The sequence below is a fragment of the Pongo abelii genome, chromosome 18, assembly GCF_028885655.2.
Source record: "Pongo abelii isolate AG06213 chromosome 18, NHGRI_mPonAbe1-v2.0_pri, whole genome shotgun sequence".
NCBI classification, from domain to species: Eukaryota; Metazoa; Chordata; class Mammalia; order Primates; family Hominidae; genus Pongo; species Pongo abelii.
This window is the reverse complement of record NC_072003.2, coordinates 25,772,929-25,917,107: the sequence shown is the minus strand read 5'-3', so window position 1 is coordinate 25,917,107 and position 144,179 is coordinate 25,772,929. Positions and strand designations below refer to the sequence as shown.

The 144,179-nt window shown below is 42.8% G+C and overlaps 2 protein-coding genes, 2 non-coding genes and 1 pseudogene across 5 annotated transcripts; 3 read left to right on the top strand and 2 right to left on the bottom strand.

The window, feature by feature from the left end:
- Nucleotides 1–59,438: 59,438 nt before the first annotated feature.
- LOC112129476 (small Cajal body-specific RNA 6) lies at nt 59,439–59,721 on the bottom strand. The gene has a single exon (XR_002911876.2). It is a non-coding gene; the product is annotated as a small Cajal body-specific RNA 6 (non-coding RNA).
- Nucleotides 59,722–76,503: 16,782 nt separating this feature from the next.
- On the top strand, nt 76,504–133,282 carry METTL9 (methyltransferase 9, His-X-His N1(pi)-histidine). Of its 2 annotated transcripts, none has more exons than XM_024233525.3 (5): nt 76,504–76,950; nt 89,658–89,848; nt 94,913–95,122; nt 102,035–102,219; nt 132,354–133,282. In XM_024233525.3, the coding sequence occupies exons 1-5, from the start codon at nt 76,786–76,788 to the stop codon at nt 132,554–132,556; spliced, it is 954 nt and encodes a 317-aa protein (XP_024089293.1). In that variant the 5' UTR covers nt 76,504–76,785; the 3' UTR covers nt 132,557–133,282. The 2 variants fall into 2 exon arrangements, with proteins under 2 accessions (XP_024089293.1, XP_024089292.1); XM_024233524.3 differs by having other exon boundaries at nt 76,552–76,950; nt 132,351–133,282.
- Nucleotides 118,375–129,795, bottom strand: IGSF6 (immunoglobulin superfamily member 6). The gene is made up of 6 exons (XM_002826220.5): nt 129,661–129,795; nt 124,232–124,591; nt 121,375–121,481; nt 120,627–120,677; nt 120,152–120,232; nt 118,375–118,687 (listed from the first exon to the last, which is right to left on the bottom strand). Exons 1-6 carry the CDS (start codon nt 129,725–129,727, stop codon nt 118,628–118,630), a joined length of 726 nt encoding a protein of 241 aa, XP_002826266.1. The 5' UTR covers nt 129,728–129,795; the 3' UTR covers nt 118,375–118,627.
- LOC112129510 (U6 spliceosomal RNA) lies at nt 119,151–119,257 on the top strand. The gene has a single exon (XR_002911902.1). It is a non-coding gene; the product is annotated as a U6 spliceosomal RNA (small nuclear RNA).
- LOC112129533 (U6 spliceosomal RNA) lies at nt 119,387–119,475 on the top strand (annotated as a pseudogene).
- Nucleotides 133,283–144,179: the final 10,897 nt, after the last annotated feature.

The window sequence follows — 144,179 nt, the reverse complement described above, 5'->3', positions numbered from 1 at the left end:
ATGTTTCACATTTTGCAATACTGACAGACCATTTTCCACAATGGGTGCACTATTTTACATTCCTACCAATAATGTACAATGGTTCCAGTTTTTCCAAATCCTCATCACTTGTTATTATCTGTGTTTTTGATTATAGCCATCCTAGTGTGTGTGAATGACATCTCATTGTGGTTTTGATTTGCATTTGCCTAATAATTAATGATGTTGTGCATCTTTTTATATGCCGTTGGTCATTTGTATATGTTCTTTAGAGAAATGTCTATTCAGGCCAGGCACGGTGGCTCACGCCTGTAATCCCAGCACTTTGGGAGACTGAGGCAGGCGGATCACCGGAGTCAGGAGTTCAAGACCAGCCTGGCCAACATGGCGAAACCCCATCTCTACTAAAAGATTCAAAAATTAGCCGGGTGTGGTGGTGGGCTCCTGTAATCCCAGCTACTCGGGAGGCTAAGGCAGGGAGAATTGCTTGAACTCTGGAGGTGGAAGTTGCAGTAAGCCAAGATCGTGCCACTGCACTCCAGCCTGGGCGACAGGGCAAGACTCTGTCTCAAAAAAAATAAGTAAATAAAATAAAAGAGGGAAATGTCTATTCAGCCCATTTGCCCAGTTTTTAATAATTAGGTTGTCTTTTTATTTAGTTTACTAATACTCTTGAGTTGTAATAGTTCTTCATATTAATATATGTTTGATGCAATCTGTTATCAGATATTGTTTGCAAAATTTTTCTCCTGTGGGTTGTCTTTTCACTTTCTTGATGAGATTGAGAAGTATGAGTCTTCCTACACTTTGTTCTTTTTCTTTTTTATTTAATTTAATTTTTTTTTTGAAACAAGAGTTTCAGTCTGTTGCCCAGGGTGGAGTTCAGTGTAGCCTTGACCTACCCTGCTCACTGTAGCCTCGACATCCTCAGCTGAACCAATCCTCCCACCTCAGCCTCCTTAGTAGCTGGGACTACAGGCATGCGCCACCACTCCCAGCTAATTTTTTTTTTTTTTTTTTTTGAGACAGAGTCTCGCTCTGTCGCCCAGGCTGGAGTGCAATGGCACGATCTCGGCTCACTGCAAGCTCCACCTCCCGGGTTCATGCCATTCTCCTGACTCAGCCTCCTGAGTAGCTGGGACAACAGACGCCCACCACCATGCTCGGCTAATTTTTTGTATTTTTAGTAGAGATGGGGTTTCACCATGTTAGCCAGGATGGTCTCAATCTCCTGACCTTGTGATCCACTCGCCTTGGCCTCCCAAAGTTCTGGAATTACAGGTGTGAGCCACCACGCCTGGCCACAGCTAATTTTTAAAAATTATTTTTTGTAGAGACAGGGCATCACTATGTTGCCCAGACCTCAAACTCCTGGTCTCAAGTGATCCTCCTGTTTTTGCCTCCCAAAGTGGTAGGATTATAGTCGTGAACTACTGCACCCAGCCTTGTTCTTCTTTTTCAAGATTGATTTGGCTATTCTCAGTCCCTTGCAAATCTATATACATTTTAGAATCAGTTTGTCAATTTCTACAAAGAAGTCAGCTGGAATACTGATAGGAATTGCACTGAATTTGTAGATCAGCTTGAGTAGTATTGCCATATTAATGATGTTAAATCTTCTGATCCATGAACCTGGGATGTTTTTCTATCTATTTAGAGTTTTAGAAATTTCTTTCAATATTTTATAATTTTTCCCCTTCTTTTGTTAAATTTATTCCAAAGTATTTATTTGTTTATTTATTATTGATTTATTGAGATGGAGTCTCACTGTGTCTCCCAGGCTGGAGTGCAGTGGCATGATCTCGGCTCACTGCAACCTCCGCCTCCCAGGTTCAAGCAACTCTCCGACCTCAGCCTCCCGAGTAGCTGGGACTATAGGCATGCACCACCAAGCCCAGCTCATTTTTGTATTTTTAGTAGAGATGGGGTTTCACTATGTCGGCCAGGCTAGTCTTGAACTCTTGACCTCAAGTGACCCACCCACCTTGGCCTCCCTAAGTGCTGAGATTACAGGTGTGAGCCACCATGCCTGGCCTTTTTTTTTTTTTTTAATCTTTTAGAGACAAGGTCTCACTTTGTTCCCCCAGGCTAGAGTGCAGTGGTGTGATCATAGCTCAATGCAGCCTCAAACTCCTGGGCTCAAGGAATCCTCCCACCTCAGGTTACTGAGTAGCTAGGATTACAGGCATACACCACCATGCCTGGCTGACTTAATTTCTTGGTAGAGATGGAGTCTCGCTATCTTGCTCAGGCTGGTTTTGAACTCCTGGTCTCAAGCAATATTCCTGCCTCAGCCTCCCAAAATGCTGGGATTACAGGTATGAGCCACTGTGCCTGGTCATTAACAGGTTTTAATATAAGCTCCTGTTTTTGTTTTTCATGCTTTATTTAATATTTGGAAAAATTTAAGAGTTGAAAGAAAGGCAGGATTTTTCTTGTAGCTTTATTATGATATGATTGACCTACAAAAAAAAAACTGCACATATTTAAACTGTATAGTTTGATACATTCCAGCCTATGTACACACCATGAAACCATTACCACAATTAAGATGGTTAACGTATCTATCATTCCCCAAAGTGTCTTTCTGCTTGTTTGTTAATTCCTTCCTTCTGCCCTTCCCTAACCTCCCTAATTCTCAGGCAACTGTCGAGCTACTTTCTATCACTATAGATTTGTTTGCATTTTATAGGTTTTTATGTAAATGGAATCATAGAGTAATGTACTATTTTTTGGTCTGGATTCTTTCAGTCATGTTGTGGGTATCCATATTTAATTCCTTTTTATTGCCAAGTAGTATTTCTATTATGTGGGTATACCACAATTTGCTTATTTTTTTCTGTTTTTTTTTAAAATAATTCCTTCCCCCTCCCCCGCCATTTTTTATCATTTCAACTTTTATTTTAGATTCAGGGAGTATATATGTGCAGGTTTGTTACGTGGGTGCATTGTGTGATGTTGAGGTTTGGCATATGATTGATCCTGTCACTCAGGTAGTGAACATAGTATGCAATAGTTAGTTTTTTAACCCTTGCCCCCTGCTTTTCTAGTAGTCCCCAGTGTCTATTGTTGCCATCTTTTTGTCCATGAGTACCCAATGCTTATCTTCCACTTATAAGAGAGAACATGTGGTATTAGCTTGTCTGTTCCTGCATTAATTTGCTTTGGATAATGGCCTCCAGCTGCATCCATATTGCTGCAAAGGACATGATTTTGTTCTTTTTATGGCTATGTGATAGTCCATGGTGTATATGTGCCACATTTTGTTTATCCAGTCGACCGTTGGTGGGCACCTAGGCTGATTCCATGTCTTCACTATTGTAAATAGTGCTACAATGAACAGGAGAGTGTATGTGTCTTTTTGGTAGAGCAATTTATTTCCTTTTGGATATAAACCCAGTAATGGGATTGCTGGGTCAAGTGGTAGTTCTGTGTTAGGTAGTTTGAGAAATCTCCAAACTGCTTTCCACAGTGGTTGAACTAATTTACATTGCCATCAACAGTGTATAAGTGTTCCCTTTTCTCTGCAGTCTATCTGTCTGTTGGTTTTTTTTTTTTTTTTACTTTTAGCAGTAGCCATTCTGATTGGCGTGAGATGGTATCTCATTGTGGTTTTGATTTGCAGTTTTCTGATGATTAGTGATGTGGAGCATTTTTTCATGTTTGGCTGCTTATATGTCTTTTTTTTGAGATGTATCTGTTCATGTCTTTTGCCCACTTTTTAATGCAGTTGTTTGTTTTTTGCTTGTTCAATTGCTTAGGTTCCTTATAAATTCTGGATATTAGACCTTTGTCAGGTGCATAGTTTGCAAATATTTTCTGCCATTCTATAGGTTGTCTGCCTACTCTGTTGATAATTTCTTTTGCTGTGCATAAGCTCTTTGGTTTAATTAGGTCCCACTTGTCAATTTTTGTTTTTGTTGCAATTGCTTCTAAGGATTTAGCAATAAATTATTTCCCAAGGTTGATGTCCAGAATGGTGTTTCCTAGGTTTTCTTTTAGGATTTTTATAGTTTGAAGTCTTACATTCAAATATTTAATCCATTTTGAGTTAATTTTTATATGTGGTGAAAGGTACAGTTTCAGTCTTCTGCATGTGGCTAGCCAGCTATCCCAGCACCATTTATTGAATAAGGAATCCTTTCCCCATTGCTTATTTTTGTTGATTTTATTGAAGATCAGATGGCTGCAAGAGTACAGCTTTATTTTTCAGTTCTCTGTTCTGTTCCATTGGTCTATATGGCTGTTTTTGTACCAGTACCATGCTGTTTTGGTTACTGTAGCCTTATAGTATGATTTGAAGTCAGGTAATGTCACTGGCTTTGTTCTCTTTGCTTAGGATTGCTTTGCTATTTGGGCTCTTTTTGGTTCCATATGAAATTGCAAATAGTTTATTCTAACTCTGTGAAAAATGATGTTGGTAGTTTGGTAGGAATAGCATTGAATCTGTAGATTGCTGCGGGCAGTATGGACATTGTAACAATATTGATTCTTCCAATCCATGAGCATGGAATGTTTTTCCATTTGTGTCATATATGATTTTTTTCAGCAGTGTTTTATAGTTCTGCTTGTAGCGATCTTTCACCTCCTTGGTGAGATGAATTCCTAGGTACATTAATTTTTTCTGTGGCTACTGTAAATAGGATCACATTTTTGATTTGGTTCGCAGCTTGAACGTTATTCATGTATAGAAATGCCACAGATTTTTGTACATTGATTTTGTATCCTGAAGCTTTACTGAAGTCATTTATCAGTTCCAGGAGTCCTTTGGTGGAGTCTTTAGGGTTTTCTATGTATAGAATCATATTGTCACCAAAAAGAGAGATAGTTTGACTTCTTCTCTTCCTATTTGGATGCAATTTATTTCTTTCTTTTGCTTGATTGCTCTGGCCAGGACTTCCTTCTTTCATCTCTTGATGGACATTTGGGTTGGATCTGGTTTTTGGCTGTTACAAATAAAGCTATGAACATTTTGTGTCTTTGTATGGATATATGCTTTCCTTGCTCTTGAGTAAATACCTAGGAGTAGAATGGCTGGGTTTTATGGAAGGTATGTGTTTACCTTTCTTTTTACTTTTTTTTTCCTTTTTTTGTTTGAGACGGAGTCTCATTCTGTCGCCCAGGCTGGAGTGCAATGGCGCAATCTCGGCTCACTGCAAGCTCCGCCTCCCGGGTTCATGCCATTCTCCTGCCTCAGCCTCTCGAGTAGCTGGGACTACAGGCGCCCGCCACCACGCCCGGCTAATTTTTTTTTTGGTATTTTTAGTAGAGACGGGGTTTCACCATGTTAGCCAGGATGGTCTCGATCTCCTGATTTCGTGATCCGCCCGCCTCAGCCTCCAAAAGTGCTGGGATTACAGGCGTGAGCGGCAGCACCCGGCCATGTTTACCTTTCAAAAACATTACCTAACTGTTTTCCAAAGTGATTACATTATTTTCCATTCCTACCAGTAGTGTATAAATGTTCTAGTTGCTGCATATTCTCACCAACACGTAGTGTGAACAATGTTTTTCTTTTTCTTTTTTTTTTTTTGAGACGGAGTCTTGCTCTGTCGCCCAGGCTGGAGTACAGTGGCGCAATCTAGGCTCACTGCAAGCTCCGCCTCCCGGGTTCAAGCCATTCTCCTGCCTCAGCCTCCCGAGTAGCTGAGACTACAGGCTCCCGCCACCACTCCCGGCTAATTTTTTGTATTTTTAGTAGAGATTGGGTTTCACCATGTTAGCCAGGATGGTCTTGATCTCCTCACCTCGTGATCCACCCGCCTCGGCCTCCCAAAGTGCTGGGATTACAGGCAAGAGCCACCGCGCCTGGCCGGTATGTAGTATCTTATTGTGGTTTTGATTTACATTTTCCTAATGACTAGTAATGATGTTGAGCATCTTTTCATATGCTTACTTGCCATCCATATATCTTTTTGGTTATTTATTCAAATAATTTGTGTCTTTTTAAATTGAGTAAGTAGTCTTCATATTATTGAGTTGTAGGAGTTCTTTGTATATTCTAGGCACGTCTTTTGTCAGATATATGATCAGTAAATACTTTCTGTTAGTCTTTCTTGGTTACTAGTTGTTAAGAGAAGTATGGCCAAAAGATTTTAACAGCCATTTTTCTTAAGCTCTCACAAAAACATAGGTCTTTCTATTGATCTCAATAAAAAATTATCATAAAATGGAAATCCAGGTCGGGCCCAATGGCTAACACCTGTAATTCCAGCACTTTGGGAGGCTGAGGCAGGAGGATTGCTTGAGGCCAGGAGTTTTGGACCAGCCTGGGCAACACAGCGAAACCCTGTCTCTACAAAAAATAAAAGAAAATCCAAAGGTGCTTTAAATTTATTCTTAATTTCTAGAGAATTAACACGTGTAAATTATTGTGGTAAAAAATGACAGCTTGTCCAGGCGTGGTGGCTCACGCCTGTAATCGCAGCACTTTGGGAAGCTGAGGTGGGTGGATCATGAGGTCAAGAGTTCAAGACCAGCCTGGCCAAGATGGTGAAACACTGTCTCTACTAAAAATACAAAAAATTAGCCAGGCGTGGTGGTGGGTGCCAGTAATCCCAGCTACTTGGGAGGCTGAGGCAGAGAATTACTTGAACCTGGGAGGCAGAGGTTGCAGTTAGCCGAGATGGTGCCACTGCACTCCAGCCTGGGTGACAGACTCTGCCTCAGAAAAAAAAAAAAAAAAAATGACAGCTCATTGGAATCTGTTGTTCTTGTTATTCATTTGGCTAAGTCTCTTTAACACTTTATTGGATAAAATAATGAAGGGTGAGCACTATGTTTTCATTTTCTCTTTCTCTCTCCGTCCTTCTTCCCTCCCTTTCTCCCTCCTTCCTCCTCCTCTTTCTTTTTCTTTCTTTCTTTCTTCCTTCCTTCCTTCCTTTCTTTCCTTTCTTTCTTTTCTTTCTTTCTCTCTCTTTCTTTCTCTCTCTCTTTCTTTCTTTTTCTTTCTTTCTTTCTTTCTTTCTTTCTTTCTCTGTCTCTCTTTCTTTCTCTCTCTCTCTCTTTCTTTCTTTCTTTCTCTCTCTCTCTCTTTTCCTTTAGACAGTCTCTCTCTATCTCTCTCTCTCTTTTTCTTGAGACAGTCTCGCTCTGTCACCCAGGCTGGAGTGCAGTGGCATGGTCTCAGCTCACTGCAATCTCCACCTTCCAGATTCAAGCAATTCTCCCACGTCAACCTCCCAAGTAGCTGGGATTACAGGCATGTGCCACCACGCCCGGCTAATTTTTGTATTTTTAGTAGAAATGGGGTTTCACCATGTTGGCCAGGCTCATCTCCCAACTACTGACCTCAAGTGATCTGCCTGCCTCGGCCTTCCAAAGTGCTGGGATTACAGGTGTGAGCCACCACACCCAGCCCTCAGGCTGGTTTTATTTTTGAGGAGCTGAATAAATAAAGGAGAAAAGAATGAATAAATATTCTGTCTCCCTAATAACTGTTGGTATAGGTCTGTCACTCTTCCACATTACACTCCCTAGAGAGGCAGAGGAGTAACTGGGTTAAGAGCATGGATCTGCAGTCTGCCCAGGAGGAGCCTGGCTCTCCACTTACTAGCTGTGCAATCCTGGGTAAGTTACTCAACCTCTCTGTGCCTCAGTTTCCTCATCTGTAAAACGAGGATCAAAATAGTACCCACTGGGCTGGGCACAATGGCTCCCAGTACTTTGGGAGGCCAAGGTGGGAGGGTCGCTTGAGCCCAGGAGTTTAAGACCACCCTGGGCAACATAGTGAGACTCTGTCTCTATAAAAAATTAAAAAAATTAGCCAGACATAGTGGCACACACCTGGAGTCCCAGCTACTTGGGAGGCTGAGGTGGGAGAATTGCTTGAGCCCAGGAGGTCAAAGCTGCAGGGAGCCGTGATTGTGCCACTGCATTCCAGCCTGGGTGACAGAGCATGACCCTGTCTCAAAAAACAAACAACAAAAAAATAGTGCATACCTAAGGAAATTATTATGAGGGTTCAATGAATTAAAACATCCAAAGTACTTAAAATGGTTCCTGGCACAAAGTAAACCCTCTAGAAATGTTAGCTCTTATTATGTACAGCCAACTCAACGCAGCAGATACCTATTAGACTTTCACTGTGAGCACGGCCCTGCCTTTATCCCTCTGTTTTGATGTAGGCTCCTTTGCCACAGGTTTGCCAACACTTATGTTGGAACACACTGTTGAATGGGGAGCCAAAATCTTTCGTCTGTAGAAGGCTTTATTTTAGTTTTAAAAAAAAAAAAGGCAGTCTTTCTCTTTTCTTTCATGATTTCTGTGATACTACTCATCATTGGCTTATATCTTTTTGTATATTGGACACAAGAAAAATAGCTACCAATTAGTAAGTGCCTTATATGTTGAGTATGGCACTAGGTAAGAGAAGAGAAATGGAAGAGAGCAAGAGTGAGAGAGAGAGAGAGAAAGTTTGTCTTGGTGGGGGAAATGCCTCTTAGGTAAAGTAACTTGTCTATGAAGAAATAGCTGGTGAAAGTGGCAAAGCTGGAATTTAAACCTAGGGACATCTGATTTCAAAATCTTTCACTTTTTAGCCAGGCATGGTGGTGCATGCCTGTGGTCAGCTACTTGGGATGATCACTTGAGCCCAGGAATTTGAGACCAGGCTGGGCAGCATAGTAAGACCTTGTCTCTAAAAAAATCTTGCACATTCCACTCTACCATATATTTCTTACATTATTAACTTCTTGTATTTAGTATGTTTATGTACTAGAGATAGAGAAACAGCAGCTGCATTTCAATATGTGGAAATGTGTTACTTTATAATATTATAATAATATTTAAGAATATAATTGGATTTATTGGGGTGTTTTACATACTTCCTCTTACAGAACTCTAAGAAATGCCTTGGACCACATCAATCACTGATCCATTGTTTTTTAGTATCCAGAAAATGAACTCTTGTTCCTTTAAAGTAGAAAAGTAAGTCAAAAAATCAGTCAGGGGAAAAAAACCATTATGTTTATTAAAGAACATCTGTATTCTACTTACATCATTCAAAATTCTCTTCTAATTATAATGCACATACTTTTGGTTAGTGAAAACTTTTCAGGGATAAACAATGTGTGCTTTTTTATTGAAAACAAAGAGTATCTTCTGATCTTTGTTAATGTACATATGTATATTTAGCATAAACTTTTCAGTCTAGAACAATGAACTTTTTCATTGATAGCAAGAAATGCAAAAAATCTAAGTCTGAGCTCTTAAAATGAATCTGTTATAATGATAAAAATATATAAAGTTAGGCAGGACACAGTAACCAGGAATGCTAACTCTTGTTTACCTCTGATGCTTGATTTTAGGGTAAAAAGTACATTTCAGGCAAGATGTGGTGGCTCACGCCTGTAATCCTAACATTTTGGGAGGCTGAGGCAGACAGATCACTTGAGCCCAGGAGTTTGAGACCAGCCTGGCCAACATGGTGAAACGCTGTCTCTACTAAAAATACAAAAGTTAGCCAGGCACAGTGGTGCTTGCCTGTAATCCCAGCTATTCAGGATGCTGAGGCATGAGAATTGCTTGAACCTGGGAGGCAAAGGTTGCAGTAAGCCAAGATCATGCCACTGCACTTCAACCTGGATGACAGATTTGAGACTCTGTCTCAAAAAAAAAAAAAAAAAAAGTTACTATTCATAATCAATTTTTGATATATATGGATAATAATGGCATTTCTAAGCAAGATAGTTTTAGTTGTGTGTTTCAATTGATACTATAATTCAGAAGCAAATTTATTTATTTATTACATGTTTTTTGAGACAGGGTCTTACTCTGTCAGTCAGGGTGGGGTGCAGTGGGTGTGATCATAGATCATTATAGCCTCAACCTCCTGGGCTGAAGCAATCCTCCCACCTGAGCCTCCCTAGTAGCTGGGACTACAGCTGTACATCAACACACCTAGCTAACTTTTGTATTATTTGTAGAGATAGAATTTCACCGTGTTGCCCAGGCTGGTCACGAACTCCTGGGCTCAAGCGATCCTCCTACCTTGGCCTTCCAAAGTGTTGGGATTATAGGCACGGGCCACCACACCTGGCCAGCAATTTATTTTGCAGTAAGAATGTTTATTTTGTCATCAGCAAGAGTAAGTAAGCTTAATAATGCGTGGAGTTCCATCTTAACACAATGCCATTCTGTTTCCATTTCAGTGCCTTGTACTTATCAGTCAGTCCTGGCTGAAAAAGTTTGATTACTATAAGATCATCTTAATTTCTTTCTATGTAGAAGGAACAGCCTCCATTGTAATGTTACTCCTGGGAAAGCAATACTATTACTGTTTGGCTCTTTATCTCACTATTATCATGTAAGTAAATGCTGGTTCCAGTCTCAAAATTACACTAAATTTTACCATTTGCCCTTTCAAGCAGTGAAACATTTTTGATCTGGACTGAGTTTAATATTCATTTCTAGGCAAGGTCATTGTACCTTTCTGACAAATTGTCTGAATGTTAACGGCTTGTTTTTTGAAGGAATTTCATATATTAAATTTTGTAGTAAACGTACTTTTTTTAACCTATTAAAAAATTTACTTGGAAGGCTAAGGTTGGAGGATTGCTTAAGGCCAAGAGTTTGAGACTAGCCTGGGCAACAGAGTAAGACCCCATCTCTATAAAAAATTTAAAATTTTTTTGGTGGCACATGCCTGTAGTCCCAGCTACTCTAGTGGCTGAGGCAGGAGGATCATACTTGAGCCCACAAATTCAAGTCATAGTGAGCTATGACTGTACCACTGCACTCCATCCAGCCTAGGTGACAGAGTGAGACCCTGTCTCAAAAATACAACATTTAGTAAATACTGCTGCCATGTATAAAAGAGACTGGGCTTCTATTTCTCCTTCAACTCTTCCTCCTATTTCTGCAACCTCTCCTCCTCCCCCAAGCACCCACTTTGCCTCCATCACAGGCATGTCAAATTCCGCAGGTCCAAATCAAGGATCTTGCTGCCAAATCTGCTCTTTTGCCATTATTTGCCATCTCAGGAAATGGCTCTGCCATCTATCGGGTTGCCCAAGTCAGAGACTGAGAAGTTGTCTTTGCCTTTTCTCTCTTCTTTGACACCTAGGTCCAACACACTGTTAATTGTTAGCAGTTTTATCTCCCTAATGTGCCCTGAATCCATCTCTTCTCAGTTCCACTGACATTCCTATAGCTCATTTCTTACATGGAATAGGATACAGTCTTCCCATATGATCCCCTAGTTTATAGTCTCCAGTCTCTCCAACCCCCTCTCTCATATTGCTTCTAGAATAACATGCTCTTCCTTTGCTTAATAATCTTTTATTTTTATTTTTTTTGAGATGGAATCTCGCTCTGTCTCCCAGGCTGGAGTGCAGTGGCACGATCTCGGCTCACTGCAAGCTCTGTCTCCTGGGTTCACACCATTCTCCTGCCTCAGCCTCCCAAGTACCTTTAATAATCTTAAGTGGCTTCTTATTGCTTTCAGGGTATTTTGAAATGATGACATATGATGTCTTGTTATATAGTCCCTCTTTATCTTTTCGTCTTCATTTCTTTTTTTTTTTTTTTTCTGAGGCAGGGTCTTGCTCTGTTGCCTAGGCTAGAGTACAGTGGCACAAATATGGCCCACTCTAACCTCCACCTCCCAGGCTCAGGTGATCCTCCCATCTCAGCCTCCTAAGTAGCTGGGACTACTGATGTGCACTACCATGCCCAGCTTAATTTTTATTTTTTGTAGAGATGGGTTTTTGCCATGTTGCCCAGGCTGGTGTTGAACTCCTGGGCTCAAGCGATTTGCTCACCTTGGCATCCCAAGTGCTGGGATTATAGGTGTGAGCCACTGTACCCAGCCTTCATCTTCATTTCTTGTTACTCCTCAACTTACACTGTACTCTCTGCCATACAGAAATACTTTGCAGTTCCTGGTTCAGACACCTCTGTGTCTAGAAGATGCAGTTTCCTGTGCCTGGAAAGCTCTTCCCCATTTCTTGCTTGGCCCTGTCCTCATGTGTCTTAGGCCACAGCTCGGGCATGTGCTTCTCTGGGAAGCCTTCCCTGATTTCCTCATCTGGATTAGGTGGCCCTCCTATATGACTCCAGTGCCCTATGCTTACTTCTGCTGTGGTGCTTTTCCCTCTACCTGCGACTATCTGTGGTCCCCACTGGATTGAGTTTATTGTGAGTGGGGTCTAGTCTCTTATCACTGCGGCCCATTACCTACTGCAGTTCCTGCAAATAGTTGGTCCTTAGAAAATGTGTTTTGGGCCAGGCACAGTGGCTCATGCCTATACTTCCAGCACTTTGGGAGGCTGAGGTGGGAGGATCACTTGAGCCCAGGAGTTCAAGACCAGCCTGGGCAATATGGCAAAACCCTGTCTCTACACAAAATAAAAATTTAGCCAGGTGTGGTGGTGCACTCCTGTAGTCTCAGATATTCAGGAGGCTGAAGTGGAGGATCACCTGAGCCCAAGAGGTGGAGGCTGCAGTGAGCTGAAATCACGCTACTGCACTCCAGCCTGGGCAACAGAGTGAGTCCCTATCTCAAAAAAGAAAAGATAATGTTTTTGTTTTTGTTTTTTGTTTTATTTGAGATGGAGTCTCACTCTGTTGCCCAGGAGTGCAGTGGCGTGATCTCGGCTCACTGCAACCTCCACCTCCCAGGTTCAAGCAGTTCTCCTGCCTCAGCCTCCCAAGTAGCTGGGACTACAGGTGCCAGCCACCATGCCCGGCTAATTTTTGTATTTTTAGTAGAGACAGGGTTTCACCATGTTGGCCTGGCTGGTCTTGAACTCCTGACTTCAAGTGATCCACCCACCTTGGCCTCCCAAAGTGTAGGATTACAGGTGTGAGCCACTCATTTTAAGTGAATGAATTAATACATTCTATTCCAGGTCCCTGCTGGAACAACTTGAGAAAATTTTCATCAAGACATATTTGCATTTTGAACAAACTGGTAGTGGAGACTGTAATAATTGACTCAAATGATTGAATCCCTATGAAACTTCAAGACATTAGAACCCCATGCAGATAACTATTCTATAAGTCTGTAAGGGTGGCCCTGGCTGTATAATATGTAAAATGATATTTTATAGTAATTTTTAGAATGAAAATTTTTGTTTGCTTTTTTCACTTAAACCATCCCCCTCATTTTTATTCTTCTATCATAATTAAAATGCTATATGCCCTTTCTCAGTTCTTAATGTATCCTATTTCTGATATCAAGAGAAAGATGTCTGTGTGATTAATTTCCCTGGCACGTCCTGTCCTTTAGAATCTATTAATAATTTAAGCAGATTAAATGAGTTTAGTCATTTGGAATGAGGAAGAAGCATAAAAATCATTTTTAAAATTCCCAAGTGAAAGTAGTTATTTCACTTTTAAAAGAGAATTATATATTCATAGATATATAATATTTGGGAGGATAGAAGGGTATGCCTAATATAGCTTTACTTTTATAGTATATCATTTCCTTTTATCTTCTTGCAAATCAAATGTCAACTTTCATTTTATTATTTTTTAAGAAAAGCTGTGCCTCCTAGTTGTAAAATTTTCTTATGTGTTTTAACATTTTTTTCTGGGGTTATCGTGCGAGCTTCGGTTTCCTTGTTTACTCTGCCACTAGCTGACATGGTCAATGCAGATTTACTGAAGTTTAATCAGCAGTAAGTATACTTATTCAAATGTTAGCTACAAAAATATCACATGTAGGCAGGACCTATCAGAGTCTCCATATCTCAGTTATATTGCCACTACAAATCACATATCTGAAAGACAATCATAAGAGGCATTGCTAGGAACCAGGGGACAGAATATAATCAGATATATTCATGCTTGTTTGCCCTTGGCAACTTTTCCCCGTTTCTGAAACGACATCACAGTTTTTCATTTCTCAGGTTCACATAGCCAATATTACAACAGGGTTAAATATCAGAAAGCAAAGTGAAATCTCAGTTAGCTGTATGTTCTACATATGGCAATATGCCTTATTACATGGGACAATTAGGTAAAATGACCTTTACTCTGTGACATTGCAAGAATTAAAATTAAAAATCAAGGTCCATCTTATCCTTTCTTAGTTGAAAAAGGCTAAGCTGATGATGAGAGGTTCTGTTCTTTGGTATGATTGTAAGCACTTTAGATCAGCTATAAAATGTATTTGATTGGCAAATATTTTCTCATACATGTCCTATTTTGCAGATTAGAGAGAAATGTATTATTTTAAGACAGAGGCACATTCTTTTTTTTTTTTTTTAGATGGAGTCTTGCTCTGTCGCCCAGGCTGGAGTACAGTGGTGCAATCTTGGCTCACTGCCACCTCTGCCTCCCAGGTTCAAGCGATTGAGTAGCTGGGATTACAGGCATGCGCCACCACGCCTGGCTAATTTTTTTGTATTTTTAGTAGAGACGGGGTTTCACCATGTTGGTCAGGCTGGTCTCAAACTCCTGACCTGATGATCCGCCCACCTTGGCCTCCCAAAGTGCTGGAATTACAGGCATGAGCTACTGCGCCCGGCCAGATAGAGGCACATTCTTTATTAGTTCTGTCAAAACATTTATACTGCAAAGCCTCTTTTGTTTGTTTGTTTGTTTTCAAGACAGGGTCTTGCTCTGTTACTCAGGCTGAAGTGTTGTGGTGTGATCATAGCTCATTTCAGCCTCAAACTCCTGGGCTCAGGGGATCCTGCTGCCTCAGTCTCCTGAGTAGCTAGGACTATATAGGTGCACACTACCAGGGCCAGCTAATTTTTAAATATATATATATGTTGTAGAGATGAGGATCTCACTATGTTGCCCAGGCTGGTCCTGAGCTCCTGGTCTCAATCGATCCTCCTGCTTGGCCTCCCAAAAGTGCCGGGATTATGGATGTGAACCACTGCGCCCAGCCCCCTCTTTTATTTTTAAAGCAAATTAAATTGAGGAAAGATTTGCCAGCTACCCAGATTTCTCTTTGTGTAATTCCTTTCCTATTGCAGAGTTTTGTTGCTAAGTTCATATTTGGGGTGATAGGCAAGGTGATGAGCTCCTTATAGTCCAGGGCTCTGTCTTCACTTTTGTCTCCTTTGTACCTGGAAAACTGACTGGCTCAAAACTCCTTCTGTTGAATGAATACGTAAACAAGCAACAACTTCAGTAAACATTTTTCACCTTTCAAATTCCTTTTGAATTAGATAGGTTACAAATAAATAAAATGTCTTGAACAGTGAGAAAGGGAAAGGCATTAACATTTACCAAATGCCAATGTCCAAATGAGCTTGTATGACTGTTTGCTCTTTCAGGTCTTGCAGCAGCCTTGAGTGGTAGATATTATGGACTTGACAAATATTTATCAGTTTATTCCTTTGTGTCAGGCAATGTGGTAAATGCTGAGGATTCAATACAGTGGGTCTTGTAATGAACTCTCCAAGTTATCTGATGCTCTTCCTTCTGTCTAAAACAGGGGTCTCCAACCCCTAGGCTACAGGCCAGTACTGGTCTGTAATAATATTAGAAATAAAGTGCATAATAAATGTAATGCACTTGAATCATCTCAAAACCAACCCCCCTGGTCCGTGGAAAAATTGTCTTCCATGAAACTGGTCCCTGGTGCCAAAATGGTTGGAGACCATTGCTCTAAAACGTACTTATTCACATGTGTGCAGTAGGTTTGTGACCAAATGGCTACTCTTGAGGACACCTGTACTTTTCTACTCCCATGATTCAGTGTATCATTACCAAGGGTCAGTGTTTTTTAATTCAAATCTATTAATGTCAGATGTACTTGTTACTGTAATTGCAAAATTTAATTGTACTTTTATTTTATAAACAGGAAATACATACGTGAAATGAAAGTTACTTTTATGAAAATTAAGTTGAATGCTTTAGAAAGACTCAATATTGAGTTGTAGGGTCAAGCATGGTGGCTCACGCCTGTAATCCCAGCACTTTGAGAGGCTGAGACAGGAGGATTGCTCAAGGCCAGAAGTTTGAGACCAGACTAGGCAACATACAAAAGAAGAAGAAGGAGAAGGAGAAGAGAAAAAAATTGAGTTGTAAACAATTACTATCACGTTTGATGCAGTGGAAACTAAATGTTTTGGGGGGAAAGTCAAAGAAGTCTAAAGATATTTTGTACTCAGTTTGCTTCATAAGTGACTTGAGGTTCTCTTTATAACTGACAGTAGAAACTGTCTATCATGTAATATGGATCTTGTTTATACAAGAAAGATGGCCCAGCACTTTCTTTTTTTTTTTTTTTGAGATGGAGTCTTGCTCTGTCGCCCAGGCTGGAGTGCAGTGGCACGATCTCGGCTCACTGCAAGCTCCGCCTCCTTGGTTCACGCCATTCTCCTGCCTCAGCCTCCCGAGTAGCTGGGACTACAGGCACCCGCCACCACGCCTGGCTAATTTTTTGTATTTTTAGTAGAGACGGGGTTTCACCATGTTAGCCAGGATGGTCTCGATCTCCTGACCTTGTGATCCACCCGCCTCAGCCTCCCAAAGTGCTGGGATTACAGGCGTGAGCCACCGCACCCGGCCGGCCCAGCACTTTCATCAGTGGACCTATACTCAGCGAAAAACCCAAAGAAAAGGTTTATGAATGAGTATAGTTAAGTTAAAATGGAATAGTTACTGTCTCTTCTTCTAAAAATGATTTTTTTTGCTTGAGCCAACTGTCTCACTAATCATGTAAGAGAAGACAAAAACCAGTGAGCAAAACCGGACATAGCCTCTGTCCCTGTGGTACTGATAGTCTAGTTGGGGAGATAGACAGCAATTGTATTGTCAGACAATCAAAGTTATCCCCATTTTCATGAAACTAAGACCTTGCAGAAATTAATGTTCCCAATGTTCTGGTTAATGTAACCAGCAGACTGAAGAACAGACAATCAAACCCAAGCTCTTACCATCAAGTTTTAAATTTCCTCTAATTCTCACACCTTGCCTCTCTTTTATTTTTTCCCTCCCTTTCTTCTTTTTTCTCCTCCTGAGTTGCAAGGTTTCCATCATTAGTTGAAATGTGACAAGATTTCAGTTTATTCAGTCAATGCACTTGATTTATTTTATGTGACCTGATTATTTTAAAAAGTTATATGGAGGAATCTTATCAGGAATACATTAAAGTAGTCCTTAATAAAACTTGGCCAAAAAAACTTAGGCATGAATCCCAGTTTTACATTTACTAGCTGTGTGACTGTGGATGAGTTAATCTGCTTTCCCATCTCTAAAACAGAGCTGGTAATATCTCACTCATGGGATTGTCGTGGGATTTAGATGAAATAATAAGGGCCCATAACAGAGTACAGGGCACAAATATCATTCACTTCATAGGCCTGTAAGAGGCGAGCTGTGTCTTCCCTTTGGATCTTAGTTTCTTCATCTAAGAGTTAGGTTCTGCTAGGTATGGTGTCTCACACCTATAATCCCAACACTTTTGGAGGCCATGGTGGGAGGATCGTTTGAGTCCAGGAGATCGAGACCAGCCTGGGAAACATGGAGAGACCCCATCCCCCCAAAAAATACAAAAATTAGCCAGGCATGTTGGCGCATGCCAGCAGTCCCAGCTGAGGCTGAGGTGGGAAGATCGCTTGGGCCTGGAAGTTCAAGGCTGCAGCAAGCTGAGATTGTGCTACTGCACTCCAGCCTGGGAGACAGAGTGAGACCCTGTCTTAAAAAAAAAAAAAAGTTAGGTTCTGGCTGGGTGCCGTGGCTCATGACTATAATCCCAGTACTTCTGGGAGGCCAAGTTGGGAGGATGGCTTGAGGCCAAGAGTTCAAGACCAACCTGGGCAACATGGCAAGACCCTGTCTCTTAAAAAAAAAAAAAAAGGAGTGAAGTTTTTCCCACCATGGCACATGTATAACATGTATACCTACGTAACAAACCTGCATGTTCAGCACATGTATCCCAGAACTTAAAGTAAAATAAAAAAAAAATTTAAAAACAGTTAGGTTTTTCTAGTTTTATAATCCTTTATAACTAAAAGGTTAATATTTTATAATACTATACTATTTTTATTATTGTCTACTTAGGATCAAGGAAGACTTCATATGCAAAGAGATTCCTGATTCAAATTGTATATATGGATACACACACACACACACACACACACACACACACACACACACACACACACACGTAATTCATATGTGATATAGACCCATGCTATTTTTGTCTGTTCCAGGTCACCCCTTCCCTCAGTGGTTTTGGCATTAATGCTTTGTTTACCAAACCTGCCCAGTCTTTAGCACCCATGGTGATACTCTCTAGGCTAAACCAGTATGAATATGGAAACACAAATAGCAGGTAAAGTAAAAAAAAAAAAAAAAAGCTCTTGAAATAATGTAAAAGAAACATGAAAGCAAACATAGCCTTTTACGTTAATTACTAAGCAATTATCTTGACCTTTGTATATTAGTCACTAACTTGTATCTTGAGTAAGGTATAATAAAAAGTATTAGTATCAAATGGACTTTCATAGGAGTATCTTTAAGTATCTTCTTTAAATTATGTACATACTAAATGTCTTCACACTAAGCTACATATTAATTACTTTATCTGAGTTATTCATTCATTTACTATTTCATTTCACAAATGCTTTTGAGTGCCTGCGATTATAGTCCAGGTACAGAGGTCCTTTGAATACAGGATGAATACAAATCTTCTAAGGGGCCATACAGATTACACAAAACTGTGATAAGGGACCACCAGAAGTATAATGGGACTGCAGTAATTCAGAGAAGAGATTCCTACCTGGTCTGCCTATGGTCAGAGTGTACTTCACAGAAGAGGGTTTCTTCAGCTGAGTTTTGGAGGCTGAGTGGGATTTTTCTCCTGAACATGGAGGAATGTCATTCCAAGTAAAGAAAACAGCACAGCAGATATTTGGAAGCATGCGTGAACTTGCCATAAGCTATTCATTTATTCATCCAATAAATATTGAGATCCTACCAAGTGCTGAGCTCTGTGATATGGCAGTGAGGCGTAGCAGTAAGCAAAACAGCAAAAATCTCTGCCCTCACAGAGCTTACATTCTAATGGGAGGGAGGCAGACCAAGAAATGAAATAAGTAAAATATATAGTATGTTAGATGGTTATGAACTCTCTGGTAAGAAATAAAGCAAGAAAGAAAATAGGAAGGGTTGGGGGAAGCTGCATTTTTTTTTTTTTTTTTTTTTTAATTTAGAGACAGGGTCTCACTCTGTCGCCCAGGCTGGTGTGTAGTGGTGTGATCATAGCTCACTGCAACCTTGAACTCCCAGGCTGGAGTGCAGTGGTGTGATCATAGCTCACTGCAGCCTTGAACTTCCAGGCTGAAGTGATCTGCCTCAGCCTCCTAAGTAGCTGGGACTACAGGCACGTGCCTCCATGCCCTGCTAATTTTTAAAAGTTTTTAGGAGAGGCGTGGTCTTCCTGTGTTGCCCAGGCTTGTCTTGAACTCCTGGACTCAAGCGATCCTCCTGCCTTGGCCTCCGAAAGCACTAGGATTACAGGTGTGAGCCACTGTGCAAAGGTAAAGCTGCATTTTTAATTAGAGTGATAGGGAAAGCCTCATGAAGAAGGTGACATTTGAATAAAGACCTGAAGGAAGATGGCAGGGAACCAGGGAAGCTCTCTCAGGGAAGAATGTTCCTGGGAGAGAGCACAGCAGGTGCAAAGGCCCAGAGGTGCAGTGTGCCTGGCATTCTAGCTGGCAAGGAGGCCAGCATGGCTGGAGCAGAGTAAGCAGGAGGGAGGGAGGCAGGAAAGGGGAGGGAGGCCAGATTGCATAGGGCTTTGCAGCCCTGTTTGTTACTTTGATTTCACTGTAAGGTGAAGGAGATGGTGAAATAGTGAAGGATTAATTGACTGACTTAATAGACTTTGTTTTCAAAGCAGTTTTAGATTCACAATGAAATTGAGCAGAAAGTATATAGTTTCCATATACCCCTGTCCCGGCACATGCACAGCCTCCCCCATCATCAACATCCCCCACCAGAGTGTTACCTTTGTTACAATCGAAGAACCTACACTGACACATTATTAGAACCCAAATTCCATAGTTCACGTTATGGTTCATTCTTTGTGTTGTGCATTCTGTGGGTTTGGGCAAATGTATAATGACATGCATCTATGATTGTAGTATCATAAGGAATAGTTTCACTGCCCAAAATGTCCCCTGTGCTCTACCTATTCATCCTTCCCTCCCCACTGACCCCTGGCAACCAGTGATCTTTTTACTGTCTCCATAGTTTTGCCTTTTCTAAAATGTTATCTAGTTGAAATCATATGTTATCTTTTCAGATAGGCTTCTTGCACTTAATAATATGCAATTTAAGTTTCTGGTATGTCTTTTTATGCCTTGATAGCTCATTTCTTTTTAGTGTTGAATAATATTCTATTGTCTGGATGATCCACAGTTTATCCATTCACCTACTGAAGAGCATCTTGGCTGCTTCCAAATTTTGGCAGTTATGAATAAATCTGCTGTAAACATCTATGTACAGGTTTTTGTGTAGACATAAGGTTTCATTTCATTTAGGTAAATGCCAAGGAGCATGATGGCTGGATCACATGGTAAAAGTATGTTTACTTTGGTAGGAAACTGCCAAACTGTCTTCCAAAGTGGCTATACCATTTTGCATTCCCACCATCAATGAATGAGAGTTCCTGTTGCTCCATATTTTTGCCAGTATTTGATGTTGTCAATCTTTTGGGTTTGGGCCCATCTAATAGGTGTGTAGTGGTATGTCATTGTTTTAAATTTGTAATTCCCTGATGACATATGAGCATCTTTTCATATACTTATTTGCTATCTGTATATCTTCTTTGGTAAGGTGTCTGTTCAGGTCTTTTGCCCATTTTTAAACCAAGTTGTTTGTTTTCTTATTGTTAAACTTTAAGAATTTTTAGTATATTTTGGATAATAGTCCTTTATCAGATCCTGCTTTTGTGAATAGTTTTTCCCGTCTGTGGCTTGTCTTCTCGTTCTCTTGACAGTATCTTTCACAGAGCAGCAGTTTTTTTAAGTTTAGCTTATCAGTTCTTTCTTTCATTGACCATGCCTTTTGTGCTGTATCTAAAAAGCCATCACCATACCCAAGGTCACCTAGATTTTCTCATGTGTTATTTTCTAGGCGTTTTCTAGTTTTGCATTTTATATTTAGGTCTATAATCCATTTTGACTTAATTTTTGTGAAGGGTATATGGTTTGGGTCTAGATTAATTTTTTTGGCATGTGGATATTCATTATTCCTGCACTCTTTGTTGGAGACTATCTTTTCTTCATTGTATTGCCTTTGCTCCTTTGTCAAAGATCAGTTGACTATATTTTTATGGGTCTATTTTGAACAATAGAATTAAATAGTCCTATTGTTCTATTCTTTCATCAACACCACACTTCTTGATTACTGTGGCTTTATAATAAGTGTTGAAGTTGGGTGTTGTCAGTCTTCTGACTTTGTTCTTGTCTTTCCATATTGTCTTGGCTATTCTGGGTCTTTTGCCTCTCCATATAAACTGTAGAACAAGTTTGTCAGTATCCAAAAAATAACTTACGGGGATTTTGACAGGGATTGCATTGAATATATAGATCAAAGAAGAGTTGATACATTACAATATTGAGTCTTCTTATCCATGAACGTGGATTATTTTTCCATTTATTTTGATCTTCTTTGATTTCTTTTTTTTTTTTAGACAGAATTTTGCTCTTGTCGCCCAGGCTGGAGTGCAATGGCATGATCTCGGCTCACCGCAACCCCTGCCTCCAGGGTTCAAGCAATTCTCCTGCCTCAGCCTCCCAAGTAGCTGGGACTACAGGCATGCGCTACTACACCCGGCTAATTTTTGTATTTTTAGTAGAGATGGGGTTTCACCATCTTGGCCAGGCTGGTCTCGAACTCCTGACCTCATGATCCACCAGCCTTGGCCTCCCAAAGTGCTGGGATTACAGGCGTGAGCCACTGCGCCCGGCCTGATTTCTTTGATTGATTGATTGATTGATTGATTGATTTTTAGAGATACGGCCTCATTCTATTGCCCACACTGGAGTGCACTGGTATGATCATAGCTTACTGCAACCTCAAGCTCCTGGGCTCAAGTGATCCTCCCACCTCAGCCTCCCAAGTAGCTGGGACCACAAGTGTGCACCACCATGCCCAGCTTAACTTTTTTTAGAGATGGGGTCTTGCTATGTTGCCCAGGCTGGTCTCAGACTCCTGGCCTCAAGTGTTCCTCCCACCTGAGCCTCCCAAAGCACTGGGATTACAAGCATGAGCCATGCCCAGGCTGATTTCTTTAATTAGAATTTGTAGCTTTCCTTATATAGGTCTTGTACTTATTTTGTTAGACTTATACTGAACTGTTTCATTTTTGGAGGGTGCTAATGTAAATGGTATTGTGTTTTTACTTTAAAATCCACTTGTTTATGGCTTGCATATAAGAAATAGATTGACTTTTGTATGTTAATCTTGTATTTTGCAACCTTGTTATAATTGCTTATTAGTTCCAGGAGAAAGTTTTTTTTGTTTATTATTTTGGGTTTTCTACATAGAAAAGGATATTGTTTGTTTGTTTTTGAGACAGAGTCTTGCACTGTCACCCAGGTTGGAGTGCAATGGTGTGATCTCAGCTCTGTACAACCTCTGCCTCCCGGGTTCAAGAGATTCTCTTGCCTCAGCCTCCCAAATAGCTGGAATTACAGGTGCCTGCCACCACACCCAGCTAATTTTTGTATTTTTAGTAGAGATGGGGTTTCACCATGTTGGCCAGGCTGATCTCAAACTCTTGACCTCAGGTGAGGTAATCTGCCCACCTCAGCCTCCCAAAGTGCTGGGATTACAGGTGTGAACCACTGCACCAAGTCAGATTTTTTTTTTTTAAAGTTTTTCTTACAACTTTTCCTCCATTCTTTTATTTATGAACATTTTCTTTTCTTTTTTTTTGAGACCGAGTTTCGCTTTTGTTGCCCAGGCTGGAGTGCAATGGCGCGATCTCGGCTCACCACAACCTCTGCCTCCCAGGTTCAAGCAATTCTCCTGCCTCAGCCTCCCGAGTAGGTGGGATTACAGGCATGCGCTACCACATCTGGCTAATTTTGTATTTTTAATAGAGATGGGGTTTCTCCATGTTGGTCCGGCTGGTCTCAAACTCATGACCTCAGGTGATCCACCCACCTTGGCCTCCCAAAGTGCTGGGACTACAGGCGTGAGCCACCATGCTGGGCCAAACATTTTCAAATATACAAAAAAGTTTTAAAAGTTGCACAGTAATCTACATTCAACTATTTATAATCTACTGTATTAATTTTATCATGTATTAATTAATGTATCCATCCTTCTGTCAATTAGACCATCTTATTTTCCTCACAACTTTTTATTATAAAATTTTCCAAATATAAAAAAAGTTTAAAGAAAATTACAGAGAAAATACATGCATATACCCACTTCTTAGATTCATCAATTGCTGACATTTTACCATATTTGGTTTATCTGTATCTCTGTGTGTATGCATATTCTGTTCTCTGGACTATTTATTTTTATTTTCTATTTTTATTTTTAGAGATGAGATTCTGCTTTGTCACCCAGGCTGAGAGTGAAGTGGTACAATCATAGCTCATTGCAGCCTCAAACTTATTTATTTTTTTTTAGAGATGGGGTCTTGCTGTGTTGTTCAGGCTGATCTCCAACTCCTGGCCTCAAGTGATCCTCCCACCTCAGTCTCCCTAGTTGCTGGGATTACAGGTGTGAGCCACTGTGCCCGGCCACTTTATATGTTGAAGTTTGTGTCATGTCATGACATAAGGTGCTTTCTCATTCTTCCTTTTTTTTTTTTTTTTTTTTTGAGACAGTCTTGCTCTGTTGCCCAGGCTGGAGTGTAGTGGCATGATCTCATCACACTGCAAACTCTGCCTCCTGGGTTCAAGCCATTCTCGTGTCTCAGCCTCCTCAGTAGCTAATTTTTATATTTTTAGTAAAGACAGAGTTTCACCACATTGGCCAGGCTGGTCTCAAACTCCTGACCTCAAATGATCCGCTTGCCTTGGCCTCCCAAAGTGCTGGGATTACAGGTGTGAGCCATCACACCTAGCCTATATATCTTTTTTTTTTTTTTTTTTTTTTGGAGACAGGGTCTTGCTCTGTCTCCCAGGCTGAGTACGGTGACTCAATAATAGCTCATGGCAGCTTTGAACTCTTGTGCTCAAGGGATCCTTCTGACTCAGCCTCCCTAGTAGCTGGGACTGCAAGTGCACGACACGGTGCCTGGCTAATTTTTAAAAATTTTTGTAGAGACAGGGTCTCACTAGATTGCCCAGGCTAGTTTGAAACTCCTGGGCTCAAGTGATCCTTCCTTCTTAGCCTCCCAAAGTGCTGGGATTACAGGCGTGAACCACCACACCCAGCCTTCTCTGAACCATTTTAAGTTAAATTGCAGATCCACTGGCATGTCACCCCTGATAGTTAACCATGCATCTCCTAGAAATTAAAAACAAAAAACAAAAAACAAAAAACGGTGATTGGACAGTTTTCAGTTTTGAGTGGGGTATGACCTGATTTGACTTACTTTTTTTTTTTTTTTTTTTTTTGAGACAGAGTCTCATTCTGTCACCCAGGCTGGAGTACAGTGGTGCAGTCTTGGCTCACTGCAACCTCTGCCTCCTGGGTTAAAGTGATTCTCCTGCCTCAGCTTCCCAAGTAGCTAGGATTACAGGTGTGCGCCACCACACCCAGCTAATTTTTGTATTTTTAGTAGAGACGAGGTTTCACCATGTTGGCGAGGCTGGTCTCGATCTCCTGACCTCAGGTGATCTGCCTGCCTTGGCCTCCCAAAGTGCTGAGATTAAGGTGTGAGCCACCGCACCCAGCCTTGACTTACTTTTTAACAGCATCCCTTGGGGTGCTGAGTAACGAATAGACTGAAAGGAGTTAGGAGAAGTCACATGGAAGAACCTGTCGATTAGTGGCATGAGTTACAGCACAATTGATGGCAGCTAGAGGGGATGAGGTTGACAAGGCAGTTAGGGCTGATGATGTGAAGGATCTGTACACTGGATTTAGAAGATGTATGGGCTTTTAATCCTATACATTAGGGTTTCACAAATATGATGGATTTTTGACATTTGTTATATGAGTACTCTATGTACTAATATTTACTCAATATTTTTCTTTAAATTTATTTTAAATCACTAACTTAAAACAAATCTTAACTGCCATAAGAAAAAGCATCCATTAAATCATTCATTTGGTAGATTTCAATTTTTCTAATGCCAGTAAAATAAAAAGAAATGGCTGGTGGCTCACTCCTGTAATTCTAGCACTTTGGGAGGCCAAGGCGTGATCACCAGAGGTCAGGAGTTCGAGACCAGCCTGACCAACATGGTGAACCCCCATCTCTACTAAAAATACAAAAGTTAGCCAGGTGTGGTGGTGGGCGCCTGTAGTCCCAGCTACTCGGGAGGCTTAGGTATGAGAATTGCTTGAACCCGGGAGGTGGAGGTTACAGTGAGCCAAGATTGTGCCACTGCACTCCAGCCTGGGCATCAAGAGTGAAATTCCATCTCAAAGAATAAAAAATAAAAATAAAAAGAACTATTATGTATCATGTAAAAATTATCATGTGTGCCAGCAGGGGTCCAGATGCTGTACTTTGGGAAAGACCACTCTAGGTAAAGGGAAATAACTGAAGATTTGAATGCATGAGACAAACATCATCTGGGCTAGGCATAGTGGCTCACACCTGTAAACCAGCACTTTGAGAGGCCAAGGCAGGTGGACTGCTTGAGGCCAGGAGTTCAAGACCGGCCTAGCCAACATGGCAAAACTCCATCTCTACTAAAAATACAAAAATTAGCTGGGCGTGGTGGCACGCGCCTGTAGTCCCAGGTACTCGGGAGGCTGAGGCACAAGAATCGATTGAACCAGAGAGGCAGAGGTTGCAGTGAGCTGAGATGGTGCCACTATACTCCAGCCTGGGCAACAAAGCAAGACCCTGTCTCAAAAAAAAAAAGAAAAAAAGAAAGAAAGAAAAACATGATCTGAATTTTGTTTTAGAACAATCTGTTTATGGTGTAAAAGAAGCACTGAAGGCTTAATTACTAAATGGAAAAATGAAGGCTTAATTACTAGTTGCCTACTATATCATAAGTGCTCAGAATATGAAGATAAATAAAATAGGTTGCTGCCACTAGCTGTCTACAATCTAGTAAAGGAGACAGACATGAGGAGAGATTTTTTGCCACACGAAATGGTAGATACTACGATTAGAAGTATATATACGATATAATGGTGGCTAAAAGGTGGGCATGATCATCACTGTCTCGGGAACAAAGTCCAGGAAGGCTTCACAGAAAAAAAAAAATGCTTCAGCCAGGTTTCAGTGGAGGCAAAAATACTGTGCATGGACCAGGTGCCATTGCTGATGCCTGTAATCCCAGTGCTTTGGGAGGCTGAGGCAGGAGGATCCCTTGAGGCCAGGAGTTTGAGACCAGCGTGGGGAACATAGCAAGATCCCATCTCTACAAAAAATTGAAAAATTTGCCGAGTGTGGTGGTGCACAGCTGTAATCCTAGCTACTTGCTAGGCTGAGGTGGGAGGATTGCTTGGGCCTGGGAGTTGGAGGCTGTAGTGAGCTATGATCGTGCCGCTGCACTCCAGCCTGTGTGACAGAGCAGGATCCTGTCTCAATAATAATAATTATAATAATAATACTGTGCATGGAGATTGGATGTACCCAGTGAAGAGAAACAGCATAGACATATGTGCAACGCATAGATGTGTAAAATGATATAGCATTCATTCAACAAATATTAACACCTACTACGTACCAGGTCCTGTGCTAAACCCAAAGGAAAAACAGGCAAAAGATGCAGCCCCCACTCTGAATAAGCTCACAGTCAATTATAGTGAGAATCTTAATGTTGGGTGCTAGGTGCTATTACAGATGTAAGTGTGGGCTGTTGAGGGAGTGCCCACTGGCTTAGCGTACAATTCAGACTGAGGAGAAAAGAAATGATCTCTCTAATGAATTTTGAAAATTCAAAGTAGCAGGGAGTCTGTGCAAGCACAGAGAGGCATGAGGTTGTAGGGCATGATTGGAGGAATGGCTGATGGTTAGTAGTAGAGCTTGAGAAGCATAGACCTGATCCTAAAAGGAAAGGAGCATTATAATTATTAAACCAAGAAGTAATAATATCAGATTTGCCTTTTAAAAGATAACCCCGGGCTGGGCGTGATGGCTCACACCTATAATCTCAGCACGTTGGGAGGCCGAGGTGGGTAGATCTCTTGATCTCAGGAGTTCGAGACTAGCCTGGGAAACATAGCAAAAACCCATCTCCACAAAAAATGCAAACACTAGCTGGGCACGGTGGCACGCACCTGAAGTCCCAGCCACTTGGGAGGCTGAGGCAGGATAATTGCTTGAACCCGGGAGGTGGAGGTTGTAGTGAGCCGAGATCGCGCCCCTGCACTCCAGCCTGGACGACAGAGCCAGACCTTTCTCAAAAAATAAATAAGTAAAAATAAAAGATTACCCTGAAGTGTGTTTTGAAGGGATGTTAGCTGGATTGCAAAGAACAGTTAGAGGACTAACAAAGTGATTTTTTATATGAGGAATGCTGGTTCCACTGGTTAATATTGTGCATGGGGCCAGTGTGGTGGCTCACTCATGTAATCCAAGCCCTAAAGCAGTGGAAGACAGAAGGCAAGAGGAGACTGACATGAGAGATTAAGGAGTTAGAACCGCAGAACTCAGTGGTATTTCATTATAGAGGCATGGCTCAAAATTGGGTAATTGTGGCTAAGAAATGAGTATCTGAATGAAGGAAGTGAATGTGGACTGTCCTGGACCGCATTTCTTCTGTAGAATGTGAAAGAATTCTTCCTCAGACTCATCTTCTCCATTTTCGAGGTGACTGTTTTCCACCTGAACTGGGGACATTGCTTGAAATCCAAGTAGCAGTAAAAGCCTCAAGCAATATTGTAGTAGAAAACCCTGGTGATGGTCAAGTGTGGTGGCTCTCATCTGTAGCTCTCATCTTCCAGCACTTTGGAAGGCCAGAGCAGGAGGATCACTTGAGGCCAGGAGTTTGAGACCAGTCTGGGCAACATAGCAAGACCCCATCCCTACAAAAAAATTTTTTTTAATTACCCGGGAGTGGCCAGGTGCGGTGGCTCACGCCTGCAATCCCAGCACTTTGGGAGGCCGAGGCAGGCAGATCACGAGGTCAGGAGATCAAGACCATCCTGGCTAACACAGTGAAACACCATCTTTACTAAAAATACAAAAAAAATTAGCCGGGCATGGTGGCAGGCGCCTATAGTCCCAGCTACTCGGGAGGCTGAGTCAGGAGAATGGCGTGAACCCTGGAGGCTGAGCTTGCAGTGAGCCAAGATCACGCCACTGCACTCCAGCCTGGGTGACAGAGCAAGACTCTGTCTCAAAAAAAAAAAAAAAAAATTAGCCGGGAGTGGTGGCACATGCCCGTAGTCCCAGCTACTTTGGAGGCTGAGGTAGGAGTATCACTTGAGCCCAGGAATTCGAGGCTGTAGTGAGCTATGATCTCACTACTGTACTTCAGCCTGGGCAACAGAGTGAGACCCTGTCTCACAATCAATCAGTCAATCAGTCATTAGGCTGGGCTCCGTGGCTCATGTCTGTAATCCCAGAACTTTGGGAGGCTGAGGCAGGCAGATCACCTGAGGTCAGGAGTTTGAGACCACCCTGGCCAACATGGTGGAAACCCATCTCTACTAAAAATACAAAAATTAGCCGGGCGAGGTGGTGCGTGCCTATAATCCCAGCTACTCAGCAGGCTGAGGCAAGAGAATCGTTGGAACCCGGGAGGCAGAAGTCACAGTGAGCCAAGATCACGCCACTGCACTCCAGCCTGGGCAATAGAGCGAGACTCTGTCTCAAATAAATAAATAAATAAAATTAAAACCCTGGTGGCTAAAAGAGGACAGGAACAGAATCTGGAATAGAAAAGACCCAAAGCCCTGTATTTCCTGTTATAGCTTATTTGCTGATAGATGTCAGAGCAATGGAGGAATGGCGAGTGTGTTTTTAACCTATCTCTCTGAATTTTCTTTGTATTCTCAAAGAACACGAAGGCCGTAAAGCAATAGTTCTCAACCTTGTTGCACATTAGAATCACTTGGAGCTTGAAAAAGTCCTGATGCCCAGACCATACCCTAGACCAGTTAAATTAGAATGTCTGGGGGGTGAGATCCAGGCATAAGTATTTTTTTAAAATATAAAACAATACTTCATTTCCTTTATTACCTAGTTGTATGGTTAAAATAAGAACAAATACAGTGGAATGGAATACTTCATATGACTTCATGTGAAAAATACTTCATTATACAATAAACAACCCTCATGCATTTCAACATTGCCACCAGTAACACTAAAGACTCCCAGTTCTATTCATGTCTGATCATCACTGCCCTACACCCCAACCCCAGCTCCTCCAAGCTTCAACAGGCATCAGTATTTTTCATAGCCCCTGGCTTATTCCATCACGCAGCCAATGTGGGAATCTAGAGATTGACTTCCTTGGAAACAGAGGCTCTAGAGACTAATTCTTGTTGGCTCAGCTATAGACACGTTGGCAGCCAGACACGTTGGCACAATAGTCTCATGGTACTATAAGCATTTTTAGAGGTATAAACTCAAACAGCACACTCAAGTATCATTTATCTTTGAGTGATAATTTAACAGTTGGCATTTGGTGGCCCCACATAGCTAATGCTAATCTGAAAGTGTCCGACTGAAGTCCACAGGTTAATTGCACACTTAGCAGGATATGGTGTGATAATGAGAGAATTCTTTGAGATTCACCAGTGTAAAGAATTTAGCAAAAATATGGCTGGGCATGGTGGCTCTCATCTGTCATTGGATCCCTTGAGTCCAGGAGTTCAAGGCCAGACTGGGCAACATGGTAAGACCCTGTCTCTACAAAAAATACACAAATTAGCCACATGTGGTGGTGCACACCTGTAGTTCCGGCTACTCAGGAGGCTAAGGCAAGAGAATTTCTTCAGCCTGGGAGGTCAATGCTGCAGTGAGCTGTGATCGCAGCACTGTAGTCCAGCCTGGGTGACACAGTGAGATCTTGTCTCAAAAAAAAAAAGTATTCAGCAAAATATATATTTGAAATAAATTTCATACCTATGAGTAAGTTTTCTAATATCCAATTATTATTTTACTGTTAACATACTCAGAACTGTATAGCTCAGGGGTATGATTCTTCCCACTGAGATTTTCAAAAGATGGTTTATTCCTTGATACAGTTACAGAAATGTTGGTTCTGCAGGGAAGATTATTTTACTACATTTTATAGATTTATTTATTTAATAGTGACCCAAAGATATACTATCCAGCAGCCAGTGAATGTAATGGTTAAGTTTGTTGTTAATGGAGATCTATAACTGGGGTAATTAATTGGGCAGGAAAACCAACATATAATCTCTTCTAGTTGTCTGGGATAAGGTACTTCATGTAGTAAAGTCAGAAATGGGTTGTCTTAATTGTTTTATACATCCAACTCATATTAAAATTTGTGGCTGGGTGCGGTGGCTCATGCCTGTAATTCCAGCACTTTGGGAGGCCTAGGCGGGCAGATGACTTGAGCCCAGGAGTTCGAGACCAACCTGGGCAACATGGTGAGACCCCATCTCTACAAAAATACAAAAATTAGCCAGGTGCAGTGGCGCACGCCTGTAGTCCCAGCTACTCAGGAGGCTGAGGCTGGAAAATCACGAGCCCAGGAAGCAGAGGTTGCGATGAGTCAAGATCATGTCACTGTGCCCCAGGCTGGGTGACAGTGAGACCTTATCTCAAAACAAAACAAAAAAAAACTTGCAACACAAGTCCACATTTTGCACAAAGAAGAAACAATGACAATGAAGTTCTCGTATATGAAAGGAAAAGGGCTATTCCTTCCACTCGGCCCACTAAGCATGCTTGCATTCTTTCTTCAGCAAACATTTTTGAGTGCCTACTGGTATTAGCACTGAGCTGGGAACTGGGATACAAAGAGTCCTAATATATATATATATTTTTAAGAGACTTGCTGTATTGCCCAGGCTGGAATGCACTGGCATGACATGATCATACCTCACTGCAGTCTCTTGGGCTCAAGCGATCCTCCCACTTCAGTCTCCCAGGTAGCTAGGACACAGGTGCATACCACCATGCCTGGCTAATTTTTTTTTTTTTTTTTTTGAGATGGAGTCTCACTCTGTCACTCAGGCTGGAGTGCAGTGGCGTGACCCTTGGCTCACTGCAACCTCCACCTCCTGGGTTCAAGCAATTCTCCTGCCTCAGCCTCCTGAGTAGCTGGTATTACAGGTACGTGCCACCACGCCCCGCTAATTTTTGTATTTTTTGTAGAGACAGGATCTCACCATGTTGCCCAGGCTAGTCTTGAACTCCTGGGCTCAAGTCATCCACCAGCCTCAGCCTCCCAAAGTGCTGGGATTACAGGCATGAGGCACCCCACCCGGCTCTTAAAACTAATTTTAAAACTGCTTTTTGAAAACAAGTGCTTTCCATATTTACTAAAGCAACAACCTGGAAATTCTCAGGCAAGAACTGGCTCCTGCTTGTTTAATGACCTCTTTTCATATTAGGACTAAATTGGTGGTTTTATGCCATGTTAAAGATTAGGCTACTTAGGGAGAAATGAGCTAATCTTATGTATTATACTTGGGGCTGGTGGACTTTGTTCTTTCAAAGTATCAATTCTGTATCATACTCTTGATTCTGCTGTAGCTCTGAAATGCTCCATTGTAAGTTTCTTATTCTTTTTGTTTGTTTGTTTTTTCTTTTTAAAGGCATGGCCTCACTGTGTTGCCCAGGCTAGAGTGCAGTGTCAGGATCATAGCTCACTGCAGCCATGACTTCCGGGGTTCAAGCAATCCTCTCCTCTCAGCCTACCGAGTAGCTGGGACTATGGGAACATGCCACCATTTCCAGCTAATTATTATTATTATTTTTTTTTTGGTAGAGACAGGTCTCACTATGTTGCCCAGGCTGGTCTGAAACTCGTGGGTTCAAGCAATCCTCCCTCCTTGGCCTCCCAAAGTGTTGGGATTGTAGGCGTGAACCACTATGCCCAGCTGTAAATTTTTGTATTAATGTTTTTACATATTATTGACCTATAAAGCCATTGAAGCACAGTGCCTTGAAAGGAAAGCAAAAAAATAAAAATAATAATAATTTTAAAAACCCTCTTCTGAATTGCTCATGCAGCCTACTATTGGGTCAACTAGAAGGGCGAGGAATAGCCAGCAGTTAGAACATTCCACATATTCTGAGTGTCAAATTTTATTACTTTGGTGAGACATGACTTCCCCCTTTCAGCACCATGGGTTTTTTGTTTGTTTGTTTTCAACATGAACTCTTGCTCTGTCACCCAGGCTGGAGTGCAGTGGTGCGATGTTGGCTCACTGCAACCTCTGCCTCCCAGGTTCAAGTGATTCTCCTGCCTCAGACTCCCGAGTAACAGAGATTACAGGCGCATACCACCACACCCAGCTAATTTTTGTATTTTAGTCAAGACTGGGTTTCACCATGTTGGTTGGCCAGGCTGGTCTCAAACTCCTAACCTCAAGTGATCTGCCTGCTTCGGCCTCCCAAAGTGCTGGGATTATAGGCGTTAGCCACCGTGCCCGGCCAGCACTATGTATTTTAGAAGACAATATTAAAAAACATGCACAAATTACAACTCCAAAAAATTGTGTACATATAATCATATTCATTTGTTGGGATTGCTGAAATGAACATTGGGATAATCACTGTGTCTTTGACAAGGTTCTTTAAATTAAGTCCAGTTGCTAACTGTAATGAATATGAGTACTTGTGGCATTCTAAATTATTAAGAATATTTGGCCCAAAACATTATGGCTCATGCCTGTAATCCCAGCACTTTGGGAAGCTGAGGCAGGAGTGTTGCTTGAGCCCAGGGGTTTGAGATCAGCCTGGGAAACATTTTTTGTAGAAACAAGGTCTCACAGTTGCCCAGGCAGGTCTTGAACTATTAGATACTTGATAGGATTTGTCAAAGGCGATCCCTTCCAGTTGAGAGTGTCTTAACTCATTTCTACTAAAAGCATATGACCATCTTCTTAGAAACTGAGGTTTTTCCTTCTGATAAATTTGTATTAGAGACACCATTTTATTTATTTTTATTTTATTTTATTTTTGAGACAGAGTCTCGCTCTTTCACCCAGGCTGGAGTGCAGTGGTGTGATCTCAGCTCGCTGCAGCCTCCGCCTCCTGGGTTCGAGTGATTCTCCTGCCTCAGCCTCCCAAGTAGCTGGGACTACATGCATGAGCCTCAACGCCCAGCTATTTTTTTTTTTTTTGTACTTTTAGTAGAGACAGAGTTTCACCACGTTGGCCAGGCTGGTCTCGAACTCCTGACCTCAAGTAATATGCCTGCCTTGGCCTCCCAAAGTGCTGGGATTACAGGCATGAGTCACCGTGCACCGCCACCATTTTATCTTGAAGAGATTTTTAGTTCATATCTAAGTAAAAAAACCTCAGCTCCAAACTCACTAGCCGTATAACTTTGGGCAATTTAATTAACCTATCTAAGCCTCAGTGTCTTCTTCAGGGGTGTTGTGAAATTAGTAGCAATGAGGGAAATGTTCCAACAGGGTGGTATGGATTAAATTTTGTCTCCCCAAAATTCATATGTTGAAGCCCTACACCCTAAAGAGATGCTGTTTTGAGACAAGGCCTTTGGAGGTGATTAGGTTTAGTTGAGGTGATGAGGGTGGGCCTGCATGTTGGGATTAGTGTCCTCATAAGAAGAGACATGAGGCTGAGCGCAGTGGCTCATGCCTGTAATCCCAGTGCTTTGGAAGGCTGAGGTGGGTGAGTCACAAGGTCAGGAGATGGAGACCATCCTGGCCAACATGGTGAAACCCCGTATCTACTAAAAGTACAAAAATTAGCTGGGCATGGTGGGGTGTGCCTGTAGTCCCAGCTACTCAGCAGGCTGAGGCAGGAGAATATCTTGAACCTGGGAGGTGGAGGTTGCAGTGAGCTGAGATCGCACCACTGCACTCCAGCCTGAGGGACAGAGCGAGACTCCATCTCAAAAAAAAAAAAAAAAAAAAAGAAGAGACATGGGAGAGCTCTCTTTCTCTCTCTCTCTCCTCCCATTCTCCCTCCTTCTCCCTCCCTCTCCCCCATCCTCTTCCCTCCTTTTCTCTCTCCCATACAAGAAGATAGTTTCCTGTCTACAAGCCAGGTAGACAGTCCTCACTAGAATCCAACCATGCTGGCACCCTGATCTCAGACTTCCCGGCCTTCACAACTGGGAGAAATAAATGTCTGTTGTTTAAGCCACCTAGGCCAGGTCTTGGGGCTCACAATATAATCCTGGCAGTTTGGAAGGCCAAGGTGGGAGGAGGCTGAAGCCCAGAGTTCAAGACCAGCCTGGGCAATGGTGAGACCTTGTTTCTACAAAAAATATTTAAAAAAATTAGCTGGGCTTGGTGGTGTGTGCTTGTAGTCCTAGCTGTTTGGGAGGCTGAGATGGAAGGTTCACTTGAGTCTGGGAGATTGAGGCTGCAGTGAGCTATGATGGATCTACTGCACTCTAGCCTGGGTGACAGAGCAAGGCCCTCTTAATAAATAAATAAATAAATAAATAGCTACCCAACCTGTGCTATATTTTGTTATGGCAGCCCAAGCTAAGACATAGGGCCAGGCAAATAGTAAGCCTTTGATGCATCTCACACCATTATTTTTAAAAGGGACATGTCAGGCTGACCCCAGAAAGGAGAAATTCCCTCTCTATTCTTGAAGTAGCAACAGTTTATAGGGACTCAAGTTTTCTTGACATGAATTCAAAAGAAACTATACGGACACATTCACCTTACTGAGGTTTCTCTGGCCTTGTCCATTCTGAGCCCCTCTTTTTTCTGCAGAGGTGCTCACTGATACTGACTTGGTGATCTTGAAAGGATTCTCTCTATTTCTCTTTGTTTTTTTTTTAAATAGAGATAGGGTCGGTCTTGCCGTGTTTACCAGGCTGGTCTGAAACTCTTGGCCTCAAGTGATCCACCTGCCTCAGCCTCCCAAAGTGCTGGGATTACAGGTATGGGCCACTGTGCTGGGCCAGGGTTGTCTGTTTTTATATGAATGACCATAAAGTTATTTCACTGATGCCATCAGGAAGCAACCTTATTAATTTTGTTTATTTTTGAGCTGATGTTGATAGCAGAAGAGTAGAAAGGAGCCAGACGTTGCTTTAGTCTCGTGATGTAGAAGATCCTAAAGATAGGATTCAAGGTGAGAGTATGATCATTTATATGGCCCTCTTCACCTCACAGAGCTGAATTTACCAATAATTTGGCAGGTATAAGCTAGGAAAATGAAGTAAAGGGCTCCAGACAGTAATATTTTAGAATTCTGTTACCTGCGGGTGGATATTTTTTTTCTTTTGAGAATAGAAGATTAGGCTGGGTGCAGTGGCTCATAGAAGGCTGAGGCAGGCAGATCACTTGAGTCTAGGAGTTTGAGACCAGCCTGGGCATCATAGCAAGACCCCGTCTCTACTAAAAATACAAAAAAAAAAAAAAAAAGTAGCTGGTTGTGGTGGTGTGTGCCTGTAATACCAACTACTCAGGAGGCTGAGGTAAGAGAATTACTTGAACCCAGGAGGTGGAGGTTGCAGTGAGCCAAGATTGTGCCACTGCACTCCAGCCTGAGTGACAGAGCAAGACGTCAGAGAAAAGAAAGAAAAGAGAGAGAGAGAAAGGAAGAGAGGAAGGAAAGGGAAGGAAGGAAAGGAAGGAAGGAAGGGAGAGAGAGAGAGGAAGGAAGGAAGAGAGAGAGAGGAAGGAAAGGAAGGAAGGAAGGAAGGAAGAGAATAGAAGATTAGTTGGGCATAGTGGCTCAGCGCCTGTAATCCCAGCACTTTGGGAGGCCGAGGTAGGCAGATCACTTGAGCCTAGGAGTTCAAGACCAGCCTGGGCAACATGGCAAAATTCCATCTCTACAAAAAATACAAAATTTAGCTGGGCATTGTGGCATGCGCCTGTAGTCCCAGCTACTTGTGGGGCTGATGCAGGAGGGTCACTTGAGCCCAGGAGGCAGAGGTTGCAGTGAAGTATGATTATGCCACTGCACTCCAGCCTAGGTGACAGAGTGAGACTCTGTCTCAAAAAAAAAAAAAAGAAGATTGTGAGCAAAAAATGAATGCAATTGTTTTCATAAGCCAGAGGTGTAATGGTTATTATTACAAAAGATGATATTAAATATATTTATTTATTATCTCTTTGCCTCCACTAGAATGTAAGCTTTGTTGAAGGCAAGGATCATTGTTGATTTATTTACTCTGTATCCCAGACATCTAAAACAGTAAGGGTGCAATAAATATTTGTTGAATGAATCAAAGCATAAGCAAGGCTTCAGATTCATTTTTCTATCCGAGATTCATTTAAAAATGTTAAGGAAATGAGAGGTGAAGACATCCTAAAGGCATAATACTCAAAGTAGTCAGTAGGTTCATTGATACCCCAGAGGAAAATATATAATATTATAGAGGAAAAGAAATTCTCTGAAATCATGGCATCTCTCCTAGCTTGGAATAACATTTTAGCAGAAAGACCAAAGAACTCTTCCAAGAAACATCAGGTGATTCAATGAAGTAGTAGAAAAATCACCAGTACTTTAAAGCAGATGAAGCCATTAAAATAGTTGCAGCTTCAGTAATCACCATGTAAGCCTGTAAGTGGTGGGTCTTAGACCACAACATGGTAGTTATCAAATTGCTTTATTCATCAAAGTGTTCATTCTCCTGGCTGCCCTTGAACTTCCAGCCTAAGGCTTTTTCTCTGCAGGGTTGTCAGCATGCTCATGCAAGGCTTTGCCTCTGCAGATTATCAGAGGTGTACTCCATGCCCCTCTCACCATGAAAAAAGGGAGAAAAAGACAATTCCGTCTCAGAGATAGAAAATCTCCCAGAGAGAACCCCTGGAAGCTGGAATCCATTTTTTTTTTTTTTTCCCTGAAGCTGGAATCTGTTATAACTACAGAACACTGAAGGATAATGGGGTCCTGCTGCTAAGCAAATGCTGGGACAAAAAGCACAGAGGTGCTGCAGCCAGGCAGAGACGGGGCTTTTCATGAAACCCTGTGTCTCTGAGCACATATTGTAATAATTCTGTGACTACCCGCTCATGGCCATGGCTTCGTGGCTTTTTACCCCGTTTAAAGGTCTTGATCAGGCCACTTCCGTTTTTAATGTTTGAGAAATGTCTGATTTATGCTGCTTCAAAGTGGAACTTGGGTTTCTATTACCTTTTTGGCACCTTGCACCCATTGTTGGCCTAGTTCTGCTGTCTCGTCTATCTTGTGGTTCCAATCAGTAAACAAAGTCCAGGAGAGGCGTCATGCTTGTGAACACCTCCAACATCAAGTTCAAAAGTACAATCGTGACCTTGTCCTGTCGTTTTCGGAATCTGGGCTCAGCTGTTTCAAACCTCCTGTGTCTTCACTGGTAGTGGTCAATTAGAAATCACTAAATCCTTTCCCTAGAGTGGTCAGAGGCAGCCAGTTTATGGTAATTTGGGCACAAGTGCCAATTGGAAAGGTGCATTATTCAAACCACTTTGGCTACAAGTGACAGAAATTCAATGCAGGTTAGCTTAAATAAAAAAGGAATTCAGGCTGGGGACAGTGGCTCATGCCTATAATCCCAGCATTTTGGGAGGCCGAGGCGGGTGGATCACCTAAGGTCAGGAGTTCTAAACCAGCCTGGCCAACACGGTGAAACCCTGCCTCTAGTATAAATACAAAAAATTAGCCAGGCATGGTAGTGCACGCCTGTAGTCCCAGCTACTCGGGAGGCTGAGGCAGAAGAAACACTTGAACCCGGGAGGTGGAAGTTGCGGTGAACCAAGATCGCACCACTGTACTCCAGGCTGGGTGACAGTGAGACTCTGTCTCAAAAAAAAAAAAAAGAAAAAAAAGAAAGAAAAAAGAAAAAAAAAGGGAATTTATCGGCTCCCGTAGCTGAAAAGTCAGGCAGATTTGGATCTCAAATTATGTAATTAACTGGTTTCTCTGACTTACCCTCTGTGTTGTGTATAAGCTTTTCATCGCGTGGCAGCAAGATACCTCCATGCTGACATGGGGCTAACAGCCCAAGATGGTGAGGAAACATGCACTTTTGTTCCAGTAGCACAGAAAAAGTCCCCAGGTGGATGCTAATGGGCATTGTATGAGTCAAGTGCTCATTGCTGAGGCAGTAGTTGTACCTTGACACATGGAGTCCTCTGACCAGATCTGGGCATGTACCTGACCTTGGGGATGGAAGTGAGGCAGTCCAGCTCCACCAACTCATAAGGACTGAGACAGTTTACTAGGGAAGAGGGGAAAGGGTGTTTCTTACAGGAAGAAATGCGGGCAGACAAAACACCATATGCCCCTTAAATTAGGTTTTCCATAGATAATTGAGGTGGAGCAGAAGGGTAACCACATTTTGACAGCATCATCAGTATGTGGTGAGTGGCCCAGCCTTTGACCCTGGCCTCTGTGGTCATCTCAGAGCCCAGAAAGTAGCAGCAGAAGAGCAGAGCATGGGTAGGTAACCATCAGTTCTTGGATAAGTGAAGGGTGATCTTGAGGAGCAGTGGGCGGGAGGGTTGACCATGCCTAACAAATGTCATCCAGTTCAGAGCACCAAGGACATTCCCAGTTATGGCTTTTATCTTTTATCTTCTTCTTCTTCTGGTTTTGCTCTGTCACCCAGGCTGGAGTGTAGTGGCATGATCTCGGCTCACTGCAACCTCTGCCTCCCAGGTTCAAGCAATCCTCCCACCTCGGCCCCCCAAGTAGCTGGGACTGCAGCTGAGCACCACTACACCCAGCTAATTTTTGTATGTTTTGTAGAGATGGGGTTTCACCATGTTGATCATGCTGGTCTTAAAGTCCTAGGCTCAAGCAATCTGCCTGCCTTGGCCTCCCACAATGTTGGTATTACAGCCATAAGCCACCATGCCTGGCTCCAGCTATGGCTTTTAGAGGAGGAGGTAGTGGTGGCTGGAGGTTTTGCACATGATTCTAGGCAGAACCCTCCTAGTTAATGCCTACTTGCCCTTTAGGACTCAGCTCAAATATTTCCTCTGGGGAGCATTCTCTGGCCTCCACTTGCCCAGCATGAGCCAGACCCTCTAACAATGAGCTCTCACTTAATACCTTTTTTTTCTATCATAGCACTTTCTACAGTCATCTTATGTAATCATGTGTAAATCAAACTTATGACTTTTTAAATAAGATCTATCTCCCACACTAGGAGGTAGGTAGGCTCCATGAAGATAGAGACTTTAGCAGTTTCACCTACCATTGAATACCCAGTATTTAGTCCAGTGCCTAGCACATTAATAATCGCATGGGACCTATTTATTTTTTAGATGAATAAGTTATATACAGAGGTTCTGGTAATAGCCACTGGTTCTAGTATGAAAATGTAACAAACTGCCTCCTCTTCTTCTATCATGTAGTTTGACTTTTTCACATCTTTCCTCAATTGGTAGAATTAATAAGGTGCTATTTTAGATAACCGTGTCACCAAAAAGAAGCTGCAGACTGGACAATCGGCCTCTAAGTAATCAAGGGCCCCCTTTTACTGTGCATGATTTAAATGAAAAATACAATCTATCTGGAACGTTAACTGAGAACCATAGGAATCTTTGGGCTTCGTGAAAGTTCTCAGCAGAAAATCAGGCCATGTCACTTCTGAGTAATATTATTAACCCTGATTTCCTCCTGTAACCTCTAAGTGTGTTGAATGGAAGTAAGTTTAATACTAGAAAGGAATGCACAGATCCTACCACTTTGTTTAAAACCTGTTGGATGGGCCAGATGCAGTGACTCACCCGTCATCCCAGCACTTTGACAGGCGAAGGCGGGGGAATTGCTTGAGGCCACGAGTTTGAGACCAGCCTGGGCAACATAGCAAGACCCTGTCTCTACAAAACATAAAAAAATTAGCTGGGTGTGGTGGCACGTGCCTGTAGTCCTAGCTATTTGGGAGGCTGAGGTGGGAGGATCACTGGAGCCCAGGAGTTCAAGGCTGCAATGAGCCATGATTGTGCCACTGCACTCCAGCCTGGGCAACAGAGAAAGACTCAGACTCTAAAAAAAAAATAAAAACCTGTTGGATGGTAATTTCAAGACTAAAGTACTACAAGTACACACATGTATGTGCCTATCCTTTGTGCCCTTGTCCCCATCCTTGGTCCTCTGTTATAGCTGTTGCATTTTTCACCAGGCATTGTGATCACAGGTTGACATGTCAGCTTCCTCTGGTATGAGAAACTGGAAGGTAGGGATGACTCAGCTATCCATAATTTGAAAGAATCAAAATTGTTTGATAAAATATCTTACTTTTTTTTTTTTTTTTGAGACCGAGTCTTACTTTGTCGCCCAGGCTAGAGTGCAGTGGCATGATCTTGGCTCACTGCAACCTCCACCTCCCGGGTTCAAGCAATTCTCCTGCCTCAGCCTCTGGAGTAGCTGAGATTACAGGTGGCTGCCACCACACTCGGCTAATTTTTGTGTTTTTAGCAGAGACGGGGTTTTACCATGTTGGCCAGGCTGGTCTTGAACTCCTGACCTCAAGTGATCCATCCGCCTTGGCCTCCTAAAGTGTTGGGATTACAGGCATAAGCCACTGTGCCTGGCCAAAATCTCTTACTTTTTAAATGGTTTCATAGATAAAACTTTTCCGAATCCTTTGTTAAACAAATTTGAATTAATAAGAAGCCATTGGAGAAACTATGTTCTCTATCTTTTTCCACCCCTAGTGCACTTTTAGATCTTCATGATGCTATGTTTAGTTTGATTTGCCTGGTCCCACTGGGCATTGCAATAATTCAGATTCTGGCGTGGAGCCCCTTTTCAGTCAGAAACAAGACAGACTACATGGGGACTCTTTAAGGCCAACACCGGCTGTTATGGGATTCAAACAAAACTTCAAGTGTTTGTTCTTATAGAGTTTACATCGTGCCAGAAGGCAAAACTGTTCATTTTAACCTCTAATTTGTTTAGAAAACAAAGCAAATAAAACAAAAAAGAAATCCTACAAGTTTTAGAGCTTTTTGACTCTCTAATTAGAAAGTTAAATATCAGGTGTAAGGCCTGTCTGTTGGCTGTTTCCAAGCGGTCTTGTAGCTTGGACACAGCTGTAACTCTTCATCAATGAATTTCCATATGTGGATTGGTTTGGGTTTCCCAGAGCCCACTGGGAAAACCAACCACATGGGCTGTGCATGCCACTTCCTTTTATTTTATTTATTTTTTATTATTTATTTATTTTGAGACAGAGTTTCACTCTTGTGGCCCAGGCTGGAGTACAATGGTGCGATCTTGGCTCACTTCAACCTCCGCCTCCCAGGTTCAAGCAATTCTCCTGTCTCAGCCTCCCGAGTAGTTGGGATTACAGGTGCCGGCCACCACGCCTGGCTAATTTTTGTATTCTTAGTAGACGGGGTTTCACCATGTTGGCCAGGCTGATTTTGAACTCCTGACCTCAGGTGATCCACCCACCTTGGCCTCTCAAAGTGCTGGGATTACAGGCATGAGCCACTGCACCCACCCTATTTTTTATTTTTTTGAGAAAGAGTCTTGCTCTGTCACCCAGGCTAGAGTGCAGTGGCACAATCTTGGCTCACTGCAACCTCTGCCTCCCAGGTTGAAGCAATTCTCATGCCTCAGCCTCCCGAGTAGCTGGGACCACAGGGGTGTGCCACCACAACTGGCTAATTTTTTAAAATTATTTTTCTATTTTTAACATTTTTATTTTATTTATATATTTTTCGGAGACAAGGTCTCGTGCTGTTGCCCAGGCTGGAGTGCAGTGGTGCGATCACAGCTCACTGCAGCCTCAATTTCCCAGGTTCAAGAGATCCGCCCACCTCAGCATCACAAAGTGCTGGCATTATAGGCATAAGCCACCATGCCCGGCCCCTTTTATTTTTTTAAACCTCATGTTGCTTCTCTGACCAATTTTATTAGTGAGACAACAGTTTTTTGTTTTTCATTAATACTGCATCATCATCATCTGTAGATTCACCTGTGATTTTATAGCGGAGAAGGTCACCACACAACGTGATTTCAAAATAAATTATAAACGATTGTAATGAAGACAGCATGGTGCTGACATAAAAACAGACCAGTGGGCTGGGTACTGTGGTTCACACATATAATCCCAACACTTTGGGAGGCCGAGGTGGGTGGATCACCTGAGGTCAGGAGTTTGAGACCAGCCTGGCCAACATGGTGAAACCCCATCTCTACTAAAAATACAAAAAAAATTAGCCAGGCGTGGTTGTGCATGCCTGTAATTCCAGCTACTGGGGAGGCCGAGGCAGGAGAATCGCTTGAACCTGGGAGATGGAGGTTGCAGTGAGCAGAGATCACGCCATTGCACTCCAGCCTGGGCAACGAGAGCAAAAATGCCATCTCAAAAAAACAAACACAAAAAAGCCCAGAAAAAAACACAGGCATTTACAGTCAATTGATTTTCAACAAAGGTGCCATGAACACACAACAGGGAAAGGACAGTCTCTTCAATAAATGGTAATGGGAAAACTGGATATCCACATCCAGAATGAAATTGGACACTTTGGCCAGGCACGGTGGCTTATGCCTGTAATCCTAACACTTTGGGAGGCCAAGGCGGGCAGATCATGAGGTCAAGAGATCGAGAGCATCCTGGCCAACATGGTGAAACCTCGTCTCTACTAACAATACAAAAATTAGCTGGGCGTGGTGGCGCGTGTCTGTAGTCCCAGCTACTCGGGAGGCTGAGGCAGGAGAATCACTTGAACCTGGGAGGCAGAGGTTGCAGTGAGCCAAGATCACGCTACTGCACTCCAGCCTGGTGACAGAGGGAAACTCCGTCTCAAAAACAAACAAACAAACAAAAAAACCCCCCAGAAATTAGACCCTTACCTCTCACCGTATATAAAAATCAGCTCAAAATGAAGTAACAACTTAAACATAAGGCCTGAAACTGTAAAACTACCAGAAAAAAAACAAAAAAGAAAGCTGCAGAACATTGGTCTGGTCAATTATTTCTTGGGTAGGACTCCAAAAGCATAAGCAGCTAAAGCAAAAATAGACAAAAGGGATTAGGTCAAACTAAAGAGCTTCTGCACAGCAAAGGAAATAATTAACAAAGTGAAGAGACAATCCACAGAGTAGGGTAAAATATTTGCAAACTATATATCTGACAAGGGGCTAATATTCACAATATATAAAGAACTCAAAACAACTCAATAGTGATAAAACATGACTAAAAAATGAGCAAAGGATGTGAACAGATTTTCTATTTCTCAACAGAAGACATATGAATGGCCAACAGATATATGAAAAAAATGTTCCACATCTCTAATTATCAAGGAAATGCAAATTAAAACCACAATGAAGGACAGGTGTGGTGGCTCATGCCTATAATCCCAGCACTTTGGGAGGCTGAGGGCAGGTGGATCAACTGAGGTCAGGAGTTCTAGACCAGCCTGGCCAATGTGGTGAAACCCCCATGTCTACTAAAAATATAAAAATTAGCCAGGCTTGGTGGCGGGCACCTGTAATCCCAGCTACTCAGGAGGCTGAGGCAGGAGAATTGCTTGAACCCGGGAGGTGGATGTTGCAGTGAGCCAAGATCATGCCATTGTACTCCAGCCTGGGTGACAGAGCAAGACTCCATCTCAAAAATAAATAAATAAATAAATAAGTCCACAATGAGGTATCACCTCACACCTATTAGAACGGCGATTTCGGCTGGGTGCAGTGGCTCACACCTGTAATCCCAACACTTTGGGAGGCCGAGGCAGGCGGATCATGAGATCAGGAGATTGAGGCCATCCTGGCCAACATAGTGAAACCCTGTCTCTACTAAAATACAAAAAATTAGCTAGGTGTGGTGGCGGATGCCTGTAATCCCAGTTACTCAGGAGGCTGAGGCAGAGGAATCGCTTGAACCAAGGAGGCAGAAATTGCAGTGAGCCGAGCTCATGCCACTGTACTCCAGCCTAGGCGACAGAGCAAGACTCCGTCTTAAAAAAAAAAAAGGCTATTATCAAAAAAATAAGAGGTCAGCATGGTGCCTACACCTGTAATTTCAGCACTGGAAGCCTGAGGTGGGCAAATCTGCTTGAGCCCAGGAGTTCGAGACCAGCCTGGGCAAAATTACGAAACCGTCTCTACAAAAAGAAATAATAATACAAAAAATTGGCCAGGCATGGTGGTCCATGCCTGTAGTCCCAGCTACTCAAGAGGGTGAGGTGGGAGGATCGCCCAAACCCAGGAGTTCGAGGCTGCAGTGAGCTGTGATCAAGCCACTGCGCTCTAGCCTGGGCCACAGAGTGAGACTTCTACGATGGTCAGTTTCAAGATATCAATGTGATATCACTGAACACAAATTTGGAAATTGATGAGTAGTCACATACCATTATAAAGTATTTCTACCACGCTGTCTCAAAAGAAAAAAAAAATGACAGGCCAGGCGCGGTGGCCCACGTCTATAATCCCAGCACTTTGGGAGGCCAAGGTGGGTAGATCACTTGAGGTCAGGAGTTCAAGACCAGCCTGGCTCACACCTGTAATCCCAGCATTTTGGGGAGCCAAGGTGGGAGGATCACTTGAACTCAGGAGTTCAAGATCTCAGCCTGGGCAACATGGTGAAACTCCATCTGTACAAAAAATACAAAAATTGGCCAGGCACGGTGGTTCATGCCTGCAATCCTAGCACTTTGGGAGGCCAAGGTAGGTGGATTGCCTGAGCTCGGGAGTTCGAAACCAGCCTGGGCAACAGCGCGAAACTTCATTTCTGCCAAAAACACAAAAAATTAGCCAGGCGTGGTGGCGGGCGCCTGTAATCCCAGTTACTCAGGAGGCTGAGGCAGGAGAATCGCTTGAACCTGGGAGGCAGAGGTTGCGGTGAGCCAAGATTGTGCCATTGCACTCTAGCCTGGGCAACAAGAGTGAAACTCCATCTCAAAAAAAAAAAAAAAAAAAAAAAATTAGCCAGGCATGGTAGTGCACACCTGTAGTCCCAGCTACTCTGGAGGCTGAGGCAGGAGGATTGCTTGAACCCAGGAGACCGAGGTTGCAGTGAGTGGAGATCATGCCACTGCACCCTAGCCTGGGCAAGTGAGACTCCGTCTCAAAAAAAAAAAAAAAAAAGAAAAAAAAAGAAAAAGATCAGATTTGGGAAATTCAAGACCAGAATTAGAGAATAACCCAGATTTATATGGCACACTCTTAGGGTCAAGAAAAGGGAATTCAATTTCAGTGATTTTAAAGAGGTTTTTTGGAAGTATATAGTAGGCAAACTCATAGGCATCCAGGAACAGGAAATCACGGTTAAGCTATACAAAGACTGGAGTGGGAAAGCAGGGACTGAGGTGACTTTTGCTGTTTCTGACACCTCTGCTTCATTTCTCTGTCTCTCTTTTTCTTCTTCTCCCATTTTTTTTTTCTTTTTTTTTTTTAGATAGAGTCTCACTCTATTGCCCAGGCTGGATGAAGTGGCATAATCTAGGCTCACTGCAACCTCTGCCTCCTGGGTTCAAGCCATTCTCCCACCTTAGCCTCCCAAGTAGCTGGGATACATGTGTGCAATTGACCACACCCAGCTAATTCTTTTGTATCTTTAGTAGAGATGGGTCTTCACCATGATGGCCAGGCTGGTCTCGAACTCCTGGCCTCGAATGATCCACCCATCTCACCCTCCCAAAGTGTTGGGATTACAGGCATGAGCCACTGCAGCTGGCCCCTTCCCCCACCCCCCCAACACACAAGTTCAGTCGCCCACCTTCATCTAACTGATTCAGATTCTCTGTGACTGTTCAGATTTTCTTAGCCAAGAGTGATCATCAGCTCAGATGGACATGTGTAGACATTGGTGTGCTGGAAATGCTTAAAACTGACTCTTCGAAAAAAAATATTATGCATTCTATATATATGTAACTTACTATAAATTTTACGAATCAACAGGGTCACAAAATCCAGACTGTGAATAAATGCTTGATTACTATTCAAGTCACTCCTGTCATTGACCAAGGAGTGTAGTTCCAACCTAAATGTTGTTTTATATTTTTGTTTATCTTAATGAGTAAGACAAAAGTGAAACAATGAAGACCCACTTTAGAACTTCACTTGGTCACTAGTGATGTGAGCAACTTCTTTGCTGAATTAAATGATAGGTTTTAATACTGGGAAGAATATTTCGTTAATTTGTTGTGCATTTGCAGTATAATGGCAAAAGAAATGACAGTTTTGGGTTCAATCTTTACAAGCATCTTTTTTACTACTTTCTTATGTCTAGACCGGGGGTAGGCAAACTATAGCCTGTGGGCCAAATCCAACCCATGGCCTGTTTTTTCGTACAGCCTGAGATCTAACCACCAAAGAAGCAGAGACTGTACGTGGCTCACAAAGCCTAAAATATTATCTGGCTCTTTATAGAAAAGGTTTGCTGACCCCCTTGTTCAGTCAATTAATAAACCAACACAATAATTTATACTGATTTCCATTGTATAAATACTTCTACCATGGCCAGTTTCAAGATATCAATGTGATATCACTGCACACAAATTTGGAAATTGATGAACAGTCACATACCATTATAAAATATTTCCACCAGGCTGGGCATGGTGGCTCATGCTTGTAACCAAGGAGTTCAAGACCAGCCTGGGCAGTGTAGTGAGAACTCTACAAATAAATACATAAATAAAAATTAGCGGGGTGTGGTGGCATGCACCTATAGTCCCAGCTACTTGGGAGGCTGAGGCAGGAGGATTGCTTGAGTCAGGGGTTCAAAGTTGGAGTGAGCTGTGATCACACCACTGTACTTCAACATATATATATCAGATATTAATAACCTTTAAGAGCATAAATAGGCTGGGCACAGTGGCTCATGCCTGTCTATAATCCCAGCACTTTGGGAGGCCGAGGCGGGTGGATCACTTGAGGTCAGGAGTTCGAGATCAGCCTGACCAATATGGTGAAACCTCATCTGTATCAAAAAAAAATACAAACATTAGCCAGGTGTTGTGGCAGGTGCCTGTAATCCCAGCTACTTGGGAGGCTGAGGCAGGAGAATCGCTTGAACCCGGGAGGCGGCGGTTGCAATGAGCTGAGATCGCACCACTGCACTCTAGCCAGGGTGACAGAGCAAGACTCCGTCTCAAAAAAAAAAAAAAAAAAAAAAAAAAGATATAGACATGTTGGCTGGGCGTGATGGCTCACGCCTGTAATCCCAGCACTTTGGGAGGCCAAGGTGGGAGAATCACTTGAGGTCAGGAGTTCCAGACCAGCCTGGCCAACACAGTGAAACCCGCATCTCTACTAAAAATACAAAAATTAGCCAGGCGTGGTGGCGGGCACCTGTAGTCCCAGCTACTTGGGAGGCTGAGGCAGGAGAGTTGCTTCAACCCAGGAGGTAGAGGTTGCAGTAAGCCAAGAGCGTGCCACTGCACTCCAGCCTGGGTGACACAGCAAGACTCCGTCTCAAAAAAAAAAAAAAAAAGAAAGAAAAATATAGACATGTTATCAGGCACAGTGGCTCATACCTGTAATCCCAGCACTTAGGGAGGCGGAGGTGAGAGGATTACTTGAGCCCAGGGGTTGGAGACCTGCCTGGGCAACACAGCAGGACCCTGTTTTCCCAAAAGGAAAAATAAATAAATAAATAAAGATATAGACATGTTAAAAGTAAAAAGACTTACGTTGGGTCCAGTGGCTCACGCCTGCAATCCCAGCACTTTGGGAAGCCGAGGTGGGCAGATCACTTGAGGTCAGAAGTTTGAGACCAGCCTGGCCAACATGGTAAAACCCCATCTCTAATAAAAATACAAAAACTAGCCGGGTATGATAGCAGGCCCCTATAATCCCAGCTACTCGGGAGGCTGAGGCAGGAGAATTGCTTGAACCTGGGAGGCAGAGGTGCAGTGAGCCGAGATTGCGCCACTGAACTCCAGCCTGGGCGATAGAGTGACACTCAGTCTCAAAAAAAAAAAAAAAAAAAAAAAGGTGAAAAGACTTTAAAAAAATAACAGGCAAGGCCGGGCGTGGTGGCTCACGCCTGTAATCCCAGCACTTTGGGAGGCCGAGGCGGGCCTATCACAAGGTCAGGAGTTCGAGACCAGCCTGGCCAGTTGGTGAAACCCCATCTCTAATAAAAATACAAAAATTAGCTGGGCATGGTGGCAGGCGCCTATAGTCCCAGCTACTCCGGAGGCTGAGGCGGGAGAATCGCTTGGACCTGGGAGGCAGAGGCTGCAGTGAGCCGAGATCACGCCACTGCACTCCAGCCTAGCGACAGAGCGAGACTCTGTCTAAAAAAAACAAAAACAGAAACAAACAAACAAAAAACAGGCAAACGCACTAAGCAAAGTTGCAGTAACTGTATTCATAGTAGACAAAGTGGACTTCAGAAGAAGGAATGTTATCAATGATAAAGAGGAAGACCATATTATGAAAAATGGGTCAATTAATCAAGAAGATAAAATAATCCTAAATATGTATGTGCATAACAACAGAGCTTCAAAATTCATGAAGCAAAAGCTGATAGAAGAGAATGGAGAAATAGACAAATCCACAATTACAGGTGGAGATTTCAATACTTCTCTTTTAGAAATTAACAGAAAACACTGGGCAGGGTGGCTCACATCTGTAATCCCAGCACTTTGGGAGGCCGAGGTGGGATGATAGTGTGAGCTCAAGAGTTAGAGACCAGCTAGGGCAACATAGTGAAATCCTGTCTCTACTAAAAACAACAACAACAGCAACAACAAATTAGTCAGACATGGTGGCATGTACCTATAGTCCCAGCTACTTGGGAGGCTGAGGTAAGAGAATCATTTGAGCCCAGGAGGTTGAGGCTGCAGTAAGCAGTGATCACGTCACTGCACTCCAGCCTGGGCAACAGAGCAAGACACTGTCTCAAAAAAAAAAAAAGAAAAAACCCCACAAAAACAAAACACCAAAATCAAACAAACAAAAAAATAAATCAATGGAACAAGTAGACAGAAAACCAATAAGTATATAGAAGATGTAAGCAATACTCTAACAAAACTTGGCCCAATTGACATTTATAGAACACACTGCCCAACCACATGAGAATACATATTCTTTTTCAGTCAAATGGAACATTTACCAAGATAGACCATCTTCTGGGAAATAAAGCAAACCATAACAAATGTAAAAGAATAGTAACCATATAAAGTATCTCCTTTGATCACGATGGAATTGAATTAGAAACCAATAAGAAATATACTTGGGAAATTCTCAAATATCTAAAAGTTTTAAAATACACTTAGAAATAACTCATAAATCAAAGAGGAACTCACAAAGGAAATTAGAAAATGTTTTAATTAAACAGAAGTGAAAACTTCTGTTCAAAATTCATGGGATGTAACAAAAACAGTGCACAGAGGGAAATGTTTGGCATAAAATGCTTATATTAGAAAAGGGTCTTGGCCAGGTGCAGTGGCTCATGCCTGTAATCCTAGCACTTTGGGAGGCCGAGGCAGGAGGATCACTTGAGCCCAGGAGTTTGAGACCAGCTTGGGAAACATGGCAAAACCACATCTCTACAAAAAATACAAAAATTAGCCAGACATGGTGGTGTGTGCCTGTAGTCTCAGCTACTTGGGGGACTGAGGTGGGAGGACCACCTGAGCCCGGGAAGGTCAAGGCTGCAGTGAGCTGTGATCATGCCACTGCATTGCAGCCTAGGTAACAGGCAAGACCCTGTATAAAAAAAGAAAAAGAAAAAGAAAAAGTAAAACAAGAAGAAGGGGCTCAAATCAATGATCTATGCTTTTATTAAGAAGTTAGAAAAACGAGAAAGAGAGCAAATCAAACCCAATTTAAACAGGAGGAAATAATAAAGATCAGAAAACAATAACATTTAAAAAACAAAATCAATTATGCCAAAACTGTTTCTTTGAAAACACCAATAAAAGCGATAAACGTCTTGCTAGACTAGTCAAGAAAAAAAGAAGACATGAATTTCCAGTATCAGAAATGAAAAAAGAGGCATCAGTCCAGATTCTGCAGATATATAAAGGATAATAAGGAAATATTATGAAATCTTTATATCAGTAAATCTGACAACTTAGATCTTTTCCAAGAAAACTCCAGACCCAGATGGTTTTACTGGTAAATTCTACCAAATATTTAAGAAAGAAATAATACCAATTTAACACAAACTCTTTCAGAAGATTGAAGAGAACACTTCCTAGTTCATCTTATCAGTATTACCCTGATACTTCAATCAAAGACATAAGAAAACATAGACCAGTATTCTTCATGAATACAGATACAAAAGTCTTCAACAGAATATCAGCAAATCTAATCTAGCTAATATGAAAAGGAAAATAAATACAACTAAATGGGGTTAATTGTGGAATGCGGTGTTGATTCAACACTCAGTGTTGAAATCAATCAGTGTAGTTTACCATATGAACAGAAAAAGAATAAAAGCCCCATGGCCATCTTACGTGATGTAGGAAAAGCATTTGATGAAATGCAACATCCACTCACACTAAAAACTGTTATCCCACTAAGAGTAGAAGTGCAATTCCTCAACCTGACAAAGTCCTCTACGAAAAAATGTGTTGCTGATATCCTGCAGAGGTGATATTACTGAATGCTTTTGTCCTAAGACTGGGAAAAAGGCAAGGATGTTTGTTTTTTCTACTTCTATTCCAAATTATACTGGAGATCCTAGCCAGTAAAATAAGGCAAGAAAAATAGATTAAAGGCATACAAATTGGAAAGGAAGAAATAAAACTCTATTAGGAAATGTTTAGCAAAGTCACAAGATACAAGGTCAATATATAAAAATCAGTTGTATTTCTATATACTGGGAATGAACAACTGGAAATTTATATTCTTTATTTATTTATTTGAGACGGAGTTTTGCTCTTGTTGCCCAGGCAATGTCTGGGCAATTGTCGTGCAATGGCGCAATCTCGGCTCACTGCAACCCCTGCCTCCCAGGTTCAAGTGATTCTCCTGCCTCAGCCTCCCAAGTAGCTGGGATTATAGGCATGTGCCACCACACCCAGCTAATTTGTATTTTTAGTAGAGATGGGGTTTCTCTATATTGATCAGGCTGGTCTCGAACTCCCTACCTCAGGTGATCTGCCCGCCGAGACAGTAACTTGCTCTGCTACTCAGGCTGGAATGCAGTGGTGCAATCATAGCTTACTGCAGCCTCAATCTCCTGGGCTCAAGTAATCCTCCCACCTCAGCCTCGTTAGTAGCTGGGATTACAGGTGCATGCCACCATGCCCAGCTAATTAAAAAAAAATTTTTTTTTTTTTTTGTAGAAATGGAGTCTCACTATGTTGCCCAGGCTGGTCTCAAACTCTTCGCCTCTGGCCAGGCGCGGTGGCTCATACCCGTAATCCCAACACTTTGGGAGGCAGAGGCGGGCGGATCATCTGAGACCAGGGGCTCAAGACCAGCCTGGCCAACATGGTGAAACTCTGTCTCTACTAAAAATACAAAAAAATTAGCAGGGAGTGTTGGTGCACGCCTGTAGTCCCAGCTACTCAGGAGGCTGAGGCAGGAGAATTGCTTGAACCTGGGAAACTAAGGTTGCAGTGAGCCAAGATCACGCCACTGCACTCCGGCCTGGGCCACAGAGAGACACTTAGTCCCTGCTCCCCTAAGAAAAGAACAAAAAGGAATCTCAACCCATACCTTGCACCAATGGATTTTAGACCTAAATGTAATATTTAAAACCATACATCTTTTAGAATAAAACATAGTAAAAAATCTTTGTGACTCTGGAATGAGAAAATTTTCTTAAATATGATACCCAATTGCCAACCATAAGTGGAAAAATTAGTAAGTTTGATTTCAAAATTTAAAACTTTGGATCTTTGAGAGACATGGTTAAGAAAATGAAAAATGGGAACCACAGACTGGAAGAAAATATTTACAAAACAAAATGCCTATTTGATAAAAACTTCTATGTAGAATATGTGAATAACTGTCACAATTCAATTATAAAATGACAATCAACCTAACTTAAAAAATGGTGGGCTGGGCACAGTGGCTCTTGCCTGTAGTCCCAGTACTTTGGGAGGCTGAGGTGGGAGGATCACTTGAGGCTCAGAGTTCAAGACCAGCCTGGGCAATGTAGGGAGACATCATCTCTACAAAAAATTAACAATTAGCTAGGTATTGTGGCACACACCTGTAATCCCAGTGACTCAGGACGCTGGGGTGGGAGGATTACCTGAGCCCAGGAGTTCAAGGTTGCAGTGAGCTATGATGATCATGTCACAGAACTCCAGCCTGGGTGACACAGGAAGACCCAGTCAAAAAAAAAAAATAATAATAATAAAGGCAAAGTTTGTAATTAGGCTTTGTTTCCCTACCCAAATCTTATCTTGAATTGTAATCCCCATAATCCCCATGTGTCAAGGGCAGACTAGGTGGAGGTATTTGGATCATGAGGACAGTTTCCCCTATACCGTTCTCATGATAGTGAGTGAGTCTCAGGAGATCCGCTGGTTTTATAACCATCTGGCATTCCCTGTGCTTGCACTCACTCCATCCTGCTGCCCTGTGAAGAAGGTGCCCACTTCTTTGCCTTCTGCCATGATTGTAAGTTTCCTAAGGCCTCCCCAGCAATGTGGAACTGTGAGTCAATTAAACTTTTTCCTTTATAAGTGACCCAGTCTCGGGTATTTCTTCATAGCAGTGTGAGGCCCAACTAATACAGTTTGTATTCCATGGATGACTTGAAAAAACAAAATAAAAATGGGCAAAGATTTGAACAGACACTTCACCAAAGAAGATATACAAATGGAAAGTAAGTCCATGAAAAGATGCTCAACATCATTGGTCATTAGGAAAATGCAAATTAAAGCCATAATGAGTCACTCCTACATAACAATTAGAATAGCTAAAATAAAAACTGAATACCAAGTGCTGACAAAGGATGTGGAGCATCCAGAACTCTCATACATTCCTGGTAGGAATTAAAATGATACATCTACTTTGAAAAACAGTTTGGCAGTTTCTTTTAAAGTTAAATATACAGCTGACATATGATCCAGAAATCCCACTGCTAGCTTTTTTCCCAAGAGAAACAAAAACTTATGGCCGGGCGTGGTGGCTCACGCCTGTATTCCCATTTGAGACCAGCCTGGCCAACATGGTGAAGCCTCACCTCTACCAAAAATACAAAAATTAGCTGGGCGTGGTGGCGGGCATCTGTAATCCCAGCTACTCGGGAGGCTGACGCAGAAAACTGCTTGAACTTGGGAGGCGGAGGTTGCAGTGAGCCGAGATCATGCCACTGCACTCCAGCCTGGGCCACAGAGCAAGACTCCGTCTCAAAAAAAAAAAAAAAAAAAAAAAAAACCAGAAAGAAAAACTTATATTCACACAAAACATGTGCACAAATGTTTATGGCAGCTTTATTCATAATCACCAAAAAATGAGAAACAACCCAAATGTCTTTCAACTGGTTAATGGGTAAACAAACTGTGGTACATCTACACCATAGAATACTACATAGCAATAAAAAGACTCTTTACTGATACAACAGTATGGATAAATGTCAAGTGCATTGTGCTAAGTAAAAGAAGTCAGACTCAAAAGACTATCTACGGTATGATTCCATGTATATGATGTTCTGAAAAAGGAAAAACTATCAGTGTAGAAAACATAACAGTGGTTGCCAGAGCCTAGAAGTGGGAGAAGGGTTGATTACAAAGGGGCACAGGGAATTCTTTTAGGTAATGGGAACATTTTGTATCTTGATTTCAGTGGTGATTACACAGTTATATATATTTGTCAAAACTCATAAATTGTACACTACAGAGGGTGAGTTACTTGATTTAAAAAAATTTATAGATCATTGGTCAGGCATGGTGGCCCACACTTGTAATCCTAGCACTTTGGGAGGCTGAGGCGGGCGAATCACTTGAGCCCTGGAGTTCGAGACCAGCCTGGGCAACATGGCAAAAACCCATCTCTATTAAAACTACAAAAACTCAAGTGGGAGGATTACTTGAGCTTGGGGAGGTCAAGGCTGCGGTGAACCATGATCGTGCCACTGCACTCCAGCCTGGCTTATAGAGTGAGACCCCAACTCAACAACAACAAAAAATTTACAGATCGTAAATACTATTTTCATTTCATTTTTAGAAGGTTGTCCTCAGATAATTCACAAATTCCATTTAAGAAATGCAGCAGGCTGGGCGCAGTGGCTCACGCCTGTAATCCCAGCACTTTTGGAGGCTGAGGTAGGCAGATCACTTGTGGTCAGGAGTTCGAGACCAGCCTGGCCAACACGGTGAAACCCTGTCTCTACTCAAAACACAAAAATTAGCCAGGCCTGGTGGCGCACGCCTGTAGTCCCAGCTACCAGGGAGGCTGAGGCAGGAGAACAGCTTGAACCTGCGAGGCAGAGGTTGCAGTGAGCCGAGATCGTGCCACTGCACTCCAGCCTGGGTGACAGAGCGAGACTCCGTCTCAAAAACAAATAAACAAAAACAAATGGAACAGAATAGAGAGTCCAGACATATATGAAAAATTAGTATGAAATGTGACTTTCTTTTAGGTTATCTCAACATATTATTTAGAAATAATTACCTTTGGGAGGCTGAGGTGGGCAGACCACGAGTTCAAGAGATCAAGACCAGCCTGGCCAACATGGTGAAACCCCATCTCTACTAAACATACAAAAAAAAAGGCAGGCATGCTGGCAGGTGCCTGTAATCCCAGCTACTCAGGAGGCTGAGGCAGGAGTCGCTTGAACCCGGGAGGCAGAGGTTGCAGTGAGCCGAGATTGCATGCCACTGCACTCCAGCCTGGGCAATAGAGCAGGACTCTGTCTCAAAAAATAAATAAATAAATAAATAATTGCATGTAGATTAAAGAGCTGTTTATGCAGAAATTTCTAGGGAATGGGCAGTAACTCTTGGGTCATTGGATCACTGCCATGGAAAGTGACAGTAACTGTCGAGTGTTGCCATGACAGTGGTAAATCGACATGGCACACTGGTGAGCATGTCTGATTAAAGCTACTTTCGCTCAGGCCCTGTTTTGGCTAGTTCTTAATCTGGTCCAGTGTCCACTCCAGTGTCCGAGCTCCACCTCTGGAGTAGAGTCCCACCTGCTACCTCAGACTGCTCAACAGAGCCTTCTAGAATGTGAGGAATCCCAGTGTCCCTCACATACACTCACAGAGTCCTGGAGAAAACAAAATGAGTTGTCTGGACAGCTGTCAGCGCAATCCCTTATATATATAGTCAGCTCTCAAATAGTAGCTGTGGTGGTTATTATGGAATCATAAGGCAGATGTAAACCTAGCTCTCCTTGCACAAGTTACTTAAGCAGTCCAAGAGATGAACAGCCATCTACTTTAAACTTAGTCTACTATAAGACAAATTAATTAGGGAGAGTCCTTCAACCTAAATCCTGGGCTCCACCAAACGAATCAGTTTCTCCAACAGAACTGTGTGAATTAGGCATTTTATTTTATTTTATTATTATTTTTTGAGACAGGGTCCCTGTTGCCTAGGCTGGAGTGCAGTTGCACAATCTCAGCTCACTGCAACCTCCGCCTCCTAGCTCAAGCAATCCTCCCACCTCAGCCTCCCAAGTAGCTGGGGCTACAGGCACGTACCACCATGCCTGGCTAGTTTTTTGTGTTATCTTATAGAGACACAGTTCGCCATGTTGCCCAGGCTGGTCTTGAACTCATGGACTCAAGTGATCTGCCTGCCTCGACCTCCCAAAGTGCCAGGATTACAGGCATGAGCTACCATGCCTGGCCTCTAAATTAGGCATTTTAATACACATGTTTTGTACCACCTAAGTTGTGCTTTTTTTTTATTTTTATTTTTTCAAGACGGACTGTCACTCTTGTTACCCAGGCTGGAGTGCAATGGCGGGATCTCGGCTTACTGCAAGCTCCGCCTCCTGGGTTCAAGCGATTCTCCTGCCTTAGCCTCCTGAGTAGCTGGGATTACAGGCATGTGCCACCATGCCTGGCTGATTTTTTTTGTATTTTTAGTAGAGATGAGGTTTCTCCATGTAGGTCAGGCTAGTCTCGAACTTCCAACCTCAGGTGATCCACCCTGCCTCGGCCTCCCAAAGTGCTGGGATTACAGGCGTGAGCCACCACGCCCAGCCCACTTCTGTATTTATACAGATCCTTCTGCCTGTGCTTCTGAATCCTTAAAAGACATCTTCATATACAGTATAAGCTACTTAAAGGAATATAAGTATTTTTAAATATATATTTCAACTAAATAATGTCCTTCCAATAACAGGTCTATGAGTCACAGCTCTGACAAAAGACAGAAGGCTGTTGCTTGCATTCAGTTTCTAGGGCATTTTTGAAGGTCCAAATATCTTTCATCTGGTTTTAAATATCCTTTGGAAACAACCCTGTCCTTGGCCTCTTAATTGCTGTCTCTTGCATGTATGTGGGCTTGGTCTTCTAAATGACTGCTTCCTCTCCACCAAATTCACCGTGGGTATTTATTTTGAAACTATAAAGGCTTCTTATTTTATAAATATGAAACATTAAAACTTATGGTTTATATGAAATACATGGGGGAAAGTGTACTGTATTATGAGAAATCTTTTAAAACTTAAAATGTAAATATTTTACAATAGACCAAATGTATATATACATAAACATAAGTGATTTTAAAGAGTTTGTAAAACATACCACAAAATAACCACATTTCTACTGGCATGAAATAAAACCACTGTTTTTCTGATCAACCAAAACTGATCAGAAAATGAGGAAGAATACATTTATGAAAGAGGATACTTGAGCAATCAACCAACCTGAAAATCAGACAGAACTGTCTCCCTTCTCTGGTGAAAACTATGATTGATTTTTTAGTAGCCACAGCTAATCTGAGCTTGTTTTACAAGTTAGCCCAGGATCTTCCTCAAATTTATTGTGTGCACAACTCATTCAATCAGAGGAAAGGCATTTGGCTATCAGATCACCAAAACTGTGGCATTGTAAGACTCCCACTACAGTTTTCATCTCCCTTTATGGTCTCCTCTTACCAAGAATTCTTTGTGCTATACAGTTTCTTGAAATTGACAAAGTCAATACTGATAACAGCTATTAAGTTTTTCTACAATAGAAACTTTATTTCTAAGTTCATTAGCTTTTCTTTTCTTTTTTCAGACCAGTGTAATGTTCTGTCTCCCAGGCTGGAGTGCAGCGGTATGATCACAGCTCACTGCAGCCCCCGTGGGCTGAATCTATCCTGCTTCAGCCTCCTGAGTAGCTGGGACTACAGGTACATGCCACCACACTCAGCTAATTTTTGTATTTCTTTGAGAGATAGGGTATCGTCACGTTGCCCAGGCTGGTCTCAAACTCCTGAGCTCAAGTGATCTGCCTGCCTCAGCCTCCCAAAGTGCTGGGATTATAGGTGTGAGCCACTGTGCCCGGCCTAAGTTCATTAGCTTTCTATGCTCAAGTCTTTTGGAGAAGTTTGAGATGTGACAGCAGCAGGCATCAGAGGCTAGCAGCTCTCCCCCACCATGAAGAATTTTTCCCATTCAGATTCCAGCTTCCCCCTCTCACACCACCCCAGAGGGCATGGAGAAGCTGGCTTTGCTCAGGAACCACAATAAAGTGTAGTTTGTTATGTGTGAATATAGAGCATGCTGTTCTCCGTCCAACATAAATCCATTTTTATAACCAAAACTATAAATGACAGTGGAGCCAAATTTGCTACTTTTTGGACAGACATCTTACAAGTTAAACAAATTGCTTTAGGTTCATTATATCCAGTTTTTGCTTTCATAAGGAGACATATTTACAGATAATTTTTACCACATCTACAATGTTCATTATAATTATTCAATGAAGGAAGGCTTCAGGAAAAAAAATCTAAGTTATCCTTGTACAGTTTTGACAGTACATTGGATTCATGTTTAGAATCTGCAACATCCTGTTTGATTCATGTGCTGGAATTTCTCCATTATTGTGCTTTTTTTTTTTCTCACAGAGATGGGATCTTGCTATGTGGACTAGTGCTTCCTCTTCAACTTCCTCTCCTTCAATTCCCTCCGAAGCCCACCTATTCAGGACAACATTAACTCCTGTCCTCAAGTGATACTTCTACCATGGCCTCCCAAAGTGCTGGGATTACAGGTGTGAGCCACCATTCCAGCCCATTATGATACTTTATTTTATTTATTTTTCTTTTTTGAGATGGAGTCTTGCTTTGTCACCCAGGCTGGAGTGCAATGGCACAATCTTGGCTCACTACAACCTCCGCCTCCTGGTTCAAGCAATTCTCCTGCCTCAGCCCAGTAGCTGGGATTACAGGCATCCACGACCACACCCAGCTAATTTTTGTATTTTTAGTAGGGACAGAGTTTCACCATGTTGGCCAGGCTGGTCTCCAACTCCTGACCTCACGTGATCCACCCACCTCAGCCTCCCAAAGTGCTGGGATTACAGGCATGAGCCACCACACCTGACCCCATTATGATTCTTTCTTTTCTTTCTCTCTCTTTCTTTCTTTCCTTCCTTCTTTCTCTTTACTTCCTTCCTTCCTTCCTCCTACCTTCCTTCCTTTCCTTTATTTCTTTATTTCTTTCCGTTCTTTTCTTTCTTGCTTGCTCTGTCTCCCAGGCCGGAGTGCAGTGGTGCCATCTCGGCTCACTGCAACCTCCACCTCCTGAGTTAAAGCAATTCTGCCTAAGCCTCCCAAGTAGCTGGGATTACAGGCATCTACCACCACACCCAGCTAATTTTTGTATTTTTAGTAGAGATGGGGTTTTGCCATGTTTGCCAGGCTGGTCTCAAACTCCTGACCTCAAGTGATCCACCCACCTCAGCCTTCCAAAGTACTGGGATTACAGGTGTGAGCCACTGCACCCAGCCTATGATACTTTAAATAGCTGCATATACCTGGGTGTATTTTCATCTTGACAGATGGTAAATCATAGCACATTTGAGGACATCAAGCATTCATTAGATCCTTTGCCCTATTTAGAACTTATATCTGCGTGGACACAAGTATCAGGAATATATTATATTTTTGACATATGTTAAAGGCTGTTTCAAGAAAAAAATTTAAGTCAGGTCTTTTTGACATATTAAACTGTATATAGAGTTAATCAGAAAATCGCCCTGAAAAATCTCTGGAAATAGAGAAATAAAATTGCTGTCTGAGAACCACACTTTAAAACATACATATAGGCTGGGCATGGTGGCTCATGCCTGTAATCCTAGCACTTTGGGAGGCCAACACAGGTGGATTGCTTAAGCCCAGGAGTTTGAGACCAGCCTGAGCAATATGGTAAAATCTTGCCTCTACAAAAAATTACAAAAATTATGTTTTTATGGCTGACCAACCTCCTCCTCACCCTCCAACTGCAATGAGCTGTTATTTCTACAATTATGTTATACTTCAGTCAATTTGAAGTCAAGTCTTGGCTTAAGGCCTGCCTTTTTTTTTTTTTTTTTTTCCTTTTTTCCTTAGGAGGTCTCAGATTGAAAACTTGAGATCATGCACTGTCACAGCCATGACAGCCACTCCTCAATCTCCTGTGTAACTGGTTCTGTTGGATACTCGTCAGCTGTGAACCATTCACTCTCAGAAACATACACTGACAAAATCCCAAATTATCACCTCCTTCATGATCCCATACACATGACTTAAATGTGATGGGAGGAAAAAAAAATGGGCTGCTGGGGGACCTGCCTTTTTTAAAGGTGACTTTGCATGTCTTTACTCAAATCTTTTTTTTTTTTTTTTTTTGAGACGGAGTTTCACTCTTGTTGCCCAGGCTGGAGTGCAATGGCGTGATCTTGGCTCACTGCAACCTCCACTTCCCAGGTTCAAGCGATTCTCTTGCCTCAGCCTCCCAAGTAGCTGGGATTACAGGCATGTGCCACCACGCCCAGCTAATTTTGTATTTTTAATAGAGATGGGGTTTCTCCATGTTGGTCAGGCTGGTCTCAAACTCCCGACCTCAGGTGATCCCTCCACCTCGGCCTCCCAAAGTGCTGGGATTACAGGTGTGAGCCACTGCGCCTAGCCCCTCAAATTTATTGTACACCCACATATATGTGTGTATACATATATGGCTCCATGATGTATATATGTGGTGTGTATATACACATATGGGGATATATATATACATATACATATATATGTATTTTTTTTTTGAGACTGGTTCTCACTCTGTCACCCAAGTTGGAGTGCAATGGTGTGATCTTGGCCCACTGCAGCCTCCACCTCTCCAAGCTCAGGTGATCCTCCCACCTCAGCCTCCTGAGTAGCTGGGACCACAGGCATGTGCCACCACGCCTAGGTAATTTTTGTATTTTTTCATAGAGACAGAGTCTTGCCATGTTGCCCAGGCTGGTCTCACACTCCTGGTTTCAAGCAATCAGCCTACTTTGGCCTCCCAGTGCTGAGATTACAGGTGTGAGCCACTGTGCCTGGCCACCAGCTCTATCTTTACCATCAAAATCGGAGTAAACATTTACATCAGGGGTCAGGGGTATCCAATCTTTTGGCTTCCCTGGGCCACATTGGAAGAAGAATTGTCTTGGGCCGCACATAGAATATACTAACACTTGCTGGGCATGGTGGCTCATGCCTGTAATCTCAGCACTTTGGGAGGCCGAGGCAGGTGGATCACATGAGGCCAGGAGTTCGAGAGCAGCCTGGGCAACATGGTAAAACCGTGTCTCTATTAAAAATACAAAAATTAGCCAGGCATAGTGGCACACGCCTGTAGTCCCAGCTACTCGGGAAGCTGAGGCAGGAGAATTGGTTGAGCCTGGGAGGTGGAGGTTGAAGGGAGCCAAGATCACACCACTGCACTCCAGCCTGGGTGACAGAGAGAGACTCCTTCTCATAAACAAACAAACAAAATAAAATTGCAAAAGACTCATAATGTGGTTTTGTTTGTTTTGAGACAGTTTTGAGACAATTGCCCAGGCGGAGTGCAGTGGCACAATCAGGACTCACTGCAACTTCTGCCGTCTACCTCCCAGGCTTAAGTGATTCTCCTGCCTCAACCTCCCGAGTAGCTGGGATTACAGGCACGTACCACCATGCGCTGCATTTTCAGTAGAGACAGGGTTTTGCCATATTGGTCAGGAGTTCCAACTCCTGACCTCAGGTGATCTGCCCGCCTCACCCTCCCAAAGTGCTAGGATTACAGGTGTGAGCCACCTCGCCAGGCCAAAATCTCATGAAGTTTTAAGATTACAAATTTGTGTGGGGCTGCATTCAAAGCCATCCCGGGCCGCATGTGGCCCACAGGCCATGGGTTGGATATGTTTGATTTACATCAAGAGGCAGGAAGCCCACATTCTAGTTACTTCCTTTACACTTTCCATGTGATTTTGGAAAAATCACATAACCCCAACTACCTTGTCTTTAAAAATAGTAATCAACTGGCCAGAAGTGGTGGCTCACACCTAAAATCCCAGCACTTTGGGAGGCCAAGGTGGGTGGATCACTTGAGGTCAGGAGTTCGAGGCCAGCCTGGCCAACATGGCGAAACCCTGTTTCTACTAAAAATACAAATACTAACCGGGTGTGGTGGTACACACCTGTAGTCCCAGCTACTCGGGAGGCTGAGGCAGGAGAATCGCTTGAACCCAGGAGGGGAGTTTGCAGTGAGCTGAGATCACGCCACTGCACTCCAGTCTGGGTGAGAGAGCGAAACTCTGTCTCAAAAAATAAAAAGAAAGTAAGTAAATAAATAAATACTAATCAATCAAGACCACCCATGCGTAAAGGTATGGACCATCACCTGCTTACTTTCTTTGGTGAATTATGAATTATGTGAATTTTTTCCAAATTCTAATATAAATACATCTGTACTTAGTAATGCAACAGAAGTGGTATAATTTTCTTTGTTTTCTTTAAAAAACCAAGTCTCACAAATTCAGAGTTCCATAATCCTCCGTAAAACAAGAATTTATTACAAACAGTACCATACCTGTGACAATGTTTATAAACGGAGATGATCTTTTCTTTTGAGAACTATGTGCTTGACAAATTATCACCTTATGACCTGAAATCAAAATCCTTGCCTTTCTTACCCCTGTATGTTCATCACACACACACACACACACACACACACACACACACACACACACACACCCCTGCTCTGTTTCATACTGTAAGGCTTGCCTGGTCTACTGTGAAGTACCTGGGAGGGGGAAAAAAAAACTCTAGAAATGAAATGGAAATAGATATATTTTTACTCCATGACATTCTAGATCTGGGCCACAGCCTACTCTCCATGAAAGAAAGCCTCCTACAACAGCACTGCAAGGGTACCGCATGTCACTTAGAACAGTGACAGCACAACTAAGTGCCAGACATTGTGCTAGTGCTTTCCATATGCCATCTTTTTTTTTTTTTTTTTTTTTTGAGACAGAATCTCACTCTGTCACTCAGGCTGCAGTGCAATGGCTCGATCTCGGCTCATGCAACCTCCTCCGCCTCCTGGGTTCAAGAGATTCTCCTGCCTCAGCCTCCTGGGTAGCTGGGATTATAGGCGCGCACCACCACGCTTGGTTAACTTTTGCATTTTTAGCAGAGACAGGGGTTCACCATGTTGGCCAGGCTGGTCTCAAACTCCTGCCCTCAAGTGATCCACCTGCCTTGGCCTCACAAAGTGCTGGGATTACAGGCGTGAGCCAGCACGCCTGGTCTGCCATATCTTTTAATCCTCCTAACAATCAAATGAGGTGGATACTATTATTACCACCTTTTTATAGAAAATAATCCAAGGCAGAAATAAGTGGTTGAGGCAGGATTTTTTTTTTTTTTTTTTTTTTTTGAGACAGGGTCTTTCTCTGTCACCCAGGCTGGAGTGCAGTGGCATGATCTCTGCTCCCTGCAACCACCACCTCCCGGGCTCAAGTGATCTTCCCACCTCAGCCTCCTGAGCAGCTGAGACGTCAGGCACGCACCCATACCCAGGCATGCCCACCTAATTTTTGTATTTTTTGTAGAGACGGGGTTTTGCTACATTGCACAGACTGGTCTCGAATTCCTGGGCTCAAGTGATCTTTCCACCTCAGCCTCCCAAAGTGCTGGAATTACAGCACCGTGCCTGGCCGAAGCAGGATTTTAAACTAGGCAGTCGGGTTGCAGAACCCTCATTCTTCACCACAATGCTTTACCGCCTCCTAGTGTTTATTTACTTTTGTAAAATTTTTTTTTGCAGGACGGGCACAGTGGCTGACCCCTGTAATCCTAGCACTTTGGGAGGCCAAGGCGGGTGGATAACCTGAGGTCAGGAGTTCGAGACTGGCCAACATGGTGAAACCCCGTCTCTACTAAAAATACAAAAAATTAGCCAGGCGTGGTGGCACGTGCTTGCCTGTAATCCCAGCTACTCAGGAGGCTGAGGCAGGAGAATTGCTTGAACCCAGGAGGTGGAGGTTGCAGTGAGCCAAGATTGTGCCATTGCACTCCACCCTGAGCAACAAGAGTGAAACTCCATCTCAAAAAAATATATATATATATTTTTGCAGAGATGGTCTTGCCTCGTTGCCCAGGCTGGTCTCAAACTCCTGGCCTCAAGGGATCCTTTTGCCTCAGCCTCTCAAAGTATCAGGATTACAGGCATGAGCCATTGCTCCTGGCCTTAGAGGTTTTTGTTTTGTTTTGTTTTGTTTTGTTTTGGAGATAGAGTTTTGCTCTTGTTGCCCAGGCTGGAGTGCAATGATGTGATCTCAGCTCACCATAAACTCCGCCTCCTGGGTTCAAGCAATTCTCCTGCCTCAGCCTCCCGAGTAGCTGGGACTACAGGGATGCACCACCACGCCTGGCTAATTTTGTATTTTTAGTAGAGACGCGGTTTCTCCATGTTGGTCAGGCTGGTCTCGAACTCCCGACCTCGGGTGATCTGCCCACCTCGGCCTCCCAAAGTGCTGGGATTACAGGCATGAGCCACCGTGCTCAGCAAGTGTTAGTGTATTCTGTGTGGCCCAAGACAATTCTTCTTGTGCCCAGCCGCCTTAGTGGTTTTTTTGGTTTGGTTTGGTTTGGTTTGGTTTGAAATGGAGTTTAGCTCTTGTCACCCAGGCTGGAGTACAGTGGCACAATCTCGGTTCACTGCAACCTCTGCCACCTGGGTTCAAGTGATTCTCCTGCCTCAGCCTCCCAAGTAGCTGGGATTACAGGCACTCGCAACCATACCCAGCTAATTTTTGTATTTTTAGTAGAGACGGATTTCACCATGTTGGCCAGCGCCTTAGTGTTTTTTAAAACAGGCCTCAGATCACTAGCCCACAGGATCACCTGTGGGGCTGGTTAAAATGCCGCTTCCTTGGCTATCCCAGGTATACTGATTCAGAATCTTCAGCAAAAGTAATATGTAATTTATATAATTAAAAAGTACTTAAACGTCTTTTTTTATATTTTTTATTTATTTATTTTTTGAGACGGAGTCGAGCTCTGTCGCCCAGGCTGGAGTGCAGTGGCGCGATCTCGGCTCACTGCAAAGCTCCGCCTCCCGGGTTCTCGCCATTCTCCTGCCTCAGCCTCCCGAGTAGCTGGGACTACAGGCGCCCGCTGCCATGCCCGGCTAATTTTTTTGTATTTTTGGTAGAGACGGTGTTTCACCGTGCTAGCCGGGATGGTCTCGATCTCCCAACCTCGTGATCCGCCCGCCTCGGCCTCCCAAAGTGCTGGGATTACAGGCGTGAGCCACCGCGCCCGGCCTTAAACGTCTTAAAATTATTTTTAATGAGGTATTTATTTATTTATTTATTTATTTATTTATTTAGAGACAGAGTCTCACTCTGTTGCCAGGCTGGAGTGCAGTGGCGCAATCTCAGCTCACTGCAACCTCCGCCTCCTGGGTTCAAGCAATTCTCCTGCGTCAGCCTCCAGAGTAGCTGGGCGCACACCACCCAGCTCTTTAGTTTAATTAGATCCCATTTGTCAATTTTGGTTTCTGTTGCCATTGCTTTTGGTGTTTTAGACATGAAGTTCTTTCCCATGCCTATGTCCTGATTGGTAATGCCTAGGTTTTCTTCTAGGGTTTTTATGGTTTTAGGTCTAACATTTAAGTCTTTAATCCACCTTGAATTAATTTTCGTATAAGGTGTAAGGAAGGGATCCAGTTTCAGCTTTCTACATATGGCTAGCCAGTTTTCCCAGCGCCATTTATTAAATAGGGAATCCTTTCCCCATTGCTTGTTTTTCTCAGGTTTGTCAAAGATCAGATAGTTGTAGATATGCAGTGTTATTTCTGAGGGCTCTGTTCTGTTCCATTGATCTATATCTCTGTTTTGGTACCAGTACCATGCTGTTTTGGTTACTGTAGCCTTGTAGTATAGTTTGAAGTCAGGTAGCATGATGCCTCCAGCTTTGTTCTTTTGGCTTAGGATTGACTTGGCGATGCGGGCTCTTTTTTGGTTCCATATGAACTTTAAAGTAGTTTTTTCCAATTTTGTGAAGAAAGTCATTGGTAGCTTGATGGTGATGGCATTGAATCTATAAATTACCTTGGGCAGTATGGCCATTTTCACGATATTGATTCTTCCTACCCATGAGCATGGAATGTTATTCCATTTGTTTGTATCCTCTTTTATTTCATTCAGCAGTGGTTTGTAGTTCTCCTTGAAGAGGTCCTTCACGTCCCTTGTAAGTTGGATTCCCAGGTATTTTATTCTCTGTGAAGCAATTGTGAATGGGAGTTCACTCATGATTTGGCTCTCTGTTTTTCTGTTATTGGTGTATAAGAATGCTTGTGATTTTTGTACATTGATTTTGTATCCTGAGATTTTGCTGAAGTTGCTTATCAGCTTAAGGAGATTTTGGGGTGAGACAATGGGGTTTTCTAGATATACAATCATGTCATCTGCAAACAGGGACAATTTGACTTTCTCTTTTCCTAATTGAATACCCTTTATTTCCTTCTCCTGCCTAATTGCCCTGGCCAGAACTTCCAACACTATGTTGAATAGAAGTGGTGAGAGAGGGCATCCCTGTCTTGTGCCAGTTTTCAAAGGGAATGCTTCCAGTTTTTGCCCATTCAGTATGATATTGGCTGTGGGTTTGTCATAGATAGCTCTTATTATTTTGAGATACGTCCCATCAATACCTAATTTATTGAGAGTTTTTAGCATGAAGGGTTGTTGAATTTTGTCAAAGGCCTTTTCTGCATCTATTGAGATAATCATGTGGTTTTTGTCTTTGGTTCTGTTTATATGCTGGATTACATTTATTGATTTGCATATATTGAACCAGCCTTGCATCCCAGGGATGAAGCCCACTTGATCATGGTGAATAAGCTTTTTGATGTGCTGCTGGATTCTGTTTGCCAGTATTTTATTGAGGATTTTTGCATCAATGTTCATCAAGGATATTGGTCTAAAATTCTCTTTTTTGGTTGTGTCTCTGCCAGCCTTTGGTATCAGGATGATGCTGGCCTCATAAAATGAGTTAGGGAGGATTCCCTCTTTTTCTATTGATTGGAATAGTTTCAGAAGGAATGGTACCAGTTCCTCTTGTACCTCTGGTAGAATTCAGCTGTGAATCCATCTGGTCCTGAACTCTTTTTGGTTGGTAAGCTATTGATTATTGCCACAATTTCAGAGCCTGTTATTGGTCTATTCAGGGATTCAACTTCTTCCTGGTTTAGTCTTGGGAGGGTGTATGTGTTGAGGAATTTATCCATTTCTTGTAGATTTTCTAGTTTATTTGCGTAGAGGTGTTTGTAGTATTCTCTGATGGTAGTTTGTATTTCTGTGGGATCAGTGCTGATATCCTCTTTATCATTTTTTATTGCGTCTGTTTGATTCTTCTCTCTTTTCTTCTTTATTAGTCTTGCTAGCGGTCTATCAATTTTGTTGATCCTTTCAAAAAACCAGCTCCTGGATTCATTAATGTTTTGAAGGGTTTTTTGTGTCTCTATTTCCTTCAGTTCTGCTCCGATTTTAGTTATTTCTTGCCTTCTGCTAGCTTTTGAATGTGTTTGCTCTTGCTTTTCTAGTTCTTTTAATTGTGATGTTAGGGTGTCAATTTTGGATCTTTCCTGCTTTCTCTTGTGGACATTTAGTGCTATAAATTTCCCTCTACACACTGCTTTGAATGTGTCCCAGGGATTCTGGTATGTTGTGTCTTTGTTCTCGTTAGTCTCAAAGAACATCTTTATTTCTGCCTTCATTTCGTTATGTACCCAGTAGTCATTCAGGAGCAGGTTGTTCAGTTTCCATGTAGTTGAACAGTTTTGAGTGAGTTTCTTAATCCTGAGTTCTAGTTTGATTGCACTGTGGTCTGAGAAACAGTTTGTTATAATTTCTGTTCTTTTACATTTGCTGAGGAGAGCTTTACTCCCAACTATGTAGTCAATTTTGGAATAGGTGTGGTGTGGTGCTGAAAAAAATGTATATTCTGTTGATTTGGGGTGGAGAGTTCTGTAGATGTCTATTAGGTCCACTTGGTGCAGAGCTGAGTTCAATTCCTGGGTATCCTTGTTAACTTTCTGTCTCGTTGATCTGTCTAATGTTAACAGTGGGGTGTTAAAGTCTCCCATTATTATTGTGTGGGAGTCTAAGTCTCTTTGTAGGTCACTCAGGACTTGCTTTATGAATCTGGGTGCTCCTGTATTGGGTACATATATATTTAGGATAGTTAGCTCTTGTTGAATTGATCCCTTTACCATTATGTAATGGCCTTCTTTGTCTCTTTTGATCTTTGTTGGTTTAAAGTCTGTTTTATCAGAGACTAGGATTGCAACCCCTGCCTTTTTTTGTTTTCCATTTGCTTGGTAGATCTTCCTCCATCCTTTTATTTTGAGCCTATGTGTGTCTCTGCACGTGAGATGGGTTTCCTGAATACAGCACACTGATGGGTCTTGACTCTTTATCCAATTTGCCAGTCTGTGTCTTTTAATTGGAGCATTTAGTCCATTTACATTTAAAGTTAATATTGTTATGTGTGAATTTGATCCTGTCATTATGATGTTAGCTGGTTATTTTGCTCGTTAGTTGATGCAGTTTCTTCCTAGCCTCGATGGTCTTTACAATTTGGCATGATTTTGCAGTGGCGGGTACCGGTTGTTCCTTTCCATGATTAGTGCTTCCTTCAGGAGCTCTTTTAGGGCAGGCCTGGTGGTGACAAAATCTCTCAGCATTTGCTTGTCTGTAAAGTATTTTATTTCTCCTCCACTTAAGAAGCTTAGTTTGGCTGGATATGAAATTCTGGTTTGAAAATTCTTTTCTTTTGGTGTTTTAGACATGAAGTCCTTGCCCGTGCCTATGTCCTGAATGGTAATGCCTAGGTTTTCTTCTAGGGTTTTTATGGTTTTAGGTCTAACGTTTAAGTCTTTAATCCATCTTGAATTAATTTTTGTATAAAGTGTAAGGAAGGGATCCAGTTTCAGCTTTCTACATATGGTTAGCCAGTTTTCCCAGCACCATTTATTAAACAGGGAATCCTTTCCCCATTGCTTGTTTTTCTCAGGTTTGTCAAAGATCAGATAGTTGTAGATATGCAGCGTTATTTCTGAGGGCTCCGTTCTGTTCCATTGATCTATATCTCTGTTTTGGTACCAGTATCATGCTGTTTTGGTTACTGTAGCCTTGTAGTACAGTTTGAAGTCAGGTAGCATGATGCCTCCAGCTTTGTTCTTTTGGCTTAGGATTGACTTGGCAATGTGGGCTCTTTTTTGGTTCCATATGAACTTTAAAGTAGTTTTTTCCAATTCTGTGAAGAAAGTCATTGGTAGCTTGATGGTGATGGCATTGGATCTATAAATTACCTTGGGCAGTATGGCCATTTTCACGATATTGATTCTTCCTACCCATGAGCATGGAATGTTCTTCCATTTGTTTGTATCCTCTTTTATTTCATTCAGCAGTGGTTTGTAGTTCTCGAAGAGGTCCTTCACGTCCCTTGTAAGTTGGATTCCTAAGTATTTTATTCTCTTTGAAGCAATTGTGAATAGGAGTTCACTCATGATTTGGCTCTCTGTTTTTCTGTTATTGGTGTATAAGAATGCAAACGCAATGGCAACAAAAGCCAAAATTGACAAATGGGATCTAATTAAACTAAAGAGCTTCTGCACAGCAAAAGAAACTACCATCAGAGTGAACAGGCAACCTACAAAATGGGAGAAAATTTTCGCAACCTACTCATCTGACAAAGGGCTAATATCCAGAATCTACAGTGAACTCCAACAAATTTACAAGAAAAAAACAAACAACCCCATCAAAAAGTGGGCAAAGGACATGAACAGACACTTCTCAAAAGAAGACATTTATGCAGCCAAAAAACACATGAAAAAATGCTCATCATCACTGGCCATCAGAGAAATGCAAATCAAAACCACAGTGAGATAGCATCTCACACCAGTTAGAATGGCAATCATTAAAAAGTCAGGAAACAACAGGTGCTGGAGAGGATGTGGAGAAATAGGAACACTTTTACACTGTTGGTGGGACTGTAAACTAGTTCAACCAATGTGGAAGTCAGTGTGGCGATTCCTCAGGGATCTAGAACTAGAAATACCATTTGACCCAGCCATCCCATTACTGGGTATATACCCAAAGGACTATAAATCATGCTGCTTAAAGACACATGCACACGTATGTTTATTGCGGCACTATTCACAATAGCAAAGACTTGGAACCAACCCAAATGTCCAACAATGATAGACTGGATTAAGAAAATGTGGCACATATACACCATGGAATACTATGCAGCCATAAAAGATGATGAGTTCATGTCCTTTGTAGGGACACGGATGAAATCGGAAATCATCATTCTCAGTAAACTATTGCAAGGACAAAAAACCAAACACCGCATGTTCTCACTCATAGGTGGGAATTGAACAGTGAGAACACATGGACACAGGAAGGGGAACATCACACACCAGGGACTGTTGTGGGGTGGGGGGAGCGGGGAGGGATAGCATTAGGAAATATACCTAATGCTAAATGATGAGTTAATGGGTGCAGCACACCAGCATGGCACATGTATACATATGTAACTAACCTGCACATTGTGCACATGTACCCTAAAACTTAAAGTATAATAATAATAATAAAAAAAATTAAAAAAAAAAAAAGAGAAATTAGTTGGACGTGGTGGCGCATGCCTGTGGTCCCAGCTACTCAGGAGGCTGAGGCAGTCCCAGCTACTCAGGATGCTGAGGCAGGAGAGTCACTTGAACCTGGGAGGCGGAGGTTGCAGTGAGCTGAGATCGTGCCACTGCACTCCAGCCTGGCGACAGAGCGAGACTCCGTCTCAAAAAAAAAAAGTGGGTATAAAGATGGCTGCAAAACTACCCTCAGCTGCTACTCTCTCCCTATGGGGTAGCCCTGCTCTGCAGGAGCAGTCATGGAGTTCCTGCAGCCTATTCAATACAGCTGGTTTCTTCTACCTCTGGCTTGCCTTTGAACTCCTTCCTGATAAAGCCAAGAACCCAGAGGGCTAAGCGCCACTTTGGGGCTTGCCTGTCCTGCATTATCTCCATTTCTGTTGTCACAATTATTGGGGATACCTGTAGTCCAGGAGGAACTTGGGAAATCTGGAAGCTTTCAAGTTTGGCCAGCGGATGTCAAAATGACCACAAAGCACATTTCCTCAAGGCAGCTTTCCCTGAACACTCTCCTTCCTCCATGCCCTCCACCCCTAATTAAGTCAGATCTCTCCAAGTTCTCGTAACAGTATACAAATCCTTTCTCGCTCTCAGCAGTTTGTAATTATGTATTTGGGTATCTCCTTACTAGACGGTAAGCTCTATGAAGGTGAGACATTGTGTTTATTTTGCTTTCTATTCCCGTAAATCCAGGGCCTGGTATATTCCATGTACCCAATAAATATTTATTGCATATGTGAAAGTGGCATTTCTTTGTCTTTCGGTTAATATTCCTGACATAACCTCAAACAGATGTGAGACTGATGAGGGAGAAAATCATGGGAGTTCAGAAGGTCCTGTAAGCAGGTGAAATGCCCTGGCGGGTAGAGACTGGGTAAACAGGTGAGCCAGCTGGGAAGAATTTTATATATCAGAGGGGAAAAGACTTTCCTACTAAAAAGACAGGCATCTTTTGACAAGTAGGTAACTTGAGTTTACTCCCTGATTTTTATTTTATTTTTGGAGACATGGTCTTGTGCTGTCACCCAGGCTGGAGTGCAGTGCTGTGGTCATGGCTCACTGCAGCCTCGACCTCCCGGGCTCAGTTGATGCTCCTGCCTCAGCCTCCTGAGTGTACAGGCACACACCACCTCACCCAACTAATTTTTGTAGTTTTTTTTTTTTTTTGGGTAGACACAGGATTTTGTCATGTTGCCCAGGGTGGTGTGGAACTCCTGGGCTCAAGCCATCTGCCTGCCTTGGCCTCCCAAAGTGCTGGGATTGTAGACATGAGCCACTGTGCCCAGCTGATTTTGCTTTTAGGTTTGAATTTTTTTTTTTATAGTTCTGTGTTTATTTGTTTTACTTTGTTTTTGGAGACAGACTTTTGCTCTGTCAGCCAAGCTGGAGTGCAGTGGTGCGATCTCAGATCATTGCAACCTCTGCTTCCTGGGTGCAAGTGATTCTCATGCCTCAGCCTCCCAAGTACCTGCACAACCACACCCAGCTAATTTTTGTATTTTTAGTAGAGATGGGGTTTCAACATGTTGTCCAGGCTGGTCTTGGATTCCTGGCCTCAAATGATCTTCCCACCTCGGCCTAGTTTTATGTTTTATATTCTTTTCCCCACTCACTTTGAAATGTCATTCGGATAGACACATGTGTGAAGATAGACACGTTATTAAGAGATGCTATCATCATGGGTTCTAAGAGAATGTTTTACGGAGAGTGGCTTTGCAGAGACCAAAGTCTCTGACAGATCATCAGACATTAGATTCTTACAGGATGGCCACCTAGATCCCTCACGTGGACATTTTACATTAGGACTGAGCATCTTTATTATGATAACTTTGGTTGATGTTTTACAGTTTAAAAAACTCTCAGATCATCTAATTCTCACAAATGTCTTGTGAAGCAGACAGCTCAGAACCATGGCTCTTAGTTTACAGATGAGGAAAGAGAGGCTCAGATGAGGCTGATTTACCGAAGTTAAAGTGAAAACAAATGAACATTTTTTGAGTGTTTACTAAATGTTGAGGCACTTATTAAGCCCTTTATATTTAGAGTATATAACATGATATTCACTGCATCCTTATGAAATAGGTAACCATTATTATTATTTCCATTTTACAGGTGAGGAAACAGACATGTAGAGGTCAAGTAATTTGCCTCAAATTGCATAATCAAGAAGCATAGAGCCCAGCTTAAAACCCAGATAGTCTGGCTCAAAGTGCAGATGATAAACTACTATGCTAATGAGTAGCACTGGGAGTTCTCCAATGAAGCACACGGTGTTACTTGTATTTGCTACTAACGTCTTCTTTTTTTTGAGATGGAGTCTCACCCAGGCTGGAGTGCAGTGGTGTGATCTCGGCTCACTGCAACTTCCACCTCTCAGATTGAAGCAATTCTCCTGCATCAGCCTCATGAGTAGCTGGGATTGCAGGTGCAGGCCATCACCTCTGGCTAATTTTTTTTTGTATTTTTAGTAGAGACGGGGTTTCACCATGTTGGCCAGGCTGGTCTCAAACTCCTGACCTCGTGATCCACCCACCTCAACCTCCCAAAGTGCTGGGATTACAGGTGTGAGCCACTGCACCTGGCCACCTACTAACATCTTCTAACCCCTGGTTCAATTCTGCTACTTGAGGCTTTTTTTTTTTTTTTTTTTGAGATGGAGTTTCACTGTGTTGCCCAGGCTGGAGCACAGTGGCATGATCTCGGCTCACTGCGGCCTCTGCCTCCTGGGTTCAAGCAATTCTCCTGCATCAGCCTCCTGAGTAGCTGGGATTACAAGCATGAGCCATGGTGCCTGGCCTAGGCTACTAATTTTTTTTTTTAAAGCTGTCTGCAGTTTTGCCTTGACTTAGAATTCATCAACTGGAGCCCACAGTGATATCACTGCATAGGACTGAAATTGTATCAACTAAATTCAGATAAAAATCTCCTACATTAATTAATTAAACAAATTGTTGAGTACATTTGCTAATTTTGTTAGAGGTGCTCATTGCTTAATAACTACAGGACATATTCTATTGAATATACTGGGAAAAAGCTGTATCTTTCTCTGAAGGTATACAAAACAACATTAAGAAGCATAAAAAATATCTGTCCATAAAAACATGATTATGGCCAGGTGCAGTGGCTCACGCCTGTAATCCTAGCACTTTGGGAGGCTGCGGCAGGCGGATCACGAGGTCAGGAGTTTGAGACCAGCCTGGCCAACATGGTGAAACCCCATCTCTACTAAAAATACAAAAAATAGCCGGGTGTGGTGGCAGGCGCCTATAATCCCAGCTACTCGGGAGGCTGAGGCAGGAGAATTGCTTGAACCCGGGAGGCAGAGGTTGCAGCAAGCCGAGATCATGCCACTGCACTCCAGCCTGGGCAACAGAGCAAGACTCCATCTCCGGAAAAAAAAGTGATTATATGAGTTATTTTTATTTTTATTTTTATTTTTTGATGCAGGGTCACCCAAGCTGGTGTGCAGTGGCACAATCTCAGTTCACTGCAACCTCAGCCTCCCAGGCTCAGGTGATTCTCCCACCTCAGCCTCCTGAGTAGATGGGTCTACAGGTGCATATCACCACGCCTGTCTTATTTTTGTATTTTTTGTAGACACAGGGTTTCTCCATGTTGCCTAGGCTGGCCTTGAACTCCTGGGCTCAAGCCATCCACCTGCCTTGGCTTCCCAAAGTGCTGGGATTACAAGCATGAGCCACCCTGCCTGGTCTATATAGTTCTTTTTAAATCATTATCTCTTCAAAGAGATAACAATCATCAATAGGTTTTGTATAGATCCAAACTCTCTGCTTGTGGATTCTCTTAACATGATACTTTGTAATTGAAAAGAGAATATGAAAATGCCAAGCTTTGTAACTTCAAAGAACAACAATAACAAAAAGCCTTTGCCTAGAGATCTAGATAGGAAAGTGATCCCGACAAAATTTTGGGCCTGTGTACAGGGCTGTGACCCAAGTGGGATACCTGGGGTCAATGAGCAGAGTTCGGTGCAGAGGGTCATTTGTGTGTCTTTTGAATATCACTAACTGCATCTCAAGATCATGTTAGAACCAGTATTGGCTCCTATTTGGCTTTTTGTGTTATCTTGCCTCTTCCCGTCTCCATTATGGATAATTGAGGTTTTAATATACGGCAGTGACATTCTAGTAGATGAAGGAATGGTTGCTGTCCCCAGTGGGCAATCTGAACTTCTGCTTCGTATATTTACTCTTGCTGTTTTCCTTCCTCCTCATTTGTAATTCAGGAGGCTCTCTGAGAAGGGACAGCAAAGCTTCTTAGATGGATCGAAAGACCACGAGCTGGGATACCAAGTTCTATGAAAAGGTCAGCTATTGAATTTGCTCTGCTACCTTCAGGCAAATCATTTGATCATCGGATGCTCTGGTTTCTTCCTTGCCTGCTAAATGTAAATAGCATGGGTTTGAGTGTTTTGTGGTTATTATAGAGTATTTTAAATGTATGAGTGATTTATTTTTCCAGGCCAGCTGCTCAGATATAAAACAAAATCTGCTCCTTTGAGCTGTTAGGCTTCATGGCAGTCAACTGACCCCAAAATCCTTCTGACTACAGCAGCCATCTACTTGCTTGTTCATCTGATAACATTTTGCAGTCTCTGAGCTACAGCTATGTGGTCTCACTCTATAGCTGGGGCATACCTTTTTGTCTCCTTTGTCTTCAGAAAGGAAATATGCCATTTTATGCACTCCTGCTGCTTTCACCCCCACTTTAAAAAGACGAAGGCTTCCTTTTGTGACAGAGTTGCTTTGTCTGTTACACTGATCCTAAGAGACAGGAAGGAGAGGTGACATAGTAAATAAACAGTTATTGGACTTGCTAACATAGTTCCTTTTTGATGATTTGGGCCAGGACCACTAGAGGTTTGAACTACATTTAGTAAGGCTTGGGCTCTTCGGGGTTTTGGCAGGAAGCAGTCAGGGAGTATATTGGAACGAGAGAACACAGAATACCGGCCCCCACCCACCCTGTGCCTTTTTGTTTGTTGTTACAGCCTGTTACATTAGGCAACAAGATATCCTTGTTAGCCAAAGGTGCCAAGCTGAGATTCTTAAAAGCTAATAAAAGAGCCGTTGGGCCAGGCGCGGTGGCTCACGCCTGTAATCCCAGCACTTTGGAAGGCCGAGGCAGGCGGATCACGAGGTCAAGAGATGGAGACCATCCTGGCCAACATGGTGAAATCCCGTCTCTACGAAAAACACAAAAATTAGCTGGGCATGGTGGCGCGCACCCGTAGTCCCAGCTGCTCGGGAGGCTGAGACAGAAGAATTGCTTGAACCCGGGAGGCGGAGTTTGAAGTGAGCCGAGATCGAGCCACTGAACTCCAGCCTGGAGACAGAGCAAGACTCCACTCCGTTTCAAAAAAAAAAAAAAAAAGCTGTTGGGTAAGGAATGATTTTGTTCCCCATCTGTGGCTCACCACCCCTGTTTCATAAATGAAAATCTCTGATGTGCAACATTGAATTAACCAAAAGGCTTACTTCTTTTGTTTTGAACTTAGACACACTTACATTATTTCTGGTGCAGTTAAATTAAAAGCACTTTCCAAACAAACCTAGGAAAGTATTAAAGTTAGGGACTCCCACGAAATGTTACTCCTTAATTGTGGCTTGGATAATAGCAGGAAGAACTGCAGACAGGAACACAGTGTAACTAACCCTTCAGTTCTGAAATGTTGCTAGGTCTCCTTGTGTTATAAATGATCAAATAAATATCCGGGTTAAACACTGCTCCCAGAGCTGAGTTCACTCTAAGAGTGTTGGGTCCAACTTCCCTGTGCTAATTCAAGGACACAAGGCAGCCAAGCAGTCTAACTTCAGGTCTTCATTCTTGGGCAGGGCCATCAATACATCTAAAACATTACTTGTGGGTACCCCAGCTGCGGTAGCTTCCCCAAAAGGCAGAATTTTCACTCATTCCTTATAGAAACACGTAGCCAGCAACTTCTCAGGCTTGGGGAACGGGGCAGGCGGGTCGTGGTGGTGGGGAGAGTAGAGGAGGGAGTCTGGCAGGTCGGTTCTAAATGTAAACTGGAAACTACGCATGCGAGCGGGTAACCAGCACTGGCAGCATTCGTCTCCGGGAAGAACCTGTGAGTGTCAGGATGCACAAAAGGAATGACTCCCCTCTTTGCGCCCCCGGGGTTAACTGCACGACCCTGTCAAAGTCCCGCCGTCGAGTGGGATGAGGTTCGAGAGGTAACGACTAAGGCGAAGAAAGACTAGAGATCCTTTCAGCACCACCTTGGAGGGGCAGGGAGGCTGCAGTTACCGCCTTCGGAAGTGGTCTCCTCAGCCCTCAAAAGAATTAAAACCACCTCCGCCATTACTAGAGGCCGAGGCAAGGCCGAGGCAAGGCCGAGACACGAGAACGCGCTCCGGGCGGATGCGCGCTCCCTTTGTCCCGCCTCCCAGCGGCCCGCTCATTGGACGGAGGGAGGGCGCCGGGGGAGGAAGCGCCGCGGCCGCTCGTAAGTGCTCCGGGTGGAAACTGGTGCAGGGGGCACCGGCGTTCCGCGGCCGAAAGGGAAGGGGGAGGTGCCGAGGCTGCGCGCCGGCTGCTCCTCCCCACCCCCAGCCTCTGCCCTGAAGGGGGCTGGATGGGCAAGTCGGCCGCGATGGCTCGAGCTGGGGCGGTGGCGGCGGTGGCCGGAGGCGGCGGTGCCTCCTCCTCCTCGCCCCGGCGCCGGCGGTGATCCGAGCGAGCGGCCGCGGCCCCCGATGAGACTGCTGGCGGGCTGGCTGTGCCTGAGCCTGGCGTCCGTGTGGCTGGCGCGGAGGATGTGGACGCTGCGGAGCCCGCTCACCCGCTCCCTGTACGTGAACATGACGAGCGGCCCGGGCGGGCCGGCGGCGGCCGCGGGCGGCAGGAAGGAGAACCACCAGGTACGGGCCGGGGCCGGGGCCGGGGCCGGGGCGGGGGCGTGGCGGCCCGGCCTTCCCGCGCTGGGCCCGGCTATTGTGCGGCGCGGCTCCGCGAGGGGGCGGCCCGGCCCTCGCCCCTCCGCCTCGGCCCCTCGGAAAGTTTTCCCCGCGCCTTCCCCGCCGGGCGTCGACTCCGCGAGCCCCGGGCACCCGGCCGCGGCCCCGCGAGCGCCTTTTGTTCCGCGGCGCAGGCGGGGCATGGCCTCCCGGGCCCGATCGTGAGCGGCCCGGAGCCCCGCATTGTTCCAGGGTCCCGGGCGGTGACTGCGGACGCCCGGCGGCAGGACTGGGGAACTTTGGGACCAGAGCGTGGCCAGGGGCGCCCGCCTGGCACCGAGGCCTGAGACTGAAGAGACCCGGCCAGATCCATTATCCCCGAGAAACAAAACGAAAAGCCAGCCCCTCTTTTTGTCTCGTTGAATCCCAGAACGTACAAAGGGTCGTAAAGAAATGTAACTGTACATTGCAAGCCATTGAACTCTCCAGGCTGATTGGGGTGACATTTCTCCCTAAGCGCTTAAAAAATGGGTTTGACAGGTTGTCGCTACCATCCTACGGAACCTTCCCCTCCTGCCTAGCAGAGATCTCCTTTAAACTTGGATTTAGTCAGCCTGCTAGAAAGATTGTGTGTGATGAGGAGGAAGATTATGCAAGTTTTACAGGAAGGGTTTTTAAAACAGAACGGGACGGGAGGGAGTTTTAGTTATGCATCGTGAGCGTTACGCTGTGACCGGGTAGGTAGGCTTTTCATTAGCTCAGTCTTGCGCCACTTAAACGTGTACAGGTTAACTGTAGAATTAAGTGAGATATTTCGTATATGACCTTAACATAGTTTGCAGTTAATGTTAAATTCATTGAAAAGAGGCTTTTGAACTCTGCCAGAGTGTTGGCTCGTCATAGCTAGCATTTATAATACATTTTGCTTTTCCATAGAGCATTAATTATTCTCTATATCATCTTGTGTCTCATCATTTTCATACATTTCTCATTTTCCTACATTACTTTTTTATTATGCCAGGTGTTGAGAGAATTTACACCCAGGTTGATTTCATGTGTTTTAATGAGGGTAGAGACTTGTCTAAGAAGGAGATAGAGCAATTTAGAAAAGTAGCATTTAGTTTTTAGTAATATTTATATTGGGCTTTTTTCTATTTTTAAGGGAATCCTAAATTTCTGTAAATTTTTTTGAAAGCCTCCAGCCATTGCAGTTTGTTAGGTGCAATATCAGTATCATTGATCACTTGTATGATATGGTTAGGAATGTATGTAAACTTAAATTGCAAAACCACATTTATTCCTGTGGATTATTTACTTACACTAGTTCATTCTTATAGAGACAACTCAAAGGTACTGTACCGTTAACTGTACAGTTATCAGAATGTCACATATGGAACAGTGGTGTAGACAATGAATTAGAAATGTCATTTTTAACATTTTTAAGCAGTTGATAGAAATAAGGTCCTGGATAGGAGAAAAAGCGATTTATCTCCATTGATGGAGGATTATGGTTGAGTCTCTTAGCTATTGGTATTTATAACACTTATCATGATTACCCCTACTGCAGCCACTTGATAGGTTTTCAGTGCTCATAAAAGAATTGCACTTATTTTAAAAATTGAAACACTATTTCAACACCGTGATTTGTATGGAGGCGGAATTGCCGCTGTAGACATAGTCTCAGAATATCTCCCAGCAGAGGATACTTTCTAATTGTGTACCTTTTAAAAGCTGAATCTGTTAAGTTCTAATGAAAACTAACACTGGTTTCAGATACATTTATTTCAGATACCGTATTTATATTCTCTGTGTGTGTGTGTGTGTCCCTTCACTAACAATTCAGCAGATAATTTCTTTAGGCTGAAGACTTAATATGGTGTTTTCTGAATAGGTGGGGGACGGGTCAACTCTTTTCCTTAGAATAATGAATCCAGACATTATTTTGACATGAATACATTCATATTATGAAAATAATCGTGCATGAATAAAGATTAAAATGAACAGAAGAAAGGTGTGTAGAAACCACCATGAGATAAAGTAGGAAACTGTCCTTTCTGCACTGTGGCTGAGTTGATAATTTGTTTTCCACTTAATATTCCAGGATCCTGGGTTTGCCTTACAACTTCGTTGCTTGTGAAGTAACTGTAACTGTTTTTCCTCCTTCAGATTAATAGTTTTATACAAGGTCTTCTAAGTGTTCAGTTGGGTGTGTGAGTTCCATAGCCAGCCACATCTGGTTCTTTTGGAGTTGCATAAAAGTAGGGTTGTGGATTTGATTGAACCATACTTAGCAAAAGTTTTCCTTCTGGTTATTTTATTAAGGAATTATGATGGAGGATTCTGTGGTTAAAAGAGAGATCTTGGGCAATGTTTATTCGTTAAAAATGGCTATTTTGTTAGTATAGTTTGGAGAGGCAAGGCTCCTTTGGGCTAAAGCTGCTCTAAAACTGTAGTAGCAGTGCCATTTTAGTAACTTGGTTTGGTGTGCTAGCTTCAAAACTGGGATTATGTTTCACTTTGGGCAAGCAAGAAGCAGGGTTTCACTTAGAGCAGGGAAGTGGCTGGGAGGCCAGATTGGTCTCACAGACTTATTTTACAGCCTATGAAATAAGAATAGTTTTATATTTTTAAATGGTTACCAAGAAAATATCAAAATAACGTTTTGTAATACATGAAGTTTCACTTATGAAATTCAAATTTATTTCAGCGTCCACAAAGTTTTTTTTTTTTTTGAGATGGAGTCTCGCTCTGTCACCCAGGCTGGAGTGCAGTGGCCCAGTTTTGGTTCACTGCAACCTCTGCCTCCCAGGTTCAAGCAATTCTCATGTCTCAGCCTCCCGAGTAGCTGGGATTACAGGTGAACGCCACCACACCCAGATAATTTTTGTAGTTTTCAGTAGAGATGGGGTTTCACTATGTTGGTTAGGCTGGTCTCGAACTCCTGACCTCAAGTGATCCTTCTTCCTGGGCCTCCCAAAGTGCTGGGATTACAGGCGTGAGGTACTACACCCAGCCCACAAATAAAGTTTTATTGAAAGAGAACTACCACATTCATTTACCTGTGGTCTATGAGCTCCCTGGCTACAACAGCAGCATATTTGCTACTGTATGGCCTGCAAGCCTAAAACATTTACTACGTGGCTTCTTACAGAATAAAGAATTTTTCCAAGAGAAACTCCCAGCTTCCTTAACAAACAGCTATTTTTTTTTTTTTTCTTGGGAGACAGGGTCTCACTGTGTCACCCAGGCTGGAGTGTAGTGGCACAATCTCAGCTCACTGCAGCCTCGACCTCCTGGGTTCAAGCAATTCTCGTGCCTCAGCCTCTCAGTAGCTGGGATTACAGGCATGTGCCAGCACACCCGGCTAATTTTTGTAGTTTTAGTAGAGACAGGGCTTCACCATGTTGGCCAGGCTGGTCTTGAACTCCTGGCCTCAAGTGATCTACCCACATCGGCTTCCCAAAGTGCTGGGATTACAGGAGTGAGCCACTGCACCCAGCCTCCAACAGCATATTCTTAATCACAGGTTGCAGGGTGGGTAGATTGACTCACTGGGAAGAAATAGAGGCAGGCAGTGAGAAACTAGTAGATATCGTCACTTTTCAATGTCGGCAGGCTCAGAATTTAAAAAGACAACAACAAAAAACTTAGGATCTATTCTTTTTGATGCATTGCACCTAGCGCTTAAAGTTAATGCAACTATTATGGAGCTACTGAAACTTTGAAAGGACCCTTAGGCCCCAGGTTCTTGGTAATAATAGCCGTTCAGTAGCTTCTCAATTGATGGAGTGAAAAAATTGTCATAGAACTTGCTGAACGAAACCACAACGATTTCTCCAGGTGACATACTGCAAGATTTTTTAAAAGCACAGATAACATTCAATATCTGGAATTATTAAGGTGTAACTTAAAATTGCAAGTATGTGTATATTTTTGTGACTTTTTTTTTTCACTTTCTTATATAAGCTCAGAACTGTGCTATGCCACAAGTGATGAATTCAAGAAAGAATTAAAATCCTTTTTTTCCCCCAAATGAAAAAATACTTGGACAGCATAGCCAGAGCCAAACACTGTGCTAAAGGACAGAGTGTTTCCTGTCCCTTTACCCCTCACTTACCTTGTGGAGGCAGACTGGAGTCAGGCATGAGTTAACAATGCTTCAAGGATAGTCAGCCAGCTAAGCCGGACAGACACTGATGGATTGGCATCCTTCTCTGAACTGCCTTCGAGAGTCCGGAGGCCTTTGCAGCTGAATACCAAAGAGACTTCAGAAAGGATTTCTTTCCTTCCTCATAATCTGTGTTGAAACCCCAAGTGTTTGCTTCAGTTTCACAGAACACTAGAATCTCTTTCTTGTGCTGGATATACCAGGAGTCTTTATGTTTCCCTTTGAAGGTGCCCTAGAAGACCCTAATAGCTTCCAGTGAAAAGCTCTGTTGTGTAGACCCTCTGAAGCTTTGTTAAAATTTTAGGATTATCCTGTCCTACGGGGAGTGAGTATTTAGTATTTGCAATGAGGATTGCCAGTAATTTGTTATTAAATCAAAGCTGAAGGAATTTAATCTGTTTTAATTGATTCCCCTCATGGGTATGAGGGTGCCTGTCACTCTACATATTGAAATCTCACATAAAGAGGTTATTGGTTTGGGTTTATATTGTTTGTGGGAAAATGGTGAATGGTCTGAATATTTACGCCTATGATGTGCTTAAATGCAAGGTGTGCATGGTGAAATGTGTGGACTGAGTTGATTGCATTGTAAAATCTTAGAATGTGAATTTTGAATCCTTAGCTGTCAAGGTCTGTTGATGGAGTTGGTCTGGCCAACTCAGAAAAGATTCTGTGTTCATAGACCCTGAGCAGTGGAGCTTTTCTGATTGTTTTTGGTAGCCCCGAATGCCTTGGGTCTTTGATTACCCATTTCTTTTGAGAATGGCTGGATGCCCAGACCTGCAGTGTGGTTTTTAGGCATTCCCTTCAACTGTACTTCTCTTCTGACCAGCCCTTGCCTTGGAGAGAAAGGGGAAGGAAATATGAACAGCTACTGGCCTTCTATTGTGTGCCAGGCACTTCAAATATATTATCCCCAGTAGTCTACATAGAACTCTTGGAGGTTGGTGGTATCATCTGCACTTTACAAACAGAAGAGTGAGGCTGAGAGAGAGAAGAGACTTGCTCACCGGCACAGAGTTAATGGATGATAGAGTTGGGCTTTGCACCCAGCTTTGGTTTCAAGGCAACACATTTTCTACTGCTTTATGATGCCCCTCCTAGTAAACCTTGTGTTGTCTGAGGGGTGGTAAAAATAGGCTTGCCTTCATTTTTTTTTTGAGAAACAAGTTCTTGCTCTGTCACCCAAGTTGGAATGCAGTGGCCTGATCATATCTCACTGCAGCCTCAAACTCCTGGCCTCAGTACATCCTCCTGCCTCAGCCTCCTGAGTAGCTTCTAAATCTTTTGTAGAGGCAGGGTCTTGCCATGTTGTCCAGGCTGGTCTCAAACTCCTGGCCTCAAGCAGTCCTCCTGCCTCAGTCTCCCAAAGTGCTGGGATTACAGGCATGAGCCACTGCTCCTGGCCTAGGCTTGCCTTCTGAATAGGAAACTGCCCTCATTCTAGTGAGGCCTCTGTGTAGACACTGAAGTTAGGTAGCTGTGTGCACAACACTAGTTGAAGATTTTGCAGTTTGTGAATTAGATGCTTGAAGTTCTGGCCTTTATCTGGTTTGTGCATGCCTTTTTTAAGGCTTAAAGTTGAAAAAAGATTCTTACATGTATTGTCTTTTTTTTCTGACATCAGCCATTCTCTAATTTTCCATCACCAAGTGGGTGTTTAATTGTTCAATCCTGTTCTGACACTAACTACCTGGAGTTAGGGTCACGCTTTACAGAGTTAAGGGCTCAGTCCCACAAGACTGCCCTCACTTCAGAGGCCAGCTGCAAGTCCTGAGTCCCCAGGCTACCAGTGCTTTTGTCCACCTTGAACAAATTTGGGAGTTCCCACAACTCTACCTTCACTCTACCCCATTCTACCCCATAATTTCCTATAATAGAATGACTCATAGAACTTAGGAAAACACTTAGGGGCCGGGCGCGGTGGCTCATGCCTGTAATCCCGGCACTTTGGGAGGCTGAGGCGGATGGATCACGAGGTCAGGAGATCAAGACCATCCTAGCTAACACAGTGAAACGTGGTCTCTACTAAAAATACAAAAAAATTAGCTGGGCGTGGTGGCACGTGCCTGTAATCCCAGCTACTGGGGAGGCTGAGGCAGGAGAATCGCTTGAACCCTGGAGGTGGAGGTTGCAGTGAGCTGAGATGGCGCCACTGCACTCCAGCCTGAGCGACAGAGCGAGACTCTGTCTCAAAATAATAATAATAATAATAATAATAATAATAAACTACCTAGGTTTACTGGTTTATTACAAAGGATACAACTGGGGAACGGCCAAGTGGAAGAGGTGCATAGGGTGAGGTGTGGGAGGTGGTGTAGAGTTTCTCTTTCCTCTGATGAGCCACCCAACCATCATATCAATGTATTTATTCAGCAACCTAAAAGCTCCCAGGACCCCATAGTTTAGGGGTGTCATTATGTAGGCATGATTAGACTCAGTCTTCAACTCCTTTCTCATCCTTGGAGATTGGAAGGTGGGGCTGAAAGTTTGAACCTTATACCCACATCCTGGTCCCCATCCTGAAGCTGTCTGGGTCTCCCACCACTATCAGGAGTCATCCTGTTAGCATACAAAACATACTCTTAATCACGCTGAGATTCCCCAAGGGTTTTAGGAACTCTCTATCAGGAACCTGGGACAAAGATCAAATATGTATTTTTTATTATACCACATTATCTAAAATCAGTCAGTTTTTAAAATTACTTTCTGACTCTGCTAGTGTGCTTAAATCCTTTATTTTGGGAATGTTGTATTTTGAATATGTTATATATCACATGTTTGATTAGTTGATAAACTCCAAAAATAATTTCAGAAAAACTTTTAACCATATTCTTTGGTCTGATTAGCAAATATAATTTTATAGGAAAATTGCATTCCTACTTTGAACAAGTGATTCATCAACCAAGGTTATATATAAATGTTAGGAGGAGTTCATGGGCTTAATGAGAATTTGTTTTTTTTTTTTTTTTTTTGACAGTCTTGCTTTGTTGCCCAGGCTGGAGTGCAGTGGCACAATCTGTGCTCACTACAACCTCCGTCTCTCTGGTTCAAGTGATTCTTTTGCGTTAGCCTCCCAAGTAGCTGGGATTATAGGTGCCTGCCACCACGCCTGGCTAATTTTTGTATTTTTAGTAGAGACGGGGTTTCACCATGTTGGCCAGGCTGGTCTTGAACTCTTGACTTCAAGTGATATGCCCACCTGGGCCTCCAAATTGCTAGGATTACAGGTGTGAGCCACCATAGCTAGCCAGGAAATTTTTAAGACAGTATGACCTAATATTTAATCACTTCGGTTGGCGAATACTGTCAGACATGCATTCCAAACGCCTGGCAGCCACCTGCCTGGCCAATTATTAGTATCTTTGCAGTTGTGTTGCCAGTAGGGAGAATATTGCTATTTACTGTAATTTTTAGATGTTATGTTTAGTTATCACATCCAGTTCTGTACTTGGCATCAGCAGATGACTGAGTGGAATCATTCTCATTTGATTAGAGTTTGTCATTTAAAAGATTCCCTTGTTTATTTAGATCGAACAACATTTGAGTGAGCTTTAAAGGCAGATGCTAATAAGACGCTTTTTCAGACATGGTAGGCTCCAGCCAAGGAGTCCAGCCTCACAGTAGAGTGGGCATGTAGTCCTGTCAGTGTGTGAACTTAATGAGCATAGTACTTTGTTCTTGCCTGTGCACCTTTGTCTCTGTAGTCTTTAAGGAGCACACATTTAAAGAACTCACCTGCGGCTGGGCGTGGCGGCTCACGCCTTATAATCCCAGCACTTTGCGAGGCGGAGGCAGGCAGATCACCTGAGGTCAGGAGATCAAGACCAACCTGGCCAACATGGTGAAACCCCATCTCTACTAAAAATACAAAAATTAGCCAGGCGGGGTGGTGGGTGCCTGTAATCCCAGCTGCTTGGGAGGCTGAGGTGAGAGAATTGCTTGAACCCAGCAGGCAGAGGTTGCAGAGAGCCTAGATCGTACCACTGCACTCCATCCTGGGCGACAGAGCAAGACTCTGTCTCAAAAAAAACAAAAACGAAGAACTCACCTGCTTGAAAGTACACAGGAGCCTACAGACAAACCACCCAGTGCTGCGAGCTCAGCGTAGCTTTTTATCTAAGCTGGTTCTTTGGAGAGAGGTGAAACCAGGAGTCCTGCCCATTGGATTAAAGGGGTTCCTGCAGATTTTCTCTCTCCTTGGTATTTCACCTTAAGGGCAAGGTGACTGCTCCTTTAAGGCTCTGAAGCTCGTTGCCAAGATCATAGTCACATTACTTGTTTCCCTTGGTTTCTGATTTTATTTTCACTCTGGAATGTAAGTTCTCTGAGGCCAGCGAGTCCATCTTTTAATTCAGTCAGCTGGAGTCCCTAGACCATAGTTAAGCTGGGATAGTGGGAAACACTACTGGAGAGTCAGTACAGTAACATTTTGTGGGTAAGTCCATGTATGAGTTCTCAAGCAGTGGCAGTTTTGCCTCCCAGGGGACATTTGGCAATGCCTGGGACATTTTGGGCTGTCATTTGGGCTAGTGCCACTGTAACCTGATGGGTAGGCACTAGGAATGCTGCTAAACATCCTACAATGTGCAGGTCAGCCCCTATAACAAAGGATCGTTCAGCTCCAGATGTCAGTAGTGTGAAGGCTAAGAAACCCTGGCTTACAGGACTTTAGTTACTATCTAGACCAGATTATCTTTTCTCTATACACATGTAGTTCAGTTTAATTGGCAGGATAGTCCTGCTTTCTTTTCTTTAGCAGACACACTGGGTAGAGTTAAGTGAAGAGAAGCTTCTTTGAAAGAAACGCTTATAAAACAACACGTACCTGGAGCAGGAGCTTGAAACAGCTAGAGCTGCTTAGGGACCCTATGCTTCCCATTTGTTCAGAAATTGCAAGGTGGTAAATGAAATGTAAAGCACTTGGCTTGGTGCCTGGTGCATGATAGGTGCTCAGTTGGTGTCTTCCTTCATTGCTTGCTTCCTTGCTTGTGGTAATGCAATTTTGTGGTGAGTGGGTAGCTTTAACCGCTGTTTGCAAAATTAGGTTTAAGCAAGGCCTTGCAGGGTTTGAGAAATTGACAGAAACCCCATGGCAGCAGTCTCTGTGGTTATCCTTATGTTTCCTCTAGGACTTTGTTAGAAACTCCAAATTCTGTTTAGGCTGCCTGTTGATGAACATTTATTGTTTGTCTGTATCTGTGCCAGGCACTGAAGCCATTCATTTTCTCTGCCTTTATGAAGCTCTCAGTCTACCTGGGAAGATAGGCACTGAACATGCGATTGTCTACAATTATTCAATTCAGAGATTGTAAATATTACCAAACGAACAAATGGGATGTATGAAAGGGTATTAGAACAGGGGGCCTAGCCTAGCCTTTCCTAGGTATATTTTCCTTTGAAAAGAAAATATACCTAGGAAATATTTAGGCTGAAGTTGAACGAACCAGGTGAAGAGAGAGTGGGTTAGATGGTGGGAAATGTCGGAGGGCAGAGCAAATACCATGTGAGACAGCCACGGGAAAGGGGCCTTCCAGAAAAAAAAACGAAGGGGTGGAGCAGTGTGATGGAGTGAGGGTCCAGGGGTCATGGGTTGGTAGGGAATGTCATGAGGTGAGGCTGGAGACACAGAATGAACAAAAATCGTTCAGGGCCTTGTAAGCCATATTAAGCATTTTGGATGTTATCCTAAGATTCCTGTTAAGCAGGGTAGTGATGTGATCAGATTTGCATTTAAAATTTGCATTTTAAGAGGTTTGCTAGGTTACTTATGTTTTCAGGCCACTTTTAATTTCTGGAAGATCTGACTGCCACCTGCATATTTAGGGAGGGGTGTGTGTGTGTGTTAAAAAAACAGCTTTATTGGGATATAATTCACACACCATGAAATTTATCCTTTTAAAGAGTATAATTCATTGATTTTTAGTATAATCACAGAATTGTGCAGCCATCACCAGTATTAATTTTGGAACATTTCATCACACCAAAAAGAAACCTCATGTCCATTAGCAGCTACTCCACATTGTCCCAGCTCCCCAGCCCCTGGCAGCCACAATCTACTATCTACTTTCTATCTCTGGATTTGCATATTCAAGACATTTCATGTAAGTGGAATTATACAGTATGTGGTCTTTTGTGACTGACTTATTTCACTTAGCATAATGTTGTCAAGGTTCATCCATGCTGGAGCATGGAGCAGTGCTTCATTCCTTTGTATGGCAGAATATGCTATTATTTTATATGAATCTGTTATCACATCTTGCTTATCCACCATTTGATGGACATTTGACTTGTTTTCACTTTCTGACAATGCTGCTGTGAAATTGACATTTGTGTCATGCAAATGGTCAGAAAGGACATACGTTTCACCTTTCTTTTTAAAGAGAAGAGCTTTGCTCTATTTTTGTTCTGTAGCACGTTCTGTTCAATAAGCAGTTTCTTTCCTGAAAGACCTGTGTGACAATAAAGGTTCAACCACACGTGTTAATGTTGATGAATTGAGAAAAATGCTATTAAAAACTTGAGTTTTCCTCTTGGTGCTTGAAAGCACTATTTGAAGCTAATGGTGCCAGTTCCTGCTTGGTTCTGGAAGTCAGAATCTATTGTTGTTCTAGTCTATTTACAAGTGAATGCCAAGGAATTCTTAGCTCCTCTGTTTCACTTGAATGACTTCTGATCCACATTAATAGAATGTACCTGATTGCCTGTTATCAAGGTGATGGTTTTCATCTTGATTAGCCATTTCAGAGAATAAAAAATAAATAAAAGTCAGAGTGGCCTCCATATTACAGAGTTCAGAACGTGCACCAGGAGGTCATGAGTATAATAAAAAACGGTTTATGACCTGCACTGGAGCATAACTTCAGGCACAATAAGTATTAAGAATTAGAAAATCATTAAGCAAGAACATTTTCAGACCAAGGGAAAAAAATGTAGGCAGTGAATGTAAAAAGCTTCATAGCTTGTCATATAGAGTAGGAAAAATAAAAATAGTTTTATATATAAAGTCCAAGCAGTTTTGATAACTGTGATGAAATGGCAAATTAGCACAAATCAGTCCACTACTGGAAAGGCTTGGTTTACCCAATTTAGGGAACAGAGTTTGTAAAATGATTAATCTCTGAAATTTAATGTGCCTGTTTGTTTGTGTTGATTTGTAACTAGTTCCTTTTAACGTTAGCATCAGGAATGTTACTTAAGATTTCACTGAACATTTAGTAAGCTTAGGATGACTGTAAAGCTGGTCCATCAATTGTGCAAGCACTTATGGGACGTCTACCGCTGATAAAACGTCATATTTGTCAGGGGGAAGCAAATTACTCTTGGCCAATTGACTGGGAAAAATTTGTGTTTCATGGCAGATAATGGGTTAATAATAACTGATATACTTTTAGTTTCATCACTGTACTTAACGGGCTTATTCTTATTTATCAGGCTATGTTAGAGGAATCTCATTGCTATTATTATTGTAGGATTCTCACTATGTGCTTTGTATTATGTTGAGGACTTGCCTACATTATCTTGTTTAATCCTCATCGTACCCTACCAGGATAGATAGACCCCAGTGACGTCTCTAGTCTGCAAATGAATGGAGGCTCAGAGATTAAGTGATTTGTCTGAGCTCACATAGGAAGGGCAGAGCCGGGACTTGATTGTGAGGCTGACGCTAAAGCTGACGTACAGTCTGCTTCCCCACCTCTCTGGTATGCCAACTCATTTATTATGAAAGATTAAATTTCATCTACAGGTGAAGCTCTTTGAATTTTGTTCTAGAATGTGGATTCTGGGTAGAGCCGATTCCTGGAAATCTGGTTCTTAGCATATTACTACTTGGTCTTCTCATTGATTGCAGTATGACCTTAAGTAACTTCTTAATCTTTCTTGAGCACATGTTGCCTCTGTAAGAATGTCATATGACCTATTTGTAAAGCATACTTCAGGATTTCTAAAGTTCTCTTTTACATAGCCCACAAGAAGAAAGGCAACTTAATCTGGTCACTGGAGTGTTAAATTCTATTTGGGTTTGTTTGGTGATTTGGAGTTAAGGCATTGGGTTATGTGACTGTTTTCTTGTCTAAAAACAAGGATACTGCTAGCTGTTTGCCTTCTGATGTTGAATCTCAGTGAAAGAGAGGCCAGCAGAGCTTTCTAAATCTCGGGTACAGTGACTGAAGCACTGGGCTGGGAGTCCGAGTGCCTGAACTGTGGTCTGGTTCTGCTGCTTACTAAGCTGAATGACCCAAAAGCCTCTCCACCCTTCCCTCACCCACTCTACCTACCTTGAGGGCTGTAAGAGAATTAAATGAGAAGTCATGGTCTGAAGAAGTACTTTATATTTTATAGGTTATGTGAGTATACGAAATGATTATTCTCAGAGTATCATGAGATGGTAATATTTGGAAATCTTAGATTTGATTTAGTCTTCTGGTTTTTTGTTTTTGGATTTCTTAGGTGACACTTCAGTTGTGTGTTTTAATTTTTGTTCTTCTTTTTTTTTTTTTAGTGGTATGTGTGCAACAGAGAGAAATTATGCGAATCACTCCAGGCTGTCTTTGTTCAGAGTTACCTTGATCAAGGAACACAGATCTTCTTAAACAACAGCATTGAGAAATCGGGCTGGCTATTTATCCAATTATATCATTCTTTTGTGTCGTCTGTTTTTAGCCTGTTTATGTCTAGAACATCTATCAATGGGTAAGTGAATCTTGGACATTTATTTTTTTCTTTATCCTTAGGTTTACAAAAGGAAAAACACAAAAAGAAAAGTTATCTTGTTCAGCATGTTGACTACCTGAGCTACAATATTTCTACTAGTCAGAACCTTGGCAGTTGGTCCAGCGTTCTAGCTTTCTGTGGTTCTACCCTTTAAATTCACCATAACATGACCCCCTCATTAGTATGTGTATTCATAGCGGGAGTTACTTAGGGTAGTGCTTCTTGGCTTTGATGTACATAGGAATCACCTGGGGGTCTTGTTAAAATGCAGTTTATGAGTTAGTACGTCAGGGGCTAGGCCTGAGAGTCTGCTTTTTTTTTTTTTTTTTTTTTTTAAGACAGTCCTGCTCTGTTTCCCAGACTGGAGTGCAGTGGCGTGATCTGGGCTCACTGCAGCCTCCATCTCCCGGGTTTAAGCAATTCTCATGCCTCAGCCTGCCAAGTAGCTGGGATTACAGGTGTGCACCACCACGCCTGGCTAATTTTTGTATTTTTAGTAGAGACGAGGTTTCTATGTTGGCCAGGCTGGTCTCTAACTGACCTCAAGTGATCCGTCCACCTTTGCCTCCCAAAGTGCTGGGATTATGGGTGGGAGGCACTGCGCCTGGAGAGTCTGCATTTTTAACAAGCTCTTAGACGATGCCAGTGATGCTGAATGCTGCTGGTTCTGGACCACAAAGTAGCAAGACTCCTGGAACCAAGCCCTGAAGCTGAGGGCTTTACGCCCTTAGGCTGAAAAGTAAAACCTTTGCCTTAAACATACTTCACAGTGGCAAATTTTTTTTGGGAGATCTAATTAGTCAGCCCAACAGTGGATGATGGCTTGAGTGAAGAGTCCTGCATCTGTTCTTAAATAATGTCTAGGTTCACCAGAATTTTATAAACTTACTGTGGAAATCTCTGTCCCCAGAGTGGTTCCCTCATATAAATCCATAGAAAAAGGTTTAGGAGTTTTTTTTTTTTTTTTTCTTCAATCCTTTCTTGGCCATATTTTCAAGCATTCCTAAGGACCTAGACTCTAAAATGCCAAAGAGAAAAGCAACAGGCTCAATAGTTAAAAAATCTCATTGGACCACTCAAACCACTGGTTGGGCCCACTTTTCTTTTCCCTTGAGGTTTGGAGCCAGTTTCTACTGACTGTCTGGATCCCCAGTGTATCATCGGGTCCTTAAATATGTCTTCAGGGACCGCAAGCCATTTCTCAAGATTTCTCAGTTGATTTTCTTCATTGTTTATGTGAAATTGCCATACGTTTGCTTTGGCAAACAGTTGTTATTTTCATATGGGTGGTTGAGTTGATACAACTTGGTCTGACATTTTGTTCCTTAAATTGGTTATATTGAATTTCTGTTCTATACCATTTATTCTGCCTTTGGAATTCAGATGAGTCACTGTAGCAGAGATTCTTATCCTTTCTGGGGTCCTGTAGCTCTTTGAAAGTGATAAAAGGTAGGAATCCTCTCTTCAAAAAGTGCTTACATTCAATATTTTGTGTATGATTTTGGGGGTTTCAAACTTTTATTTCTCCTTTCCTGTACCCATAAGACCCTGGTTAAAATTCCGTGCTCTAGAATTTCACAGTTTGATCAAAGAGGCAATGCAGTTAATAAACCCCTTTTGGCTTCCCTTACTTAAAACTCTTCTGCTTTTTCCTTCGATACCCACCCTGCTTTCAGTCCTTCTTGCCTTGTGTCCCATTCTCAGCTAAAAACTAAATTTTAGGGCCCATCAGTACTTTCCAGTCATGGCAGTGGGAGATTAAGTAATAATCTTACTACAGGTGGCCATCTCTCACAGAAATCATTACTGTGGTACTGTCTTGTATTACCTTAAGATACTTATCAAACTTCCTTTATTTTGGGAAGGAGAAGGCCAAGTAAGGAAAGACTTAATAGATGTTCCAGAGTTTATTTTATAAGGAAGAGGCACATCTCTCCATAGACTCTTAAGTCTAGAGAGAACTTAGATTGTGACCAGAGATCCTAGCATGGTTAAACACTAAAGTTAAACCCAAATTAGAAGGTCATATCTCTTCATGGTTTAAAGTGTTTATGGGAAACTTTGTATTGGGCTTGGTATTTTAGGTGAGACTGTTTTTCATTGTGCGAGACTGCCCCCCACACTGCAGGAAGTCTAACTTTTCTGGCCTTGCCCACTAAATGTCAGTAGTACTGCCAGGTCCTTGTGATTACTGGAAACTCTCCTGTCTACTCCCATTGCCCCCTAGAGGGCAAAATCAATCCTGGTTGATAAACACTGGGCTTGATGGATTTTGATTTATTTTTTGACAGTGTTAATCTTTTTGTAGAGCCCCTGTTGCTAATGTTCTTTCAAAATAGGACAATGCTTCCCCTCTCTGTCTAGTGCCTTCTTTCTTTCTTTTTTGGAGACAGGGTCTCACTCTGTTGCCTAGGCTGGAGTGCAGTGTCACAGTCATGGCTCACTGCAGCCTTGACCTCCTCAGGCTCAGGCAATCCTCCTGCCTCAGTCTCCCAGGTAGTTAGGACTAGAGGCTCATGCCACCGTGCCTGGCTAATTTTTGTATTTTTTGTAGAGACAGGGTTTCACCGTGTTGCCCAGGCTGGTCTCAAACTCCTGGGTTCAAGAGATCCTCCCGCCTTGGCCTCCCAAAATGCTGGGATTACAGACGTGAGCCACCATGCCCAGCCTCTAGTGCCTATAAATGTAGACCATTCAGATGAACTTGTGAGCTCTGAGCTCAGGTGACCTCTTGTTCTAGAATTTTATGATTATCATGTCAAGATTCCTCACATCCCAAGGAGATGGCTTGGGAAGTATGCTCTGGGAAAATTTAAGCAAAATAACTATTTTGTGACTTACTTTTGGTCCTGTGGCAAGTCAGCATCAGTATTTGAAATTTGCCTCCCCTCAGCCATGCTGCCAGTAGTCTCTTTCTGCTGTGACTGGTTTCTGTGTCTTCTAAGTTGTGTTAAATTTTGTACAGCTGCTTCAGCAAGTTCAGATTTGCTTATTTTCTTACTGTAATGTATGAACAATTGAGGATTAAAACAACTTGTCTTTTATGAGACGTGATTTTCTTTGGTAAGCAGTTGTAGTCGGTAGCATCACGTTTAGTGGTCTCTGAGGTCTTTCTCCAACTTTTTAGCATTTCTGTGGGGCAGAAGATTTACTGTAAACTTGGTTAAACTCTCCTATGGCCTTAATGGGAAAAGGAAGGGGGACTTTGTTACATGAACTCCATTATTTGTATTTTTTCCTAAAACTGGTCTTACCTTGGGCACCATGTTACATGCATCTTTCCAGTCACTGTATAGCAGCAAACATTCTGTACCTTATGATTGTTTCCAGAGAGCAGCAGTACAGAACAGGTTTCCCTGCCACTTCCTAGACCAGTGGTCCCCAAACTGTTTTCTAGGGTCTGAGGAGGAGGTGCCTCAGGAACTGCTTCAGGCTGCAGAGAAAGGCCTAGAAGTGGGCTGGCCACAGCTCCTGGGCTCCCAACCTCATTCGAACAGCAGCAGCTCTCTTAGGATCTTATGTTGTCTGTGAGTTCCACTTCATTTAAAGAAAGGGTTCTGCTGCTAAAAGGAGGGTTGAGAATCCCTGTCCTAGATAAACTAGAATTTCAGAGCTAGAAAACAAGTCCTAAATAGGGATTGCGTTTTATTTCCCAGGGTGATGCTTCCATGAGACTTGGTTGGACCTATAGTTGCTTTTCTGAGGGTTCTCTTTGATCTCCATTTAAACTCCCCTCAGTCTCTTTTTTTCAAAGGCATCACTATGGTTTTGAGTGTTTTCTAGGACCTTTAGAAATAATAGGACCCAGACAGTTGTAACCACATAAACTGACATAAGTACGAATCTACTTTAATGCATATTAACCGACATCACAAGGACTACTCTTTTCCCTCTTTTCTCTAGTGTCTCTTAAAAATCTATTATACTAAAGCTCTTTTTTCCTGATCCATGGTTTAGTTCCATATTTGAAATCACTTTTTTTTCCTATTTGGTTTCTCTGCTACTGTGGTCTGGCTGTGTTAGCTTGTCATCTTTTTCAACTGATAAACATGTTTTCTGTTACTCCTTCCACTTTTCCTTCCTGTTTTGACTTAAGTTCTTCACATTCATCTCTTACTTATTTCTTCTTCCTTCCCCTGTCATCCTTTCCACTTTCCACCTTTTATTTCCCTCCTCCCACCTTTTATTTCCCTCCTCCCATGCTTTTTTGGGGCATTATTTGCAACTCCAAAGACAAATGGTATCTGGAGGCATTTTCTTATTTTATTAACTTTGTCTTCTAATCATAGAAATGATATAAAAGATAATACTTTGCTGGGCACGGTGGCTCATGCCTGTAATCCCAGCACTTTGGAGGCAGAGGCGGGTAGATCACGAGGTCAGGAGATCGAGACCATCCTGGCTAACATGATGAAACCCCATTTCTACTAAAAATACAAAAAATTAGCCGGGCGTGGTGGCGGGCGCCTGTAGTCCCAGCTACTCGAGAGGCTGAGGCAGGAGAATGGCATGAACCTGGGAGGCGGAGCTTGCAGTGAGCGGAGATAGTGCCACTGCACTCCAGTCTGGGCGACAGCAGAGTGAGACTCTGTCTCAAAAAAAAAAAAGAAAAAAAAAAATTAGGCCAGGTGCAGTGGCCCATGCCTGTAATCCCAGCACTTTGGGAGGCCGAGGCGGGTGGATCACCTGAGGTCAGGAGTTCGAGACCAGCCTGGCCGACATGGTGAAACCCTGTCTCCATTAAAAATACAAAAAATAAGCCGGGTGTGGTGGTGCATGCCTGTAATCCCAGCTACTCGGGAGGCTGGGACAGGAGAATCGCTTGAACCTAGGAGGCGAAGGTTGCAGTGAGCCGAGATCATGCCACTGTACTCCAGCCTGCGCGACAGAGTGAGACCTTGTCTAAAAACAAAAAAAAAAATCTTAACCAAGTAACAAGTGATTATGGTTGTTGGTGCTGAGTCACTATATTCACTTTGTGTGTGTATGGTGAGGGGTGCTTAATTTGCATAGACACTTCCATTTTTGTCCTTTTTTTTTCAGGTTGCTAGGAAGAGGCTCAATGTTTGTGTTTTCACCAGATCAGTTTCAGAGACTGCTTAAAATTAATCCAGACTGGAAAACCCACAGACTTCTTGATTTAGGTGCTGGAGATGGAGAAGTCACAAAAATCATGAGCCCTCATTTTGAAGAAATCTATGCCACTGAGCTTTCTGAAACTATGATATGGCAGCTTCAGAAAAAGAAATACAGGTATAATTTTCTTGGTTTTAGATGCATTTCTTCTTGAAAGTATATTATTTAAAGGATATGAATCAAAAATGATCTTCCATGATTAGAAATTTAAAAAATCATCTCATACATAATTAACTGGAAATGTAGAGAAATAATCTTCTGGTAGCAGTATTTTTCTGGAGCAGAGGGGTTGGCACTATAGGGAAGAAAAGGACTAGCGAGAGACAACTTGGAAAAGGCAGATCAGAAGAAGGGACTTCTTCCCTAATCAGAATCTGGCATTCTCAAAAAAAATTTTTTTAAGTAGTGGTAAAATACAAATAGGGTAGAATTTACTGTTGTAACTATTTTTAAATGTACAGTTCAGTGGTATTAAGTACATTTACATTGTTGCACAATCATCACCACTATTCGTCTCCAGAACTTTTTTGTCTTCCAAAACGGAAACTCTGTACCCAATAAACAATAACTCCCCATTTTTCCCTCCTCTTAACCCTTGACAACCACCATTCTACTTTGTCTATGAATTTGACTATTCTGGGTACTTCATATAAGAGGAATTATACACATTAGCTCCTTGTGACTGGCTTATTGCATGTAGCATAATGTCTTCAAGGTTTACTCATGTTGTACCATGGGCCAACATTTTCTTTTCTTTTCTTTTCTTTTTTTTTTGAGACGGAGTCTTGCTCTGTTACCCAGGCTGGAGTGCAGTGGCACGATCTCGGCTCACTACAACCTCTACCTCTCAGGTTCAAGCAATTCTCCTGCCTCAGCCTCCCAAGTAGCTGGGATTACAGGCATATGCCACCATGCCTGGCTAATTTTTTTGTAGTTTTAGTGGCGATAGGGTTTCACTATTTGGCCAGGCTGGTCTTGAACTCCTGACCTCAAGTAATCCAGAGTGCTGGGATTACAGGTGTGAGCCACTGCGCCCGGCTCAAAATTTTCTTTAAGGATGAATAATAATTTGCTGTATGCATGTACCACATTTTGTTTACCCATTTATCTGTCAGTGGCTACTTGGGTTGTTTCTACCATTTGGCTGTTGTGAATAATGCTGCTATGAACATGGGTGTACAGATACCTACTTGAGCCCCTATTTTTACTTCTTTTGGGTATAGACCCAGAAGTGGAGTTGCTTGATCACATGGCTAAGTCTGGGTTTAATTTTTTGAGGAATTGCAATACTTTTCCATTGCTGCCGCACCGTTTTACATTCCCACCAGCAATGTAATACAAGGGTTCCAGTTTCTCCACTCCTTGACAATACTTGCTATTTTCTGTTTTGTTTTGCTTTTAATATATAGTTGTCAGTGTTAATCTTGGTTTTAAGGTCATCTGGAGTTTGAAAGACTAGGAAGAAGGGCCTTTTTTTTTTTTCTGGAGATGAAGTTTCACTTGCCCAAGCTGGAGTGCAGTGGCGTGATCTCAGCTCACTGAAACCTCCACCTCCTGGATTCAAGCAATTCTACTGCCTCAGCCTCCTGAGTAGCTGCGACTACAGGCACATGCCACTATGCCCAGCTAATTTTTTTGTGTGTGTGTGTTTTTAGTAGAGACAGGGTTTCACTATGTTAGCCAGGCTGGTCTCAAACTGCTGACCTCGTGATCTGCCTGCCTTGGCCTCCCAAAGAGTTGGGATTACAGGCGTGAGCCACTGCACCCGGCTGGAAGAAGGGTATTCTTATTTCAGTATGATGTATTGATTGGGAGATTTCTATATATTGGCTCAGTGCAGAATCAGGGAGGTAGAGCTGGAGTCAGCCTCTTTCTCTGTGATATTTTTGGAAGTCTGGTTAGCCTTAGAAAGAAAGGAGAAGGAATTATGTAATCACTCACTTTCCTATCCACATGTTTCTACTTTTACAGATTAATCCTAGAGATAGAGCATCAGTGTAGCTTTTGGAGCAGGACCGGTTTAAGCATTTGCAAAACATGGAAATTTTTAGCCTGGAGAAGGGAAGATTTCTGTGAACAGATACTCTGTGGGATTTTTATATGGAAGAAAAGGAATAGGTATAGTATCTGGTATAACCAGGCACAGCTATGCCTTAGAAGTTGAGTTACAGCTTAGGGAGATCGACCTTCCTAGCTTGCACTGTTTAAGTCCTTATCACTGTCAGTGTTTAAATTGCTGTTAGGATTGTTATAGGAAGAGACATAAGGAAGATGTGAGTTTGAACTGAGTGATTGGAAAGCCCCTTAGCTTTAGCAGTCTGTCTCAGATAAGGTTCTGGTGGGTCTGCATGGTAATAATTGACATGTTTTCCTTCAGTTAGAAATTAATTAGGCATTTCAAAACTTGGAATCCTTTGACCTTTGTTATAACAGTGGCTTAAGTCAGGCTGAATTCCTAATCTGATTCCACCTCCCCCCACTTAAAAAAATCCATGCTTTGAAGTGGTTCGAAGAGGAAGGTGTTAAACCCATCTTCAGATGATTGACCGCCCCAGCCTTCTTTTGCTTTGATGCTAAGTGCCTAAATGGAATTTTCAGTGAAACTTCAGATGTTTGAATTAGTAATATATCTGGAGTGTACATGGTATGTAAAGATATCTACCACATGAAAAATACTTGGTTTAATTTTTTCCCTAATATACAGCATATAAGCCAAAAATCTGCAGTTTGACCTGCATAGGAAATTCATACTGATTGGCATTCCTTTCATAATATTAGTATGAAGTGAAAACATTTTCACAAAAGTGGTAAATTTTGTGACTATTGGTGCAGTTTGAGGTTTTAATGAGGAAGTAGTATCTTTATTTCCTAAGTTTAGAGGTCCCCCAATCCAAGATGGCAAGGCAGACTTTCAGCTTAATTTTACATTTTTTTCTTCCTTTTGAGATTAGAGCTATTTTCTATTTCTCTTCAATATCTGGGCCATGAAAAACAGGCTTTTTATTAATTAATATATATATTTTTAGAGACAGGTCTCTCTCTGTCACCTGGGCTAGAGCACGTGGTGTGATTATAGCTCACTGTAGCCTTGAACTTCCAGGCTCAAGTGATCCTCTCACCTCAGCCTCCTCAGTAGCTGGGACTACAGGTGCCTGCCACCATATCTGGCTAATTTGAGAGAGAGGGTGTGTGTGTGTGTGTTTTTGTGTGTTGTGTGTGTAGAGACAGGAGTTTCATTATGTTGACCAGGCCAGTCTTGAACTCCTGGCCTCAAACAGTCCTCCTCCCTTGGCCTCCCAGAGTGCTGAGATTACAGGCATGAGCAAAACACACCTTTTTAAATAAAGGTTCTGTAATTTTTTTTTTTTTGAGACGAAGTCTCGCTCCATCACCCAGGCTGGAGTGCAGTGGCACAATCTCAGCTCACTGCAACCTCTGCCTCCTGGGTTCAAGTGATTTGCCTGCCTCAGCCTCCAAAGTAGCTGGGATTACAGGTGCATGCTGCCACACCCAGCTAAATTTTTTGTATTTTAGCAGAGATAAGGTTTCACCGTGTTGCCCAGGCTGGTCTCGAACTCCTGAGCTCAGGCAATCCGCCCACCTTGGCCTCCCAAAGTGCTGGGATTACAGGCATGAGCCACTGTGCCCAGCCAAAGTTGCTGCATTTTAAAAATAGGTCAATAAACAGAAAATGGCCAAGTTTTTCCTTTGTATTCCCAAGTTGTCGTTTATGCCAGAAAACCCAATTGTAAAACTAAAGGATGTGGTTTTGATTTTTACAGCAAGACAGTAAATTTTCTTTATACTGTTAGTGTTTCAGTTTTTATTTAGGATTTATCAAAATACTGATTGCTTATTTCCTAAGTTTAGAGCTTTCCCAACCCGAGATGGCAAGGCATTTTTTCTTTTTTTTTTGGGAGACGGAATCTCGCCCTGTTGCCCAGGCTGGAGTGCAGTGGCGCCATCTCGGCTTACTGTGCAACCTCTACCTCCTGGGTTCAAGCAATTCTCCTGCCTCAACCTCCCGAGTAGCTGGGACTACAGGCGCACGCTGCCACGCCCAGCTAAGTTTTTGTATTTTAGTAGAGATGGGGTTTCACTGTGTTGCCCAGCTGGTCTTGAACTCCTGAGCTCAGGCAATCTGCCTGCTTTGGCCTCCCAAAGTGCTAGGATTATAGGTGTGAGCCACCGTGCCTGGCCTTTTTTTTTTTTTTTTTTTGAGACAGGATCTTGCTTTGTCGTCCAGGCTGGAGTGCGGTGACACAATCATAGCTCACTGTAACCTCAAACTCTTGTGTTCAAGCTATCCTCCTGCCTCAGCTGCCCAAGTAGCTTAGGTAGGACTACAGGCGTGTGCCACCATCCTTGGCTATTTTTAATTTTTTATAGAGATGGGGTCTTGTTGTGTTGCCCCAGCTGGTCTCAAACTCCTAGGCTCAAGCGATCCTCCCAAAGTGCTGGAATTACAGATGTTAGCTACCGCACCTGACTGCTTTATCATTCTCTAAGGAGAAATATATTTTACATCCTTCTGGAAGTATTAACTCATTTTCTTGAAAATAATAATCCCGTGAATAGATACCCTCATTCTAGGTTTAGAAATACTGTTTTAGAAAAAGGAAAATTCTGACAACTTGTTAGGATTCCTGGGCTAATACGCCGTTTTAGTGGGGCTAAGCAATTTGTCTTCATCAGTGGAAATGAGTGAGTTTACAAATAAAAATCACAAAACATAAGTAAGAATGCACTTGAGCTTCTATAGGTATAGATTTAACTGTCTTAGTGTTAGTCACCGTTTTCTGTTATGAGCATATATTTCTCTTCCAAAATTACCAACACAGAGGCTACCTATCTGAAACTCATTCTGAGGTAGATTTAGTGAGGTTATTCTAAATTAGAACATGCTGATGATGTTTGGCTTCTGCTTCATTGCAGATAGACATCAGATTTTTTTGTTGTTTTGTTTTTAAAAATCAAATATATAATTTGTGTTTTACAATTTGTGTCTTTAAATTGGCTGCTTAGTTAAGGCAGCCAATATATAGTTGTATATATGTATTAATATATATACAAATATTAATATATATACAAATAGTCCTTTATTCATTTCCATTTTTTAGAATGGGAATTGATGACATTTTTGTTCTGAAAGTAGTCTTCTTAGTAATGTTTGGAAACTCTTGGAATGAGTTAAATTGAATTTCCAAAATTACTATTACAGTTGACTTAGTACAACAAAGTGATTTTAAAGCCTGAATGCCATACTTATTTCAGACAGTATTTAGTGCAATGAAACACCTGCACCAGTAAGGAATCTGACTAGTCCCTGGAAGTTTATTAGGCTGCTATTTGGAAGAGGCTTTAGTTTGATAAAAATATAGATTGAAAAGAAAATGCAGCTAAGTGCTTTGTGTTTTTAAAATTTTGCTATTCAGAAATGCTATAAATATCATTATGCTAATGAGGTTTTCAAAACAACCCTTATTATACTTTTAGAATTTTCTGAGCTATCTTACTGTATTTGCTCAACATTACTAAAGACTTGTTTACCAAAGATCCTTTTTTTATATTTCCTTTTTTACCTGTCTCTATCATAACATGTCTCACCTACCACATTCTGATTGGTATAACCAAGCAGGAGTAAGTAATTTGTAAAATTGCCTAATTGTGTGGCTAACAAAGACTCTTGATATAAAAACTCCCCCTTTCTAGAGATAACAACATTGTAGAGGACTGAAAATGTTCTCTGTGTTCTGTGTACGTGTGTATGAAAGTGAGAGATAGAGGGTCGAGAGTGGTTTTTTTTAAACCATGCTCTTAGTGTTAATAGGATGTCCTGGGCTTTATCTTTTCTGTGTAGTTTTTGTTTTGTTTTGTTTTGAGATGGAGTCTGGCTCTGTCCTCAGGCTGGAGTGCAGTGATGTGATCTCAGCTCACTGCAGCCTCCGCCTCCCTGATTCAAGCGATTCTCCTACCTCAGCCTCCCGGGTAGCTGGGATTACAGGCACGCGCCACCACACCCAGCTAATTTTTGTATTTTTAGTAGAGACAGTGTTTCACCATGTTGGCCTGGATGGTCTCAATCTCCTGACCTCATGATCCACCTGCCTTGGCCTCCCAAAGTGCTAGGATTACAGGCGTGAGCCACCGTGTCCGGTCCTTTTCTGTATAGTTATTCAGATATGAAGATTCTCAAGTATGAAATATGTCTTTCCTGGGAACGGAAATGTGCTCAAAGGTCATAAGTTATCAATGGAAATTATTTTATACCACTCCCAGCCATTTTTAAGAATAGAAGGGATCCTAGGAATAGAAAACATTAATTATATGATGCATTTTTTGATTAAGTTCCAATGAATGGTAAAAAGCTGGACTCTTGTTCATTAACTGATATTCAAAAGAATTTGATATTTTAGTTTCATAACTTTGTCAGGTTACATCTTCATACTTACTAAACATGATTAGTTCTTGTAAAGGAAACTTCGTGTGTGTTGAGATTTGGAAATAGGTGAAATACTAAATTTAAAGAAGTATGGGCCAGGCGTGGTAGCTCACGCCTGTAATCCCAGCACTTTGGGAGGCCGAGGCATTTGGATCGCTTGAGGTTAGGAGTTCAAGATCAGCTTAGCTAACGTGGTGAAACCTCGTCTCTACCAAAAATACAAAAATTAGCCGGGCATCGTGGCAACTGCCCGTAATCTCAGCTACTGGGGAGGCGGAGGCAGGAGAATCGCTTGAACCCGGGAGGCGGAGGTTGCAGTGAGCCGAGATTGCTCCACTGTACTCCAGCCTGGGCAACAGAGTGAGGCTTTGTCTCAAAAAAAAAAAAAAAAAAATTCAAAAAAAAAAAAAATATGGTTGTTATTTTTCTCTTCCTTGGCCATGTCATTATTGCAAACATAAATTATAACAGAAGATTTTGAACTTAATTTAGAAGACAAAGCTAAAGCCTTTATTGTCATCTCAGTTATTTTTAAAGATATCTTTAGAGGGACTTTATGTTAATACAGTTATTTCTGATTTTTCTAGAGTCCTTGGTATAAATGAATGGCAGAATACAGGGTTCCAGTATGATGTCATCAGCTGCCTGAACTTGCTGGACCGCTGTGATCAGCCCCTGACTTTGTTAAAAGATATCAGAAGTGTCTTGGAGCCAACTAGAGGCAGGGTCATCCTTGCCCTGGTCCTCCCCTTTCATCCCTATGTGGAAAACGGTAAGTGTGGTCAGTCAGGCTAGCTCTTACTGAGGATAGCGGTTTATTGGTATTTGTGATTTTGTGCTGTGTACAATTAAACATTGTCTAGTATTTCTTATAATAGCCTGCAATTTAAAGTAATCCAGTTAATCCATGTAAAACACCATCTTGGTTAATGTTCACCTTAAGGTGGACTTTATAGAGATCTAGCATTCCCCTTGCAGTGGTAATAATTAATATTTAGCGGGGTCTGACTGCTTGAGATTGAAAGCCAAAAATGCATCTGTATCTCTGGTTTTAAGTGGAGCTTGAACCATTTATTTATTAGCTTTACAACTAAATCGAGCAATAAACAGTGCCTTTAAATCTGGTCATATATACTTGCTGAATGTCATGGCTGTTTTGTTTTCCGTTTTGCATCTCTCGTGCCAGACTCTAAAAATGATAAATGCTCTTATCTGTTTTTTTTCTCTTTTGAAGACCATGTGTGTTGCAGCATGTATCATTTCTTTCTGTAACATTTGATTTTTTGATTGCATGGTCTTGCTCTTCAGCAATATTGAATGAAGAATGTGTTAGAAGAAATGGGTTGATTTCATATCACTTCATAGTTACTGTGACTTCTGGCCATTCTGACTTAATGCCACATTAATTTATAGTTTTAGTTTATGTGGTTTGCATTTTAGGTCATCTTGAAAGTTACAATTTTAAGTCTCCTGCATTTTCATAAGTTAATGTACATTAATATAAAATTATTTATTTTGTGAATAATACAAGTTACTATTTAAAAATCCTTAGTGTTTCTTTTTTTTTTTTTTTTGAGACAGAGCCTTGCTCTGTCGCCCAGGCTGGAGTGCAGTGGCGCTATCTCGGCTCACTGCAACCTCTACCTCGTGGGTTCAGGCAATTCTCCGGCCTCAGCCTCCTGAGTCCCAAGTAACTGGGACTACAGGCACATGCCACTATGCCTGGCTAATTTTTTTATTTTCAGTAGAGGTGGGGTTTCGCCATGTTGACCAGGCTGGTCTCTAACTCCTGATCTCAGGTGATCCTCCCGTCTCTGCCTCCCAAAATGTTGAGATTATAGGTGTGAGCCACCATCCCTGGCTGAAAAATCTTTAGATTTTCTATTTTACTGCCTCGATTGACCTTGACTTCAGAAACTCTTAAGAGCTCACAGACATTTTGAAGAAATCTATTAGGATTTTGCAAATGTCATCATTATCAAATATGAAAATCTATGTCTTAAGGAATAATGCCCGTTTCATATAACCATTGGATTCTGTGTGGATTTGTGGTGTCACAAATTAATTTAATTTCTTGTCTGTTATTTTTTCTCCCCAGATCTTAGTGCCTTCAGATTTAATGCTTGTCTAAATATTTACCAAATGGTTTCAGATTTGTGTTGATAATAGGGAAAATGGGGAATTCTTTCAATATAAAAGGGTGTGGAAAAGAGCAGAGAGAACATATCTCCCCTTTCCCATCTTAGATCTCCATTTTAATGTTCCTGTTGTCGAGTGGTTTGTCATGGTAAAGAAAAAATGCTTTTAAATGTGAGTGTGCATATATCATCTATATGTTGCAAAATGTCCTCCTTCATGATTCAGCAACCTGATCTTAACTTCAGTGCTACTCCTTCCTGTGTAATTAAGCCTCAGCTCCAGCTCTCTGCATTGCACTCACTAGTCATCAGGTTGGAAGGTCCTGGGTTCCTGTGTCCTGTTGGGCAACCACATGATAGAACTTTAATGCTACTTCCTGGCATAGCAGGAGATGAAAGAGCAGGGGGAAGAAACATCAATCTAACCACGAATTTTATTTCCTTGTGTTGCTGCTGCTAAAAATGGAGAGGAAGTCAAACTAGACAAGAGGGATGTCTCCATGAAGTGTGGAAAACAAGCTCCTTGATTTTGGATGTGCAGAGCTGCCTGTTGAGTCTGAGGAGCCTGGCATGTGACACACTGCAGACCTGAGACAAGAAGCCTTGTTGCTATGGGTGACTTTTAGTGACCTATAAATTTTGCAGGCATGCCTCGGCACTCTATTATTGCTTTCTTTCTCTGAGTCACTAATTAGATCCTGATGATTTCCATGTGAAACTGTGAGGACTGAGAGATGCAAAATGGTCTTGCTGTGTAGATTCATGAATGCTGGACTGTTGGAGGATATCTGAGTGTGCTTTGCATACTTGGCTTAATTTGTTTTTTTTTAACTGAAAGTAGTTGTAGGTGAAATGATTACTTAGGTAATTGTTTTGGTAAATGGCTTGAAGTTGAACCACAGCAGTTTTGCTATTTGGAAAAAAACAAAATGAAAAAAATATGATTCTAATTTCAGTTTATTTGGTTTACTGACCCAGTTTTGGCTAGGGGTTATTGAATCTAGTGAGAATTATTTTAAGCACCCTCCAAAGAAGGAAAGATATGAAGTCAAGAGAAGGATAATTATATTGTAAAAATTTAATGATGTTTAATTTTTCAAAATTGTAATTTTTATTGAAAAGTAATTCAGTAATTCTTCAAGCAACTTACTAGAGGGTTTACAATAAAAAGTTTATTGGCTGTGCATGGTAGCTCATGCTTGTAATCCCAGCACTTTGGGAGGCCGAGGCGGGCAGATCACAAGGTCAAGAGATCGAGACCATCCTGAGTTAACACGTTGAAACCCCGTCTCTGCTAAAAATATAAAAACAAAATGAGCCGGGCGTGGTGGTGGGCGCCTGTAGTCCAGCTACTGGGGAAGCTGAGGTGGGAGAATGGCGTGAACCCAGGAGGTGGAGCTTGCTGTGAGCCGAGATTGTGCCACTGCACTCCAGCCTGGGTAACAGAGCCAGACTCCGTCTCAAAAAACAAACAAAACAAAAAAAGTTTCTCATCCAGTCCAGTTCCACAATCTTGTTCAGGTTTCTTGAATATTCTTTAAAAGATAGTCTATGCAAATGTAAGTACATATGTACATTAAAAAAATTATACAGGCAGTACCCAATTATAAATAACTTCTATTGCCTTTTTCCACTTAAATGTATCTAGGAAAGTAGTTCTTACCAGTACATATGTCTCCACATGGTTGTCTAGATATAAGCTGTAGATGCTGGAGCTGGCGTGGACTGGTTCATGAGAGCTGATTGTTGTTTTGGTAGGAATTTAAGTGAACTGGTTGTTAAACATGGCCATTATTGAAATTGACCATGATGGGAGTATTTACACTGTAGAAATTGGCAAACACTGCAAATAGCCATTTTCTTCTCCAAGCTGGTAGTTACACATTTACCAGCACACCACTAGATGTATAACTTTACTAGAGGAGGTCTCTAGATAGCAATTTGCTTTGTAATGTTTAAAAACAAAACACCCTCCCCTACTTTTTTCTTTTTCTTTTTTTTCTTTTCTTTTTTTCTTTTTCTTTCTTTTCTGAAAGGGACTTGCTCTGTTGCCCAGACTGGGGTGCAGTGGTGCTATCACAGCTCACTGCAGCCTTGACCTCCTGGGCTCAAGCTATTCTCCCACCTCAGCCTCCTGAGTAACTGGGACTACAGGTGCATGCCACCACACCCATCTAACTTTTGTATTTTTTTGGCAGAGAGGGGGTCTGGTGGCATTGCCCAGGCTGGTCTTGAACTCCTGGAATCAAGTGATTGGCCTGCCTTGGCCTCCCAACGTGTTGGGATTATAGGTGTGAGCCACTGCACCTGGCCTTTTTTCTAACTTTAATGAAAATATTTCTACTTTAAATATGATGCTAATTTTTTTTTTTTTTACTTGAAGTTGCTGTTGTTTGGCTTGAGATGGTTCTTTTTTTTTTTTTGGAGATGGAGTCTCACTCTGTCACCCAGGCTGGAATGTGGTGGCACAATCTTGGCTCACTCGCTGCAACCTCTGCCTCCTGGGTTCAAGTGATTTTCCTGACTCAGCCTGCTGAGTAGCTGGGGTTATAGATGTGTGCCACCATGCCCGTCTCATTTTTGTATTTTTAGTAGAGACAGGGTTTCACTATGTTGGCCAGGCTGATCTTGAACTCCTGACCTCAAGTGATGCCCCCACCTCAGTCTCCCAAAGTGCTGTGATTACATTTCCCTCTTAAAGTTGTGTTATAGACTGCGTGTTTGTTTGTGTTCCTCCCAGGTATATATTTTGAGGCCCCCACCCCCCATCATGATGGTATTAGGAAGGGGTCTTTGGGAGGTGATTAGGATTAGATGAGATCATGAGAGTAGAGCCCTCCTGAATGGAATGAATGCCCTTTTAAGAGTTCTGAGAGACCTTGCTTCTCTCTGCCTTCTGCCATGCAAGGATACAACAAGAGGTCAGCAGCGTGTACCTAGAAAGAGGGTCCTCACCAGAACTCAACGATGCTGGCACCTTTATCTCAGACTTCCAGCCTCCAGAACTGAGAGAAGTAAATTTCTATTGTTCTGTGTCTGGAATTGGTGGGTTCTTGGTCTCGCTGACTTCAGGAATGAAGCTGCAGACCTTTGCGGTGAGTGTTACAGTTCATAAAGGCGGCGTGTCTGGAGTTGTTTGTTCCTTCTGGTGGGTTCATGGTCTTGCTGGCCTCAGGAGTGAAGCTGCAGACCTTCGTGGTGAATGTTACAGCTCTTAAAGGTGGCATGGATCCAAAGCGTGAGCAGCAGTAAGAGTTATTGCAAAGAGCGAAAGAACAAAGCTTCAGCATGGAAGGGGACCCAGCAGGTTGCTGCTGCTGGCTTGGGTGGCCTGCTTTTATTCCCTTATTTGGCCCCACCCACAGCCTGCTGATTGGTCCATTTTACAGAGAGCTGATTGGTCTGTTTTACAGAGAGCTGATTGGTGCATTTACAAACCTTTAGTTAGACACAGAGTGCTGATTGGTGCATTTACAATCCCTTAACTAGACACAAAAGTTCTGCAAGTCCCCTACCCGATTAGCTAGACCCAGAACGCTGATTGGTGCATTTACAAACCATTAGCTAGACACAGAGCGCTGATTGGTGCATTTACAAACTTTTAGGTAGACATAGAGTGCTGATTGGTACATTTACAAACCTTTAGCTAGACCGAAAAGTTCTCCAGGTCCCCACCCGACCCAGAAGCCCAGCCGGCTTCACCTCTCAATGGCACTGGCTGCGGGACTTTGCGGCACCTAGCCTGGGCACTCCGACAGCCCAGTGGGAGCTCGTCCCCTGATCAAGCCCAGCAGGAGCTGGCTGGTGGCGCCAAGTGCGGGGCATGCTGAGCCTGCGCCCACCCGGAACCCGCGCTGGCTCCCGCCTGCGCCTCTCCCTCCACACCTCCCCACAAGCAGAGGGAGCCGGCTTCAGCCTCGGCCAGCCCCAGAGAGGAGGCCTCTATAGACAGCACAGCCATGGGCTGAAGGGCTCCTTGAGCACGGTCAGAGCCGATGCCGTGGCCGAGGAGGCGCCGAGAGCGAGTGAGAGCTGCTAGCACGTTGTCACCTCTCAATCCCCCGTCTAAACAGGATACCCCCAACCGCTGTTGGGAATTTGGCCGATGACTGCTCTAGCTACTTCCTGCTGGATAGGGGCGAAGAAGAGGCCCTGCAGTTGTAGTGTCCTCCAGAGGGGAACTCTTTAGGCCAGTGGAAGGGCCAGCGGGTTGGTCCAGGGGTCCTTGGTAGAAGTTGTTAGTTGAGCTCATTTGGGGTTCCATTTGTAAGACCATCTATAGCTTGATGGCCTCCATTCTAGAGGAAACAAATTTGAAAAGAAGGTTAAAATTACAGGTCCCAAAGGTGAGTAACAGCAAGATGGCTGCCACAGGACCTAGAAAGGGGAGAAGCCATGTTGCCCAACTCCAGAGGTTGGTATTAGAGTTTGAAAGGTGGTGTCTGATTTCAGAAGCCTTTTCCTGTAAACGCTGGGCAGCATCTCGTACTGTCCCTGACTGGTTAGTGTAAAAACAACACTGTTCCCCTAAGAAGGTACAGAGTCCTCCCTTCTCAGCAGTGAGGAGGTCTAGGCCTCAGCGGTTTTGGAGAGTCACTGTTGCCAGAGAGTCTATTTGGGATTATAGAGTATGGATAGATTTTGTTATTTCTTGCAAACTATCTGAGAAATCCTTTGATAGTGTGTAATAGTAGGATAATGAAGTAGATAAACTGGCTATTCTGGTTCCTGTAGCAGCCATTCCTAACCCTATAACTAGGCGTATTAGTTGTATGGCTCTGCGCTGACAGACTTGAGCTTTGAAGAGTACTGATAGGGTCTGATTTCCACAAGATTAGAAGTTAGGATAATATATGTTTACGCTGTTAACTTTTAGCAGACTTTACTTTTGTTGAAAACCTTGTAAGTTTGGGATTTCAATTATTCTTTGCTATTAATAAGATCTCGTTTAGTCTATATTAACTTAGAATTGGTATAGATGGCTCCTTCCTGATTCTGTAAGTACTTTAAGGTTTAGCTGAGTGCAAACAGCTTGCAAGTTTGAGCAGACCAATTATTAGGCAATTTTCCTAACTCTGTTTCTACAAGAGTTTCCTTATCATTTACTGAATACTCATTGTGTCTTTTTTCCTTAATCGCCTGAGAGGAACCATCTATCGTCCTGTCCTGAAGGGAGTTCCTCCTATGTCTGGTCGGACCTTTGTATGGTGATTAATTAAGATTTAGATCCCCTGTTAGGAAACCTGCTGGGTTAAGGATTTTTGCTAGGAAGGCTATGGGTTGTCAGTGGCCTCAGTGCTTTCGGGCTATGCCCTTGTTTACACTGACAACAAGGTAGTATTGGAGTGTTACAGGGTTACAGAGAAGACCTTCAATTATCAATTATAGGTTTTAACTTTACCCTGGCTTTTAAAGGAATAGGGTACACTTTTTTCTTTACTACTTCCATCTCTCTTTCTCTTTGTCTCTCTCTCTGACTCCCTCTTTGTCTCTGTCTCTTCCCTTCTCTGTCTCTTTGACTTTGTCTCTTTCTTTCTTTCTCTCTGACTCCCTCTGTCTCTTCCTCTCTTCCCTTTCTGCTGGTCTTTCCCTGCCTCTGCCAGCCGCTTATCCTGCTGTTCTCCCCTTTCCTTCCCCTTTTGATGGCTTTGGCAGTGTAAGACTGCCACCTCCTTGGGTTTTTGCACTGCATGCAATAAGTCCATAATTGCCTTGTGGTATTTAATGCGGGGTCCCCCAGAGGTTAGGAACTCCCTTTCTTTCCATATTGCAGCATGGGCATGTAGGATTACATAAGCATACTTGCTATCTGTATACACATTTATTCTTTTTCCTTTTCCACTTCTAAGGCTCGGGTAAGTGCCACTAGTTATGCTAACTGGGCACTGGTCCCTGGGGGAAGAGGCTTACTTTCAAGTATGGTTACATCACGAACTATGGCATAATCTGCCTTTTGCATCCCATTCTCCACAAATGAACTTCCATCGGTATATAGGTTAAGGTCAGGATTAGCTAGGGGGACTTCTAAGAGATCATCTCGGGCGGCATAAGTCTGGACTATAATTTGTTGGCAGTCATGCTCGATTGGTTCCCCATCCTCTGGGAGAAAAGTGGCAGGGTTGAGGGCCACGCACATACATATTTGAAGCACTGGTCCCTCAAGGAGTAGCGCCTGGTATCTAAGCAGGCAGTTGTCTGATAGCCATAAACTTCCTTTGGCACCTAGTATGCCACTTATATCATGAGTAGTCCAGACAGTGAGATCCTTTTCTTATATTATTTTGATAGCCTCTGACATTAAGATGGCCACCGCCGCAACTACCCGTAAACAGTGAGGCCAGGCTTTTGCTACTACATCAGTTTCCTTACTTAGGTATGCCACTGGTTGTGGGGTTGTCCCACAAGTCTGAGTAAGGACTCCAAGAGCTATCCCTGCTCTCTCTGTCATGTATAAAGAGAAGTTTTGTTCTGTGGGAAGGCTTAAATTCAGAGCTTGTAGTAGGGCCTGCTTTACGGTTATGAAGACTGTTTCTGCCTCTGGTTCCCATTCTACTAGATGAGTATTTGCTCTCTGGGTCTCCTTGATTAGAGTATAGAGGGGTCTGGCTATCTCACTGTATCCGGGGATCCATAGTCGGCAAAAGCCTGTGATTCTAAGGAACCACCGCAACTGTTTTAATGTCTTAGGGCAAGGATAAGCCAGTATAGGCTGTATTCGTTCCTTGCTGAGGGCCCTGGTCCCTCTGGCTAAGATTAGGCCTAGATATTTGACCTGCTGTAGGCAAAGCTGGGCCTTTGACCTAGACACCTTCTACCCTTGATTAGCTAGAACGTTTAAGAGATCTAGAGTAGCCTGCTGGCACGAGGCTTCTGAACTGGTAGCCAAAAGTAAATCATCCACATACTGAAGGATCAGAGTGCCTGGACTTGAGAAGTGGCCTAGATCTTGGGCCAGTGCCTGACCAAACAGGTGAGGGCTATCCCTAAACCCTTGGGGCAGGACCGTCCACGTAAGTTGGGATGTGTGGTCTGTGGGATCCTCAAAGGCAAAGAGAAACTGGGAGTCAGAGTGCAGGGGAATACAGAAGAAGGCATCCTTGAGGTCCAGAACAGTGCACCATTCTGCTTCCTCTGTTATTTAAGAGAGCAGGGTATAGGGGTTGGGTACAACTGGATATAGAGGAATTACTGCCTCATTGATGAGTCTAAGATCTTGCACTAGTCTCCACTGACCGTTTGGTTTTTGTACTCCTAGAATTGGGGTGTTGCAGGGACTGCTGCATTTCCATAGTAAGCCTTGAGCTTTTAAATGTTTAACAATATCCTGTAATTCTTTATGAGCTTTAGGCCTTAAGGGATAGTGCCTTTGATAAGGAAAAGTGGTGGGGTCTTTTAGCCTGATTTGGACTGGGCGGGCATTTTTTTGCCCTTCCAAATTGCCCTTCCAACGTCCAGACTTCAGGGTTGATTCCCTCCTCAAGTAGGGGACAACAAATGGGTAACTTGTTCCCCATATTAATGTAGATAATAGCTCCAGATTTGGCTAATATATCCCTCCCTAATAAGGATGTGGGACTTTCAGGCTTAACAAGAAAGGCATGTGAAAAGAGCAAAGTCTCCCAATTACAACTGAGGAGGTGGGAGAAATACCTGGTTACAGGCTGTCCCAGGATTCTTCGGATGGTAACGGACCTTGAGGACAGTCATCTGGACAGGAGATTAACACTGAGAAGGCCATGAGGAAGTCAATTTCCTGGCACTCAATGGTTAAGCATACCTGGGGCTCAGTGAGGATGATGACATGAGCTGGCGCTTGCCCCGGGCACCCTCAATCCTGTTGTTGGATCATCCGGTTGGGGGCTTCTGACCCAGAGAACCCTTGTCATCTGGGGCAGTGTACCTTCCAGTGATTGCCTCGGCATAGCAGACATGGACGAGGGGGCAGCTTGTTTTTCATTGGACAGTTTTTCTTAAAGTGTCCTTGTAAACCACATTGATAACAAGCCCTACTGGGTGATTGGCCTGCCCCATTTTGTGTCCTCTCTGAACCACCAAGGTTTGTTTGTCTGAAGGCCATGACTAAGGCTGTGGCCTTTCTCTGATCTCGCTTTTCCTTTTGGGCCTGTCCCTATTATAGAATACCGAGGTTGCCAGGTTTAATAATGCCTCCAGATTTTGTTCAGGGCCCAGGGCTTGCTTTTGGAGCTTTCTCTTGATATCTGCAGCCGATTGGGTAATAAACTTACCTTTTAGGATCAGTTGACCCTTGAGTGATTCGGGTGACAGGGGAGTATATTTTCTTAAGGCCTCCCGTAGCTGCTCAAGGAAGGCAGAAGGATTTTCTTCTTTTCCCTGAGTTACGGTGGACATCATTGAATAATTCATGGGCTTTTTCCTAATTCTCCTTAGTCCTTCTAGAACACAGGTCAACAGATGTTTATGACTCCAGTCCCCATGATCTGCATCAAGGTCCCAGTGGGGATCCGTAGTGGGGACGGCTGGCTGACCAGTAGAGAATTTATCCTTTTCTTCGGCTGTCATTCTATCATTTACTTGACTAAGATACCAGGTATCTCCAGACCCTCGGACTGCAGCTAAAGCCTTATTCTTTTCATTAAAGGCCAGGGTTTGATCTAACAGTAGCATGACATCTCTCCAAGCAAGGTTGAAGGTTTGCCCTAGACCCTGTAGGACATCTGTGTACATATCAGGATCATCTGAAAACTTCCCCAGGTCTGCCTTGATCTGCTTTAAATCAGAGAGGGAGAAGGGGACATGTACCCAGGTTGGGCCAAATTCCCCTCCCCTTACAGCTTGAAGGGAACATAACTGATAGCCTGGGGGGGTTTGTGGTCCTTTGGAGATTTCTTTGCTTATTTCCTTCTGGGCAGGGGAGATTGGAGGAGGATTATCATTAATAGGAAGGGGAGCTATAGGGAGGCTAGGATATGGGGGTAAGCTGAGAGGTCCTCCTGTGGGATGTAAATTGCAAGCTTTGTATAGTTGTGTATTCTCCTTCAATGAAAAGAAAGCTTGGACATAAGGTATTTCACTCCATTTGCCTTCCCTCTTACAGAAAAGGTCAAGCTGCAGGATAGTATTGTAATTTATACTTCCCTCAGGTGGCCATTTTTCCCCATCAAAGAGAGAATACTGGGGCTAGGCCGTAGTGCAGAAAAAAATGAGCTGCTTCTTTTTCAGGGTTTGCGGGTCAAATTGGTCCCAATGGCTTAGGATGCATTTCAAGGGTGAGCCTGTTGATGCCTGTTTCCCATCTGAAAGACAAAACCGCCTGTGGTTTTGATTTGTTTTGTTTCTCCCCCTGCCCAAGAACCTGCAGCAGTCCCTGGACCCTGCTGATTGGAATAGTTGTGCTCACCAAAGCAGCAGCAGAAACACTAGTTTTCCTCCCAGACCACAAGGGGGAACGAGGAAGGCCGGATATAGTGGCCCTTACTGACGCATTCTCGAAAACCTGCACCCTTGCCTGTCCTCCTAGACCACAAAGAAGACCGAGAAAAATTGGATTTAGTGGCCTTTACCGACGCATTCTCGAAAACCTGTTAGAGTCCTATGCATTCTCCTGTTAGTATTGGGACCTTACCCGTGTCCTATAAAGATGTTGTGCCCCAAAAATGAAGTGGAGGGCCATACTCTGAGGGAGGGAAGGGATCTTCAGGGTTGGAAGAGTGACACCTTTTGTCCTCACTTATATGAATAGGAAGAATACAATTTCTGAGGCTCCCCATATCCTAGCTTCAGGAATAGCATTTGTTAGGCCTGCTTGTCTAAGGGGGGATCCTAAAATTCCAGAGTTCCCCCTACAACAGGGCTTTGGGCAAAAATTATGTCTTTCTGATTGGTGAGCCCAGGTGCCTAAAGAAGGGAATAGACTCCTGGAGTTTATACTAGAAATCATTCTCATAGGAGAAACTGAAAAGCACCAGAGACAGGGAGTGATTTTTAGAAGGGGGACTAGCCTCGGAGACTCTGAGAGGTGAGAGGAAGTTTGTCTGACAGGCGTTAGGACCCAGGAGGCAAGGGTCAGGGTAGATAGAATAGATGAGTGAGTCTTGCTTGGGCGACATGACTTTGAGAGTTCTGCTCATGGCCGCAGGGTCAACCAACTTGTTGTTGGGACCCCAGAGCTGAATGGCTTTCCTCTCTGTCTACCCTCGGCTCAGCCCAGAAGTACTGGAAAAGCGGAAGCTGGTTCCAGGCCAACCAGCGCTCCCAACTCCGAAGAGTTGGGGGTTGTTAGCCCTTTCCCAGAAAACCTGACACCCATGTCTTTAGCCCGGCGGCCGCGCTAGTCACTTTTAACTGGCCGACAGGTGCCTGGTATTTAGCCCCTGAACTCTAAGGAAAAATAGGACAGAATAGCAAGTGAAAAGGGTCCGATGGTACTCATCGCTTGGCAATAGGCGATAGTCTCACCGCTTGACGATAGGCGATAGTCCCATCTGGGTTGCCAAAATGTGTCTGGAATTGGTGGGTTCTTGGTCTCACTGACTTCAGGAGTGAAGCTGCAGACCTTTGTGGTGTTACAGTTCATAAAGGCAGCACATCTGGAGTTGTTTGTTCCTTCTGGTGGGTTCGTGGTCTCGCTGGCCTCAGGAGTGAAGCTGCAGACCTTTGCAGTGAGTGTTACAGCTCTTAAAGGCAGCACGGACCCAAAGAGTGAGCAGCAGCAAGATTTATTGCAAAGAGTGAAAGAACAAAGCTTACACAGCATGGAAGGGGACCCGAGTGGGTTGCCGCTGCTGGCTCGGGTGGCCTGCTTTTATTCCCTTATCTGGCCCCACCAACATCCTGCTGATTGGTCCATTTTACAGAGAGCTGATTGGTCCATTTTACAGAGCGCTGATTGGTCCGTTTTGACAGAGCGCTGATTTGTGTGTTTACAAACCATTAGCTAGACACAGAGCGCTGATTGGTGCATTTACAAACCTTTAGGTAGACACAGAGTGCTGATTGGTACATTTACAACCTTTAGCTAGACAGAAAAGTTCTCCAGGTCCCCACCTGGCCCAGAAGTCCAGCCAGCTTCACCTCTCAATGGCACTGGCTGTGGGACTTTGCGGCACCTAGCCTGGGCACTGCGGCAGCCCAGAGGGAGCTTGTACCCCAATTAAGCCCAGCAGGCGCCAGCCGGTGGTGCCAAGTGCTGGGCCCGCAGAGCCCACACCCACCTGGAACCTGCGCCTGCCCGTGAGTGCTGCGCCCAGCTCTGGCTCCCGCCCGCGCCTCCCCTCCACACCTCCCTGCGAGCAGAAAGAGCCGGCTCCAGCCTCGGCCAGCCCCAGAGAGGGGTCCCCACAGCACAGCGGCGGGCTGAAGTGCTCCTCGAGTGCAGTCAGAGCGGACACCGAGGCCGAGGAGGCGCCGAGAGCGAGCGAGGGCTGCTAGCACATTGTTACCTCTCAATAAGCCACTCAGTCTATGGTAATTTGTTTTTGCAGCTTGAAGTAAAACAAGTTGTTTCAGTATCAGTTCTTTTTTAGTTGTCATAGGAAACCCAAATCTAAACAGAAAGTTACAGCTTAGGCTGGGTGCGGTGGCTTATGCCTGTAATCCTAGCATTTTGGGAGGCCAAGGTGGGCAGATCACCTGAGGTCAGGAGTTTGAGACCAGCCTGGCTAACGTAGTGAAACCCCATCTCTACTAAAAATACAAAAATTAGCCAGGCGTGGTGGCAGGTGCCTGTAATCCCAGCTACTCAGGAGGCTGAGGCAGGAGAATCACTTGAACCCTGGAGGCAGAGGTTGCAGTGAGCCAAGATCACGCCATTGTACTCCAGCCTGAGCGTCAAGAGCAAAACTCCATCTCAACAAGAAAAAAAAAAGTTACAGCTTAATTCTTTTCCGGATGCTCAGATAGCAGGACAGTTAATACTGTTGGGGTTTGTTGAATGGTCTTTATGGAAAGGGGTGAAGCTTCATTGTGAGGGACTGAAGTATGCTACATATCTGAATTTAAATGCTGAAGGAACATTTTTCTATAGAAACATTGTTCAATTGCATTTATGGAAAGGCATTTGAGGGCCTACTGTGTACCAAGTGGAAATACAAAGGTAAATGAGAATCACGCTTTTGCTCTTAAAACACAGAATAGTACACAATATAGAGAGAAACAGATAATGGCAGGAAATTGTGGTAAGAAATATGTCAAACTAAGTACTGAAGAATTAGAGACAAATAGATCTGTTAGCCTGTGGATGAGTTAGGGAAGGTTTCATGTTGAGGTGAGCTGTGTTTGTAGTCTGAAGCATTTTACCAGGCTGAGGGGAACAGCATGTGCAAAAGCATGAAGGTGTGAGTAAGGTTTGTGTGGGGGTGGAGCAAGTTCAGTATGACCCAAGGATAGTTTGCAAAAGAGGCCTTTGATTGTATAGTGTAGCACTCAGTAAATATTGTTGGCACCTGAAATCAATGACTGTACATTCCAAACTAATCTCAAAGCTATTTCCTTTTGGTGTGGGTTTGGTTTTGCTGTTAATTTTGAAATATACCTCTGAACACTGAAATCTCTGAAACTGCTAGATCTCTAGAAGTGTAATTGGGAAAGAAACTTGCTTGTAGCTTTAACAAAATAAGAAACTCTTCCCAAATAAAACTTATTTTGAAGTTTGAAAATGAATACTGTTGGTGAGATAGATGAATAAATGAATGAATACTGTGTATACACCAGATATTCTTATATATGACCTAGAGGAATGGAACTCTTTGCAAAAGTATATTCCATATTTCAGCTTCAAAATCAATCTTTGAAACACGATCCTTGCTTACATGGGAAAGGCATATTGTGAGTCAAATACTAGCTTATCTTAGGGATTTTGTCTCCTGGTTAGACAATGAACAGTGTATTTTCAGTCCTGGATTTCAGTACCAAAATGTAATGACTCCCAGAAACGAAAAGCAAATGATTGAATTCAACACTTCTGTTCATTTCGATGGTATTAGTGCTTGCCCTTTTTTGCAATCTGGCTTAGAAGCTTATTACTTTACCTGAGCTAGTGGTCTCAGAGTGGGGAAGTACACACTGCAGAGTACACAAGACAGTTTATTTTGGAATATGGCAGGAAAATGTTAGCATTTTTTATTTATATTGCTGCTTATGCCATTGTTTAATTTGTTTTTGTGTATAAGGTACAAACATACATATTCATGCATATACTGTATACAAAACACATGTGGCCCCACACATATACACATGTGCACTCACATGTATACACAGATACACACAAAAAAATGAGGTTCCATGCTGCCTCCTTTTCCCTGCCCATTTTTCTGGGCACATATGATCAGGAAAGTTTGATATCACTGATTTAAACCATCAATGCAAAAGCACTTTCAAAGGAATCTTAAAATATTTAACAATTCTAAGTTTTATAAAGAACACACCTTAGGCAATACCAGTTTAAAAGAAACACTTTATTTTATTTATTTATTTATTTATTTATTTATTTATTTATTTATTTTGAGACAGAGTCTTGCTCTGTCACCAGGCTGGGGTGCAGTGGCGTGATCTCAGCTCACTGCAACCTCCGCATCCTGGGTTCAAGCGATCTCCTGCCTCAGCCTCCTGAGTAGCTGGGATTACAAGTGTGTGCCACCAAACCCCGCTAATTTTTCTTGTATTTTTAGTAGAGACGGGTTTCATCATGTTGTTCAGGCTGGTCTCGAACTCCTGATCTCATGATTCACCCACCTCGGCCTCCCAAAGTGCTGGGATTACAGGCGTGAGCCACTGCACCCGGCCTGAAAGAGACACTTTAATGAAATAAACATAGTGGGTTGTAAGGTTGTAATTTGTGTCTAATAATGAATGCATACTTATGGGCACTTTAGATTTTTTTATACCAAAGTGGCTTTCAAAGGACAATTTATATCATGTTTTCTTAGTGAAGTGGTAATGAATTCCATAAATATCCTCGTACCATGCCTCCTATCTGACATTTCCCTCCTAAATTGGTTAAAAATAAGTATTATAGACTGAGTGCGGTGGCTCACGCCTGTAATCCCAGCACTTTGGGAGGCCATTGCAGGCAGATCATCCGAGGTCATGAGTTTGAGACCAGCCTGGCCAACATGGCGAAACCCCATCTCTACTAAAAATACAAAAAAAAAAAAAAAAAATCAGCCAGGCGTGGTGGTGCGCACCTGTAATCCCAGCTACTTGGGAAACTGAGGCAGAAGAATGGCATGAACCCGGGAGGTGGAGGTTGTAGTGAGCCGAGATTGCACCACTGCACTCCAGCCTGGGCGACAGAACGAGACTCTGTCTCAAAAAAGAAAAGAAAAGAAAAGAGAAAAAAAAAATAAGTATTACAAACGTGCTTGTAAAGTAGATGTGTTGCCCACATCTTCCCTGGTGCTGTTATTTGGCACAACACTGACATCTAGAGTCCGTTGTGGCTTATTTGTTCTGAAGTTTCCTCTGTTTAACCTTCAGCTTTGGATTTTCTGTATTTTGGCTTTTATGGTCTTACTTTAGCCACTATTCTATTCTCATTTTGCTGATAGCATGATGTAAGTTACTTTGCATACCCTGGCAGGCAAATGTGCGTTACCCCATTGCCCCATTACAACATCAGAGGAAATAACTTTACTAAGGTGCTTTTCAAAATGAATGTCTCTAACTCAGATTTTGTCACGTTGTCCCTCCCAACTTATTTTAATTGTGCCATGATTTCCACAAACCATAAAGGTGATTCTTCCACTCAAGACTGAGGCACATGGTTTGGCAGTCATCACACATCTCATGTTGAATGAAACAAACTCAGGATACATGTTTAAAATAGAGTTTTTTTTCTTGGCAAATTTGGAAGGTATTTTTCAGTTGCATTTTGTTGGGTTTTAGTATTTTGGTAATGACTATTAGCTGTAGTTTCCTTACATTCTGGCATCCTTCTTTGTAGCCAGTTATCTCTTCTGTTTACCTTTATTTTTTTTTTTTAAGACCTGATGATATATGTTCGTTAACACTGCCATAGCTCCTGGAGTTGGATTTTCAGTGACTTCATTGAAAATTAAAACGTTTCTATGGTCTTTCATAGTTGGAAAGTACTCTTCTGTTTTCGTAAGTGTTGTTATCTTTCTCCTGCAATAATAAATAAATAGAAAGCCATGTTTAAGGTTATGTAACCAATGAAGCCAACTGCCAAGGAACATGCAAACCACTGGGCCATCTTGGATTCTGGGTCCTAAGTGCCCGTATGGTAATCTTAAAGGCCAGGTTACCGTTTTCCCCATCCGTATTTAGAGTAGGATGTGGGAACTGAAAAATACTTTTTTTTGTTGTTGTTTGGATGCTATTGTCAAAATCGTGGCTGGGAGCTTTACAATTCTCACTTCTAAGATTGCTTTCAGGCCACATACCTTGGCCTTGTTGTTGAAAACATGTCCCAGCCTCAGAAAGAAAAATGACTTATAATTACTCAGCATGGCATCTTATTAATTAGACCACCTATCTTTATGTATTCATATATACACTGTAGGATGAAACAACTACTTAGACAATATTCTTTCCTTGGCAAAAATCCTTTGTGAAAGTCAGATTTTTAGCGCTTGCTTTGGTAGCACATACACTAAAATTGGAACAATATAGAGAAGATTAGCATGGCCCCTGGGCAAGGATGACACACAAGTTCGTGAAGTGTTCCATATTTTTTTAAAAAGAAAACAAAGTAAAAGCTGGACTTAAAAAGATCGCCTTATTTCAGTCTCTTGATGCATTTGCCCTCTTGGCTGCTGTTTAAGAGGAAAATATCTTTACTAGTTTATCAGTTCAGCTTATTTTGTGCTCACTTTGGCAGCATTTACACTAAAATTGGAATGATACAGAGAAGAAAAGATGACATGCAAATTTGTGAAGCATTCCATAAATTTTAAAAAATAAATAAAAATAAGTTAACCTTATTTTGTATACATTTTAGCTTATTTGAGCTATCTCATCATGCATCATGGAAATAAAGTATCTGTTCTATTGGCATTAAGATAACATTTTGTTTGAGGAACCTGTTTATATAAGACTTTAAAGGAATACTTTCAGGATGTATTATAGATATACATGTATTCTTCTTTTCAGTTCAACTCCAGACCCTGGAGAAATACTTGTTTTTTAATATCATTAGCTGTATCTTTTCTAATGTGAATTTATTTTTGCCTTATAAGTAACAAGTAACTTTTTTCATAATTTGACCCACAAACGTTTGCAGTATCTACTGAACGCCTACCACTGCGTGCAGGATACTGTACAGAGTAGCTTTTAATCCATCCTTTTAAAGCATCATTGTCTGTATTGAAAACATTGCTCGTGTCTAATGTGTTTCTGAAAGTTTCCATGTCACTAAGATGCCAGCCTGGGGCTATTTAATATTGTATCAGATGTCTTTTGTTATGTATTTATTAAAACAGGTTCTGTATAAAAATACATTTCTTGTGAAAGTTCTCTTTCAGACTCTTCTGAAGGAAAACATGGTTCTTGACAGCTCCTTGGCAGCTTAGTTTTTTCAAACATGCTTTATATCTGTATTTACATTTTTTTTTGACATTTTACACTCACAGATTGCTGATTTGTTTCCACATGTCTCTTATGGTATAGTTCTTGAGCAATTTCCTGAAAAATACGCCGAGCACTCTTCTTCTATAAAGACAAATGGGAAAAAAAAATTCTCTTTCGGGAATATAAGCAATGATAACGACACATCATCAGAACTTTTCTTGCTCTATTGCCACCGGTCCCAAAAACTACCCCCTTCCCCCAACACATCTGTGCCTACAGTTAACTCTTTTGTATTTGAGAACTTTAAATAGAATTTATGGTTGAGAACTGTCCAATTTAAATCACAGTTTACCCCTTGAGATTATTTTATCATTGAGTTTCTCAGCAATAGGAAACAGTGTCTGTAGTTGAAAGTTACCTTGATATTCTGTTTAAACTTAACATTTAAATATTTAAAAGCTAAAAAATATTTCAGTTTTGAAATAGTTGCAACCAGCCACAATTTAAAAAATATTTTGCAAGTGTTGGTCTGTACCTTTTGTGAGTCTTCTTTTATTTCTTTGTTTCTTAGAGGGTTGGATTTTGACTGCCAAGAAGAGAAGGAAAGTCTATGAAACATTTTATGTACTCATAACAATGGTGGCAGATATCTCATGCCCTAATAAGATTAAACTAACTTAATATTTAAGTGATATACAATGAGAGTTAATTTTTACATCATTTTTGAGATGCTTTTACTCCATTAAAAACTAATTGAACAAACTGATGTTGATTGTAGGATTTATAGTAATCCTAACACAATGGTATACATCTCCCTTCTTTTAATATACGCATAGCCAAAAGGTATTCTTTTTCAATAACTTTAGCCCTTTTTGAGGATTTTAAGGCGGCTTTTAGTCTCTTCATCAACCCATTTTTGTTCTTAAAGACTGTTCTTAAGGCTTTCGTAGATAACAGTAATATCTCGCCCTCCACCTGCCCACACCTCACCCCTACAGCAGAAAGATAGCATAGTGGATGGCTCTCTTCTTAATCCCATGCTACTGGGCTTTAAAGAGAAAACACAGCAAATTATGTCCCCCGGCTAATAATTTTAGTGATGAGAATGTATGATGCCTTCTTCGAAAGACCTCTTCTGCAGGTGGTGTTCCCTGCAGATGCACAGGAAAATATTAATAGGGAGCTCTTGCTGAGGCCCATAACTTGTGGAGAGATAGAAATTATTTTTCTTCTGATAATATTCAAGGATATAGGGACATTCCATGCAAGAAGATTTGACTTACTTTGGAGAGGAGTATGAAGGCCACGCATACACCGGTCACATAGACAGAGAGCAGTGATACAAGAGCTGTCAGGAAGCTCCGCAGTTCCTTGCTGAGCAGCTTAATTTCTTAATGACAAAAACAGAAAGAAGCACATTCACTATTAAAGTTTATTCTTTCAAATACATGTGTAAAGTATCCTTGACACTGCATGTTAGAGGTGAAACGTGAACTTACTCTGCTTGCCTATTCATATAAAAACTAGACCTCAAAAAGTACCCAAGTATGTGATAGTTAAAGCTAGTTCATCAGTTCTTTAAATGTGTTAAACCAAAAATGTTACTAGTTTTTAAACATTAAAAAAATTCAACCAACCATTTGTCATATTGCTAAGCATCACTTTTTAGATAAAGGATTATTTGAAGTTAGATAAACATTTCCAGACAATTTGTTCAAGGGCATCTAAAATCTCTTTTGGTAGAAATGGTTTAGCAGCATCATCAAGAGTCTGCCTATGTGGTTAAGATATTTTCATATGTATTTGTTAAGGGTGATATTTATAGCCTTGGAACTAGTACACATAGCTGAAGAGTCCATCTGTGAAAGAACCTGGGAAGGCCCTACATTGAGGAGTGCAGTGCTCACTGCGTGCTTGAAAGACAGGCACTTTTGCCGAATGTGCTCTTCTTTCTTTATGATAAAATTCTGGAAATAGAGTTATTGAATCCATTTTCACATTCGGAATTTCTTTCTCCTTGCAGAAATTGTCTTGTGCTCTGGGTAGGGATTAAGTAACATGCCATGTCTTCAATTACCTGACTATTTGGATTACAAATACAATTAGATTTTTACTTACTGTCTGAATAGCCTGTATTTTCCAACTAAATATCCCATAGATGAGACTGGGTGTGATGGCTCATGCCTGTAATCCCAGCACTTTGGGAGGCCGAGGCAGGCAGATCACTTGAGGTCAGGAGTTTGAGACCAGCCTGGCCAACATGGTGAAACCCCATCTCTACGAAAAATACAAAAATTGGCCGGGTGTGGTGGCGCATGCCTGTAATCCCAGCTACTCAGGAGGTTGAGGCAGGAGAATTGCTTGAACCCAGAAGGTGGAGGTTGGTTGCAGTGAGCTGAGATCACACCACTGCACTCCAACCCGGGCGACAGAGCAAGACTCTTGTCTTAAAAAAAAAAAAAAAGAAAAAAAGAAAAATCCCATAGATGCTTATTCTGTGAATGCAGTTTATGCAGCATACATTTTTATTTGTGAAACTAACAAATTAACCACATCTATACAACTTAAATAAAAAAGCTTCAGTGCGAAAATAGGAGTTCTGTAGAAGAGACAGGAAGTTGCCATGTCTGCCTTAACACTTTCAATTCTGCCTTTCACTTTCACTTCACTTTATATAAGCCTTGCAGTTTTGAGACCTTCATCTTTTTACAAGCCATTTTTCCTTTTGACTAACATGTTTTTAGAAGGCTAATGCAGTGAGACATACAAATCTCTAAAGCTGTGTGTGTTTTCATATCAGTAGCTAACATTTGTTATTTGCTATATGCCAGGCACTATTAAAAATGCTTTAAGTGCCTTAACTTATTTATAATTTAGCTGACAGATGAGAATAAACTAAGGTTAAATGACATTTGAATATCAAAAGCCCATTAGAACCCTAGTAGTTTAAAAGCACGGGTTATAATACTGGATGGTCTCCCTTCCTCAGACTCCTATTTTGAAATCGAAGGGCTGGTTGATTTTGAGTTCATGTTTTAACAATCTCTGTGCTCATCATACCAGGGTCCTTCCTAAGGGAAGAGACCCCAACAAGGCGAGGAGTTGCTGCTGTTGTCTTTTTTCCTTCAGAATCATGTAAAGCTTTTTCTCTGAAATTCCCTTTTTTTTTTCTCGGAAATTTCTTAATCTCAGTCTACTCACGGGAATGACTTGGTGAAATTACTGATAGGATTTAGCTATGTTTGATGTCCTCGCTCGGGTGAGGAATTGTCATGGGTTTTATCAAATCTCAGGAAGTGAGAGTCATCACTTTCCGTTCACTGATGTCCAGGCAGAATGGGAAGGGTCACGGATCCCTGAGTAGCTTCTCTCCAAATCTGTGCTTATTCTCCATGTTGCATAGTTTCTCTGGGTCCAATTTATTGATCTTTTACACTTCTCTAGTGCTTTGTTCTAGGTGGTGCATTACCAGACTAGTTCCCGAGAAAGCTGATAGTTACTCACCACAAGGTTCCCTTTGGACATGGTACTTTACACTAAATCACTGTAATATACAAAAGGGATGAACATAGTTGGTTAAATGCCATTATGGAGGGAGAATAGAGCACCCAGCAAATCACTGACTTTGTGTTAGTGGATGTTCGAGATGGATTGGAGTAGTTCTTTTGTTTTGTTTTTCTGAGACGGAGTCTTGCTCTGTTGCCCAGGGTGGAGTGTAGTAGTGCGATCTCGCCTCACTGCAACCTTCACCTCCTGGGTTACAAGCGATTCTCCTGCCTCAACCTCCCAAGTAGCTGGGACTACAGGTGCATGCCACCATGCTCAGCTAATTTTTGTATTCTGAGTAGAGATGGGGTTTCACCATGTTGGCCAGGCTGGTCTTGAACTCCTGACCTCAAGTGATTCGTCCACCTCAGCCTCCCAAAGTGCTGGGATTACAGGTGTAAGCCACCATGCCCAGCCAGTTGGAGTAGTTCTGTAGTCCAAACCTCATGGTGACTTGTGTTCAGATCACACCCTTCACTGGCTAGGGTATTAACTTAGCAAATTTATCTCCTGATTTCTACATGTGAGTGAGGTAGATTTTACAGGCCTGAACAAGATGCAGTGATGCACTGAAATAAAGCCTCACTGACTGACCTCTTACCACCAGTGTGGTCCCTCCTCCTGTCTGTTTAGCTCTCGCTTCTGGCACACTGGGGAATGCTATTCCACAGATGTAAATTGCACTGTCATTTGAAGTCACTCTGTTTACAGTGAGGGAAACTTGGTTTTCTTTGAGGGCCTCCCTCACTGTGAACTTGTCTGCCTCACTTTTGCACCCGTCCAAGCACAGGTTCTCAGGCTGGTGAGCGCCATAGCGAAACCACAGTCGTGTTGGTTGCTCAGAAGGGCATCCGGTTGCGGAGAAGTTACACTTTATGGTGACAGCCTCGTGAGTGTAGTCCACTTCTAGGTACCACGGTTGTGTGACAGAGACAGTACAGGCGCCCACAGCACCTGCGGGAGGAAGCAGATGAGTGGGTTAATGGCCCTGTCACCTCACTTTGTCTGTGCTTTTATTTTACTTATATTTTTGAGGTAGGAAACCCAGCCATTCTGTTATTTTTCTTACCTTAATCCCAATATAAATAAGACTAAAAATAAACACCAGTGGTCCTCACTTGTCCCAGCTCCTTCTGTTTTCTGACCTTGACCTGCTGGGTCACATGATGTCTGTTCACTGGAGGCCAGCCCTAGAGAGGCTTCAGGGGAACAGAGTCCTGCACAGAGGCGGCACCGTATTGGAGTCAGAAGTTTGGGGTCCATCTGTGACTCTTGCTCCTTACAAGCTTTCCTTCGATCCAGTCACTTAATCTCCTGCCTGCTTTCTTGTCCGCACCCTGGCCTCCCCAGAGTGCTGTGTTCAGTGTGGTAACCTGTGTCCCGAGACGAACGCTGCTGCCGCTGATGGAGCCTATGAGCAGCAGCAATGTTTGTGCTTTGTGGGAGTTGAGATCGCCAGGAATTCATGGCCATTCACAATTGTTCCTTTGTGAGCCTGGTGTCCCTTTGGGAAACATGATAAAAGGCAAGATGTACCCCTGTGTAAATGCAGCCCTGGCTTAGCCTACCATGTCTTTGATTACTGAGCAGGGACCAAATGAACTCGCCAGGCCATAGCTAAGCAGATTTGGTTTCTTCCTGGCGTGTGTGCTGCTTTGTAGCCCCTTGTAGCATTTATCTTATTTAATTAACAATATTGTGATAAAGAGCACAGACTTGAGTTCAGATCCTAGCTCTGCCTGTTCCCAGCATTATAATCTCAGTATCTCAGTTTCCTCATTAGAAAATGGGGATAGTATTGTTGACCTCATGCAGTTAGTGTGACGTTCAAGATGATGCCTAGGAAGTGTTTACCTGCCTAAGCTATAGTAAGTATTAAATACAAGGGAGCGATTGCTGCTGCAGCCGCCACTGCTGCTGTTCCCACAGTGTCAGATGGCTGTTGGAGAGATGATTGTGGACGTCTAGCCACGAGGTGTTCACAGAGCTGGGATTAGTCACCCACTCCAGTGCACTGTCCACCATGCGGTGCTCTTCCAAGTTATGAGGATTGAGTCCCCCACCTTGGCATTTATATCCCAGGCATGTGAAGCTGGAAAGCCACTCGAGTGCACAAATGGAAAGACCCGCCCTAAACCCTTCTCGCGGCAGGGGAGGCCATAGGTAAAATAGTATTGGTTGAGACAAATTGGAATTTATCAAGTTTTTGGTCTGACTTCTGCCTGGTCATATATTCCCAAATGGTCCTATTTGTGTGAGTTTGTCCTTTGCTACTATAAATGAAATTGAAAAGTCATCCAAGTGGTCTGATGCTTAATTTTCAGACAGGGGCTTTTTTCTCTTAGCATTTCTCTTATGGATCCCCATTCATAACAGCAGAGGAATTAAAGTTAGAGCCATGGCGTTTGTGATGCGAGTCTCTTCTCACCATGTTTTTTGGTTTTTGTTTTCGTTTTTGTTATTGTTTTTGGACAGAGTCTCTGTCTCCCAGGCTGGAGTGCAATGGTGCAATCACGGCTCACTGTAACCCTGACCTCCCAGGTTCAAGCCATCATCCTGCCTTAGCTTCTCAAAAGTAGCTGGGACTACAGGCCTGCAGCACTGTGCCCAACTAATTTTTGTATTTTTTGTAGAGATGGGGTCTCGCCTTGTTGCCCAGGCTGGTCTCGTACCCCTAAACTCAAGTGACCCGCTTGCCTCGGCCTTCCAAAGTGCTGGGATTACAGATGTGAGCCACTGCGCCTGGCTCTCTTCTCACCATGTTATATTTTAGTATTTGTGCAATGTGAGATGAGCTGGGAGCTCTGTGGTGACCTGATAAATGCAAAACAGACAAGAGGGTGCAGTCACCTGGAGGAGGCCTGCAAGCTTCTCAGAGCTTCGTGTCTGCGGGAGGCCCAGCTCAGCTCCATCTCCAGCCAAGGGGATTGGATTCCCTCTCAAGTCTGAGAAATACGACCTCATGTCTCCTGCCCAGACTCAAGCACCTTACAAGTACAGTGAAACATTTTATAGTATATACTGGGTGGAAATTTAAAATGGAATTGGGTCTGCCAAAACTTAGCAAGGTTAAGCACTGTCTCAGTCTCAAGTCATTTTTCAGATAATGTTTTTATTTTTATTTGTAAAATTATTTTTAAAAAATGGACGATTCCATTATTTACACATTTTTATTTTTGAGATAGGGTCCCACTGTGTCGCCCAAACTGGAATGCAGTGGTGTGATCTCGGCTTACTGTAGCCTTTGTCTTCTGGGCTCAAGCAATCCTCTCACTGCAGCCTCTGGAATAGCTGAGACTACAGGTGCGCACCACCACGCCTGGCTGATTTTTTTATTTTTAGTAGAGACAGGGTTTTGCGATGTTGGCCAGCCTGGTCTTAAACTCCTGGGCTCAAGCAATCCACTCACCTCAGCCTTCCAAATCGGCTAGTGTTTTTAAAAGGGAAGCCAAAGAGCCGGGCATGGTGGTGTGGCCATTAGTCACAGCTATTCAGGAGGCTGAGACTGGAGGCTGATTGAGCCCAGGAATTCCAGGCTGCAGTGAGCTGTGATGGCACCACTGCACTCCAGCCTGGGCAACATTGTGAGTCCCTGTCTCTATAAAAGGAATAGAGGCTGGACGTGCACTCCAGCCTGGGCAGCATTGTGAGACCCTGTCTCTATAAAAGAAATAGAGGCTGGGCGTGGTGGCTCACGCCTGTAATCCCAGCACTTTGGGATGCCGAGGCAGGCAGATCACCTGAGGTTGGGAGTTCAAGACTAACCTGGCCAACATGGTAAAACCCTGTCTTTACTACAAATACAAAAAATTAGCCAGGTGTGGTGGTGGACACCTGTAATCCCAGCTACTTGGGAGGCTGAAGCAGGAGAATCGCTTGAACGCGGGAGGCAGAGGTTGCAGTGAGCTGAGATTGTGCCACTGCACTCCAGCCTGGGTGACAGAGTGAGACTCTTGTCTCAAAAAAAAAAAAAAAAAAAAAAAAGGTTGGGGTAGCGGGGGTAGCTGACTTTTAACACTTTTCTTTAAAAGCTAGTAGTATAAGATAAAAACAGGTATTTGTAACTTTGGAATTTCATATCTCTACTTATTTCCACCTTCTTCCCAATTAGTCTATGTGTGGGAGAAAACCAATTGTAATGATTTCCTATGTGAGCAGGGACTTGTGTTCCCTCCCCCAACCAGTTAGGCAACCTATTAACAAAAAAGAGAAGTTTGGATATGTCACACCACAGCCTGCTTCTGGGAACGGTTTCTTTTAAGAATCCTCATATTCTAGGAATTGTTTTTTAAACACAGTATCCAATGAAAAGGTTGAGGATTTATTTCCTCCGTGGAGGGAATAGAAAGATTATTCTTATCATTATGCTTATCATTTTAAAAAACCATATTGAGGCTGGGCTCATGCCTGTAATCCCAGCACTTTGGGAGGCCGAGGTGGGCGGATCACGAGGTCAGGAGATCGAGACCATCCTGGCTAACACGGTGAAACCCTGGCTCTACTAAAAATACAAAAAACTAGCCGAATACAAAAAGTTAGCCGGGTGTGGTGGCAGGCGCCTGTAGTCCCAGCTACTCGGGAGGCTGAGGCAGGAGAATGGCGTGAACCCGGGAGGCGGAGCTTGCCATGAGCCGAGATCTCGCCACTGCACTCTAGCCTGGGTGACAGAGCGAGACTCCATCTCAAAAGAACAAACAAACAAACAAACAAAAAAGCCATATTGAAAGTAAGTAGAGAACTAATTCTTGACATTTAAACAAGGCTGTATCTCTATCTAGTAAGTAAGAAGTAAGTAAATGTCTTGCTCTGCTGCCCAGGCTGGAGTGCAGTGGCACAATCACAGCTCCCTGTAGCCTCAAAGTCCTGGGCTCAAGTGATCCTCCTGCCTCAGCCTCCCAAGTAAGTGGGACTGTAGGTGCATGCCATCACACTCAGCTATTTTTTTTATTGTGTAGAAATGGGAGTCTCATTATGTTGTTCATGCTGGTGTTGAACTCCTGGGCTCAAGCGATCATCTCACCTTGGCCCCCAAAGTGCTGGGATTACAGGCGTGAACCACACACCCAGCCCAAAGCTTTGTTTATTATATTAGATTTCAAATTTCTAACACATTAGAGTAGCAAAGTAGTACAGTCAACACCCTGCCATCACATGGCTTTGACCCAATCTCGTTTCTTTTCTCCTCCCACCTACTCCCTCACTCCCATATTATTTTAGAGCAAATCCCAGCCATTTTATTTGCATATATTTCAGAATATATCTCTAAAAGACAAGAATTCTTCTTTGAAATAATGCTAATTAAAATAGTCTATGAAAGTAATATATACTTATCAGCAAAAAACAGATTATTAAAAGTAGAAGCGAAAAGTCACCCATAGTCCTTTTGCCTGAAATAACTCCCTTTAACATTTTGATGTATTTCTTCACAGATGAGAAAAAATTAATTTTAAGAACTTTTCCCCCTTCCCTGCCTTATAATCCAAATTGTATGGGCAAATCTGAGATTATTAGATGCATTGGAAATACTTTCTCTTTAGTAGATAAAAAACAGGGGTAGGCAGAATTTTAAAAATAGATATATTATGGGATGGCTATTCTCTATAGAAGGAGTCATGGCAGTTTTTTTTTTTCTTAAATGAAAAGTACTTTTATAGAAATTGCTCGAAAATATTCAGCAAATAATTGTTTATTGCTTTCTATGTGCAGATCAAGTTTGTATGATAATTAAATTGTTGATGACTTATACCTACGATTTTAAGAATATTTTCAACCCTTTGTTTGGTCAGATTGTCTCCAATTAGCATAATAGCAAAGAGACTTTTCAAGGTTAATATGAAACTTTTTCTCAGCTATTTTTTTATTATCTATTTCTCAGGGGAAAAAGGAAACTTATCCTCTTAGGCAGTTTCCATAATGTTATACATTTAAAAATTAATCTGAAGGAGCTTAAAATATAAATGCATTAGGTGAAAAATAGCAATTGATTTAAATAAAATGAAGGAGGAGAAGAAAAAGAACCTTACCGACACAAAATAGAACGAGATTGGTTTGCAGATGGCGAGCGATGTTGCTTCTGCTCACAGTCCCCATTTCTGTGTATGCCGGGGCGGGTTGGGGTGTGTATTTGAAAGGAAAGTTGGCTTTCTTTTTTCAGAAGGGAAGAGCTGAAGAGAGGAACCTCTTATGAAGGAACCATAATCAGGAACTTCTTGAAATTGTGCAAGGATGGCTTCACCATTTAACGTTGAGATTTTGGCCTGGAGCACATTTAGAAATGTGCGTATCATTTTTTTTTTTTTTCATGGATTTTACAGTCCTCATAGGTGTTAGATGTTTTTGGGTGAGATTTTGATTTACACCTATCACATATTCCCAGGAAGAAGGAGTATTGTTTGGCAGATAATTCATACTTGGATTTTTCAGAACAGTTCAGCCACTGTCCAGGGTACCTGCTGTGGGTGCCACTCTGGGCCAGTAACTGCTGGGAACAAAGAAACAGCAGAAGGAGAAGTGGCTTTGTGTAGAGATGAGAAAAGTTAGTAAACAACACATTCTAGTGCAGCGAATAAATAAATTGTCTGTTATTAACTTTTTGTACTCCAGTTTTGAATCATCCAAAGACACCTGCTTTCCCCCATTTTTTGACAGGGTCTCTATCACCCAGGCTGGAGTGCAGTGGCAAGATTGCAGCTCATTGCAGCCTCAGCTTCCTGAGTAGCTGGGACTACAGGCATGCACCACCACCCCTGGCTAATATTTTATTTTTTTGTAGATTCTATGTTGTCTAGGCTAGTCCTGGCCTCAAGCGATCCCCCTGACTTGGCCTCCCATAGTGTTAGGATTACAGGTGTGAGCCACCATGCCTGGCCCAAAGACCCCCTTTTAATGTGTCGAGAAACAAATATGTGAGCCCTCTGTCCTCTGTGTTCTCTCCCCCAGCACTTAGTGGTGATTCAGTAAGGGTCTTCTTTGTAAAGCAGCAGAAACAGACTCAGGCTGACTTAAAAGGAAATTTATGCAAGCATTTGAAGGTAGCTCCTAGAGTCACTGGGAGGGCTAGTGAATCTTGTGTGGGGTCCACAGCCAGGAAGAATGCCTCAAATCACACCGTAAACAGGTCTGAAGAGGATGCTGCTGCCACTACCAAACACTAGGTGCCATCAGCCCTGTTGTCAGCATCCCTCAACCACTGTCCCAGCCCCTTGGTCTCATTGCCATTGCTCCACCCCCAGAGAAGGAGAAGCTCACATCCCCACTACTCTGGGTCACTGGCTCTCCATTCCAGGGCATGGGCAAGTGTTCCTGGCTCAGGCTGCGTGCCAGTGCCTCAGCTGCACGGCAGACCAGGAAAGCGGCTCCCAGGCCTTGCCTCTCTCCCAGACTCTGGGCAGGCAATTCCCCAGACATGGGAAGAGCATCATCTGCACCACTGAAAATTATGAAAAATCTCCCCACCATGATATGATGTCTGTGCCCTTGGCATCTGCTTATGATATATTTTCTTATTAACAGAAAGTTATTCTCAATCTGGTTTTTTTTTTTTGGAGACAGAGTCTCGCTCTGTCACCCAGGCTGGAGTGCAGTGGCGCTATGTTGGCTTACTGCAAGCTCCACCTCCTGGGTTCACACCATTCTTCTGCCTCAGCCTCCCAAGTAGCTGGGACTACAGGTGCATGTTGCCATGCCCGGCTAATTTTTTTGTATTTTTTTTTTTAGTAGAGACGGGGTTTCACTGTGTTAGTCAGGATGGTCTTGATCTCCTGACCTCGTGATCCGCCCGCCTCGGCCTCCCAAAGTGCTGGGATTACAGGTGTGAGCCACCATGCCCGGCCTCAGTCTGGTTTTAACACTTCAACAGATGTATGTAGTTTTTGTATCACCATAGCACCTAAAAAGTACCCCCAAAGTTAAATATACTGTCATCTCTGTGTGTTTGTCTGTAGTCAGTGCCAGGTTTGTATGTGAATTTGAGGACCTTCCCTAGTCCCCTTGTCCCCCAGGCATCTCCTGCTCATAAGTTTGGAAATGACTGATAGAGGCTTCATCTCTAATCCAAGAAATGCCAGACGGTGTATCCATCCTACTGTTCCACCTCTCTCTGGTCCTGGAGCTTAATGTTTATAAAATTGTTCTGAAAAGGCAAAGAATGAGTCAACTTCCCTTGAAAAACTCCCCAATGATCTGTTTTTCTAAATTAAAATCCTTCATGAGCCTGTTTTTATTTTCAGCCTAATAAATCTCTCTAGGTAGTAAGTTGCATAAGTTTACTACACCAGTGGTATTTTCTTGCATTTGTCCAAAACTGTCTTTCAAATATTACATGTTACTCTGTGTTTCAGTATTCCAGCATTTAATGACCAGTTTTCCAAACTCATTAACCATTACACCCCGCAGTCAGTCTATTGGCAGATACTACCCGAAACTGTCAGAGAAGATAACAGTGTGGGCCTTGGATCCAGACAAACCTGGGCTTACATTTCCGTACTGACACTCATTAACCTTGCAAGTGTGGGCAAGTTCTTCAGCCCTTCTGAGTCTGTTCTTTATCTGCCCACCTGTCTCAAAGAGTACCTGGGAAGTACAAAAGAGGTAACTCATGAAGCCCTCCGGCCTGGAACATATCAAGTCCTTGGTAGATATGGCTCCTCCCTGCTTTCCTCTTTAAATCACTTGTTTGTTCAAGAATTTAACTGAATGTTCTTATTTGTATTAGTAGGTGGCAAGTGGGAGAAACCATCAGAAATTTTGGAAATCAAGGGACAGAACTGGGAAGAACAAGTGAATAGTCTGCCTGAAGTTTTCAGAAAAGCCGGTTTTGTTATTGAAGCTTTCACCAGACTGCCATACCTGTGTGAAGGCGACATGTATAATGACTACTACGTTCTGGATGATGCTGTCTTTGTTCTCAAACCAGTATAAACATGTGGAGGTCGAAGTCTTCAGAGTCCGCGCCCTCCGGGATGTGCCCTTGGAAGAGAGTCTGTGTTCACAATTACGTGAAGGGAGGACCCTTGGGGACCACCATTCTAAATATCATGTAGGAATTTAAAAAGCCAAAATACTAATTATTTCTTTGTAGTGTGTAAAGGAATGTTTTTAAAAGACAAAAACCCAACTCTTTGTGGATTTTTATCAACTCTTTACTCAGAGCCACTCTCCAATGCAGGTCACACTCCAATTATGATGGAAGATATTTTTTATACTTAATTGCAGTAGGGACTCATTCCCAGACAAAGCAATAGTCACGACTTCATGGAACCAATCAATGGATTGTTTTTTGAAGACTGGCAATAAAGCTGTCCATTCAATTCCAAATACTGATTTTAAGGTATAGCCGCTGATATTCTTTCATGTTTAGAAATTCTTTCTGTTATTATTCAAGAAAATGTTTTTAATCATGCTAATAAACTTTTTTGGAGATGACTTTGGCATCATGTTTGAATTCATATAAGGCTCCCCTAGCATTTTTTATTGGTTTTGCCTTCAGGAGTACCCAAATAGTAGCATTATGTGAATGATGCAGACAATTTGAATAGGTAGGAAGGAAGGCTTCAGACTGGGGGGAAGGGGAGATGATTGCAAATTGCAGTGAACACTGAGGCAGTAAAAAAAAAAAAAAAACCCCAGCCTCATTCAGATATAGAACTTCAGGGACCCCCCTCCACCCAGTTAATGCTGCTGTGAAAAATGCAAAATAACCTGGTTCTGACTTTGTGATCACTCATGTCCCATACACTGAACTTTGTTTTTTTCTGGACAATCTCAGGTTCTCAGAATTGAAACATTCAGTTTTGTCTACTGACAAAATGCAACTAAAAATGTTTTAATTCAACTTCTTACTCTACACTTATATACCTCTCTCCCAGAGCTTGGCTCTTCCCTGAAATCCTTAAAGGAGTTTATTATTTGCCAAGAATATGGTTTGTTGAAGACCGTGTCAGACTCATGCATTCTGGAATCCGTGAGTGCCTCCAACCATAAACCCAGAAATGCTGCAATAGAGGAACCCATTAGCAAGATCAATAACCATCGTGGATATTCCAAAGAGCAGAGCACTTAACCCAGAATCTGAAATCTCAGTAATAACAGAAATGTCGATATGAGATTGTGGTTATTAATATGTTATTCTCACAACTTTATTTCTTTTTTCATCCAGGTGTTTCATTAAGTATTCTCATTTATGTGCTCATAGAAGTCATCAGATCAACACATTCACTCCAACACCTGGGTATAAAGGCGAATTAAAACCTGAAGAATTACTTTATTATTCATTAAGAACTGCATTCCCACATCCTCACACCAATATCTTCCACTGTTATTGTGCAGTCATAATAAGAGTTGGGTTATGTGATTTATGCAAAATTGTTATTGGTGTGTTCTAATGATTTTTTTCCAGGAATTCAAGTAAGTGAAGTACAAATACTTAGCACCATAGATTGTAAAAATAGAAAGAGGAAATGAGAAAACTTAATGTCGTTCTTGTACAGTTGAGTTTTGCTTCTTTATAAACTGTCTGTCAAAATCAGGGGTTGCTGTTAGACTGTCAAGCAGAAGTGATGGATGTTCAAAGAGGCAGGTTGCCCCAAAGTGTTTTCTAACTTTCAAGTAGAGAATTTTATGGTCTAATAAGAAAAATACAACTCATTCTTAACCACCCCCCAAAACAGAGAAAACACATACATTTATGCATTTTAAAGATAAAAAGTACTTTCTCAAAAAAATCGGAAGTTCTCTGAAAACCAGCTTATTAAAAGTGCTGTTTTGTGGTGAAAATTCAAACCAAATCCACTCACATTTCCTATCGGGTCTTGAAATTCTCGGTGGTGTGTCACCATTCCACTAGATGGCAGTGTTGCTTACTGAGTGTCAATGGCTTTTTTCCCCGTAAATGGAATCATGTTTTTCTCCCCCAAAGTACAATAAAGCTGCCTTGTCTGCACCATTCCTCGTGTAAGTGCTTCATATCAAGTTAAGACTGTACTAGAGAAATTAAGAAGAGCTTTATTTGTGGTAAAAGCAAGCTAACCAATTGACCTTAAAGGTTGAAATGCAAGCCACACCTCTGATTCCTAGCTCCCTGCACCTGCATTTGAAGCTCCTAAAGTGCTCAGACCACTGATCTCAGAGAAGGGGAAGAAAGGAGGTACAAGGCCCTTAGTCATTTATCCCTTGTACAGAGTAGTTAAAAGCAATACTGTATTTTCTGCCATCCAGTGTGACCTGTCATCAGTTTTTACATGGTTGGCTTTTAACAGAAAAAAGTTGAGCTGGAAAATAAAGTGTAGATGTTTCAAGTCTTCCTGAGCAAAGCTTTGTTTTCACTTCGTTCTGAGTATAGTATTAATAGGTTATACTGCGTATGTTATTTACAGTATTAATGAAGCAAGATGTTTTCATTAATTGCTTCCCACTACTTGGTTACTGATGAAGGTGTTACATGATCCTTTTTCTCTAGCAATGTCAGTATAGTATCATGGGCTTCCAGTGACTAAAGTGACCTACCATGTTAGTGCAGATGCTTAAGCACCCCTAGTTACCTTATATCCAGTGCTTCTGCCGGCTAGAAGATAGTGCATGGAATCAGGGCAGCCTGGACTGAGTTGTACTGTCTAGGAGTGCACTGAGCACAAAACTGGGCTCAAAAGTAACTTGAGACAAATCAGGACTATGTTGCCTAGGCTGATCTTAAACTCCTGGCCTCAAGTGATCCTTCCACCTTGGCCTCCCAAAGTGGTGGGACTGCAGGTGTGAGCCACTGCCCCTGGCCTAGCACTCCCTTTATCTTGCAAAACTGAAACTATGCTCATAAACAAGAACTCTCCATTTTCTCCACCCCACCCTCTAGCAACTATCATTCTACTTTCTGTCCCTTTGACTACTCTAGGTAGTCATGATCCGCCCCATGATCCAATCACCTCCCATATAATTGGAATTACACAGTATTTGCCTTTTTGTGACCGGCTTCTTCTTCTTCTTCTTCTTTTTTTTTTTTTTTCTGAGACAGTCTCACTCTGTTGCCCAGGCTGGAGTGCAGTGACGCAATCTCAGCTTACTTCAACCTTTGCCTCCCGGGTTCAAGCAATCCTGCCTTAGCCTCCTGAGTAGCTAGGATTACAGGCGTGCACCACCACTCCTGGCTAATTTTTGTATTTTTAGTAGAGATGGGGTTTCGCCATGTTGGCCAGGTTGGTCTCGAACTCCTGGCCTTGTGATCCGCCTACCCTGGCCTCCTAAAGTGCCAGGATTACAGGCGTGAGCCACCCCACCCGGCCCATGACTGGCTTATTTCACTTAGCACAGTGCCCTCAGGGTTCACCGATGTTGTGGAGGGTGTCAGAATTTCCTTCCTCTTTTTTTTTGAGACGGAGTCTCTTTCTGTTCCCCAGGCTGGAGTTCAGTGGTGCGATCTCGGCTCACTGCAGCCTCCGGCTGCTGGGTTCAAGCCATTCTCTTACCTCAGCCTCCTGCGTAGCTGAGATTACAGGTGCCTGCCACCATGCCTGGCTGATTTTTGTATTTTTAGTAGAGACAGGGTTACACCGTGTTGGCCAGGCTGGTCTCAAACTCCTGACCTCAGGTGATCTACCTGCCTTGGCCTCCCAAAGTGCTGGGATTACAGGCGTGAGCCACCGCACCGGCCAGAATTTCCTTCCTTTTTAAGGCTGAATAATCTATTGTATGGATAGACCATATTTTGCTTATCCATTAGTCTGTTGATGAACTATTGGGTTGCTACTACCTTTTAGCTGTTCTGAATAACCCTACTGTGAACATGAGTGTACAAGTATCTTGTGACCCTGCTTTTAATTCTTTTGGGTATATAACCAGAAGTGAAATTACTGGATCATGTGGTAATTCTATTTTTAATTATTTGAGGAACCACAGTGCTGTTTTCTGCACCATTTAACATTTTTGCCAACAGTTCACAACCGTTCCAGTGCCTCCACATCTTCACCAATATTATCTTGTTTTGTTTTGGGATGGAGTCTTGCTCTGTCGCCCAGGCTGGAGTGCAGGGCATGATCTTGGCTCACTGCAACCTCCATCTCTTGGGTTCAAGTGATTCTCCTGCCTCAGCCTCCCGAGTAGCTGGCATTACAGGCACCTACCACTACACTTGGCTAATTTTTATATTTTTAGTAGAGATGGGGTTTTGGGGTTTCACCATGTTGGCCAGGCTGGTCTTGAACTCGACCTCAGGTGATCTGCCTGCCTTGGCCTCCCAAAGTGCTGGGATTACAGGTGTGAGCCACCATGTCCAGCCTATTTTGTTTTTTTAGTAGTAGCTATCCTAATCGTTGTAAGGTGGTAGCTTGTGGTTTTGATTTGCATTTCTCTAATGACTAGTGCATCATTTGTTTTTATAATACAACTTGTATGGCATTTGGCTTCATTTACTAGTAAATTGTGGTTTGTAGCTTGCTATCTATATCAGTATCACTGAATTGGAGTCAGTATTCAGTGATAACAAAATACTTCTTTTTCACTGTGAAATTTTATACTTTTGGAGAACAGGGAGAATATCATTACATAACTGAACTTAAGAATTCCCTCTGGATTTGGGTCAGTATGCTGTATTCACATGAATTAAATAATATGCTTTTGTTAGAAAGTCACTTTAAAATTACTTTCAATACATGTAAAATGAAAAGTAAGTATTTTTTCTCTCAAGTAAATGACCATGTAAATTGGGATGTCTTATATACTTGTACTTCTTAAGTTCTGGAAAATAAGAACAGATAGAATGCCCAAATGCTATTTTCTTATATCCTGTTTAGGATTCAACACAGAACGCTGGTTTTAAACGACTGTGAACTCTCAACACTTTTCTAAATGCTAGACTTCAAGTGAATACATTGGCAATTCTTTTTTTTTTTTTTTTTTGAGATGGAGCCTTCCTCTGTCGCCCAGGCTGGAGTGCAGTGGTGCAATCTTGGCTCATTGCAACCTCCACCTCCCGGGTTCAAGTGATTCTCCTGCCTCAACCTCTCAAGTAGCTGGGATTATAGGCATGTGCCACCATGCCCCGCTAATTTTTGCATTTTTAGTAGAGATGGGGTTTTGCCATGTTGGTCAGGCTGGTCTCAGACTCTTGACCTCAGGTTATCCACCTGCCTCGGCCTCCCAAAGTGCTGGAATTATAGGTGTGAGCCACCTCGCCCAGCCTCCATCTTGTTTTTATTATTTATAGGGTGGCCATGACTGATCGTAAAGTCCTACTGGTTTTTCCATTATAAGTAACACGTTTGTATTAGTCCTTTCTCACACTGCTATAAAGACATACTTAAGACTGGGTAATTTATAAAGAAAAGAGGTTTAATTGGCTCATGGTTCTGCAGGGTGTATAGGCTTCTGCTTCTAGGGAGGCCTCAGGAAACTTACAATCATGGTGGAAAGTGAAGGGGAAGCCAGCATGTCTTACATGGTGGAAGCAGAACTAAGAGAGAACCAAGGAGAAGGTACCACACACTTTTAAACAACTGAGCACTCACTCACTATCACGAAAGCAGTATTGAGAGGGAAGTCAGCCCCATGATCCAATCACCTCCCACCAGGCCCCTCCTCCAACACTGGGGATTACAATTCCACATGAGATTTGGGTGGGGACACAAAGCCAAACCATATTAACGTTCATTGCAGAAAAAGTATAAAATGAAAATTAACTTTACTTACCCCATAACCTTGAGAGATTCTCACTACTGACAATTTGGCTTATGCCTTCCATACTTTTTTTTTTTTCTGTGCATGTATATATACACACATTTATAAATGTTTAAACATTAAAATATGTAAAAATGAAAAGGTCCTTTTGTTCTGAGACGAGTCATGTGAGACTCCTAGGCACTTATATTCTAAATCAAAAATTGACAAAGGATGGAAGCCATGTCCTGTCATTTAAAGCTTGAGGTTAAGTTTTTTTTTGAGAAAGAGTCTCGCTCTGTCACCCAGGCTGGAGTGCAGTGGCATGATCTTGGCTCACTGCAAGCTCTGCCTCCCAGGTTCATACCATTCTCCTGCCTCAGCCTTCTGAGTAGCTGGGACTACAGGCGCCCGTCACCACGCCTGGCTAATTTTTTGTATTTTTAGTAGAGACGGGATTTCACTGTATTAGCCAGATGGTCTCGATCTCCTGACCTCGTGATCTGCCCGTCTCAGCCTCCCACGTCTGCTGGGATTACAGACGTGAGCCACCGCGCCCGGCTGAGGTTAAGCTTTTTATTTAAAGGATTAAATAAAGACCCTGGGGATAAAAGGATGTTTTTGAGGATGCTGGACATTAGCATTATATAAATTACTACCAGATGGGCAGCAGAATGCTACAGTTGGTCATTTCTGAAGATAATGTTTTAATTGTGCCACTGGCAAACTAATGTTAGCATTGGGCATTTCAATAATTACTTTGAAATATTACGGGTATTAGATGTGTTTCATTAAATGTGAAGGATTGCAAGGAAACCTCTTGAGTCTACAATTATATTTTCATTAGGAAAGATGCAAAACAGTTATGCATAATCCTATCATGCAAAGCTAATATTTTAATGCATTGCCTTCCAGATTTTTTTTTATTTTATTTATTTATTTTTTTTTTGAGGCAGAGTCTCACTCCGTTGCCCAGGCTGGAGTGCAGTGGCATGATCGCAGCTCACTGCAACCTCCGCCTCTCGGGTTCAAGGGATTCTCCTACCTCAGCCTCCTGAGTAGCTGGGATTACAGGACGTGCGCCACCATGCAAGCTCATTTTTGTATTTTTAGTAGAGATGGGGTTTTGCCGTGTTGGCCAGGCTGGTCTCAAACTTTTGACCTCAAGTGATCCACCCACCTCAGCCTCCTAAAGTGTTGGAATTACAGGTCTGAGCCACCCCACCCAGCCTTGCCTTCTAGTTTTTTGTTTTGTTTTGTTTTGTTTTTGAGACGGAGTCTTGCTCTGTTGTCCAGGTGGGAGGGCAGTGGGGCCATCTCAGATCACTGCAACCACCACCTCCCCAGCTCATGCAATTCTCCTGCCTCAGCCTCCCAAGTAACGGGGATTACAGGTGCCCACCACCATGCCCGGCTAATTTTTGTACTTTTAGTAGATACGAGGTTTCACCATGTTGGCCAGGCTGGTCTCAAACTCTTGACCTCAAGTGATCAGCCTGCCTTGGCCTCCCAAAGTGCTGGGATTACAGGTGTGAGGCTCCACACCCAGCCCCTAGCTTCTGGTTTTAATAAAAGTTCAAATACATGTATTTCTTAACATTGGCTTTTTTGTTTTGGATATAAAATTATTTCCTTGTGCTAATTATGTGGTCTTTGTTAAGAACAATTTTAATGACTGTGTAATCCACAGCGTTTATGTATCCATTTATTTAAACATTTCATTATTGGTGGACATTTAGGATGAATTTTTTTCTACCACTCTGTATGTATACATCTATTATAGGTCATACTATTAATTATTTTTATTATGGAAAATTCCAAGTACATAAAAAAGAAAGGTAATAATGAATCCTCCCCAACCAGCCTCAGCATTTATCAACACGCGGCCCACCTTGTTTCATCCCTACCCCCACGACTCCTTGGTTCCACTATTGCCAAGCAAATCCCAGATGCATCATTTCAGTTTTGTAAATATATAACTGTAAAAGATAACCACTCTGAAAAGATAGCCACATTACAATTAGTCATTAAGAAACCCGGCTGGGTGCGATGGCTCACGCCTGTAATCCCAGCACTTTGGGAGGCCCAGGCCGGCGGATCACCTGAGGTCAGGAGTTTGAGACCAGCCCAGCCAACATGGAGAAACCTGGCCTCTGCTGAAAATACAAAAAAATTAGCGGGGCGTGGTGGTGGGCGCTTGTAATCCTCGTTACTTGGGAGGCTGAAGCAGGAGAATCGCTGGAACCCGGGGGCGGAGGTTCCAGTGAGCTGAGATTGCGCCATTGCACTCCAGCCTGGGCGACAGAGCGAGACTGCGTCTCAAAAAAAAAAAAAAAAAAGAAAAAAGAAACGAAAGAAACCTAGCCATTAAATATCCAGCGACAACATTGCTCCAATTTTCTTATAATTTTTTTTTTTTTTTTGAGAGGGAGTCTTGCTCTGTCGCCCAGGCTGGAGTGCAATGGCACAATCTCGGCTCACTGCAACCTCCCCCTCCCGGGTTCAAGCGATTCTCCTGCCTCAGCCTCCCAAGTATTGGGATTACAGGCTCCCGCCACCGCGCCTGGCTAATCTTTGTATTTTTAGTAGAGCGAGGGTTTCGCCCTGTTGGCTAGGCTAGTCTCGAACTCCTGGCCTCAAGTGATCCGCCCGCCTTGGCTTCCCAAAAGTGCTGGGATTACAGGCGTGAGCCACCGTGCCCGTCCTATAACTTCTTTTAACGGTTTGAATTCAGATCTAAATAAAGTTCCCATGTAGCGATTGGTGGATAGCTCTCTAGCGCTCCCCATCCTCGCTTCCTGGCTGCCGCCCCGAAGAGTGGCTGGGGAGCAGGCATTTGTGCGTCTTGCACGCTTCGACAGATAGGAAGTCCTAGGTGGGGACTGTGACCCCCGCCGCTGCCCTGGCTGAATTCCCACCTGGGCCGCTGCAAGGAGGAGGTCGCAGAGCTGCCGGCTGGCGCCGCCCCGCCGCTCCCCTGCCTGCCCGCGCCCCGCGTGAGCCCCGCGGCCCCGCCCTGCGCCACCTGCCCGCCCGTGGGACTCAGTGCGGCCAAGCCGGGCTCCGCAGGTGAGGCGCGCGCGGGGGCCTGGGCGGTGGACCCGCGGGGCAAAGCTCTGGGGGAGCGGGTGGGCGCTCACCGCTGGGCCTCCCTAGGGAAGGGGCGCAGGAGTGCATGGATGGCGTGGGGGACAGACCGAGAGAAAGAGGGTGGGCAAAGTGTGGGTGCAGCGGCTTTAAGGGCTCCTGGAATTGGAGGGCACTGGGGGGGGGGATGATGAAACTTCGAGAAAAGGGATCCAAAACTACTTAGTAATATAATAACAGCGATGACAACTATTGCAATAAGTATCACAATGATTATTTGTTATAATAATATAGCAGCAGTAAAAACAATAGCATTAGTAATAATAGCTACGATTCATTGCATTCTTATATGTGCGAGTGCTGGGCTTAGTTCTTTATGTATTTTATGTATAAAGTAATGCCTACCTCATAGCAGTTGTGAGGAAGAAATGGAAAAATGCAGGTAAAGGCCGGGGCTCACACCTGTAATCCTAGCACTTTGGGAGGCCGAGGCAGGTGAATCACTTGAGGCCAGGAGTTCGAGACCAGCCTGGCCAACGTGGTGAAACTCCATCTCAACTAAAAATACAAATATTAGCCAGGTGCGGTGGCGGGCGCCTGTAATCCCAGCTACTCCGGAGGCTGAGGCAGGAGAATCGCATGAATCCGGAAGGCGGAGGTTGCAGTGAGCCGAGATCAGGCCACTGCCCACCATCCTGGGTGACACAGGGAGACTCTGTCTCATGAATAAATAAATAAATAAATAAAGTTGATAGTTTTTTGTGAGGGAGGTATGAGTGCCATGCCTATTATGCAGAGGAGGAAATGCAAGCCTATAGAGGTTAAGGAATTTGCCCAATAGCACACAGCTGGTTAAGGTTTGGTTCAGGTTAAAGCTGGGGTCTTATCCCCGGGGTGGCACCCGCCACCTGGAGTTTTAGGTTCAGGGCTGCTGAGCTGAGACTGGAAAGCAAAGCCAGTAAGCATTGGAATCATTTAGCTCTGGGTTTGCCACCTGGCTGTGCATGCATAGCTGTGTCACCTTGGGCAGGTCACTTGACCTCTTAGAACCCATTTGCTCATCTGTGAAGTAGAGATAATGGTAATGCTTGCCTCAAAGATTCTGCAAGAATTAAGCGAGACAATGTATGTTAGAGGGGCATGTACCTAGTTCTGTCTCATTAAATGACTGCTGGGATTAAGGTTACTAGGGAGCCCAGCAGCCCTGCATCGTAACCCCCTCCCTGCCATTCGCTTGCTGTGTGATTGTTCATGTGCACTGAACTCATCTGTGAAACTGAGTACGGTAAACCTTCAAGGCTGGTGGAAAGAGTAAATGGCAGGGAGGAGGGTTTGGTGTGATGCGCAGCTCATAGAGGATGCTCAGTGAGACCAGTTTCTTCCTTTCTTTCCTTCTTTTCCTCATTGAATCCAAAGCCATTTGTTCTCTGGAGACTTAAGAGAGAAGAAGGGGAATAGCTGTGCCTAAAATCTCACTATTAGGGGCAGGGCTGGGACAGGAACTTAAGCCTGGGCATCTCTAATCCACCAAGCTCCCATCCCCTTGACTGCTTTAATTTTTTTTTTTTTTTTCAGCCAGGATTTTGCTCTGTTGCCCAGGCTGGAGTGTAGTGACATGTGATTGCGGTTCACTGTGGCCTCGACCTCCCAGGCTCAGGCAATTTTCCTGCCTCAGCCTCCTGAGTAGCTAGGGCTACAAGCATGCACCACCACACCCGGCTAATTTTTTCATTATTTGTAGAAATGGAGTCTCCCTGTGTTGCCCAGGCTGGTCTTGAACTTCTGGACTCAAGTGATCCTCCTGCCTTGGCCTCCCAAAGTGCTGGGGTTACAGGCGTGAGCCACCAAGCCTGGCCCTACTGGACTTCTACAACCACTGTGAGCTGGGTCATTCCAACACCAAGCATTTGTAATCAGGCTGGTATTCTACAAGCCAGACACATTTGCCTATTTTGGATTAATAGTCATGAAATGGCATTTTTTTTTTTTGGTGAAAAATCTCCCAGCTAGTGTCAGTATGCCTAGAGTTATGTGTTCATGACTCAGAGCTTAAATGGAGCAGCCTTGCAGACAGTGAAACTCCATGTAATTGTGAATTAATGGTTTGTGTCTGGGCTGGGGTGTCCCAGCAGGAGGGGAACCTCCTAGCATCTTTGCAAATTTCACAGAAGATGAAGTGACTCTGATCCATGGGTTGACCAACTCCTCCCGGTTTGCCTGTGACTTTCTGGTTTTAAAACGGAAAGTTTTGAGTCCTGGGAAACCTTTTAGTCCCGGGCAACTGGGAGAGTTGATCACCCTACACGTCCAAACGTTCATAGTTTCTCAGGAAATTGTCTTCATTTCAGGTTTGTGGTTATTGTTGCTGTTTTCGAGTAGTTTTCACCACAGGGATCCTTGCCTGACTGATTTCCTCCAGTCTGCAGCGGGGGAATCTTTCGGTGGGGAAGGGGTATGGCCCATAGAGAAAGCTATCGACCTCCAAATCACCATCACCCTGCCCAGTCCTTTCAGTCCTTTTGACCAATCTGCTAAAAAAAGTGACCCAAAGAGCCTTTAATGAAAACCAAATCCTGATGGGCTGCAGTTTCTTGCTGAAAAAAGGACATTATGCACAGCAGAAAGCAAGGCGTCTGTTTCAGTAACTTTAAACCTCTCTGTAGGGTTAATAGAGGGGCCCAAGCAAAGAGCACAAGAAGCCACATTGTCTGGGAAACTGGAGAATTGTGAATGGGGCCAATGCCCCAGGGCAGCTGCCCAAAGGGAAGGGAGAAAAAGGGCCAAAGGTTTCCCCAAAGCCCCAAACGACCCAAAC

Bases quoted from the DNA above. Each gene is read 5' to 3' on its own strand.
- METTL9 (XM_024233524.3), top strand. From the start codon at position 76,786: ATGAGACTGCTGGCGGGCTGGCTGTGCCTGAGCCTGGCGTCCGTGTGG. The intron at 89,849-94,912 runs GTAAGTGAATCT...TTTTTTTTTCAG, and splicing joins TCTAGAACATCTATCAATGG to GTTGCTAGGAAGAGGCTCAA. The intron at 102,220-132,350 runs GTAAGTGTGGTC...TATTTGTATTAG, and splicing joins TCATCCCTATGTGGAAAACG to TAGGTGGCAAGTGGGAGAAA.
- IGSF6 (XM_002826220.5), bottom strand. From the start codon at position 129,727: ATGGGGACTGTGAGCAGAAGCAACATCGCTCGCCATCTGCAAACCAAT. The intron at 121,482-124,231 runs GTCAGTCAGTGA...TTTGTCATTAAG, and splicing joins GACCACACTGGTGGTAAGAG to AAATTAAGCTGCTCAGCAAG. The intron at 120,678-121,374 runs GTAAGTCAAATC...TCTTCTTGGCAG, and splicing joins CCTTCATACTCCTCTCCAAA to TCAAAATCCAACCCTCTAAG.